Source organism: Patagioenas fasciata, chromosome 2 (assembly GCF_037038585.1).
Source record: "Patagioenas fasciata isolate bPatFas1 chromosome 2, bPatFas1.hap1, whole genome shotgun sequence".
NCBI classification, from domain to species: domain Eukaryota; kingdom Metazoa; phylum Chordata; class Aves; order Columbiformes; family Columbidae; genus Patagioenas; species Patagioenas fasciata.
In genome coordinates, this window is record NC_092521.1 from 85,620,802 (window position 1) to 85,764,980 (window position 144,179).

The following is a 144,179-nucleotide window of genomic DNA, read 5'->3' on the forward strand; positions in this document are numbered from 1 at the left end:
AGTTTTTCTAGCAAAACTTGATTTATGTATTTATTTATTTATTTGTTTTTAATATCATGTCCAATTCAGAGACTAAATTCTCTGATTACGGCAGAATCCACAGAATATTTTCCTTTCACTTTACTGTATAGCTTCTCCAGTAGTTATAGTAAACAAATAACACAAAGTTGGGAGTACCAAAATGGCTCATCCTATGAGAAATTTCAAGAGTCGTGCTGGTTTACTTTCTCAGACAATTAATCTGTCTTTTTGATCTTTTACTTCCTATTCTTTCAGTGCTTGGAATGTGATCTTGATTGAGTTACTATTTGCGTTTCTTTCCTAATATGGTTTCATTAGTTTATTCTAACATACTACAGGGGAGTATGGAGTTTGAACTTTCCGTACAATGCACAGCCAGGTCTGTGGCAATGGTGATTGCTGGATGTTTAGAGGATCCAGGACAATTACAGTATTCTCAGAAGGGAGACTACAGAACACGATTATATTTTCAACCAAATAATTTGAAGTGCTCTATATATTTCAAGCTGCTTTTCAACACTGCAAGAACATAAAGCAGGACACACTGGTAAAAGAAAAATGGAAAGAAAGAATGTTGGTGTAAACAGGGTCAGCTGACTTTTGGGAAGTTACTGAAGGCAAGGATCAATCATCATACTCTTCACTTCATGACAGTTAGAAGATAGGAAGAGTCAAATGTGGACAAGGAACTAAACTGCTGCTCATTTTTTCAAGGATGCATAAGACATATTCAAGTGAAAACATCAAGTGTAAACTAAAGATGACAATCTGTCAATTTTATTTGATCATTTCTTATACAAAACTATACAAATATTCTCATTCAGTATAAATTCATCTGGTTTATATAGCAGGATTATAATTTTTCTTCATTAGCACATGAACTGAAAGATGAAAACTAAAAACAAAGTGTTAACAGACATGATGTTGTGGCTCTCATTTTTTTTTGTTTGGTTTTTTAAGCATTCCAGTTATTGTACCTCATCACCATAAACCTCTGTGGGATCTTTTCTTCTTTTTTTTTTTGATCTCTGTGTAACTGATGAACTCATCAGAATCCAAAAGAAAAATCTAGCCCACTATATTATAACCATACCACAAAGAAAATGCAGTTCTAGACTAAAGGCAGAGGGGAGGAAAAAAGGGGAAAAAAACCCAAAAGACAAAAATCTTAATTAAGTCTAAATAAGAAATTTTCTGAAAAAAGGTTCTTCTTTTGACCTTGAAAAGCGAGTTCAATCAATAACACAATCAAAATATACTATCCTGATAAAAAAGAGCAGTTATGGAGACAGTTATACTTTTCAATAATTAGATATCCATGTCTGTCAAAAACTGGGGAAAAACTGTTATACAGACAGCATAACAATTGCTAATAATGGCACAATAATTGATTATATAATGTTAATATTGGGAATATGCTGCTAATACAAAGGTAATAATGGTAATATACTGTGTTTGACCCTAGACAACAGAATATTTTTGGACTTCTTAAGCATTCTGACCAGTGCAACACACTCAATGTAATTCTTTTTGATTTGTCACATTTCCTCCTTTAACTCCATCCTCAGTTCCACTGTAAATGTGTGAAATGTTTATGCTATGGTCCACAGCTCTTCAAATAAAAGGGGTATTTTTCTTTATTATTGTGTTGATGCTTCCTTACTGCTTGTACATCCTTACCTCTTTCTCACTATTATGTAAGGGAATTATAAAGTACAAGTGGAACATAAAGAAACACAAAATTGCTCTAACATATCCATTACACTAAAAAAGGAAACTCAACTCACTATCAATAAATGTTTTCCTACAGCTCAATAGCCCAACAGTTGTTCCAGAAGTTAAGTCTGCTCATTTTTTTGGGTGTTCATGGAGCAGTGTGACAGTGACGTAATCCACATGAGATTTGTTGGTTCTTTCCAAATTAGTCTGCTCAGGTACAACAGGTAGCACTAGGTAGACAGTGCAAAAAAATGCAACTTGTCATATGCAAATGCCAGTCAGTTTGTGAAGGCACCTCCCAAAAAATATAAACATCTACTACACCATCTGTTCACTGCAGTAGAAGACGTTTCAGTCTTTAATGGTTGATAACTTCAAAAACAGTTCCTGTAGATTCCTGAGGAGGTTTAAGATGAACAGCTGTCTTACTGGAGCATAAGACATGAGTTTGAAAAACGCAAGAAGAGCATTCATGAAGTTATCTGATGAATTACAGAAAGTAAGATGGTATTTGCCACCATGTAGACATGCTAAAAACAATCTGGATTTAGGTCTGAGGAGCAAGCTGTGAGGATCCGATTTCTTCTGGAGTTGCATTTATTTAGGTCATAACTTTTCTACACAGCCGTAAAGAGTACATCAGTGTCCACCTGATTTTGTTCTTGCACATCACAGTGTTATTACGAGATCTTCTAAACAAGAACATCTTCTGAATCTTCATCAAATCAAATTACAGCTTTGGTACATAATCACTTACTGATACAACTGCAGCTGGAATGCTACATTTATCACATTGCCCTTCACAACCTATGTTCTTTTCTATGTTGTTTAATCTTATATTTGTGAAATGTTCCTGGTTCCAATCAAAGAGTTCTGGCAAAGTGCCACTGGGCTGCCGAGCTTTTGCCAGTACAACAGCCCTAGCAAGCCTAGGAAAAGTAGGTTTTAATATTACCACTGATAGTTCACTGAACATTTTCAAATTCTGTAATAAATTTGAATGTCTTGCAAAGATGGCAGCATTATCATTACACACATTAGATATTTTCACAAAGGTGAAAAATTTCTGCTGGAATATAGTATTTTCTTTGTTCATTACTTGAAGCACTTGACTTCCATTTTTTGATGCTGCAAATTCAAATTTATGTCCCAATAGAAGTGTTTCTGAGGTAGACTTATATAGTAAGTGGTTTGGCATTCTAGTTTCATATTTTAATTTTTAGTTAGTGTCCTGGTTTTGTTAAAAACAAGACCAGTATCTCTTTTAGTGAATTTTCCTTTCAGCTAAGTTCTTCTAAGTAACTGCACTTCTCTGAAGTTGGCTGCATGTTTTTGCAGGCAGGAGCTGATAACAGAAGCAATGTCATGCAGAAGAGCCCCAGGTTTAGATTTATTGCTATGGCAGCCAAGGATACTGATAAATTGTGCACACCCCATAAGTGAGAGGGGCATATTTGCAAGCAGGAGTGAACAGAAGAGGTGACTAAAATTTACCAAGTAAGTATTCTACCCCATCCGCATCATATACCCTATAAAAGTGGGAGATCACAAGGGTCTCTCTATCTTCGACTATGGCCGGTATGTGAAGAGGACCCTGCCTGTTGTTCCTGTGAGCCGAGGCCTGGTTCCATACCCTGCATCCCTGAATCCAGTTCTGGTTTGTTGTGGAGTTCAGCCCAGGACTTCCAGGTGCCTGTCCTGCAACCGCCAGAGCCAGCTCTGCTGTGGGCAACGCTGCACTGCCCCAGGAAATTCAAGATCAGTTTTATATATTTTGTATTATTTTCTCTAATAATTAGTAGCATTAGTAAAGCATTTTTAAACTTTTTCCCAACTTGCAAGTCTCTCTCCCTTTTCCTCTTATTGCCTTTCCTTGGTGGGGAGGCCTGGGGGAGGCAGTTAACGGAGAGCATCTGTCACGATTTATTGTAGCCCTGCAGTAAACAGCGTCAGTTAGGCACAGGGTTAAGCTTGCATTTAAATCCAGACTTGTAATTGCCCACACTGTTTACAGAAGAGAGATGTGTTCAGTACTTTAGGGCATGAGTATACCTCCTTTGTGAACATACACAGTTGCTCCTTTCACTTCAGATGTTATTAGAATTATTTTCTAGTGATTGACCTTACTTGCTGTTCCTCATGAAGCAGACATTGCTGGAAGCTCCCATAGACAGAAAAGAAGCAGATCACACAGTTCATATCTTCCTCACTATCACCTCTGTAGCCTTGTGGGAAACTGTTCATCGAAATAATGATATATCTCCACAAACTATGGCTGTCCCCTGCTTGATGTTCCTACATGACTTTAAAAAGACCTCACTTGTCCTTTAGTGAATGGTTATTGAGTTTCTGGATGTGCCAGCTGTACCTGAGTCAAGAATCAAGAAAGATTCAAACCTTCTAAGCCTTCTCTGAGTAGAAAAGTTCTCATTTTTGTTGTTGCTGCTGTTGTTCTTTTTTTCCTCTTGTCATCAATCATTAAGCGGGCTATTGACAGATAAAAAGTAGAATATGGTTCTTTAACATAAAGTTATCAAATAAATGTATACTGTGTTTGTCAAGATAATTTTTTAAATAGCAACCCTATTCTTGTCCAAGGGAGCCCGAGTTATATCTGAGGAACTCCTGGAAGGCTTCAGTCAACACCTTGCCCTCAGGGAGAACCAAATTGTTTTAACCATCCTAATGCAAATCAGCAGTTACATGCACTGCTAGAATTAAGAGCCGGTTGTGCTCTGGTCTTAGGATCTACCTGTTTTTCTATGCAAGAAACATACTGAAAGGCTTTTACCTCCATCAGGAAAGAGAGAAAGCATTAGAGAAGTAATGGTGTCATAAAACAGATCTGTTACATGGAACGACAGCACCAAAGGTATTGAATCTTTACTCTGAGATTACATGCACTGCACTTGTTCTGACATGTAAGGTTTCTGAAAGTGGCTATCTATGTGATTACAGGGAAGAAAAAAAAAAAAAAAAAGGTATCTGTTTAGACTTAGAGACAACGTGATACCTACCAGATTCAGAGAATTGAGATCTTCTCAGAGTGAGCTATCAAACATTCCTCAGCATTACAGACATGAAATCACCACCCTTGGCAAAACCTCCAGCAGCCCAACTCTCCAAAATTAAAACCTTTGGTGTGTTGAGGTGAAAGACAGCATGTTCCGTGGTATAAAGGACAAAAATTTAAAAATGTATCATAGATACAAGTCACTAGTATTCAATCCTATTACAACAGCTCATTGTTCTAGCATAACAAAAAAGTTGGTCTGAGAGGTTCAACAATATGATAATCTATACAATATAAAGCATAAATAATGCACCTGAGATTCACTACTTACCAATTTTCTTGACTTCATTAGCCTTTGAATCAGACTAAACATGTTGTGTTGTTCATTACAGTTTTGCAACTCAGCCTTTAAAAAGCATAATCCAACTAGTCATAAAAAACTTTCATTACTTAAACCAAAACAACACTAACATTTTATGAAAAATCTGCTGGGACTTCAAAGCATGGAAATGGCTTTTCCCACTGTGTTTTAAAGGTGATAAATTTGACAGGTGTTAATTGTATGTATGGAAGTTTCCAGAAAACAAAAACAAACATGCTATGATAAAAAAAAAAAAAAATGCTATATTCGCGTTACCTATACCAATGGCTTAAAAACTAAGACTGACTTTTTTTTTTTTTCTAAGAAACTTAAAAATTACCTACCCAAGTGCCATTAAATATCTTGTTAAGCTCTTTTAAAACAGTCATTGAACAATTACTTTTTTGAAATACTCATCTACTGAACACACACAAGTCAGAAATAGTAATACAGTCTCTTTCTCAGTGCCTCTACTAATTGCCCTCAATTTTGCATCTCCATGTAAAAGCTTCACGAGAAGCAGTGAAGGACCTGAGACAAAAGTAGGGAGAGCAGAAACATGGCATAAGCTCCTTTCTGTACCACAATGTGAAATCCACATAACACTCACTGACGCAGGGCCATGGAAGCTAAGGTAGCTAGATCAGTGTTTTTCAGAGAGCATCTTGAACTTAAACATTTACTTAAAGACCTATACTACTAACTAACAGTATTTATTTTCTCATTTAGTCTCAAAAAAGTAATTTTACACATCTGGCTCTTCATGGTGAGGAAATATTAACATTTAATTCACCAAAGTTTTCTCTAACCTTCTGTCTTGCTATGACTTCTTAATATTCCTAAAGACTGAAACAACTAATGCGATCTTCCAGGCAGCCATAGTACTACAAAAAAAAAAAAAAAAAACAAACAACAACGGTCTTTCATCATAATAAGAACAATTTCAGAGTATTAATGCAAACCTAGAATAAAAAAGATAATGAAGCTTAGAGTTCAATGTAAAGAAAAAGAAATAATGGTGACTGCTTTGTACCCATACAAACACTCTCATAAGAAAATGTTTTCTTCAAGCTTTTTGTGCTAACGAAGAATTTGTAACTGAAACTCGACAAAGAAGGAAGAGCTGCTTACTCAGGAGTTGTTGAAGTAATTGTCTTTATGATTCTGCAATTTATCATAAGATACCAGCCTTCAAAATGTCTGGTGCATGTGTATGAGGATATCCACAGACACACACCGCTTAAAAAAAAAAAAAGACAAAATCAAAACCCTGCTCTCCAAAACTTTGGTCTTTATTGCTGCTAGGAGAAAAAAATAAACAATAAACCCCACCAAAATACAAATTTCAGGAACTATTTTAGTTGATGGAAGGCTTGATATCCAAGGAAGATGTTGTTGAAGACATTCTTGATTTCTAATTAGAAATTTATTTATTCATAAACCACCTGTGAGCACCTTAAGTGCAACATGGTTAACTGACTATGTGACAATTCTCAGCACAACTAGGAAAATATTAACATTAGAGAAACCACACAGACATATCTAGCATTAACAAGATTATCTTCAGAAATGTAGACATACTGGAAAAAACTGAGCTTTATTACAGCTTATAGAAATCCTCTCCCTTCTGCCTTAAAGATAAATTTAAAAAAAATACTCTTGATATTTTGAATATTGCACATATAGGGGATTTCTTTATACTGAATTCTTATACCATTTAAAACTTCCTTGAAAGTTCTATATGTAATATGGTTATAACAACTATAAGTGTCCAAATATTCTTGAAGAGACCTTTTATTCCTACAAATGGAAAAGCTTTATTCCAATCATACCTTGCCAAATCCTATGGCATCTATAAATTATAAATATACTGATCAGGACATAATTAATATAAACTTGCCTTCAATCTGAACACAAGCATACTAAAATTATGTATCTAAAAATAGCATGTAAGTATTTTGTAATGCTGTGATTGCACAGCCAGACAAAATTTTAGATAAGGTGAATGCATCAAGGAGGTATTCAAGTAACAAAAGTTGTTAGACAAAACCACATAAGGGAGTGCAAATAGGCAGAACATCCTGCTGAACGTGCTGGAAGAATAGTTGGCAAGATAAAAGCAAACCAAACAAGCAGATAAGCAGACTCTACTTCTGGAAAGGACAGTAATAACATAAAAATATCTGACATATGACAGAAGAAAGAGGTAAGCTCTTTTTTCTGACTTCTCTCATCAAAAATCTCTGAAATCTTACCACTCAGATCTCTGCAGCTAAGGAACATCAAGAACTGCAGCCATCATGGCTAAATACATAGCATCATCTCCATGGTATTTTATACTCAAAGATAATTTAGAACATATATTTTAAATACTACATTTTTTATATGTAGTAATGATGATCAATAATGTGTAAGAATGGCATGAGTGTGTTGTTCATAAGACTTCAGTTTTAAAGCTTAAAACTGACCTAGTTTGTTAGTCTGCAAATATTCTCATGCCAGAGATCTCTAATTCCATAAGTGATAAATACATCTATTCAGTTGTGGCACATAATTCACTTCACTGTTACTCAAATTACTCAGCTCATCATACAAGAACTGTAAACTTATAGTAGATCAGCTTAATTTGAGAAATTGCCCAAAATGTACCATTTGTAGAGTTATAGGTGCTGGACTTCTTCACCTCACACTTGGCCCTCCTGGTCTGTCTTTTCTGTTTAAATAAAATCAAGTCTACATATAGTAATATTTTTTTTTTTTTTAGCAAAGCAATAGGCATATGATGAGACATGTTGCCCCAGATTTTTTTCCAGAAGTTCCTCCGCTTGTCTCACACCTTCCAAATACATTGCATCAGAATACAGTGGAGGTCTAACCACAGCTGCTCCTGTGTTAAGCTTGCTAAGTTCTAGGGTCTGCCAGTAAAAGTGAACTAGTCATAGAAGTTCAAAAGAAGACAAGCTTTCCTAATAGAAGAGTCAGATTCATGTTTATTAAAATCAACATGAGGGACAAACAGATCACTGACCATTTGCAGTGAGGCTAGCCTTTTTTTCCTCTTCCTCTGCACATCAGGTTGATCTCTGTGGAGGGTAAGGTTTTGCCTTCAAGGCTGGCAGATTGTGGTAGCTTCCACATATGCTTGGGCTGGGCCTTCTCTTTCTCATTTTTCTTTTGCAACAATTTACATTTAGCTTCTTTGATCTGGTAGTTCATTACACTGTCTTTGCTATGACTGCAAAAATTGAGACGATTTCTACAAAGTGAAAGGCAGTCGAAAAAGCATGTCTATTTTCTTTCTCAGACTGCTTTTCTGCACGGAATTGCTTTGATATTGTTGCCTTAAAGTACTTCATGTCTCAGGGCTGTTGTCTGAAATATTTCCTCATATGATCAAGTTCATATACTCAACAGAAAAATCCCATTAGACTGAGAAGTGTACTATTTATAACTTTAAGAAATTGTACTGCTTCTTTCAGCATTTCAAAAGATGATTTTCTCTTAAAACTGTGGCTACTGATTGCATTTGGTAAGTATTCCTCTTGTCTAGTATTGTAAAGCACACGCTTGTACTCATTTCAGTGTTTGGCAAATGTTACCTCATTTTTGCAGTATGATTATTTCTATTCGAAAACAACATTCCAGCTTCATCACAGTTGCAACGAATTTGAAGCCCGGTTCACAAATGCCTTGTTTCAGATATAAACTATCAAGTTTTCACTGATATCAGTGACACATCTCAAAGCTAGCACTAATATTATGCAAGGCAATTCTGAAGCTATTGTAAATTGTTAAAATGTCACCATGACTTACACAATATAAAGGAGTATCTTGAATTTCTTTGAGGCAAATTTTGTGCCAGTTCTTTCAGGTTCACAGATGCAGATGCATTAACCACTTTCACCAAACTCTGCCTTTTCACTTCGCTTCTTCATCAGACTTCAGTACAGCTGCAGTTCCCAATGTGTTCTTCAATGCAATTACCTCACAAACAGAAACCACAATTAGATTATATGTTTCCTGCAGGAAACACCAGACTGAACTCAGATGAGCTACATACCTTTCTACTGAATTCAAAGGATCTTAGAACTCAGCAGGGAGCATGCCAATTATTTGAAAAGAAACCCATGTGTTGCATAAACTGTAAAGTTAAATACACAGCAAATATGAGTCTCCATCCTTTCTCTAGAGGCTGAGGCTCAGGCAGTATTCTTGTGTAACATTGATGTTTCTGTCCTTCAAAGACATTGTCAGTACTGTTAGCCAAAAAAAGAGGAAATGAAGATCCAGTAGTAACTTTTTTGTGTGTTTGTTTGTTTGTTTTCCTAATGACAACAACAATTATGTTGTGGGGAAAAAAAATAAGCCTAATTTTTCATCATAAAGGAAATGGAAACTTTCTCTAATTCATATAAAGGCGATAACTGTGAGTGACTGACTGTTGAAATGTGGTTATTTTTTCTCATAACAATAAGCTCAACTGAAAATGCTTGAGTTTTTTTCTGCTCCGGGTCCCTAAGAATTATACTTTTCAGTATCTGCATATCTTGTTAGATGTCTGTTACAATCCTTTACCATATATTAGATATTTTAAAAGTTCACTACACAAACAAAGAGCTCCTGCGGTTTGTTAATCTTTCCAACCAAGATATTAAGCTCTGTTAACAGGATTTAAAGATATTATGAACACCTAAAATGTTTTATAAAGAAAAACATAAAACAAAAAAAAAGATATATTGTAAGAGAGTAGAAGTTGGTGAAAATGAATACCAGGTAGTTAAGGTATGTAACAACTTCTTCAGTTTCAGAGTTCTTAAACTCAAGTTACTTCAAATTAAATAGTTGGATTAGATTCTGAACATATATAAGAATACGATTATCACTGAAAAGAGTAACCAGAAGAGTTTCACACAACCCATTTAACAATTCAGAGAGTAATCAGAAGAGTTTTGCACAACCCATTTAACAATTCATTTATCTGATGTGACCGTTCATCCCCTTAACATAAAATATGGAGGTTTTACTCTTTAGCTGAAATTCTTCTCTGAAAACAGAAGTTTTGCTCAATATTGAACTATTTTTTTTTTTACTGAAGAGGCACCTCATAGCAGGAAAGGGATAAAAAAATAACAATTTGTGCTTTATTTTGACACAGTACACCTACCTGTCAGTAAGGCCTTCATCAAAGTCTCAAAGCACCTCTAATATAAAAAATTAAAGAAAGTTTTAACCATGATTCAATTTTGCCTATTCACTTCATAAGAGTTCATACAGGAAAATGTGCCTTTACCACAAAAGACACCTGACCTTTTCAAAGTACCCAAAAAGGGAAGATATTACTTGCTTCAAAGGTATGGAGGGTACATAGGTTGAAGTTCCATAAATATTTCTGTCATCCTCTCTAATTTACATAAGTCCTTTTAAATACCAATAAACATAACATCTCCTGGGCTAGGCCTAACAACTGCATAATCAACACGTGGAATGCAAGTTCAAAAACTCCTCGCTGGTAGCATCACCATCATTTCAGACATAACTGAGATCAAGCATTGATAATATTAATCTTACTACAGTCCAATAAGCTACAGTGACATTAGTTGACTCAGAGAGGAGTAGTCAACAGGTAAAACCAGGTGGACTATAAAGATGCTAGATGTTTAGGTAAAAGAGTGTCTGACTGAGATACATGAGGTAGGGTATCTGTCAAAATGATTTTAACTCAGGATATTCCTTAGAAAAGGTCAAATCTTCTGAAGGGATAGGCAAGGGAGGAGGTGGGGTAACCCAGTATGTTAGGGAGTTTTTTGATTGTCTAGAGCTTGCTGACGGTGATGGTAAGGTTGAGTGTTTATCAGTAAGGAGCAGGGGAAAGTCTAACAAGCCAGATATCATGGTGGGAGACTGTTACAGACCATCCAACCAGGATGAAAAGGCAGATGAAATATTCTGCAGGCAGCTGGGAAAAGTCTCACAATCACTAGCCCTTGTTCAGTGTTCCAGCTTATCAGATGTCTGCTGGAAATACAGCACAGCAGAGAAGAAACAGTCTAGGACACAGACAGCTGCTCAGTGGTCCAACTAGGGAAGATGCCCCACTAGACTTGTTGCTTGTGAACACAGAAAGGACAGTTGGAGGTTGCCTTGGGCATAGCAATCATGAAACAACCAAGTTTTCTATTCTTGGAGAAGTCAAGAGGGCAGTCAGCAGAACTGCTACCTTGGACTTCTAAAGAGCAGACTTTAACCTGTTTAGGAGGCTGGTTGGCAGAGTTACTTGGGAGGGAGTCCTGAAGGGCAAAGGAGTCCAGGAAAGCCGGTCATTCTTTAAGAAGGAAATCTTAGAGGCACAGGAGCAGACTGTCCCAGCCTCCTAAAAGATGAACCAGCATGGAAGACCAGCCTGGCTGAACAGAGAGCTTTGCTTGGAACTCAAGAGTAAAAGGAGATATCATAACCTTTAGAAGAAGGGGCAGGCAACTCAGGAGGACTACAAGGATGCTGTGAAGTTATGCAGGGAGAGAATTAGAAGGGCCGAAGCCCAACTAGAGCTGAGATGACTTTCAAATATGTCCAAGAATGGAGACTCCACAACCTCCCTGAGCAACCTGTTCCAGTAGTTGAACACTGTCAAAACAAAAGAGTTTTTTTCTTTTGATTAAAAGGAAGTTGCTACATTTCAGTTTGTGCTGGTATTTATTCATATAACTCCACTGAAGACAAAGCAACTACTCTCTTTGTACCTGCTGAAAACATATCTCATTAAAAATCTTCTTTCCTATAGTATTCTTTGTGTGAATACCAATGATTTCTTTCCTAATAAGAAATTAAGCTTCTCTAGATATCCTAAATTCTTACCTGGTATACTTAGAAGTCTAGGTATCACGTTTGTTTAGTATAATTTCAGAAAAGTAATTTTTTTAAACATTCTCCCTCATTACAATGCAAACAGGTGAAGACCTAGTGAAAATAAGACAAATGCTGCCACATCACTACTGTTCCCACACAATGGGCAACTGAAAGTAGAAAAGTTTATATGTCAGAGTCAATGCCTTCTGGACTAAATCATACACTTTCACTGAAATGTTGAACAGAGAAAGGCAATCTAATGAACAATCAGCACTTCATATTTCTTATACTCTTATGAAAAACTGAGCTTTTAATCCAGAACAATGACGAAAACCATTTCTCTTAGAAAAGGTGTAATTGGATGTCACTGTGTCAACACAGAGCAGACAAAGGCAATGGAATTAACTACCTAAGTCTCATGGGGCTTTAAATATTTTTAGCATTTGGTAAAAGGCCATTTCTTGCAGTTATTTGTCACAGTAATAAAATACGATATGTCTACTAAATAAAGTCTGTTTAGGGAATATTACAGTCTCCAGGTTTTTCAAGTGAGAAAGCCTCTATTTTTGCATGGATGCTCATTACAACTCCCAAAGAGCTAACTCCTACTTTTTTGGTCAGACAATGAACAGTCAACTGAAAAATACTTTTACTGAGGTTCAAAAAGGACGAAACAAGATAGAAACTCCAAATAAAAGTTAATTCCAAGTAGTTAAATCAATCTGAAAAGTCTGAGTGACAGACAAAGGAAAAAAGTATTGCCCCTCAAAAATTATCAACATTAACAAAAAGATCAAGTGTCAGACAGATCTCATCAAGACCAGATCTAGAAAAGCCCTCCAAACACCAAGAACATGGTGATTGTAGGTGCTCAGGAAGCTCTAAGGAAATCTTTGTAAACTTCTAAGTTCTACAAAGGGTTCTGAAGTATGAAGCTTTATTTATTACAGGTAGTGGATATCACCAGTTGACAAAAATACTGAAGAAGATCAGCTCTGAAATAAAGATTTCCACAGGATCACTATTTAGTGAAAAGCTAAAATTGCAAGAATGTGAGTTAATTACACTATTTCAATGCATTTATTAAAAATAAACCACTGATCCAATCTTAAATTATTAGTTAGAAAATTCAGAAATTTTTAATTTTTCTCCTATTTAATGGGATCAAGTAGGGTTAGAAAAGATTAAAAAAGAGCAATTATAATGCCTGTATTTGAAAAGGTAAAAGAATAAATACGTAATTATAGAAAAGGCATCCTGCTTTTAAATTTAGGGAAGCTTATCGGAGAAATGTCAGATTATCAATAAGTAAGAAGCAACTAAAACCAGATATAGGTGCATTGAAGCCAAATGATATTCAAACTTCTGTGTGATAGGGGAAAAGATTCACTTAAAAAGAATAACTAGGATGATGCATGTATTGTGATTTTAACAGCACCTGACATGACATTTTCATATTAAAATTAAGAAGATGTAAAATAGACAAAACAATTATGTTTTATGGCCTGTAGCTCTTCCTTGTAATGTAGGGATTGAGTGCAATACCTCATGGGATCTATCTTGAGTCTGGTTATGTGTATTGTTTCAATTAATTATTTGGCTGGTGAAATAAACACTATACACGTTAATTTGCAGTTGATGAAAAAAGTTGTGATAGTTTGCAAGCATACTGAGTATCAAAATCAGAATTCATAATGACCTAAGCCTTTTTTTTTTTTTTTTTTCTCCTGGCAAATGGTCTGAGAGGAAAGCAAAGAGTATGAGTCAGTAAAGACAAGGCAATGTAGAAAACCTAAGTAGAAATAATCTTCTAACCAAATACAGGAAGAGAATAACAGTTCTTTTGATAACACCTCAGAGTTTACAGTGGATCCAAAAACTATTACTGAAGTATGTCATGATGCTACAAGAAAGGCAAACTTCGTAGTAAGGTATATAAACAGAAATCTTGCCTGTAAGACACATAGTTACTCTTTTTACTTTCACAGAATCACAGAATATTAGGGATTGGAAGGAACCTCGAAAGATCATCTAGTCCAATCCCCCTGTCAGAGCAGGAACACCTAGATGAGGTTACCCAGGAAGGCCTCCAGACAGGTCTTGAATGCCTCCAGAGTAGGAGACTCCACAACCTCCCTGTGCAGCCTGTTCCAGTGTTCTGTCAACCTCACTGAGAAGAAGTTTCTTCTCAAATTTAAGTGGAAACTTTTGTGTTCCAGTTTGTACCCATTGCCCCTTGTCCTATCATTGGTTGCCACCGAGAAGAGCCTGGCTGCATCCTCGTGACACTCACCCTTTATATATCTGTAAACATTAATGAGGTCACCCCTCAGTCTCCTCCAGGCTAAAGAGACCCAGCTCCCTCAGCCTTTCCTCATAAGGGAGATGCGCGACTCCCTTAATCATCTTTGTTGCCCTATGCTGGACTCTCTCCAGCAGTTCCCTGTCCTAAGCACTGAGACAGTACCAGCTGGAATTCAGTGTTCGGTTTTGTGCACTTTTTGTCAAGAAGGATGTGGACTCACTGGAGGAAGTTCAGTGGAGATCAGTATGAACTCTGGAAAAGAAGAATGAATTAGCATTGTTTAGCCAAAAGAAAGATCAGAGTGGTTATTACTACAGCTTTCAGACACACAAAAGACTGTTGCATTGAAGAAAGAGGGGAAAATTTTACCTCCATGTCTATGATGGATAGAAAGCCATGAACTGAAACCGCAGTAAAGAAGAATCAAGTCGGATATTAAAACAAAATTTGCAGGCCGATGTGACATATTGCCCAGAAATATAGTGGATCTCTATATCTGAAGGTTTAAAAAAATGAACTGTAGAGAGTATTTGCACATATTCTCTTCAGGTTCCTTTTAGTCCTGCTTTCAACACATTCTGTGAAGCCTGTGATGCATCATCAATTGAGAGGAACATTGGACTATCAAGCATGAAGAATTAGTTGTTTGTGTTAACCGGAAGAAAGAAATGGGACTTAGGATAAGTCACAGACTCTTGGATTTAGGGAACTACTAGGAGTACCTTCAGTTACAAGCTAGAAGTTCACCATTTGGGAATCAGAGGAAGAAAAAGACCGCTATATGCTTGGTAATCTTACAAGGGTCTTCCATTGTAATTTTTTGCTTTGAAGAAAAATGTTCTCTTGTGATAGGTATTAAAAGTTATTTCTAGCACAGAGAAAATACTATAAATCCCATTGTGAAAAACACTTGTGATAGGCTTCTCATTTAGAGAACTGTATATGATGTGTCTTGATCACCCTTAATATAATAATTACTTATTTTTCACTTGGAAGAATGTAAAGTTTTTTTTTTAACCATATGGTCTGAAAGTAGTTTTTCTGTCCAGTACTTACCAGACTAAGAGCTGAGAGCAATAATGATTGGGATAAGGATCATAACATCATAGAATGGTTTGGTTTGGAAGGGACCTTAAAGATCATCTAGTTCCAACCCCCGAATTCAATGGGCAGGGATACCTTCCACTAGATCAGGTTGCTCAAAGAAAACAAGGAAAAACTTAAAATATTTACGTAGTACTCATTCAGGAACAAACACAGATTAGATCAACAGATTTATGTAATAAATTTTATAAAGCTTTTGTCAAATGGATTTGCAATAACAATAAAAAACTTGTCTGTCAATAGGGGAGGAAAAATCCCCTTCGAATGATTTTAAAATGCAATTTGATGTGCTTTTGACAGGCAATGATTCAAAATCATAGTTTTTTAATAAAATCACAAGATATTTTGCAGTCATACATAGGTATGTGTAGTTTATATTTCCTGATAAAAGGTCTACTCAAGGAAGTACATACGTCAAAATATGAAGAAGTAGAACTTATTTATATTAATGGGCTTTTAATTTAATTTTATTTTTTTTATACCTGTATAGGCACATACTCTTTCCTGGGTTAATTCACCATGACTACTGGCAGCTCTCATTTGATTCCTACAGCTTTGACCACAACCTTGTTAATCAAGCAGTGATGTCAACTAAGCAGACTTCCCCTTTTCCAGCTACCCCTCGCTTTGCTTGTCAGCTCTGTGCTAGCACTGTTTGGGTGGTTATTCATTAATTTAGTACTTACAAATTCCACCAGTTTCCTCCCTAATTCTCCTTCACTCACAAGCACATGTCAAATTAATTTTTGATGTAATTACCTTAAAATAATTGATAGCTTTCTGCTGAAAACCTCAGTGAAAATAGTACAGAAGTAACACTGCTAATTTAGAGAAAAGAGTTAATTACTGACCTTCAATGTGACAACAATGGTTTGCAAATTCCTTTTCCTTCTCCACTTTTCACAAATGGGACGGATTACAAGATACTTCTCTTTTTCGGTGTGTTTTTTTTTCCTTTCTTTCTTTTTTTTTTTTTTTTTTTTTTTCGCTACTCAAGTGGCAGATTCCTGTCACAGACTGATTTCTAATCTAACCAACAGAAAGGAAACTTCGGATGTTTTCCTTTATTATTATTACTAAGTCACATCGCTATAGTTTTAGAAACAAGTTAGGACTGTTCTTCCAAATTTGTTCAACCCATCTTTCAGTCCAAATAGGATTATTAGATTTTTTTTTTTTTAAATAAGCATATTACATAGCCAGTCTTCATTATTTCTGAATATTTCTTCTAGCACTTTGAAGAATATCCAGAAGTAGAGCTCTGCATTATACATGAGCTTAATCTGAGCCAATCAGAAAATAGTATTTTGAAATTTCACACTCTATCATCTCATAAGTCACTCAGAGAAAATATTTTTGTACTTTCACACCCTAATTATGAATAATGCAAAGAACCAATTAATAGAAAATGTTCTGAATTATGAATTAAGACCAAATAAAAAATGTATGTTACAGAAAAACAGTGAATGCTTGTTTTAAATTGCCCTTCCAGACAGGTAACCATTTTTAAATACATCTGCTATCCACATTTGATCTACATTTTTATCTATTCTTATGGCTAATGAGGAACAAATTACTCATGAATGACACTAACAACCCACTCTTGCACAGAAGAAGATTACCATTTACATTTAAATGAGAATTGAAATGTTAATGAACAGACCCAGTATTCTAATTATCTATACAAATACATTACATTAAGGTGAACTTTAGTGGATGTTTTACTTCAGAATCATACTCTGTATTGGCCCAACAACATTAGTGAAGAATTGTTCAGTATTTGTAGGACAATCCTCAATAACTGAGGTCAGGAATGGACAAATAATGCCACTATGTGTTTCATATCGTGTGATAGGAGTGAGATCATGAATCTGTAACTTGCTCATGCAAAAATAGCTTAAGAAAACACCTCAAAGACTTTTGATATTTTATTTAATTTTATGTAAAGCTTTAGTTTTCAGGTGCATTTCTTCCTGGAGTCAATTGGGCCCAGATAGAGATGGAATCTATCTCCTGTTGCAATGCTTAATTTCCCTTTGCCTATTAGTTTGTTTGTTTGTTTTTGCTTTGTTTTTTATGTTTAAACATTTGAGAGCAGGACAGTAAACAAAGCCGCAGGAATGCTTTCTGCACATGAGCGGAAGCTGTTTTTTTCAGTTAAAAAAGTCAAACGAATACTTTCGTGGTTTTTTGTTTTTTTCTGACAAGTCATACTGGTTTTACTGCAGTCCTACCTCTATGTCAGAAGAAACCAAGAAACATCATTTTTTCCCTGATTAAAGAAAACATTTTCTTTACATATGTTAGTAAACCCAGAAAAGTAAGTTGATATTGTATTCAGAAATATCATTCTGCATAAAACAATTGCCCATTAAATTTTTCAAATTTGGACTCATTTATTTTGGCTGTTCTACACATTGGTAGGTTCCAGATATCATTAAAGGATTGAAAAATCAACAACAACAAAAGAACACTTAAACAAGACTCCTGAGACAATAGCCTGTGCCATGATAAAGATTCTATTTTTTTTACTAGCTTTTTAAAATTTTAGTCACCAGTGCCTTATTAACTCATGTGAAAAAATATAGTTCTCCAGAGGGATTTACAATAACTAATAGAGTAAACCATGTAGTTAGATTGTAGTAGGATGACATCTCAAATTTTGGATGATATTTCACAAAAGGCACTTTGCAATACCTCAGTTTTCAATTGTGTGGCCACACAGAGTTGTTGAAAAAGATAGCAAAGTCAAAACAGATTTAATATTTAGCTTATGACAACTTTCCTGGAAGAACTCATTGTAATATTAAAATATATTATTTTATATCTTTTGAACTATATAAAAAAGTCCATATATAAGTATGAATCACTTTCTGTTCTGATAATGAAGTATTTTTCACAACTTTGACACTTGCTTGTGGCAATATCCATGCCTTTTTGTACTGTTCTTCCGCGAACTTAATGGTCTGCTCAGAAATTGCAGTTTCATTGCTTGTTGCACCTGTTGCTCACTTGAACGTGCACAAAGAATGTATTTGTTGAATAGCTACATCAAATATCTGCACTATTGATAATTACCCATTGTCAGAGGCTGATGTAGTATAGTACATTCCCTTTCATACAACAGAATCTAATATCATGAATTTAACTTACCAGATGTTAAGGCCACATCTCCAAAGTACTAATTAACTGACTATCAACAGCTTGTATATTTATATAATCCTTCAGAAATATACAATTCTTTCTCTCAAAACTTGGAAACTGTTCAAGAATGGTTAAATAAACAATCACTCAGCTGTCAGTTAAATTACATGAGTACTATTCTGTTCAACACTGTATGCAAAACCTCTACTACAAAGACTAAAGCACTAAAATAATTTTAAAGGATCTTGAATTTTGGAAGCATCTGACTATTCCTTGTTTTGCATGCATTAGGATGGAGCAGAGCTGCTGCTTATTTTATCAAATGTGTCAATCACCAACTTAAATCTGATAATTTTGTCATTTCCACAGAAATTTCAGTGCAACTATGTTTTACTGTATCTCATTATCTTTTACATTTTTCCATTTCACTCATCAAATGTATGTCAGTTTTCCTGCCATTACAATACAACATCATCTACATGAACATAAATATTTTTGATTGAGATGTAGATGATGACAGGAACTGGAATTACAACTGCATCAGTGGGTGAACTGATGCAGAATTTACTAGAGTACATTCAAGGCTGTGGTTGAGGCACTGCTTCCAGCAGGCTGCCCAGGGAGATTGTGGAGTCTCCTACTCCGGAGACATTCAAGACCTGCCTGGACACCTTCCTGTGTAGCCTCATCTAGGTGTTCCTTCTCCGTCAGGGGAATTGGACTAGATGATCTTTCGAGGTCCCTTCTAATCCCTAGCATTCTATGATTCTATGATTCCAGGACCTGGGGGTCTCTTCTGCCTAGCCACAGGAGCCCAGTCAGGTGCACCCTTAGCTCTCTCTTTCCCAGGACAAACCATGTGGCTGATACTTTTTACTCTGCACAGTTTAACCAGGAGCAAGGCTGCATGTGTACCCCAGATACACATGCACAGAGGACATACGTACATAGAACACACCTGCACAAATTGCTGCACATGGTGCTGTCTTTTAACATCAGCAAATGACACCTCCAGAATTCACAGAAAACTTCAGTACAGGCAGGCAAGTCCTATTCCTCCTCAGCAGCTATCAAGACTGAAGCTCACCTGAGAAAACACATGCTCTCACTCTGTAGATTTACAAGCACCCCCACACTCACAGATCCCTCAAACATCAGTGTGGGCTCTCCGCTTCTCTAACAGCCCTGATTCTGGGTTCTGTCACTCACTATCAACATAACTTACCAGGTTGTCCCTCTTCAAGGCTACACCTTAATGGCTTATCAATTAGTAACTGGAGATTATTTGTCTTACACAAGTGATAATGGAGAAAATGCCAACCAAGTCCATGTCTTTGCATTATGCTTATAGTTTTCTCTGTTCCTTGTGACTCTTCGTGCACTAGAAAAGTCCTTGATCTGATCACCCTAGTGAAGCAAAAGTTCTTACATTTCATTCTGAAAGTATACTAAATGTTTATAGTGTCATGTAGACAACCACTTAATAGTGAAACAAGTAGCTATGTCAGCTATATAATATGCCCATCCTGTTAATGAAAGAAAGTAAAGGGAACAGTAAAGTAGACCATCTGGAAGCTTCTTATTTTATTTTATAGTCAAGTATGTTAGAGATGAAGGAAGGCTGGAGAGGTCAACAGTGCAAACTGATATCTAGAAGGATGTTTTTGATTACAACATTGAAGAACTGCAATATTGCTCCCAAGAGAGGCAGATTCCTTTAGACTGTGCCATAGTAAAATCTGTTGACAGTCCTCTATGCTGAGCTACAACAGGTCTCCTGTACAAATTCTGTACTTCAGGAAGCAAAGTATGAAACCCGTGTGATCACAGAAGCAGGGGAAAAGCAAATCCTGGTGGTTAAATCATAGAAGCAAGCAGAAGCATTTGGCACATTAGATACCTCGAAGGGTTAGGAAAGGTAAAACATTCTATTTGAGTTGAAAACAGCAAAAAAATCTCTTGTGAGCTTATAGATGTTGAATTAATGGTAATGAATGTGGAGAATGGTCAAAAGAAGATAACTGGGTTCCTGCATGTATCAAATGAACTTTTCCATGGCTATGCTGCCAATGCAGACTAAATGGCCAAATTCACCAAGTTTAAAGACATCATACACAAGCACTTCTTTCAAATGCTTTGGTGGTTTTACTTTCACATCCTTTTTCCTGCTGAAGACTATTGAGATTCCAAAAAGGAAAGTTAGTCAAGATAAAGACTAGCGTCAAATTAGACTTACTGTTCATTTGCATAGAATATAGGGACATAAATCATACTCCCAGACAGTGATCAATGCTGCAGTGAGTCTGTACATACCCTCTGTACAAAGAAGAAACACACAAAAGCCCAGCTTCATCGTATATGCTGTACTTGTGCAGTCTAGCATGGTCAGGTTATGGATACAGAACATGTGGGAGAATGATGGGTCCTCAGGATACTGGAATGACATCATCTGTCTTCACACAATAGAAGAAAGGTCTAAAAGTTCAGTATGTGAATCGTGATGCTATCTACTCCTATAGTCAGTGAGTCTGACTCTGATTTCAAACAAATTTTAAGCTGATGTAATTGCATTGACTACAGTGGAAATACACCTAACTATCATAAAGATAATAAAAGGACAATCAGCCTTATGTTTGCAACAGTATTCTGTAGATCTAATAATGTTTGGTAGAACTGACTCCTCTGTAAAGGTTATGCATGTTTAATGTATTAGCAACATACATTGTATTACATTTGTTATATAGTTGTAGAAAAAAATCATTTTGTCTATGACAATTCATGATCTCACAAAGAGTGCATAAAATGTATCTATATGCTTTTGTTACATCTGACAACATTTAAATTTATAGCCTTATAACAATTTTATCTATTGTATCTTATTGAGACAGAATTGGTTAACTGAATTTACAGGCAGTCCTAAGTCAATAAGGAATATGAGTGACATGCAGTAACCTTTAGCCTTCTGACTTACCCCACAGCTGAACAGGCATGGCATTATTTTGTTATGATTACCAATTGAAAACATATTCATAACCAGCAGATGTTTTCCTCTTGGTTGCTTGACAATTAAAGTATGTTGCTGCAGCTGAATTTTGCACCTGGATAGCAAAATGACCATCCCGGTTCTGTAAAACCTTTGGCTTACAAAAATTGTCCCTTAGTGCAAATGATCATTTTGAAACTAACACTAGATGTGTGTCAAAGATAATGAATTAATCTTGAATTACTGGTTAATGCAACCAGATAGCACTGATTTGCAGCTATTGAGTGAGTATGTAGAGAATACTGCCAGAAGAAAACAGGATAAGATTCTCCGCTCCTGCTAATAATTTCAAAGAACTCAGTCATATGCTCAGTTTCAGGTGTATTATTAAATTTTCATCTTCAACAATGGAAATAACCAAATAAGATTGTATCCATTGTGAAAGAAAAATAGCACAGAACTTGCTAGTTGAAAGGTATTTCTTGTTATGTACCTTCAAAAAATAGCAAATAAACCAAATATCTCTTGATTTATAGTGATTATGAAAATACAACAGCAAATTACTTGTGAAGAATAAGCCTTAGGAAGTGAAACAAACAAAGATCAGGCTGAACTATTTGGAAAAAGAATTAAAAAAGCATCAACATTTCAAACAAGTATACTAACCAACTTGCATATACAACTAACAAAGCCTGTAAGCAAGGATTTGTATGTGCAGATCTGTCAGCAAATTCATGTGTTACTCAGTCAAGTCATTCTATTTGGCAATAAGAAGAGAACAAAATAACAACAACAACAAAAAGCCATAATTTCTGATAAGAATCACTACATATCAGTCATAGGTTTCTGTGCTGCACTGAAATACCTGACTGGCAGATTGTAGGATCTTCAAACAGTACTCTGAGCTGTATTTCTGCTATGTCAGTGAAACACTTGGACACTTAAGAACAAAATTATATCTACTTTTTCTCTCTCTTCTGTGATCTAAAACAAGCAGTCTTGGTTTTGTTTTATTCAAGGCATTAACCAACACATTGATCATAAGAGAACTAGTAGTATTTCAGAACAAAAGGTCTGAATGTATAATTTAAGATCTAATAAAGTTTGATGGAACTGAGTCCTTTGGAAAATGTTTTAATGCATACATATTTAATATAGATTGAAAATATATATTGCAAATATAGGTTAATTCCTTCTTATCAGATAAAAAACATAAATGAGAGAAGAGTTTTAAAGACCATGGATAGTTGTATCTTTATAAAATAGTGTGAAGCACAGTTAAAGAAAAGGCAACAGGCCAGCAGTCAGCACTGTGCAACGTAACACTGCCTGCCAAATATCATCACTTTAAGATGACTCCTTTATTATGCCATGGAAAAAAAAAAAAAAAAAAAAAAAAATCACTAACACTTTCTGTGTCCAATCACTGCAAACTCATTTGTTATTCATTAAAACATCCATCAAGGATCAAAATAGATTCATTTACTATTCATGATGCTCCCATATGCACTTCTGCAGGTCTTGCACTGTATTTTAGCATTTAAATGACAGATTGTACAGTTGGAAATAGCATTATGTATTAACACTTTGAATACCACATGGTACCCTAGTACAGAAACACACAAAAAATATCTGTTTAACTCTTAATACGAACATAAGTTTAAATGAGCTGAATGGAATCAGACACCCATTTAATGTTGAGTATGTAAATAAGCATGAAGACAGGGGAGAAAAAAAAGACCAAACCCCTGTCCGTTCCCAATACATTGGGAAAGTATTTTCACTGAAGTTCTTTGCTGATTTAGCGTTTGAGAAACCACCTAGATTACTAGGATAGAAAGCATAGAAAAGGACACATGACAAGCTGGTCATAAGTATGTAACACTTGCTCAGAAATGTCCTTTTTTCCCTAGAAATTAGAAACAAATATTTGTAAGAGAAAACATTATGATAACAATATTACTTACTGTGCTTCACTTTGTGGAGAAGGCAGCAAATTTTGGAGAACTTGGGAGAATTTTTTAAGAGCGATAACATGAAACTGCTTAGAGAGCTGGAAACAGATTTTTTAGAGAAACTGAATCATAACCTGGGACTATCTTTGCAGTGTAGCATTGTAGTTTAAAATAAAGGGAGTCTGAGGAAACAAAGACAAGAACTCCAATACATAGCATAACATGGGAGTGCTTCTTTTGTGTGCTGTCTCAGCCTTCTTACACCACAACATGACTTTCTACAGGACATACAGACCACTTCCCTTCTTCTATGATGCCACATAGACAGACAGACATGATTTTTAATCTTCTTCAGATAAAGAGGATACCAAATTGTGTTTGCAATTTTCTAGGCCAGCATACTGATCATAGCTATTGAAAGCAGCAGTAACCACCACTCCAGACAAGCAACTTCCCCTTCCTGTCTTCCAAAGGCAGTATGAAGACTAAACAGACTGCTGCATGAGCATTCCAGCTGTTGTACATGACATTTGGAATATCTTAATTTCATCCCACATTTCACTCTGAGCCCAAGGGCTTAACATTGGATTCTGCATTTTACCTCAAAGACCAGGTACCTCAAATTATATCCCCTGAGAATTAAGCACCCATGGCCGTTCTCCTTCCGTTGCACACCACAATAACAAAACAGGAGTAAAATACCACTAATCAGAATGGCAAAATTCCTAACTCATTTCATACTGCAGTAAACCACTGTAAAAGTCACAAAATCAATACAGAGGATCAACTGACTTAAAAAATTCAACACATTCCTGAAAGCCTGATGTCTGTGATATAATCCTAAAAGCTAAGATAGAAGCAAAATTTTTTTTTTTTTTTTTTTTTTCCTTAGCAAATACTATGAGAGAACACTGGTAGAAATTTTAAATAATAAGTACCTTGTAACAGTTTTAGACCTTATTTAAAGGTAAACCCCTAGTATTTGTTTACATGAGAATTCTTATACTAAATAGTATTGAAAGCATAAACATTAGCTGTTCATATTAAAAACCACTCTAAATTCATTATGTCACTAAATTCATTCTGTCAGACTATTTTTTTCAGTAGTTTGCCACTGACTTGCATATCTGAATCTTTCATACCTTTTGTACAGTGCCAAGTTTTCAGTGACTTAAGAGTTTAAAACGGCAGGAATTTAACATTTTGAAATATATGTAACTACACAGACACTGAATGTTAAGTTCTTTGAATTTGAATAAAATGAGATGCTAAATCTTTGAGTAAAATATTTATTCATATCAGATATAGACAAAAGAGAATAGCTCATGCATAACTCAGGACAAAGCAACCACATTATGCAAAGAAAAAGAGGTTTTTATTTCTTGACTTTTCCTCACATTTTATAGCTGATTATTATTCATAAAACAGAAAGGACAAACTAAATAAAATAAACATTAAATATTTCTCCTAAGGTGTTCTGACGTACTTTTGTTTATCCTTCACCACAGCCCATTTTAAACACCTCTTATCTAAGAATATTTGCTATGCTATATGTCTAAAAGTAAAGTTAAAATAAGTTTTATTTTATAAATGGTGTGAAGAACTTGGTATAGTATGGAAAACACTATTTTTCCTTTAGTTAAATAAAAAATAATGCACAGTACCAACCTTTATTTTGAACAATTCTAGTTGAAACCATTGGCAAGACTTACTGAGCTACAAGAGATATTAGTAATTTAAATTTCAAAATAAACAGTTAAAATGCAATATAAGAAGTATTTTGTTCTTATGAACACTTTTAGACCTGAATTCAGGAAACAACCTTTATTACACCAAGACACATCATTCCACACCCTGGGGGCCCAGCAAAGACAGAGGAGGACACATTCTTATGAAAGTACCAGTATTTAAGATACAAATTGCTGCAACAATATGGCTATAAGCTGTCAACACCCAAAATATCCAGTTTAAATGTGAATTAGTTTTGCATATGAGTTCCTAAGTGACACCTCAAAATTTCACATGGTTTGATAAATTCTGAACATGCACTCTAAGGTTTTTGACCAGTCTCTGCTTATGGCATACACACCACTGTTGCATTTGCAAAGTTTTTCCAGTAGGAGGTCATTCCTGGCTGACACTGTACACTGTTGCCTGCCCCACCCGTTCTGCTGCTTCTCCTTCTTCTTTTCATACTGAAATCTATTTGTATCTTTGCCCATCCTGTAAAGACATCCTACCAATAATTAGTTTGTTAAAGAGAAATTTAAAAGTTGAACAGAAATTACTTTGAAATCAACTGAAAGTTGGTTCACATCACCCATATAAATAAATATCTTTCATATTTGCGTTAGTGTCAATCATTAAATTGACACTTTTTTGTCCTCCACAACAATATTAATTTAATGAAAACATCAGCAAGTTTCTGTGACCATTTAGTTCCTTATAATGAATTTTGGTCAGGTTTGTCTTGAAGGTTCAGTCCATGGGAATTTTGACACATTAATTGAAATACGTTGTTTGAATCTCGAAAAGAACATTGAATAGATAGTGAAAAAGAAATTTTCATTTAGAATCAATTACTAAATGTGTGTTTATGAGATCCTAGCAACAAAGATGCTTTTTAAAATAAAAAATATGATGTATCCATCTCCACTCAATTATATTGAAGTTTAAAAAATTGTTTTAAGAGATACAAATTTTTATTAACTTAGAATTTGTAACTGAAATAGTTATTTTACTAGCTAACTGGTAACTCCAACACTGCAAAAAACATTTTAGATCTTTACAGTTGTTGATATCTACTTATTTACCTAAGAAATTAAATTCTACACAATGCAACATGCAACAGAAGTCAAGAACACGTTGGTAGCACAGTAAGTAACAGATGTCTTAAAACCTGATTTAATAGTGAAACTCCAAAGTAAACGGGGAACATAAGCGAGACAACTTGATAATAAATGTGGTTCAAACTCAAGCATACATTAGTAGAATATAGGTGGAGCAGAATCAGGTACTGGATTGGCCCGTTAATATATATATATATATATATATTTTTTTTTTTTTTTTTCTTTCAAAAGTACTGTTTAACAGCCACATCTAAATGCCGTCAAGTCTGAAACACATGCTTATAATGCTGACAACACAATGTGCTAATTTCTGTTTATGTCATACACACACATAAATTTTAAACATAATATTAGAAAAATGTTGCATCATCAAACAGTATTTGTGTAAGCTCCAGAAATGCATTGCTTTGGAGGAACAGATAAGCTGAAATCATTTTTTCCTAAGAGGAATCTGAATGATTCCAGTAAGAATGAGGTTAATTGACAGGTCACCCTGCAATCCTCAGACAGGGCCCAAGAAACATCAAGTGGGCTCTTGGGTATACCTCCACCATTCATTCTTAACTTTGTTATAAAGTGGGTACACTCAGAGAAACTTCAGGAACTTCATGTATAAGTATGAGGCTTTAGTGACCATCTCATTAAAGAGGTGGTCATGCTTGTGGAAACAAATTTTCTTTAGTCTGACTGCCACTGAGGAGGTGGAAAATACCTGTAGGAGAAAGAGAGGAAGAAAAGTACAAAAGAGCTCTCTTCTCCCCTGAGGCATGCTGGAAGTCTTCAGATGCAGTGCCTGTAGTTGTCTAAAACTAGACTTTGGCAGTGATTTCTGTGCATCCAACATAGTCGCAGCAAGATGCTTGACTGGGCCAGGATGAAATCAGCATGCAGCAAATAAAGCTCTTAATTCTTAGTCTCCCCAGTTAACACTGCTGCTCTCTAAGAAATTATAACAATGCTGCAGATAGGGATATTTTTTTATCTACTCTCATTCTTCCTTCAGCTATGAAATAAGGGAAATCACAGTTAATGGATGACAGTTTATACATTGGGATTCCATAGCATATAATCACATGTGACATCAGTTTTCACCAGAAAGATTAAACACTCAAGCATAAACTGCTAGAATTAAATAGCAATGACTTAGAATGCTTACAGTAGAATGTGGGCTTTGCACTGAACAGCTTTCCCTCCCCTTGTCCAGGTCAAAGAACCTATAGTTTCTATAGTAAAAAGATATAATAAAATTGCAAAATTAACATATAAGAGTGTTTGAATGACTTTTGCAAACTCCTGAAGACCAGGAGAAACTAGAGGATTGGTACTAGAGGATTACAAGGATATGGTAAGACCAAATAAAGGACAGTATTCCCTTTCTAGTAACTGGAAACTGAGAAAATACAACAACTACTTTAACTGCTGGTGCACCATTTGCCTCTTTATTCAGACCAGTTGGTTCAAAACTGAAATGTACAAGCTTTTCCAGTGCTGCTCTTTTTCATACTTACTCTGTCTTGCTCCATTTCTGTTTTTGGAAATCAATATGACATTTTAAATTGAAAACATAAGCACAAAACAGGGGTAAGTTTCACTGTCTGCATCATACCAGTGAAAATTTACTTGGCTCAAGAATAGAAAATAACGGAAAAAAATATGAGGATACAGAGGAGAAAAAACATCTTTCCTAAAATAACTTTCCCTTCGGAAAACCATCATTAAGTCTCCATGCCTGATTCCTCTCTTGCTTCATCTGCACAGTAAATTGCCACCAACATCACTGAATAAAATACATTTTATGAAACTTAAGACAGACCAAAATTTTACCTCTGCATGCTTAAGAATCCATTTTCATCAGGAAACTGTCCCAGTGCTGCCACTAAGGTAATCCAAGATGTTATAGATGCTCAGAACATGTTAACCAATGGATTTCTGACTGCACTACCTTGTTACTAGTGTCATCATAGGCCAGTGAAGTGGGTCTTTGCTGGTACTCCACACCTCTCAATGTCAACACATCTGTTAAGATCCTGTTCATGGCATGAAGACATTGAAGAAAACATCCTGATCAACTTATACATTCTGCAGTACTTCTCAGCTTCAGCCCATCCTGTGCTGTCTATCATGATGGACAAAGGGAATAGATCAATAATGATACAGAAGCAACAAGCAGCAAATATGGCAGACACAGGGTAAGTAGTAAGGAGCACAGTGGTAGGAGCTGGAGGGAAGAAAGCCTGTCCAGTGAGAGGCAAAAAGTCCAACAATGGTAATGGAAGTAGAGATTCAGCAAAGTCATGGAGAGAAGTCTCACAAATGACTCTGGAAGGGTAATTTCTCTGTTTAGGTGGTTCCTCAAGTCCCTCAGGAGAAAAATGGCAACAAAACACACAGCCAACATTTATTTCCACCCCTTTCAATACCCAAGCACCTAAAACCTCTGTCCTATGAGTTCAAACAACTTTGAGACTGACTTCGAAGTTATGTCCGACGTTGTATATTGCTCCTCCTTTCAACCAACAGCATCGCAGTCTCCTCCTTTGATGAAAAATCCATGCGATCAAGGACTTAGGTTCAAAATACCACTACTGCATACCTGATGCACTCCAGTTACACCATTGCCTGGAATTACTTTCTCCATGCTGTACAGCATTCTTAAATCCTGACAACTGAACAGTCCCTCAGAGTCTGTAAAACAGAGATAATCCAATGCATAGTGACATGAAGCTTGATATGCCCAGTGTATGGTGAAGACCAACAAGAGCTCTTATTCTGAAAGCACAATACTGCCTGCCAGGGGTAAGTAGGTAGCACATGCACAATTGAAGAACATATACAATTGTTAGCAGTGAAGTTTCAAAGTTGGAAATGGTTTAGCTTTTGGAGTTTGTAACTTAAAAGATGCTGTAGGACTTCATGAACCACTGCTGCTGTACAGAGCAGAAATGACACAATGAAAACATTTTCAACAGATGTAAATAGCTGAAGGTGCCATATCCTCTTTGCAGAACTGGCTTGAGTGCTTCTGAAACCATATGTGTAGGAATTTATTTTATAAATTAAATTGTTATTGTCTAATGGCATTCCCAGGTATTTAAAATACTTGAATATTCAAATTAATAACCCTTTTTATGTTCTGCCTAAAAATTCCTAAACATCTGTTCTTTGGGGTATGAACACTACTGAAATTAAGAGCAAGACCATCATCACAAGATCACTGAGCTAGGACAGACCTCCCAGGTTTTCCCACAACTAAGCGAAGGCCCTTGCTATGGAACACACTGTGTCATATAAATCCCTTTTATGATCTAAGAGACCTCCATCTTAAAAAGAAAAAAAAAAAATTGCTTCCCTCCTAACAATTGTATTTGGTGACAGTTATTCCAGAGTTTCTTTGCTCAAACCACTAGGAATCTTCCAGTTTCTGAATTATATTTATCCAATATAAACTAATACCCAGTTATTTGGCATTGGCGTGATCCTTCAGCTAAATAGTTACTTTCTTCCCAGTATTTATGCCTGATACATTTGTGAATTTCACTCATATCTCTTCTTAGCCTTTAGTTTCTTAAAGCAAACAAGTCAAGTATTTTCAGTTCAAGGTCATTTGCTGGCTAACCGTTCTTCTGACAGTGGTCATCTGTACTTGCAGCGACTTCAGATTTGTATTTCCTCTTCTCTTTCTTCTTGAACATGTTTCAGAATTCTTTCATCAATATCTTAATAGCACCAGTTGTTCCTTTTGTTTTAATGAAAATTAAAATAGTTCTTCTAATACATCAAAGGAACTGCATTTTGCCCTTTTTGCGGATGCATCACAACGGCTGTTTGTACCAGTTTAATAAGACCTTCTCTTAATCACTCATTAAGAACTCTCAATGGGAAAAAACTGAATGACAAGAAGAATATGAGCAATGAAAAGAAAACAAAAAACTAATTACACACATCCAGAATCTAATAGCAAAACATTCTCTCTGTAATATATCAGTCTGTCTTTGTGTCCTCCAACCTCATCTTGTCAGGAGATTCTACTGAAAATGTTTCCCTACTATTAATGTAAAGGTTATTAATGAAAACATTTGAGAAAATTACTGCCAATGCTAAGCCTTGAGAAACACTAATGATTTCCCTTTGCTTGACATTTCTTCTTTCAGCATGAATAGTTGCATTAGCCAATTCTTTATCCTCCTTCTTAATAACCTCCACTGCTTCCTGTAACTTCTAATTTAAGACACAATCATGTAAAATGTTCTACTGAGGGCTAAATAGAGGAAGTTTACCTTATTTTCAACTGGGGAAAAAAAAAAAAAAAACAAACCTACACTATGTTATAACACATTTACCTTCAATACCTTTGCTTTTTCCCTTTCTATTCAAAGTCTTATGATTGCAGCAGTGGCATGCAAGCTACATGGAAGAAAAAAAACAACTCAAATGAAAATCAGAAAGAACAAAATCCAAACTGGCAGTGGAAGTGAAAATCATGGATTAGGGATAGAAGAAGAGTAAATGCCAGTGTTAACTTAGCTGTTAGTACTCTACTGGAAGACATAAGGTACTGGTCCTTCAACCAGCAGGGACACATGTCCTGCCATTCTTTTTGCTATGATCAGAACATCCTCAGGAGAAAATAACTGGGGCTGGTGAACAACAGGGTCTCACCCCTATTAAAAAACAAAGTCAAACCAAACCAATAACAACAACCACAAAACAACCACAGTTCAATCTGTAAATGTACTTGGAGCTGGCTGCTTTCCCACTACACAGTAAGAGGAGAATCTGGTGCCCACAAACTTACTTAGCTCTCTGAAGGAAAGTACAGGCATTGTCCAGGAGGGAGTTAAAGGGTCCTCCAATAGCTTCTTCAGTCTGACATTCAGGGGAATCAGTGCTGAGGGTTACATCATGAAGAGTTCATTACCCATATCTGGGATTTGACCAGAAAATGTTTGTGTGTGTGTGTGTACTGGTGTCTACACATTCATCCATCCAGGCTACAGGACTGCTGGGCAAGCCATAGGGTATTCTCACCTAATGGTATAGAAACAACAGCTGATCAGGGGCAGAAGTCTATCTTTGGGATCTAGCAGTCCCAAAACTGATCTTATAGCTGTCACTTCCTTTCTTTCACTATGTTTATTTAGCCTAGATTTGTAAAGAAATGCTGCACTTGTGTGCAGATTGTGGGTGGAGGCTTGTCAGGCAAAGAGTAAGTAGCACGTTTAACTTCTCAAACAAATGACCACATTGGTCAGAATTAATACAAAATTTGAGAGAGGCTGTCACACAGATGTGTGACACACAGAGACAGAGGCTGCTACGCACTGAATAAAAGGCCAAGGCACAGGCTTAATCTTTAGTAAAATCAGAAAATCCAGGCAGTAATGAGGTAATTCCAATGGCCCAATGAAAATGAAGCTTAACCTTGTTTTGACTTTATTTTACTTCTGGTTTTAAATTATTAGAGGCTGAAGTGTCCATATCACAAACCTATTGATTTTGTTTACAGACAGAATCACAGAATCACAGAATCGACTGGGTCAGAAAAGACCTCAGAGATCACCAAGTCCAACCCTTGGTCCAACTCTACTATGTTTACTAGATCATGGCACTAAGTGACATGTCCAATCTCAGTTTAAAAACCTCCAGGGATGGCGAATCCACCATCTTCCTGGGCAGGCCATTCCAATGCCTGACCACTCTCTCTGTAAAGGATTTCTTTCTAATATCCAGCCTAAATTTTCCCTGGCAGAGTTTAAGCCCATGCCCCCTTGTCCTATTGCTAACTGCCTGGGAGAAGAGACCAATCCCCACCTGGCTATAACTTCCCTTCAGGTAGTTATAGAGAGTGATGAGGTCACCTCTAAGCCTCCTCTTCTCCAGACTAAACAACCCCAGCTCCCTCAGCCTCTCTCCATAGGCCTTATATTCAAGTCCCTTCACCAGCTGTGTTGCTCTTCTCTGGACCCGCTCCAGCACTTCAATGTCTTTCCTGAACTGAGGGGCCCAGAACTGAACACAATACTCCAGGTGTGGTCTCACCAATGCAGAGTACAGGGAAAGGATCACTTCCCTTGTCCTGCTGACCACGCTATTTTTGATAGAGGACAGGATACCATAGGCCTTCTTGGCCACCTGGGCACACTGTTGGCTCATATTGAGCTTCCTGTCAATTAGTACCCCCAGGTCATTTTCTGCATGACTGCTCTCCAGCCACTCTGCATCCAGTCTGTAACGCTGCAGGGGGTTGTTGTGGCCAAAGTGCAGCACCCGGCACTTGGCCTTATTGAACTTCATCCCATTGGAATCAGCCCATTTTTCCAGTCTATCCAGATCCCTCTGCAGAGCCCTCCTGCCTTCCAGCAGGTCGACACTCCCTCCCAACTTGGTGTCATCAGCAAATTTGCTGATGATGGTCTCAATCCCCTCATCTAAATCATCAATAAAGATGTTAAACAGGACTGGACCCAACACTGACCCCTGGGGAACAGCACTAGTGACTGGTCGCCAGCTAGATGCAGCCCCATTCACCTCACTCTCTGGGCCCGGCCCTCCAGCCAGTTCTTAACCCAGCAGAGAGTACACTTGTCCAAGCCACAGGCTACCAGCTTTTGCAGGAGTATATTATGGGAGACAGTGTCAAAGGCATTGCTGAAGTCCAGATAGACCACATCCACGGCTTTCCCTCATCCACCAGGTGGGTCACCTGATCATAAAAGGAGATCAGGTTGGTCAGACAGGACCTGCCCCTCCTAAACCCATGCTGGCTGGGTCTGATCCCTCGTCCATCCTGAAGGTGCTGTGTGATTCCATTCAGGATGATCTGCTCCATAACCCTGCCAGGGACCGAGGTCAGGCTGACAGGCCTGTAGTTGCCAGAGTTCACTTCGCAGCCCTTTTTGTGGACTGGGGTAACACTGGCCAATTTCCAATCATATGAGATTTCCCTAGTGAGCCAGGACTGTTGGAAGATGATGGAGAGTGGCTTGGCGAGTTCTTCTGCTAGCTCCCTCATCACCCTAGGATGGATCCCATCTGGTCCCATAGACTTGTGAGGATCCAGATGGCTCAGTAAATCACCAACTATTTCCCTCTGGAATACAAGGGGTCTATTTGGCTTCCTATTTCTGTCAACCACCTCCAGAGATGAGTTGTCCTGAGGGTCACCTGTCTTACTGGTAAAAACTGAGGCAAAGTAGGTATTAAGTACCTCAGCTTTCTCCTCATCTTTGTTAACTATATTTACCTCAAAGTCCAACAGAGAAGGGAGGTTTTCCTTGCCCCTCCTTTTGTTATTAGCATATTTGAAGAAGGACTTTTTATTATCCCTGACAGAATTGGCCAAATTAACTTCAAATTGCACTTTTGTTTCCCTGATTTTTTTTTATGCATGATCTAGCTTTTTCCATAAATTCTTCATAAGTAGCCAGCCCTTTTTTCCACAGTTGGTAAAGTCTCTTTTTATTTCTGATTTCATTCAGAATGTTCCTGTTTAGCAAAGCCGGTTGTCTTCCCCACCAGCTAGCCTTTCGGTACACTGGTATAGCCTGTTCCTGTGCACTCAAAACCTCCTGCTTGAAGCATGTCCAACTCTCCTGGGCCCTCTTGTTTTTAAGCGTTGTTTCCCAGGATATGCTCTGAACTAGACTTCTGAATAGGCAAAAATCTGCCCTCCAGAAGTCCAGCAGAGAGGTTTTGTTAATGGTTCTCCCTGCATCTCTGAGTATTGAAAATTCTATTATTTCATGATCACTATGCCCCAGGCAGCCTCCAACCACCACATCTCCCACCAGCCCTTCTCTGTTTGTAAACAGTAGGTCTAGCGGGGTCTTGCCCCTGGTAGGCTCATTTACCAGCTGATGAAGGAAATTGTCCTCTATACACTCTAGGAACTTCCTAGACTGCCTCTTCTGTGCAGTATTGAGCTCCCAGCAGATATCCAGCAGGTTAAAGTCACCCACAAGAACAAGGACCGTCGATTTTGAGACATCTGTCAGCTGCTTGTAGAATAATTCATCTCCTTCATCGTCCTGGTTGGGCGGTCTATAACAGACACCAACGAGGATGTCAGTCTTGTTGAACTTCCCTCTGATTCTGATCCACAGGCACTCAACCTTGTCACTGCTGACCTCAAGTTTAACAGAGTCGAGTGACTCTCTAACATATAAGGCCACCCCTCCACCTCTCCTACCCTGCCTATCTTCTCTGAAGAGCTTGTAGCCACACATAGCAGCACTCCAGTCATATGAGTCATCCCACCATGTTTCTGTGATGGCAACTATGTCATAGCTTTCCTGTTGCAGGATGGCTTCCAGCTCCTCTTGTTTGTTGCCCATACTGTGTGCATTAGATTTAACTACTTGAAAAGACAGAATTACATCCAGCTAATTATATTAAAGCACTATTAACATAGTCATCCACTCTAGAATCAAGAACACTCGGAATCCTGAAAAGAAGGATCGAGAGAAGCCTACTGTAAGGAAAGCATGTGTGTGTACATATACACACATACACATACATATACAATGAATCTCTGTCTTGCACATAGCTCTGTAATCAGCTTCTATAAATTTAAGATTGTGCAGGTACTATTACACTGTAGTTTCTTAGTATAAAAGTTTGATTTGGAAACTTAAATGCATTTTAGGCATACAAGATGTTATTTTTATATTCTGTCTATAAAAAGCCCTCAAAACCCCAGTCACCTATCAAAGTTAGCAATTTAAATAAAGATGCATGAATTGAACAACGCAGTGAACCCACTTGTATACCACAGCCATTCAAGGCAGATGGTAATAGTTCATTTGTAGTACAGTTGGAATGCTGATTTTCTCTGACATATGTTTTAATACGTTGCCATTTCTCATATTCTATTAAACCTTGAGGCATTCCAGTCTTCTTAAAGAAATACTTTTATATTTAAAATTGAATTTGTATTTCCTAAATAATATACAGATTCGCTTTCAAATTTCATTTTCAAGGGTTCATTTAATTTAAGTGTAAAGTATAAAAGCTATTAATCATCCAATCTGACTGTAAACTTGTTGTCCCGTTCCAATAGATGTGATGAGGGATGAATTAACTCTGAACGCAGCACACGCCCTGACTCAACAGATGAGATCACATGTGAGTTAACTCCAGGTAATTCTGCACGACAGTGCAAAGTGAATGACAGACAGTCACTCCGGGGGTCCAATTATGAATTTACTAAAAGCACATGGTGCTATACAAATTGCAGCAGCTAGTGTCTTGGCAAAAGTATTTTATAGTAACACAAAACTTATCAATACATCGACAGCAAAAGCCCTCCTAAAAATGGTGAATTGGCAACAATTAGTAACTGTAATGCAAAACTTAACAAAACTTTAGCAACAGAACTTAAAATGGTATTACTTTTATATGTTCAAGAAAAATAAAGAGAAAGAGAGAGAAGGATAATCAAGATATCAGAAAGAGAAAGGGAGAGATAGAGAGAGACAATAAGAAAGGTATCACCACTCCACAGGTATGTCGGTTTCACGATGACCGCTGGAGGGGGGGGCGCATTGAAGATTTACACACCGCCAACCTGTATCATATGTGAGGTTGTTTTACAAGCCAGTTCGTCAACATGTGAGATAGGAGAGGGTGGTTAGTCTCCTTCATCTGCTTGCTCTTCATGCTAATTAGGAAGACTCTTCTGGAAATGGGTCTGGGGTCTTCAAACTAGGGGAAAGTTCACAGAACTGACCAGAAGTGAGTTGTTTTGCCTGTCATAGGTAGCTCTTGCTTCATGGTTTCTTCTGGTAGTTGGTTGTCTGACAGGTGGTTCATCTCTATCATGCCAATCAGGCCATGAGGTCTTTCACAGCAACACTGTTAATTGCCCTTATCTTAAGGCCTCCATGGCCATAAAGCTTTGGGAAAGATAAGACAAGGTGTCATTTATCTTTTCCTCCCAAAGTAACAAAAAACAGACGTTTAAGGCATAACAAGGTCTTTTGTTCTGTTAAGGATGGGGGGGTGCGCTTCAAGGCTGTCACACATGTGGAGGAAAAAAGTAAATCAGTTTTCTCCTATTCAAGTTTTAACAGAAGAAACAGAGGTTCACACCAGATGAAAATTTCCATTCTTTACAAGTTTTTGTTCTAGCTGTCCCTGGCATACAAATGGAATTACGGCAAAAAAAGTGTAATAAGTCTAACATCAAACTCAAAAAGAAGGCAACAACAACAAACAAAGAAACAACAAACAAACAGAAAAAAATTACAATCTCTTAACTGAACTTGGACTTTGATGAATGACTCCAGAAAAAAAAAAATCAGAAAATAAAACTACTATTTTATATTAAAACCTTCTGGATAAATCATAGGCAATCTTCAAAGGTAACAGAGTTTTGGCAAGGTTTCCTCTGGATTATCCTGAGCTTCTCTCATTTACCTGAACTTTTGAAGGTTCAGTTGCTCACAGTCCCTTGACTGTTCCTATTTGGCACACTTTGCTGCAGAAGGCACAATTTATGGGTCTGTAGAACTGTGTCAGTCCTCCTTGTCAAGACTGGTAATCAGGAGGATTGTCTTATTGTTTGCTTTAGTTTGGCAGCTCTAACATGAATCTCAGTTCTCAGCATATTCTAATTTCCCTTTATGAGGAAGAAAAAAGAAACAAACAAACCGACAAAAAAAACCAAGCTCAGTGTCCTGCAAGAGCAACTAAGTAGCTTCTGTCCTATCTTTGCTACATATTATATATATATTTAGTGTAAAGAATATGCCAGTCACAACAAATGTTTTTCAAAGAAGTGAATAAAAATTTAAAACCATCTGTCCTGTGCAAATCCATGAAGTGTCCAGATGTTTGCTTACCACAATTGGAGCATTAACACTGGAGAACGGTCAGTGACTGAAAGTCTGTTGAAATATGACCACATTCATGAGAGGAATGTCTTGTCAGAAGATACACAAAGTGAAAATATGTTTCTCAGATCAGTGATGTAACAGAGAGGAGAAAGAGATCTGTGGACTAGAATCTCACTAGCACAGAAATGTGGAAGTGTCTCTTTCATCTTCATGTTACCTGGGGCCTCTCCATGCTGTTCTCTACTTCTTCCTCATCACAGTCAGAGGCATCTCCCAGATCACAACACTAATCCTGAGCTTCACACAATCTGAGCAACGGGTAAAGTCATAAGCTGTATGAATATGTAAGATACCAGAGTCAATCACTTAAATTGCTTCATATTTTAGAAGTTTCAAAGGTCTTCCCATCTGTGGAAATAAGCTGGTGAAATTTAAACTAGATGAAACAGAAAATATCTGCTCAAGTTACATCACAGCTTATTCTGCCTGATTATTTTCTCTGCAACTCCATGAATTTAAGCCATGACTCAGTCTAACTTGGCTGTACAAGTGAGTAAGGATAATACTGAATACTTGATAGAAAATTCACTGAGCAGCTCTAATGTTACAATACAAAATATAGTACAATCACAGTAGTCAATGAACTTCATTATGTGAATTTTAAGATGAAGTGGCTGTGTTTGTTTTTTTAATTAAAAATGGTACTGGCCAAATTCCAAGCAAGCCAAAAAATGCTGGTCTGAAAATTGTTCTGATAAGAACTAGACATACATGTCTTACATTCTGTAAACACTTAAAACAGAGAACTAAAATATTTAGAGAGGGACTAGTCTGGTAAGGTTATGTTACATTATAGATTCAGAGAGTTCTGAAACTTGACATTTTGCACTTTTGTCCAGATGATCCTTCTGCTAATCATCAAAAGTATTATGAACTTGAATATAAATAGCTTAGGAGCTGAAATTACATGATGGTTTTGGATTCTTTCAAGGTAAATTAAGCTCTACCTTAATGCCAGCTACTATATTTGATCACAGAAAAAAAAAAATATTCAAGTTCCACTCAAAAGGAACTAAGCATTTAGGACTAGCCTAATCCTTACCAATGTTTCAAGTCCTATTATATGCTATTTCAAACACAAATGCTGTTAGTCACACTGATATCCTTCCATAAAGGAACGGAAATGTGAGCAGCTATCTGCTGGGCAGGAGGCAGAAGCAGGGGGACAGAAGGGACATAAGGAAGGAGAGAGAGTTTGTCTATATTTGATGAGGTTTCTCTTTTTATCTCCTCCATTCCCTGTATTTTTTCCTCTCCCTTTCTTTACCTACACAGCAAATTTGACAGATGACAACAGTAGAATGGGAACCTATCTTCAGGACAGCTGACAGTTAACATTTTAGATTAGTACTGTCACTAATTACTTTTCTGAAGATCATGTCTACTACATCTTCACAATAAAAGAGGAAAAATTCCTTTCATACCAAAGCTAAGGAATCAGATATTCTATGGCAAGCAAAAATTGTCTAAAATAAACATTTAACAGAAGGGCTTATGATCCTCTTCTACATTCACAAAACTGAAAGTTTAGATTAAAGGACAGCAAAATCCCAGATGATGGCCACAGGACCTTCTTGTGGAGCCAGCAAGGCTATTATTAGACACTAATATCACATTAGGTCAATGGACACAGAAGAATTAAATAAATGGATCTCATTTTTTTATTGGTATGCACTATTTAAGAATCATTAGTGGGTTTTCTTATATATATTATACACATTAAAAAATGTAATAGAAAAAGAGTTCATTCTTTGCTCTTTACTTAAGGAAAAACAAAGTAAGAGAAGCTTTACAATTCATTGTCATGTAATTAATTATTTTATAGAAATGCAATTAGCTGCCTATTGACCCAGTAACATTATTTAACCTCCACCAATAAACACAGACACTACTAAAAATTTGAGATTCTGATGGAATATGTATTTTCTGTCAAGAGTTAGAACCTCTGAGCAGCAACTGGCAAACCAATAATCTTTTTTTACCAGCACTGAAAATAAATTCAGCCAGTAACTGGCCAACCATGAAATTGTGCACTTAAGTGGACTTCACACTGACAACAGAAATGCCAGATGAAATGTATATAGGCCTGCTAGTATCACATCTGCTGAGTCTTATTCTTCAGAATCTTCTTACCCAAAATCCATTTGTATGAAAGAAATAGTCTAAATATTTGCTGTATCAATGTCAGCTTGCAGTGTCATATTGATTAAATTCTTGTCTCCTGAAGTTTAAACAGCTGAAATTATTCCTTTCGTTCCAAACTTTTAAAAGGAATGTGACAGTTAACATTACGTGTGAATGTTAGAAACAAAATAACTACCTCAGGAACTACTGCACCATGTTAGTATTTTGAGGATTTGTACAAAACCAGAATATGCTATAAAACAACCTGATATTCAAGGCTAGACCATGACAGAAAATTTGTTTCATAAAACCAGAAAAGCATTCATATGTATTGTATATTAACACATTTATATAATTAGCAAATACTATTAGAAGATAGTGAAGTATTTTGATTTTAGAAAAAGGTTCGATTATTTTTTCCTTGAAGAAAAATGGTGATTGGTATCCCTGGATGTATTTTGTAAGTTTGTAATCTCCATTTTAGCATTTGCTTGGAGATCAGAAAGCCATCATATGACTACTGGATAAAAAGCTGAACTTGTATCTACTTCATTAATCTGAAATAACACCAAGAAGATTCTCAATGCTCTGAAAACTACTGTGTCTTCAATCCCTTTATAATAGTGTATTTACAGAAGATATGGAATGGTACATCCTAAATTACATATGAGACTACAGGAAACAAATACATATCAAACAAGGTCTTTTCCCTTCATTCCTTCCACCCCAACATTTAACGCTTGTAAAAACAGCTAGTTTCACTTACATGTATTATCATTTTCCTCAAGAAAAATCTTTTCTCACCTAAATTCAGTAGTCACAAATCTAACTACCCATACTGTATTCAGAACTTTGACATAATGCAAAATAAACACTGAAGACAGCAGAGCATAGATTGATATACTTACAAATCTGTAACTTGTAGCATCTTATCTGGACAATTGCTGTGACAGCAGAGTCTCATGCAAACCAAAGAGTCTCTATTCACAAATAGGAATCCACCATTTTCCTTGGCCAACTACCAGTAAATACATACATACATTCATGAGCATGAACACACACAAATTATCAATTGCCAGAGCAATGACACAAAAAAGAAAACACTTTTCTGAAAAACTGACCCACTGAACCAGATCAAGTATAAATGACCACCAAGTTCTATTCATTTAAATTGATTTTACACTTATTTATATCACCAGGGACTCAATCCATTTAAAAAAATGTTTTTTATAAAGTTGATTTGGTAGGAACACTTTCTAGCTCACATAAACACAACATAGTGTCCTTCTCAGTGGAGTCTTCCTAGCAAGTTGCCACCTATGTGCATAAAGATTGAAGTTAAAATCTAAGCTCTAGACAAAAAAAGGAGGTAAATGAACTAGTAAGTAACTCCTTATGTTTTCATCATACTCAAAAGCAGCTTGGATCACAGACCAGGATGAAATAATCTTCCCAGAAAAACTCCGTATCATTCCACATACTGGGCAGGTAGAAAAGTAGGTAAAATTCCCTTGGTACTCTTCCCAGTTCAGCAAAACAAACTTTTTATTTAGTTTAGTTGTTGTTGTTTTGGTTTGGGTTTTTTGTTGTTGTTGTTTGGGTTTGGTTTTTGTTTGGTTGGTTATTTTTTTGTTTGTTTGGGGTTTTTTTCAGTTTGATAAATAGAAATTATTATAATGAACTTCAGTTTTTTGCTCTCGCACATGACTAGGTAAATCTAGCCTATTGGCTGAAATGCCTTTACCCCTGTATATAGAGTCTGGACTTTTCCTGTAATACCTTGCTGTTGACTACAGGTAGCTAACTCCTTCAGTCTGACAACTTTTTTTCCCTGATCCAGCAACTGTTAAATCTGGTTGATTTCCCTAGCAGATTTGGCTGTGCTGTCAGGTGAACTAAGTGTGGCGAGCAATGTAAAGCCTTCTCTCTGTAAATCCCAGCTGATCTGCAGGGAAGACAGGATCAAGTCTCATATGGGTTGCACAGTAATCCATCCTGTCAATAGTTTGGATGCCTGTTGCAGCACTCTTGCCTCTTTACATAGCCAAAGGCAGAGGGAATCACTTTGAACTCACTCCAAGCATGCTACTAAGCAACAATCTCTGCTAGTCTCAAAAATGGCTTTCAGTATACAAATCTTCATAGTAAATTTCAATAAACCTATTAACCATATGTCAACACCAGCAGAAAAGTATACAAGCTGTGTTAAATTGCCTCCTAGCACATTCTTAGTACTGTAAAAAGGAGCTAGCTGGCACAGCAAGAGCTAGATGGCAGATAGAAAGTTGTTTCCAAGAAAGGATGTCATTACAGTTGCATTACCCTCTGCAGCTGATCACAATACTGATTTTCTTTTATGATCTCATTCGAACATCTGTAACAGGAAAAACAATTTTCAATGACATTCTATACCAATCTAAGAGGAGAAAAATATTAATAACTTATCTCTATCAGGCCTGCCAGTTATACTGTTATTTTTAAGATTTTCCATTTACACATCCATATAAATGGGACACTGAAGCCAGTAAAGTGGTACTGTTGTAAATGTGGCAGATGTCCAGGTAGTAAGTAGCCATTATAATTTCTATTATTACTCACTAATAGAATTTACAGTCTAAAAATGCAAATACTATCTTTAATTCATCTAATTATTTCACCTTCCCAGAACCTTCAGTAGGGGATGCGTTTCTCATATTTCTTGGCATGGTCTGATGCAGTCCATCTCTTACTGTCAGAAAAACTCTTTGATTTTATTAAATAAGAGAATGAGCTGCCAGATTCCCAAGGCACTGATAATTCGGACCACAGTTTCCTGCTAGTTAACATGTGTTCACACCATCAAAATGTTACTAATGGAATTTGTGGGACTACTTGGAAAAAAAAAAATATATATGCACAGCCCAAAGCATCCATAATTTCAAGTAAAAAAATAGAAATACTGAAGTTTGTAAAATGTATATTAATACAGAGAGTTATATTTCCATAGCTTTGGAGAGTTTCTTCTTTCTATCATTCATAATAAAAAAAAAAAAAAAAATCCCCAAGAACTCCCCATTAATTTAGTATTAGTTTACTAAGATATGCAGTTCAAATAATGATAAGTTAAACATTTAAAATATTACTTTTTTAAAAACAGAACTGGAATATTAAGTATACAAATAATGAGTAGATTTTATAATTTACCTTAAATATACTTTTATGTTTGTTTTTTATAAATTTGAACAACACAACTATAAATTCCTGGGAACAAGATGCTCATGACAGTGCTATCACTATTTCACCAGATAAATTGTGAAATTTCATTATATATAGCATTAGTACAAGAAGAAAATTACTTCAAAGTAGCTGGCTTTCTATAACATCACACCTTTATTTATTTTATAGTAAATTGTGATTACTTTCAAACTCTTAAAACCATTACTGTCTAGACAGCACTAGCATTTTTAATTATTTGTGTCCCTTGAGAACTTCAGTGTCTAAACATTTCAATTTTTATTTTTTTTAAATGCAGTTGTACTTCAAAAATATTAGGTTCTATATAATGCTAAGTATTCTGAAAATAAATTTAAAAAAAAAATGTTTTGTGTCCAACCAGATGCCTAAATTTAAAGGATATTTGTATCCTTATTTCAAAAAAGATGAACAGAGAAACAAGAACCACCTCACTTCACAGAAGTGTTGTGAAAACTAAATCGAACCTTCAGTCTCACGTTAGCAAGACAAAGAGGCAGGGGAGGAAACTATGCATCAAAGGGAATTAGTAACTGTTTCTATATCAGAACTGAATTGCATTAAAATCACTTGTAGTCATTCCTTGACCAATAAGGATACTCCACATTCACTGATTTAAAACTGACCAGCTTGCATACTGAATAAAGAGGACACTCCATTCCAAAACTAGTATGTGATCATGCAGTTATAAAACTTAAAATTTTAGCATATAAAAGTTACAGTTATTACACTTTTATGTGTATCCCTTTTGAAACTGTATATAAACCTCTAATATTCCAGAAAATATATTTTCTGGGTATTTTTCGAAACACAACATCCTGTTGTATACCAAATATCACAGAGGTCAATAAGAAATTGTCGTCATCACAAATCCTTAACATGACTGAATTGTCAAATCAACCTGCAAAGCTGAAGTGGAGAAACATGCTGATGCCTAGATACATTAGGAACAGTGTATATGGAGTCCTGAACATGGTGTTTCAATAATCCAGATTTAAGGACTGCCAAATACCTTCAGGACACTTTTAACTGTATCCAGTTAAAGCAGTAGCAAAGTTTAAATATTTGAAGAAAGTTCTAAACTAGAGGAGAGTCAAAGTTTGAAGAAAAAGAACAAAGACAAAAAAATCAGGTTTACTTTATTTTTTCTAACACTAGAGTCACTTTCCACTGACATCTTGATCACTTCTGACAGACATGTAATGGACCCACAAGGTCACAGATATAATCTCTGTACATATATTTAGGTCTTGGATAGTACTATTACCCATTAGATGCTTTTATTTATTTTTATGTTCTCCGTCTTAGAAGGTCTCAGAAACACCATTCAGATTCATAATTCTCCAAAGATTATCCATTTTTTTACTTAATGTGGAAGTCAGTTTTAACACTCCCTGCATTATATTCTTAACTCTTGCCACACCTTCGGAAATACAAATGTATTATTGGCATTTCATACACCATTTCCTACACTTGATTAGATGATTAGTAAATCAACAGTTCATTGCAGGGGAAAGAGAAGGGAAGACAACAATTCTTTTTCCTCTGATGTGATTAGGCAGTGATTAAATTTTAGTTTGAAATCTTCTGAATGTATCTTCTTGCTACCAATTGATCCGGTGTCCTGTTTGCAGCTGCAGCAGGGACTTGTGCTTCAGAAAAAAAGACAAGGCACCTTCAATATTCATCCAGAGCATGTCTTGATTTGCAGCTGAGGAGACTTTCAGACCCCTTTGTAGGCCAGGGTCTGAATCCCCGGAGCATATGATTTTATTTCCTTTACTGTCTTCCCCCACAGAGCTAGGTGTTAACACTGTAGAATTAAAATGGAGGTTAATGTTCTGCTACTGATGTGTAAGCATAAAGAGGAGGCATGAAATGAAAGCAGAATAAGTTTACACGTCATACTGAGAAAGATTATACATCCTTAATCACCTTGAACAGCACTTCACTTAAAAAAAACCCATGAAATTCAAATTCAATGGAAAGTAGACCCATTATTTGCTCTGTAGGAGCACAAGGATGTTCTTTGTACAGTACCACAAACACTCTTTTGTATTATGATGGGTTAAAGAAAGTCTATTTTGGTTCTCTAAATATTGTTGGGAGAAGGCAGATTTTCTAGAAACTCTAATGAAAGTACATCGTATTTTGCTCTAATGCTTTTTCCCAAACCACTGTGCAGAAAGAATCTGGGATGCTGTGTTCTGTAAAATCTGCAGAAAGAAATTCTATTAACTTTGTCAGATTGAACCTTGCTGTTGATATAACTAAGTTTCTACTCTATTCAGCCTGACTTTAATAGCAGGTCAATTTCATTAGCAGAAATAGGAAGGGCAGTAATAAATAGCTGACACTATCTCCACTGGGACACACCAGTTAGATCACACCTTGCAATGACAATCTTTCTGAATTCTACCTAAGGAACAAAAACAAGACCTTCGCATCTGGCATCTACCCCAGCACATTATTTGGGCTTATGTAATCCAGTCAAATTTCACCTCTTTCTTTCAAATTTAGAATGTCAGATGCAGTTAAAGCTATTTCAGATTGTTAAATTTACTGACATAAGTTACAAGCTGTATTAGTAAAGGTACAAAATATGCCAAAAACAAGATGATGGAGAGTGGAACAATTATGATATGGGAGATAAAAGTCTAAAAAGGCAAAAGTAGAAATGTTGTATTTTGAGTTAATTGAAATTATCATGCCTTCAATACATTAAAAACAAACAAACAAACACAAACAACAACAACAAACAGTAAAGTGAGGTTACTCTTTTGAAGTAGCCAAAGGTACCGAGTCAGATCCTGTCATTTAAGAAAGCAAGTGGAATGAACTGTTTGCACTAGGCGAAAATAATGGCACAAGAAGAAGTAGAGTTGAGATAGAAACATTCAGAACCTACATCCAGAGGGAATTTATGATGTTCATTTTCCTTCTCAGTACGCTTAAAACTTGCAGTTGCCTACAGATTTAGCTTCTCGCAGCACTTGCATAAAGTGTGAAAGTGTTTAGAGATTATAAGCTTCTGAACTATTTGTTTAGATCCTATGAAGCTGTGTGTATTTCTGTATCAACAGCACTCTCGCATTCTTAAAAAAAAAAAATAGATATAGATATAGATATAGATATAGATATAGATATAGATATAGATATAGATATAGATATAGATATAGATATAGTTAAATATAAATATAAATATAAATATAAATATAAATATAAATATAAATATAAATATAAATATAAATATAAATATAAATATAAATATAATGTATAAATATAAATATATAAAATTTACCAGATGGAGACAGATTACATGCTGGATATCTGTCAGTGAAGGAGACTACAGGTCTGGGAACTACAGACTGCAACATATTGGAAAGGATCTTAAGTAGATTTTGCCTTTCAGCAATACAATGATTATTCCAATATGAGAGAGATTTTCCCATCTTCTCTCCTGATCTCTAGCTCTGAACCAAACCAGTATATTTTTCAGCTTGCTTTTATACTCCTAGTCTTGATTCTTACATCTTTTTTTTTTTTTTCTTCAGCACAAGTACCAGAGAACAGTTCAGCATGGAAGTCCTTTTATGAAATAAAATCTCAATGCAAACTCCTTAACAGAAGAGAGTCTAAACTCTGGCTGTAAGAAGTTACGACATATAATAAACTATCCTCTTCCCAGGTATAAGCACTCATCTGTGATGTGGCAACACAAAAGAATAAATCTGTCTGTAGAGAAAGAAAATCTTTCATAATGCCATAATTACACAGCAATACCAAACAAATCTAATCAAGATGAGGAAAGTAAAGCTCAGTGGGAGCAAAACCAGGTGTGGAATGTGATGGGAAATAAGAAAGACTTCTATAAAGACACTGGTAACACAGCAACACCAAGGAAAACCTGTTTGCTGTTAATCAAGGGAATAATGAAGGAACACAGACAGACTCTAGTACTGAATTTTCTCTAGTCTTTACAGGTAAGGTCTACTCTCAGTACTCTTGTTACTGTACTTACTTGATCAGTCTTGAAATATCAAGTCCATAGGACTGTATGGGACTCAAGGGCACTAAGAAACAGCATTGCCTTGAGGTTTCTATAATCTTTGAAAGATTGTATCTTTCTGGCACTCCCACTATTTCTGCTACAAAAGGTAGTTTGTTTCCAGAGGGAGAAGGAAAGGGAAAGAGCACTAAAAGTAAAAGCCAAGTCCAAACACTTGCTGTGTGAGGTCAGATCAAGTATTTAGTACCTCTCAAATGTGTTTCCCACTGCCTACTGATAGCACACCACTACTAGTCTTGATGTTTGCCAGAAAGTATTGCCATAATACAAAATGAAAGCACTCCAGAAATCAGTGTTCACCAGCAAGAAAGGGTAGCTTTTGTTCTGTAGAACAACCCTAATATAATCAGAAAGCATTTCTTCAACACTCCCCTGCTGACAAGGCATTAAGAGACTAGCAGCACAGAAAGCTGTGAAACGAGAAAACAAGGTATGCATGTGAATTATGTTATCAGAAAGCTGAAGATTTCCTAACAAGTGGAATAAATCCCACAAAGAAACAAGAATATCTATTCCTTACAACCTAAATAGGAAATTTCCAGAAATTTTAGAAGTATTAGGAGCCGAGCAAATAGGCAGACTCCCAATCACACATTCAAAATTTCTTCTCCCACATCTGAAGTTCTGTCAAAAACTGGGACATCTACAAGACCAACTTGCTTACTGAAACTAGAGTTCACTTCTTTTCAGATGAGAAATGTAATATGCATAATTTATTTAATACACAAAGTACTGCTTTAGAGGTGGAACTGTGCTGTACATTAACGTACTTCAGAGCTGCATCAATGTGAGGTGGGGGTACAATGCTCTTAAGTGAGATGGGGTGGTGAGCAGAAGAATAAAATGCCAAAAATAGAAAGTGTCAATACTGTTAAATTATAAACAAACAGAAAGGGCTCAGAAATAATATGCAAATAAAGGCCGGTTGTTTTAATGCAGACACAGGAGGAAAAAAAAAAAACTTTTCAGAGAAAAAAGGAACTTGACATTCATCCATATATTATGCATATCACAGCACAGTGTTAAAGATCACATTAATGTAGTATATACATATTTAATTATTATAAAGATCAGTGTGGCAGTTGCACACACCCTGATAAGGTCCAATGTTTTCAAGACGGCAGCTGCTGGCTCTTTCACACCTTTTGTGCCCCACAGTGGCTGTCATCATGTACGCACTTTGGTCGGATGCTGACTGTCACGGCCCCCTAACCCAGGGCATGGTGACTCCAGTCATGCATATCCCTCAGTAGTGGGAGCAGGAGGGGCAGGAACCATAATCAACAGGCAGGGTTCTCAGCCAGCAAGGTGCCCCAGGCCCATAGAAGCTTCTGGACCATACCCATAAATGGCCACAGCCCAGATCTGACCAGGCTATAAATGGAGCTCCCTCCAAAGACCCCATTTGAGTGGTCTTCTCAGAACAATGAGACTGTGATCGGAGTCCTTGCCCTAAGTAGGAATGCCATTTAAGAAGACTTCCTAGGATTGAGAGCCCTCACCTCCTCCTTGGTGATTGATTACCTCTCCTGGATCTATCCTTGAGTGAGCCCTTGCCCCTCCATGGGCAATGGATTATTTCTTCTGAGTAGCCTTGAGTGAAAGAGGCTTCTTTTGAGTGAGTGCATGTATGCTGCGGATCATCATTCTTGTGTGGTTGTGTAGTAATAATATTCCCAACTGGTATATCAAACCTGCAATTTGTTAAACGTCTTCAAAGTGCTGACTTATTTTGGATTACCCCCTTGCTTCTCATCAGTTTCTGTCATTTGGTTTGGGTCTGTCTTTTTGGTTTGGGTTTGGGTTCCAATTCCAAATTAAAGTTGGTTTATGATTATTACTTGCTTGAAGTCATTTTGGGGTGCCTCCATGACAATCAGATTTTGCGTTGTCACTGTACATAGAGTGACATTGTTATATATTGGCCAGTTATTTCTACATATTTTGAAACACTTCTCAAAGGTTGATATATCTTTGATGACTATGTGACCTGACTGTGTGAAATGGTGAATATCATGTAAAATAGCTGTGTTTGAAAGGAAAACTTTGAAGACCTAAAATACAGAAACAATAATCTTGCATTGACCTAAAGGGATTTTAAGAGTCATCTGTGTTTGACATTGAGACATACTTCACACACTGTCATTTCCTATATTTTGAAAAAAACTGTTTTGCATGTCTGAGAACTAGTGTAAAAGAAAAAAAAAAAGTTTGCATATTTTCACACACCAAATACATATTTTCATATTCCAGACTGTACGGACAAGTATTTCTGATAGAATACATTAGGCATAGTCATGTATTAACTGGTACTACAGTATTTAGGACCTTAATTCCATTTGGTTCAGTTCAGACAGTTACAGAAGTATTCTTTAACTATTATGCTAAAAAATATATTTTATGTACCAGATTCCATTCACCTATTTTATCCAATTGTTTTCTGTCCTGCGATAGCCTGTGTCAACTTATGTCAGCAACTTCACTCTTCTGACAATTCCACTTGGTAAATTAGGAATCAGACACAACTTAGGTTGCCTAAGTATAATTGTGAACAGCTCGAACAAAGTTGCAAAAATTAATAATTACACAAAACAGGTAATTCATAAGAAGATACAAAGATGTGTTTTCTTAATAACTCTAGTAGAAGAGAGCAGTGGATGTTTCTTACCTAAATTCCAGCAAGGCTTTCAAAGCAGTGTTCCACAGCAGCCTCATAGCCATGTCATTAAAACACAGAGTGGGTGGATGGGCTGCATAGTAGAAGGAAGGTTTGCTGAACCGACATCCAGTGACTCACTCAAACCAGTAATCAAGTTTTCCTCAAGGACAATAATGGGGTATATGTTTAGTTCCTGCATCAGTGATTTGGCCAACAGGATGATATAAGCCATCACCAGGTTTGTAAATGGTGTGAAACTAGGGGAGCAATCAGTAGACTGAAGGGAAGAGTGAATCTTCAGAAGAACATGGATACACTGGGAGAATGGACCAAGAAAAATCTTACAAACTTCCAGATACAAATACAACACCTGCACGTTGGAGAGACTAACTCTTTACAACACTTCAGATGACAAAAAAAAAGTCTTGAGGGTCATGGTGAAGGAGCTGAGAAGGGTGCCTTTCCAGTGATGAAAGGTACCTGCACTCTGGGCTTCATTTCCTAGATCATAGCTATCAGGTCACAGTAAGCAGTACTTTTAATGTATATAGCCTTTTGGGAATGAATGCCCCTTTCTACCCTTTCAAGAGATTTTCCAGCTAAAAGCAGAGAGTTCAGAAGACATTACAAGGTGACTGGGGGTGGGAGTATCTGACATAAGAACAGGCTAAGACAAATTGATTTGTTTAGCTTCAGACAGAGAAGCTAAAGGGGAAAACCAGCTGCAGAATTCTCCTACCTATGAGTATGGGGCTAGGAGTGTAGAAGAGGGTTACAGAGAAGACAGAGGCTAGTTCTTCCAAAGGGGAAAACAGCAGGAGGAAAAAAACAAACAAACAACATCCACAGAAGGAATGATCAAACATTTGGTCAGGTGTCCAGAGATATTGTGGAATTCCCATTCTGTGTGATACTCAAAATCCTGACTGGACAGTGCCATTATTTAAATTGGATCCACACTGACAGTTCATCTTGCTTAGAAGAGGAGGAGCCTGGGCCACCAAAGTTCCCTTCAAACCTAATTTATTCTTGGATCCTACGATTATGTTCTAGCTTGCACAGTTTACCTCTGCCTTGTTCAAAGTACCACTGTCAGATCACAAAATTATTCTTAAAACTTACCTGTTACTTCTACGTTTATTCCAGCCTCAGCCTGTATAGATCAAGGATTTTTGACTAGTTCCTGACTTAAGTTCTATTCCATTACACATTTATTTTGAAAAGAAATAAGTTTTTTAAAAACTAAACTTTATTCATTGTTTTGGAGAACAGGATGAGCAAACTGAAATAAAATCACAAGCTAAATGTTACAGAGAACATTAAAAATCATATGAATTGTGATTGTGTGCAAGGCAAATATGAAAACCTTTAGACCAGCTGTTAACTAACATTTGAAAGCCAAATGAAGTGGGTTTGGAAAATAATGTACCAGATGGAGGAAATACGTATACCCAGGGAATAGCTGTTTATCTGCCATTCTAGCTTACTTTCAGACATGCACTTACAACCACTGAAGAAACTGCTTTGCTTTATGTAGCATCTTGAAATACTGTACTACTCTTTGTGTCCTGGTCATTTTTTTTCCTTCATAGTAGGAAAGAGAAAAGTAGTAATAGAAGAAAACATTAGAGACATCCTTATTTAGAATATGAAATGTCTGATTACGAACCATTACTATATGTATAACATAATCATAAATTTATATAGGGGTTCTAGTAAACGAAACTAACAGTTAAAACATGCATAGCTTTAGTTTAGCATTAATCATTTTCTACATTTGGGATACTTCGGATGTGTAGAACTGCACAGAAATTTATTTAACTGGCAAGTATTTAGGATATGTCAGACAGCTTTGCCAGTACATGCTTAAATACAAAACGTATATGCTGAAAATTGTGCTGTCAAACAACATATTTAACTGGAATCTGATAGAGTAAGTTGTAGCAATATGAAATGTGCTAATAGACTGATAGGAAATAAAGATGTTTCAAATTAATTTGTTAACACCACAACAGCAGCATATTTGGTTTTAGTTTTCTCAGAATGCCTAGGAAATTGATAAATATGTACTACCATACGTACATAAATGACTTTTCTACATATAACTGGTTCTCTGTTGCTGTGAATCCATCTAGCTTGTAAAGTGATTTACACCACCCTAGGATACTGGTTGATTTTTGTGTGCTCTGAGTACTTTTCACTGAAGTTTTTCAGCATTAATTTTAGGAAATGCTGGTGTATACTAATAAATGTTACTCACGTGCATATATTGTTTAATCCTAAGTAAATCTCAAGACCAAATAAAATTATTCTTTATTTGGATTCTCTCGCTATGAGGCAAAAAATGCTTTCAGAGATATAAACTACATGATAAAAACTGGAGGAAACAGAACATGATGCAGACATCAAATACTAATGTACTTTCTCTCAACATTTTGTTAAACCAAGAATGAATTCCTTTGTTGACAGTATAGGTTTTAATGTTGCACTGAGGTGAAATTAGTACCCAATGTAGAGAGGTCAAAAGATGTTTTTTTCTTTTTTTTGTCTTGTGACTTTAACGACTTTGCATGATCACTGCAGGAAGTTGTGACAGAGAAAGAAAATGAATAAAACCCGTCAACTGTACAGAGGATAAAGTCATTGCTGAAAATTTTCAGCTGTGCTGCACTATGCTGTTTACCGCACAAGACAGAAACAGATGATGCTCAGTTCAGATGCAGGCAGAAAATAAAGGGCTTCCAAGTCCAGATGTCTTAACACTGAGGAAAAGATAGAAGTTGAATTTTAGAATGTTAATATTTTTTTTTTTTCTAAAATGGTTTTTATTTTAATTTCTCACCCCCTAAGGCACTTGCCTTTCCTTGTCTCTTTAAAGCAACCAGATGGTTGAAACTTGTGGAACAAGAACTGTTTGCACACTTCAATTCTCAGTCTACTATTTTTGATAGAAAACTCAGCATTGTTACTTAAGAATAAAACAGTCATTTTCTCATACAAAAATACCATCGCTGAAAGAAAGACAACTAGGAACCAGAGAGTTAAATTAATTTCTCATCTTCCCAAAGAATAGAATGTAAATCCTTACTTAAGGAATACTGAAGGAAGTTCCCTTGCGTGAGCTACCTGTAACACAATTCAACAAAAGCAAATACAGCAATAACATGAAGCTGTAAGACGCAGAGTTCTCTGAACTACTTTAAAATCCACAGCAACTTTGTCAGTAGTGCAAAAGTCACATAAAGCTAGCACAAGAAACAGATCAGTGGAAGACCCTCTCTGTAGCCATAGCTGCAGCCCATAGGGAGCAAATATTGATTTACAGCATCTTTAAAAATGTACAGGCAGGCAGAAGCTCGAACTGAGACCTGTTTCATTTCTAGATTCAGGACTATCTGTGATTTGGAAACAAGTTAGCCTGTTAAGAATTGTCAGAGCTGTATTTGTACCTTACTTCAGCCAATCAGTAAAGTCCAACTTCACTGTTTCATTATCAGGCAGGAAGATGCACTTTAGAGGAGTCTAGGCTTTGTCTTGGTCTGATAATTTTGATGAAAAATACATACCAACTATACAAGTTAGCCTTGGCACCCTGTTCTCTCAGCCTTTCACCCTCACAAAGAGTTTTTTAATTCAGAAGGTTCTTCTTCATAGAGTTATACAGTTTAGATTTGCATGTTTAGCAGATGAATTAGGGAACAAAAATTCTGATATTGACGTTACCGAAATATCTTCTACCAGAGAAAGATGGGATGACCTGGTACATTACCACAGTTCTACCCTTATTGATATCTGTTACAGTGACAACACAGAGCACATGCTACTGCCCTTCTTAGGCTCTGAGCATGTTCACACAAGTGCCCCATATCAGGGAAAGAGATGAAAGCGATCTCAGTAACAGTAAAAACGGAAGTTATAACAATCACAGAAACAGCATCGAATGCTTGATCAATTCACAGAACCCTGCTTCTTTGGTACTGTCCTGCGTGCCTTTCAGATACACAAGGTAATTTTGTGAGGAAGCTTTGCAGGCTGGGAAGAGAAGTGCATATGCAGTCTCCTATTACTTACCAATTTTTTATAATTTGGTCTGGATTCTTCTTCTCACATCTGCAGTAGAAAGAAAAACAAAACAAAACCAAAAAAACAGATGCAGAGTTCTTCATCTGTCAAATGAAATCACACAGCTTGCTCAAGTTAAAGATAACATCAATAAAGCATTCTTCTGCTATAAAACGTTGCCAGCTCCAGATCATAAAGTGAGTTTGAAGAAAAAAAAAAAAAAAAAAGGTAGGCTGGACCATTTCCCTTCCTCAAGGGAGAGAAAACATAATGAAAAGAACATGAGACAAAAGAAGGACAGGGAAGGACAGGGAGATCATGCACCAGTTACCATCAGTGGCAAACTAGACTCAGCTCAGGGAAATTAATCTAATTTATTGCCAAAGTCAGAGTAGGGTAATGAGAAATAAAAGCAAACCTTTCCCCCACCCCTCCCTTCCTCCTGGACTTAACTTTACTCCCAAATTCTCTAACTGGCTCCCCCACTAAATGACACAAGGAGGTGGGGAATGGGGGTTGTGGTCAGTTCACCACACATTGTTTCTGTGCTCTTTCCTCCTCAGGAGGAGGAGTCCTCACACTCTTACCCTGCTCCAGCATGGAGTCTCTCCAACAGGAGACATCCTCTAAGAACTTCTCCAATGTGACTTCTTCCCACAGGCTCCATTTTTTTATCACCTGCTCCAGTGCGAGTTCCTCACAGGGTCACAAGTCCTGCCAGCAAACCTGCTCCAGGATGGGCTCCTCTCTCCATGGTCCTGCCAGGAGCCTGCTCCAGCGTGGGCTTCTCACAGGGCCACAGCCTCCTTTGGGCATCGATCTGCTTTGGTATGGGGTCATCCATGGCCTGCAGATGGGTATCAGTTGCACCATTAACCTCCATGGGCTGCAGGAGGACAGCTGGCCTCATCATGATATGCACCATGGGCTGCAGGGGAATCTTTGCTATGGCACCTGAAGCATGTCCTCCCTCTTCTTCTTCTCTGACTTTGATGTCTGCAGGATTGTTCCTCTCACATACTCTCACTTCTCTCTCTGTTGTTGCTCTTCCACAGTTTTTTCCACTTCTTAAATAAATTATGTCAGATGCACTACCACTGTTGCTGATGGGCTTGGCCTTGGCCAGCAGCAGGTTTATCCTGAAGCTTTCTGGCACTGGCTCTATTTGAGATAGGGAAAGGTTTTAGGAGCTTCTCATAGAAACCATCTCTGTAGTTCTACCACTACCATAACCTTGTCACACAAACCCAATACATATTTTATCTCAAATGTGGACCAAAGTTGAAATATTGACAGAAAATCAACTGTTGACCTATCATTGATGTTAGCATTCAGCACACGTAAGCATACCATTCCTAGCCACCTAACTTCTGATTACCCTAACTAAATATGAGACGTGAGAAAAGCTACTAGGAAGGAACTGCGTGACTGCAAAGCAGGCAATAAACATAATACCTGTAACATGCCATAGTCATATCCAATTCTATTGAGACTTTTTTTTTTTTGCCAGAAAAGAGTTTACTTGTCCTCATGCAGAGATATCTGTATGAAAGGAGCTCCCAAACTTCACATAAGAATAGATTTAGAGATCAGACCAAAAAAGGTATCTGTTCCAGATGTTCACTAACTTCTAATGTTTTTCTCCACTTAAAGTATCTATTTTTTCCCCTTACATTTATTTTTTCATTCAGCAGTCATATAATCAATTGCACACATTTCACACCATTTCCACACTAATTTGCTACATCATTTTTTTATCACATCTTTTATTCACTGTACCAAGTAATTAGATGAAGAGATTCTTCTCAACTAGTTTGACAAGTGCCTAGTTTTTTATGGAGCTAATTCCTTTCACTGTTGTTGTTCCCAGCTAATATCTGAGGGTCAACAAAATTACTTGGTACTTCAGTTCAGAAATGCCACATTTTTATGTGCCAGAAAAGCTTCTAAGCTCATTCTAGAGAATAATATAACTTCAGAAAGCACAGACTGCAAAACTGCAGAACACCAACAACAGCTTTTTAGTAGGCCTTACATTTTCTCAAAATTTGTCTAAAGGTATCTGTTAAAAAATATAAAATAAAATCCCCGAAATATACAATAATATTCTCAAATAACATAACTTCCAATAAAATAGCTTTTTCTTGAACAATAATGCTCAATTACCAGCTTTCAGTGTCCATTAACATAGAAAAGTATCAAAAAAACCTCACATAATCGAAAATCTGAAAATTTGTACTTGGCTATTTCAAGTAGTGTGGCACTTGTTTTCAGTGTTATAGATTCATTTTCTCCCTTCCTTAACAGCTTTGCTATGCAGAGAAGTATTTTTTCAACGAGAGGAGGAACATTTGGTCTAAATATATATTCACACATATATACATACACACATACATCTATTTTTATACACAGATAATTTTGTATTGAAACAACCGCATTGTTAGGACAATCCAGCATAAGGGTGAGTTGCAGTTATTCACAGTATATGTTTTACAGATACAGTTTCTTGTGCCTTTATTTTCGTTCTATGCCTCTATACAAATAACATATTTTAAACAATCAAATACGTGAAAGATTAATTGCACCATTAAAAATATACAGTTTCAGAGTTTCTTGAAATAACACTTCTGAAGAAGGATTCACATCCCTACAGGCAACAGCTGGCAATAGAAAGGAACACCTGGTTGTTGTCAACAGCTGGTGACAACAACCACTGATGAGAGAGAGACTACAATTCTTTATAAAGAAGAAAAACACCATCACTGCTTCTGAACACTGGCAAGGGGGCTAAAAGTGTTTGATTGCCTATTAGAAACTCCGAGCATGACTATCACTGGTAACAGAGTAAAAACTGTCAAAACCAAACAAAACCCAAAGCAAAAAACAAAGTGACCACCACAACCAAAAACAACAACAAACCAACCAAAAATCAAAGGAATGCACTTGAGTCCAAAACTTATACTAGTTTTGCTCTAAAGAAAGAATAGTTCATAGAATCATAGCATGTCATGAATTGGAAGGGGTGCACGAGGATCATCAAGTTGAACTCCTCTCCCTGCACAAGACAACCCCACAGTTCACACCATGTGTCTGAGGGCATTGTCCAATTGCTTCTTGAATATTGCCAGGCTTTGCACTGTGACTACATCTGTGGGGAGCCTGTTCAGTGCTCCACCACCCAAAGATGAAGAACCTTTTCCTAATGTCCAACCTAAACCTGCTCTGGCACATCTTCCTGCCATTCCCTCACGTTCTATCATTGGTCACCAGAGAGAAGAGATCAATGCCTGCCCTTCCTCCACCCCTTATAAGGAAGGAAGCTGTAGCCACAATGAGGTCTCTATTCAGTCTCCTCTTCTCCAGACTGAACAAACCAAGTGACTTTATCTGTTCCTCATACAGCATCCCCTTCATACCCTCCACCAACTTCGTGAACTTCGTGGCTCTCCTCTGGACACCCTCCAGTAGCTTGAGATCCTTTATATCCTGTGGTGCCCAAAAGTACACACAGTACTCCAGGTGAGGCTGCACCAGTGCAGAGCAGAGCAGGACAATGACCTTCCTGGCTCGGCTGGCAACACCGTGTTTGATGCACCCCAAGACACAGTTGTTCCTGTTGGCTGCCAGGGACACTGTTGGCTTATGTTCAACTTGCCATTGACCGGAACCCCCAAGATCCCTCTCCACAGAGCTGCTTTCCAGCATCTCATCCCCCAGTCTGTACGTACAGCCAGGGTTGCCATATGCCAGGTGCAAAATCTGGCATTTGCCCTTGTTAAACTTCATACGGCTGGTGATTGGCCAGCTCTCCAATTTGTCTAGATCTCTCTGAAAATGTGTTATCACAGCAATATGGCAGATAGACCTTAGTAATAAACAGATGCCTAGTTATGTGGTAGACAGGTTTGAGCTTTCCATACCTCACGTTATTACACAAGTAAACACATACTTTGAAGTGTTTTCATGCATCTTCGAAAGTATCGTTAAATCTGCAGAATAACCTTCAGATTTGGGGACCCTTTGCACAAGTATAACTGTCAATGTAAAGAACTCCGTTAAAGTGCACAATCACAGTGGCAAAATCTCTATGTGCAGGCAATTTTCTCTGTAATTCTAAGTCCATATCTTAAGTGTAAATATTTTACTATTATTCAAAACTTCCTAGATTAAAAAAATACCAGATCACATCAGAAGATGCCCAAGTATTATTCACTAAGCTGGAAAACTACTGTAAGGAATATTTTTGCAACACATTTCTTTAATCAGAAACCATTTCATCATCATTTCTGTAATCTGAAAGCTCCAGTCTCAATTTGTTGCTGGGTCTCCACCTTGTTATGCCAAGGGGAGAGATGTTCCAAGTAAATATAAAAACTGAGTTACATCTTTCCAGAGGTGAATGTGAGAAGAACGTTGCTCTGTACAACAGAATCTGCAGGTATTACAGAAACCAGGAACAAATTAAAAAAAAAAAGAAAAAAGAAAAAAGAAAAAAAAGTTAAAAACCATTGCAACTACACTTAAATTCAGACCTGTCATCCTCATAAGCTGTCATGTTAGAAGTCACATCCTAGGCAATTTTCCATAGACTGAGAATTTTACTTCCCTGTTCTGGAAAAATCTTTGCCTCCCCAAAAAATATTCAGTGTACTTGAAAATCTTAGTACAAGGACTTTGAGGGATGCAGGAGTATCACAAATTTCCAAACAAAACCCAACTGCTGTAACAAAAAGAAACAAGATGTAAATGGAAAGAAAGAGTAAACATCCTAAGATTAACTTTCCATATTTCCATCATTTTTTCCTTCTCCAAAAAGATTATAAATTAATTTTGCACAAAGCTCTGACATTTTTATTCATTACAAGAGCAAAATAATATGTTTGAGAAACCACCTATTGATCTTTTTATTATTTTTTTTTCTTCCCCTCTGTTCCCTACAGACTCAATTTATACAGGTAATGCAGCATCCTAACCTTGATAGTTCAAAGTGTCTTGGAATTGATCATTTCATTAAATGCCTAGAAGCCTTGCCAAGTAATACATAAAACGTTTAATACAATATTTGACAGTTATGTATAAAGTAATTTTCCATAGTTTTACACGATTAAGTGTTTTTGTCTTGCAGGTTATACCACCAAAAATAAACATTCAAGATGTTCTTGAACTAGATCAAATAGGACCCAATAGGAAAATAATCTTTATGAAATCAGGGTCCTATGAAGGAAGCCGAACAGGAATGGAAGATGATTTAAACAAACTAGCAGAAATTGTGTTTATTAAAATGTTAGTTTCTCTATAGCAGTGTATGATGAACACTAATTTACAATCAAGAGCTACAGAAACAAAACACAGAGTCAATCCGTTTTCTTAGCACTGCTTTGCTGGTTTACTGTGCTCGTTCTCATGTTATTAAGAGGCAATTAACATTCAAGTCCCATTAACTCAAATTTGGAACACCACAATGAGTATGAGAGCAAAAGCATATCTTTGCAATGTTTCCATCCCCTTTACAACACATTTTTAATGCACAGAAAGTAATTTATCATTAACATGCTAAAACACCCAACATGTTTGTATTGTGGCAAATGTGTCACCTTCTAAAAACTAACTTATCAACTAAACATCTTAAAAGACAAACCAAAAAATTACACCGACTTTATATTGGATAAAATACACAAAAGAAATGAAGTTTAATCAAAATGCATAAAAAAGCAACCCATTACTAATGGCAAAATTTCATTTTCTTCTCTTCCCTGGTTCAATTTTAAGTCGCTTCTTTCAGAAATACTTCCAGATGTCTTTCAGAACAGAACATAATCATACACCTGGGCCGCTCTAACTCATCTGGGAATAAACCATCAGAGCAAACACTGACAATAAAATCAGAACACTCAAAACTCATTTAGCTGTGTTGGAAAGTACAAGCTCATTGTGCAGAAGACCTTTGATATTTGGAAATTTATGTGCTCAAAATCAACCTAAAACCAGTTAAAATATTTTCTGCATGTTATTCTACAGAAATTTCCACTGCAAAGTCTCAAAATTACTATATTCTACTGTGTCATGGTTTAACCCCAGCTGACAACTAAGCACTGCACAGCTACTTGCTCATTCCCTCTAGGTGGGATGGGGGAGAGAATCAGAAGACTGAAAGTGAGAAAACTTATGGCTTGAGACAAAGACAGTTTAGTAAGTAAAGCAAAAGCTGCACATACAAGCAAAGCAAAACAATGAATTAATCTACCGCTTTCCATCAGCAGGCAGGTGTTCAGCCATCTCCAGGAAAGCAGTTGTCTGGATATTTACATATACATAATATATGTACATATATATGAACATACATCCATAAATATATCTCTATACATACCCATATAACTTCATAAACATAAGTTAATGTTGGTAACACGACACTTTCTGATGAAAAGCTCTTTCAGTGTTGTGGGGTTTTTTGTTTTGTTTTTGTTGGTTTTAAACAATCATTTTTTATAATTTTGTAATTCAAATATTCATCCTTCCCTTGAGTGCCTCCCCAGTGTCCGCTACATCAATATTCATCTCCCTCTACTCTAATGATAAGATTAGTTCCCTAAAGGCCTATAGTAGTTAAGGTCTCTTTGTATCACCCTTAAAACAGATAACTGGTTTTGCTATTAAGAGTCTCAGCCTTCTGTGCTGTTACACAGAAGAATTTACGGTCCAGTTCCACTCTGACAGAGCCCTAGAGAAGGATTGGGGTGCTGCACAGGCAATCTTACCAGCAATGCTTTGAAATAGAAAGTTAGGTGAACAGAGTCCTTCAACAGAAGTTAATTTAGTTATAACCTTGAATTAAAGCCTCACTGAAGCACACTAAGAAGAAAGTTTAAATTAATTCAACCTGAAAGCTCAATAGAGACATATTCACATTTGTAGCTAGTCAAATCGAAGCAGGGAGGTTTTTGGTAGAAAGCAGTACTAATTAAGTAAGAAAGAAGAGTTTCAGACATTTCTCTAACTAGAAAACTATCACAGCCAGTGGTGGAGCAAATCAAAACACATTTTAAATTAACAAACATCAACCAATAAAAGTTGCTATCCTAAAGGCAATTCTTTATCATTTTTTCATTGTTTTCTTCTGTTTCTTCTTCTGCTTCTCCATTTCCAAGCATTTTACCATTTCCCTCACATTGACCCCTTTTCTTTCTCATTTCCTGTTTTCTACCTTCTCCTGCATCAGGCCTTTCTTATGTTAATCGACTCAGGGATACTAGCTTTCTTGCTGTAACTATGCAGATATAGGATATCCATATAAGGGTTACAGTGAGCACAAACGTGACAAAAGGTAGCAAGTCCTTCACACACCACTAATTAATAAAAAAAAAAAAAAAAAACAAAAAAAAAACCACAACTTTGATAACTGAGATACTCATCCTCACATTCAGATCTACAAATTTGAACTACAGGAACCTCGCTGCCGTCATGAATGCTTTCCACTGGTGATGTCTCAACTCATTCTTGCACTTTATCTGTCACTGTTTTTGGCAAAGATTCAGTTTCTTTTACTTCAGGACCTCCTATTTAGCTCCAGCTCTCTCAAAATTTAAATGAATCAGATTTTGGAGTTAAGTTTTTTGAAATTATACTATAAAAATAATTGCAAGGACAAATAAATTTCAGTGCTACATCAGAATATCACTGGGGTGTGTTTTCAAACATGTCAGTCATGACAAAACCATTATTCTATACATGGACTGAAAGTATGACATTATACAGATGCTAAATAGATGGTTTGGGTTGTTTTTTTTTGTTGTTACAGATTTACAGAATAAGCAATTATCTTGGATTTTTACAATATTTTACAAACTACTTCTATGAATCTTACATAAATTTTCAGTATAGATTAAGGAATTGTGGCAAAATGCAAACTCCCCTCTCTCCCCCTCCCTTCCTTCGATATGGAAACCGTGGACACATCTCCCTCTCTCTCTGCTGCTTGAGGTTAACAGTTTCTTTTGTTTGACTCCAGAGCCTGCTGGCCAGGGTCATTAAGAGAGAGAAGAAGGGAGCGCAGAGGTGCCAGGGAGCCGCTGGGCACCCACGGCCAGTGTGGGGAATGTTTGGAAGCTTCAGGGGCACCCCATAGCCATTGTGGGGGTGCAGAGAAGCTTCTGGAATGCCTACAGTCAGATCTGATCAGGCTATAAAAACGGGATTCTCATCGAGGCCCGTCCCTTGCACCATCCTCTTGGAGTTACAAGCTGAGTTGCTGCTGCCAGGAACCACTTCCCCGCCACCCGCCGCCCCAGGACAGAGACTCCGCTTGCCTTGCCACCACGTGTGTGAGTAAAATTAACCCTCTCAGGACTGTGAGTGTATCTACTTTCCCTGCACATTTGCTGCCCCTTAATAATTTCCTCAACTGATATCCGAACCTCTATTCACGTCACTTTGGAGTGCTAAAACCCTATTTCTCACCAGTTTAATAAAAGTTGTTTTGGACCCTGTTGTCCCTTAAACTAGCCTCGAGGAATCTACTGTCTAACATGAAATAGACTTCATCAAAAAAGGTCTCCACCATAGGAGCAGATAATAAAGGAGGTTTTGCTTTCATGAAAATGCAAACTGGTTACGAAGCACATGAGGCACAAAGAGTATGACTTCTAGGCCCATAATCCCAAGCAGTAAAATAGGACTACATAAATTCATGTGATTATGCCAAGATATAAAGAACATCAGAGTGAAAAAAAAAAAAAAAAAAACAACAAACCAAACCAAAAAAAAAAAAAAAAAAACCAAAACACACAAAACCAAACAAACATTAGCAGCACCAAACAAATTATTACGTAGATGTTTAGACAGATTTTCAGAGGAAGGTAGTAGAAAGCGGTTACAGTTATTACCACGTCTGGCTATTAAGATGATATTTTAATTAAGAGTTATTTCAAGTCTATCTTGAACGTAGAAATGAAAGATTGTTTCTCTTCAAAATATCAAGTCCAGTTCATCCACACCAGTCTTTTGGATTACATTACTAACATGCTAATTCTCATTAATTTAACATTTATCTGTTTAACCCACCCTCCAAAAAGACCTATCTTAATTTCCAAAGGCAACAATCCTTCAACATACTGCAGATGTATGCTGAAAAGACCAGAAAATAACAGAATCCAGAATCCACGGTGGAAAAATTATGTAATTCCACTACATAAACACATAAAGATCACACTTAGTAGAAAGGGAAGCAATTCACAAGAGCAAGAGAGAAGGATTCTCAAAATCTGAGCCAAACACTGTTTGTTAACTTGAATTAATTAATTTTCTGAAAGCATATTCCACCTTGTACTATGAAAAATCACCATTACTATAAGCTCTCAAGATATGTCAACAAAAGAAGGAAAAGAAACTTCAAGATCTCAGTTTGTAAATGTATAGAAGCATGTTTGAAATCAGACAAACTGCAAAGAATAACCAAGACAAACCCCTTTTAAACAGCTATTTCCTTAGAAGACTTCTTTCCTCTTATAAGGACTCTTTCGTATCAACAATCATATTCTTTCTACTTGCAGAGAAGTTTCTTTTTTCTACTTACCTAACTGGGTTTATTACCAATTACCTTTCTAATGGAGTTTTCTGAGATATTAATTATAAGATACGAATAGTTATGAAATAAATAACTTACGCTTTTTCTATGGATAAACAACGTTTAATCCAATTCCTTAATTGTATTCTTTAAACATGTGTTCATTAGAGCATAAGCAAAACAGCGCTGGGTGCGCGGGGGATTCACTCCACCCAACACGCATGCCTTTTAACAATAAGAAGTGTGCTTAAATACAGTAAGGTATTACATATTCATAATGACCTCAGGAATGCCTATAAATATTCATAAAGCGAGTCTCAGATAACCATTTCCATAGCCCCTCCTTGACCCTCCCCTGTTGCTCCTGCGCAGTGTCACTTGGTGAATTTGAGGAGGGGTCTTTGGATGAAGGCTCCTTCAGCTTCGTCACAGTGAACTTTTTACCTTTGGCTCATTATGAGGAATTGACTGGAACCCAAGCTGCCAAGTTGACTGAAACCAGACTGACACCCCCTTTTTGCTTTAAATCTTGGCTATCTTGTCTCCTCAAGGTTGCAGCTGATGCTGTAAAACTTCTTATCTCAGCATTTGATGCAGTCCTGCTTTTTTAGCACAATTGGTTACATACAGCTCTAAACTAGATATTAATTATGTGGCTTAAAATGTTAGCTTGTTAGTAGGCCCTTATTATGTAGCTGCTTAACCCTTAAAATGTTAGTTCCCTCTATCAATATAACTTCATAAACAAGTTTCATAACTTTTTACATAGAACTTAACCACCTTTTTCTTTTTACCAGGTTCAGAGTCCGTGCCTCATTTGGTTATATCTGTAAACATTAAACATCTTAGCATGAATCACAACTGCGTTTTTCACAGTTACATTATTTATATCGTTACATGATCATTACTGCAGTTTGTGTAGGTACTGCTAAACCAAATATAAACTTGCAACTCAAGTACCATTCCCATGGTACAGGTGCAGCAGAAAGGGAGGATTGATTGCATGCTTTGAAAGAGAGCAAGAACAGAATTTCAATATGTGAAAAGGATTTTGCTCCAGGTCAGCTGAAGGAACCTTTCCCAGAAGTGAGAGCCACCCAGTAAAACCATTTGGAGTGGTTAAATGGTGGATTTTCTATTCCTGAAACAACTTTCAGCACTGCTAGCACCTTATTCAGAGCTCCTGGAGCAGCCTCAAACCTACTTTTCATTGTTCTGAATTCAACAGGTCTGAATTTAACTTTTATAGTTGTTTATTTTGTACAGTCAGTTTTGTTTGGAAAAGTTGAATTTGTATCATACACAATTACTAAATCTGGGAAGGCAAACAATGCTTTTATTTGATAATATGCAATAAAACTTGCAGATTTTCAATAGCTGGTATCAAAGGGACAGCAGAAATTTTCTCTGAAAGACAGTAAATTCTTAAGGAAGACTGGATCACCAGTTCACTGGATCAACAAAAAAGGCTTCTCTAGATGAAAGGTATATTAAAAGTAAATAAGCAGTAAACACGAGTTCAGAAAGAGGTTCCTTCCCTCTCTGGTAACCACTGATGCTAGTATAGCTTTAGCAGACCGAGCTGAATAGACTGAACAACTTGTCCCCATAGGCCATCATATGCCATGCCCCAACAGAGACACAGCTAGCATTAGTAGTATTGTTTCCTCTAAATACTAAATTCTGATTTCAGAGTACTGAATGTAAAGATTATAAGCAGGGAAAAAAAAAAAAAAAGTAATGAACACCTTGTTAAGGGTGTTGCAAAAAAAAAATCACTGAATCCAGTGGACTCCAGGACTCAGACAGCTCCTCCACCCCAGCTGCTGAAGGTCAATGCAACACAACCTCAGGCTTGGGAGGCCTCTCCTGTCCCATGGGTGTGGCTGCTCTAGTCCTCTTTGCAGCCAGAAGCAGGACTAGAGGACTAGAAACCCATTCTGAAGAGAAATGTTCAAACACTAAATACTGACATAGACAATCACACAGTCAGAGCCTTTACTGACACCCATTTAAACACCAACAATTAGCACTTAAAACCACAACCAAGTCTTATTTTCTCTTTGGCTGATTAGGGTTGAAGTTCATTTGTGAAAAAATACACCCCCTCAAGCTGTTGAGGCACAAAGGTACCTACATTCATTATAACTCTGTACTGGTTTTGGCTAGGGTATATATTTTTATATATATATATATATATATGTTTTGTTGTTTTTTTTTTTTTTTCATAGTAGCTTGTATGGTTGTGACCAAAGCAATGTTGACAACATAGGAAGTTTTAGTTACAGCTGAACAGTGCTTACACAGCACCCAGGCTTTTTCTGTTTTTCACCACCAGCGAGTAGGCTGGAGGTGTACAAGAGGTTGTCAGGGGACACATCTGAGACATCTGACTCCAACAAACTGAAGAGATAATCCATACCATGTGATGTCATGCTCAGCAATAAATGCTGCAAGGAAGGAAGAGGGAGGACAATATTCTGAGTTATGGCATTTGTCTTTTCATAACTATAACTTATGATGGAACCCTGCTTTTCTGAAGGTGGTTAAATATCTGCCTGCCAATGAAAAGCAGTAAATGAATTCCTTATTTTGCTTTCATCATTAAACTGCCTTTATATCAGGCAATAAGATTTCTCACTTTTACCCTTTCAATTCTCTTGCTCATCTCACTGCAGGGGAGTGAACAAGCAGCTGTGTGGGGCTCAGCTGCCAGGGTTAACCCACAATGATATTTAATATGAGCACAGTCTTCATATCCATCTAATATCCATTTTACAGACTCTGGGTGCGTTACACAGTCACTGCTTCAGACCTGGAGTCTTTCTAGATGTAGGTTTCCTTCTACTTGCCAGTGAGTCCAATTCGACATCTGCTACAACATTACATGTACATACACAGACAGAGAATTGCAACTCAGCAGGGAAACTTAAGCCCGTTGACAGCCATAGATTTACAGGCCCTGTGACACATAGCCGCTTCTCCAGTGCTTGGACCTTTCTACCATACTCTGTAATCTGCTTTCAGTCAATCTCCAAGGGAAGAGCTTTGAACACAGCCACCCTGTGAGTTAGCAAGCAGGGTTTCTTTTATTTCTATAGGCTTCTTCACCACTGCAGAAGATGTATGACTCTCCTAATAATAGTTACTCCTACTCTTGATGGATGAAAATTACCATAGATTGCTGCAGTGACTGCTGAGAGGTTGGAAAAGTCTTCTTAGTTGAGCACAGAGAAGCACAAAAATGAAATACAGAGAGTTTCCTGCAAATAGGAACAGTTTCTAGGGCACTGCTTTTCTGGTCTCAGGAGTTCTCCTACAAGTTGCTGCACTATTATAGAATTAGTGATCTAATCTCAGCAACAAGTCACAGAGTAAAAGCTTTGTGGTTTGGTAAAGTCATGCTCTAGTATGCTAACCATCAGCTAAAGCCTTGAGACAATGGATGTGTTTATATTGCAAACCAGCATATGGATACTTTAAGTTGCATTACTGTTTAATGAGTTTTGCTGCCAAAATCACAAGTCTCTGGCCTGGCCTGGAAATACAGAAATCAGTGCATTTTTCTCCTACAATTATATTGTTTATTAGACACGAAAAAACACAACTAGAAGTGGTTTAATTAGAAAAGCAGAATGAAACTCAAGACCCAAAAAGACAGCAATGTCTACAGCACAAGGGCTTGCAAAGAGCTACAGTTGCTGTGCATGGCCTACATTATGTTCTATAAAATATGACATCTGTTGTCTTCTCCAAAAGTAAATAACCATTAATAGATTAGCGAACTTTGTCTTCCGTAAAGCTTAGTGAAGTCAACCTTGTACAGTACATGGAATTTAGTAGTTTGGGCTGGAGTTCAGCTACATAAAGCACAGGACAGACAAATGACTGAATATCTATTGACTATGCCCCTAGAATCTTTACATGAGCCTGAAATGCTCAAGTGGAACTCAATTACAATCCATCCAAATGAATTCATAACTAATTGACTTAAATCACAGACTCTTGAGCAACTGCCAGCAAGCAGCATAAGTTGGAGTAGATCATACCTGGTTGCAGATAGACCCATTATCCAAATATTTACTGAGAATGTTCATAATTGTTAATCCATTCCCACTTGGATAAAGGTCTATGAATTAGTCCAATAAAATTGAAGGACAGACAGGACCAATGGACTCCTCATAAGGCTTTATTAAAACGAAGCTACTAGAAGCCTGGAAGAGTTTCAGAGTATCAAAAATATTGTGGAGATTCCCATCAGGAGAAATAGCTTCCCATGACTCAGTTATGATTTTACAGGTACAGAGATTTCTTGCAAGGAAAGCAAAAAAAATATACACAGAAGTCTCCAACTAGATGTTCTTACAAAGCTTCTTTTGTAAAAGCCATTCAAAAAGCCATTAAGTGTGAAATAGGGATGAGATATGGATACACATGATGCTGATACACACATTTGGAACATGAATAAGGACAAAAAAATAGCTCATCACAATATAATTTTGGGACTTCGAATCTGACCTTGTATATCAATGTCAAACTGAAAGATGTTTTAATATAATCAAAATTATAAACCACAGGAGCCAAAAGTTATAATGAAAATGCCAAACAACCTGCACTATCGCAGCAAACGTTGTAGTCTAATTTTCCTTATAATTCAGAAATAAGTCTAATTTCTTTTACTTAATGACATTATACTCTGACCACTTAAAACATAGTTACTAGATACAATATAGCCAGATAGATTAAAAAATTAAGCTATGAAATAGAATCATCTTATCACTTTAATCCTTTTTCACTCTAACTGCCCTTTTATGGACTGAAAAGGTTTTTGGTTTCCCAATGAAGCTGGGAAGTTACCTCTTCTTAAAGCCAGTTAGATTACTTGAGGTCATGAAAGGGAGGATGACTGCACTTTCATACACTGAGAATACTACTCACCTGGTGAATTGAACTCTGCTTTTCCAGAATTAAACCAGTGAAGGATAGCCACTATTAGCATCAATGATTAAATCACAATAGTAAACATGATTTGAAAAGTAGTTTTGTTTTGAACACATATCCTTATAGTTTATCTTGCTATCACTGTAACAAAAACACTGAGACTGTAAATTCCTGCAGAGTGGTGCCCTGACAAACCCTTGGTCAGTTTTCACCAGAATCACTCAGGTTGCACGTGACTGTTCCTCACATTTGGAATACACCTTCTGATGGTCTGGAATCCCACATCGTACGGAGTGATTTACTGCTGATGCAGTAGTTCACAAAATATTTATTCAACCATAAAAAAGTCTACCTCTCTTACACTGTTCCCCTTCTTTGTACCTACTTAGAGGTTCTCATACCACAATAGGAAATAATAATTCTGATTTAACTTTCACTTTAGATCAAATAGCTTTGAAACCAGCTCTGTGCTTCAGTCTTGCTGTTACTGAAACAGATGTTTCATGGGGTTAGGATCATCTTTCTTGATTTTCTGCATATGCAAGAAGTTTGTGTAATGGAGCTCTCCACACCTGCACCTAAAACCAGAGGAAATGTCAATTTACAGAGACCATTTTTCTTCTCAATAATTCTGATACTAATCTGCAAGGTTTATAATTTTGTTTCCTACTTTTTTAGATATTAATAATATTGTTTCCTACAGTTGTGATGGACATGGTATGCACTTTGTTATGCCTTAAACATCTGGTATTGCAGCTTCTGGTGGGGAAGAAGAGATAAGTGTTCTGGGGGCAGGATGGTATCTCTTCCTTGAGGCTTCCCTATACTTTGCAAAACAAAGGCACTAACTTTTGAGATAAAGGCATCAACCACATTTGACCAACTAGGGGGAAATTCTGAATCACCAGCCATTTCTGGGACCACCAACTCATTTCTGGAACAGTCTTCTTAATTAGCATGAGGAGTAAGCAGAGGAGGGAGATGAGCCACCCTCTCCTATCTCACATGCGAATGAACTGAAGTATAAAAAACTTGTCACTCAGGACATGCACTGTGTGGCATGGCCTGTTAGTTGCATCACACACACCACCCTGAGAACTACAGATATCGTCACTGGACCAACCAACCTTTGGAGTGGTCAAATCTTACCTTTTCTGATAACTTGCCTATCTCTCTCTTTCTCTCTTTCTAACTTCATTCTGGGCACATAAAGGTAATAACATTGTGAGTTTTGTTGTTGAAATCTTGTTGAGTTTTATGATATCACAGTATCACACAGTATCACAGTATGTTTGGGAATGGAAGGGACCTCGAAAGATCATCTAGTCCAATCCCCCTGCTGAAGCAGGAACGCCTAGGTGAGGTCGCACAGGAACGTGTCCAGGCGGGCTTTGAATGTCTCCAGGGAAGGAGACTCCACAACCTCCCTGGGCAACCTGTTCCAGTGTTCTGTCACCCTCACTGAGAAGAAGTTTTTTCTCAAATTTAAGTGGAACCTCTTGTGTTCCAGCTTGATCCCATTACTCCTTGTCCTTTCATTGTTTGCCACTGAGAAGAGCCTGGCTCCATTCTCATGGCGCTCACTCTTTATATATTTATAAACACTAATAAGGTCACCCCTCAGTCTCCTCCAAACTAAAGAGCCCCAGCTCCCTCAGCCTTTCTTCATAAGGGAGGTGCTCCACTCCCTTAATCATCTTTGTTGCCCTGTGCTGGACCCTCTCCAGCAGTTCCCTGTCCTTCTGGAACTGAGGGGCCCAGAATTGGACACAATATTCCAGATGGGGTCTCACCAGGGCAGAGTAGAGGGGAAGGAGGACCTCTCTTGATCTACTGACCACCCCTCTTGTAATACACCCGAGGATGCCATTGGCCTTCCTGGCCACAAGGGCACAGTGCTGGCTCATGGTCATCCTGTTGTCCACCAGAACCCCCAGGTCCCTTTCCCCTACACTGCTCTCTAATATGTAATTTCCCAACCTATACTGGAACCTGGGGTTGTTCCTGCCCAGATGCAGGACTCTACACTTTGCCTTGTTAAATTTCATCGGGTTATTCCCCACCCAACTCTTCAGCCTGTCCAGGTCCCGCTGGATGGCAGCACAGCCTTCTGGTGTGTCAGCCACTTCTCCCAGCTTAGTGTCATCAGCAAACTTGCTGATAGTACACTCAATTCCCTCGTTCAAATCATTAATGAATATATTGAATAATATTGGCCCCAGTACTGACCCCTGAGGCACTCCACTAGATACTGGCCTCCAACTAGACTCCGCACCATTGACCACCACTCTCTGGCTTCTCTCTTTAAGCCCGTTTGCAACCCACCTCACTACTCTATTGTCTAGACCACACCTCCTCAATTTAGCTGTGAGGATGCTGTGAGAGACGGTGTCAAAGGCTTTACTGAAGTCAAGGTAGACCACATACACTGCTCTGCCATCATCCATCCACCTTGTTACATTCTCATAAAAGGCTATATAGTTACAAACTTTTGCCAAGTCACTATTCACTGTAATTCTACTGAGTTTTTAGTAAATTTGTGATTTAATTGAACCTCTTGAGTAATTGTCATTACTACTGGTTATTGCACAAAGTATTTAAAAGTTCACTCTTCCCTCACCCCACTGAGAGGATTATGACAACAGTTCAGTGCTGTAAATTTTGGTTTGGCAGGATATGGAATTAGTGACATAGAATGAGATTTAGAAGACACATCCATACTTCCCTTTAGCTACAGTTCAGCTGCCTGAATTCTCAGTAACTAGTCTCAACTCTTCCAGATTTGCTGGTATCATCAACAGCAAGGAGAAAGAAGGTTACTTGTTCAGAACGGATGTAAGAAATTTCCCTTATAAAACATTCTCTTTTGTAAGCAAAAGCAGATTAATTCTGCATAGTGCTGTACTATATTCGTTTCCTAAAGGGCAGCTAAATACAGGAAGCCAAAGAGATGAGTTCTCTTCTACTCTATTCTATAACATGCATCTTTCCTGGGGTCAACCTAAACTGTATAGAGCCTCAAACATGGCTACTTTGTCCAAATAGAAAGTGGTGCTTCCTGGATTTTTTTCCTCATTTGCTGTTTTTCAAGCCTAAACACATTTGGATTTTGACCAAAAGTTCTAGTCAAAATCTTACAAAATGACTGTTTAAGAACATTCAGCAATTAATTTATATTTTCCATCAAAAATATGACCTTTCGAATGCATTAGCCGCTAAGTGCAAGATGCACTGCTTCCTATGGCCAAATGCTGATATAACCTCTGGTAAAGACTGACATCAAGGAGCAGGAGACTAAGTCTACTCAGACTGTGGCACCACAGTAAGGTACACAGCACAGAGTGCAAAGACTCAGATGAAGAAGATAGCTTCACAGAATAAAAGGGTAACTAAACAAAATACCTATCTGCTTGGTGGCAGGGTCAGGCTTGCATTTTAAAAGACCTGGTTTTTTTAGTTTGCCTTCCCTAGTTTGAGTTATCTTCAGCAAATAAATAAGCAAAAAAAAATATTCCAGTTTCAATTTGAATAAAAACTGGCTGAGCTTAAAAGATTTTTCAGTCTGTTTTGGGACCCTACTGCAGATCTAGGTAGATCTGCTTCAAAATGTTGCTTAAATCAGGATCCTGTTGCAGCCACTGGGCAGGAGGAGGGAAAGCCTTGTTAGGTGGATAACTAGTGTTATCCAGTAGGACTGCTCTTTAGAGCTGCCAGATAAAATGCTGGGCTCAAATTCTACACAGAATTAAGTTCCTGATGCTCTGCCTGGTCTTAAGGTCACTCACTTATGTGTTGAGTCCTTAACTGCAGGAAGAGAAGACCATCTTCATCTTCCCCAGAGGCACAATAGAGTTACAAGATACCACAAAAAAGGGCAATGAAAGGAAACCGAGACAACATTAACTCTTCACAGCAATAATGTTGTTGCAAGGGTGATACCATACAGAATCATAGCACTTAGTTACTCATTATGCAGGCAAAGTATTCTCGTTTGTACTTGACAATCCACAGTTTGCAATATAGGAAAGAGAAATGCAAGGTTTGAGGGTAGCACTAGTTAGAAAAGTGGTCTGGTTTACAACTCTATACAGAGCCAAGGGTGAGCAAGCTACAACAGTGCTATCAGAGCACGTTTGTCATCATCAACCTGACCTCTCTCATGTGCCACAAAATTTCCTTCTCACAAAGAAACCACACATTTTATATTCCCTTTTCAGCAAATGTGAAGACCTTGTTGAGCTCTCACAAACCAAAAGCTGCTTTAAAAATAAATAATCAGTAATGCAGAAATTGCCAAGAAATTGCCATGTTTCAGTGTTTAATACACAAGGAGTAGTAAGAGGAGTACCAGGAAGCACTTTGAGTCTTATTTGACAGAATTCTAGTAGAAAGTACTAAAAAACTGAAAGATTATAATATCTTAAACAGATCATATTAAAGTTTGTATAATCAAAATATGCCTTAACTGTATCACTAGGACACCGTGTAGGCTAGTTCCATGTTATTTTTATTCTGATCTTTTATTTTGTTAAATATGTTCAACTGTTCCTTTTTTAGCTCCAGGGTGTCTCTCATAATGAACAGTACAGTTATTATTAAACAAGACTTTAGCTTTCTCTAGCTCATGTTTTCTCTCTTTCTAAAGGCAGTAGCAATTTTCATTTCAAAACGCTATCAAATATTAGGCAAGACACCTGGAGGGATGGCACACATAATTCCTCTGCACAAACTACATGGGTTGTACTTATCTGACATTGTTAAGATCTGTTCTTCCCTTACCCAGATAACTGAATTTGCTAACCATGCCTAGTTTTATGATTTTTATTTTCCCCCAAGCAAAGACATTCTCTTTTGTTTAAGTTTAAAAACAAAAGAAAACAACAACAACCACCACAAAACAACACCACCTTAGTCCCTCAACTACTCTAACTCCTCATATAAAAAAACAATTTTAGGAAAACTGATTTTATTTAAAAATGTGTAAGACTGCCAAACATGAACTTAAAAAAATAGAATCCAGAACTGTAGAAATAAAATTTTCTGAAAGTTCGATGCTCAGGTGCAGATGAAACAGTCAAGAGATGTGGAAGCAACAAGATTTCTCCCCACTACCTGTGTTTATTTATACTGTAGTGCCATGGTCACCTTGCCCAGAAAATGCCAGGAATGATAGCATCCACAACTGAAGAGGGAGGAAAAAAAAGGTAATATCATTGTTCTGATATTTGCATAACAGTCAAACAAACAAAAATAATTCATGTTATTTCTTTGTCTAAAATACCCAAGTGTTATAACTTCTATGCATACACATAACACAGAGTTTTTGTTGATGTATTTTTTCACAATCAGTGACAGTTTGGGCCATTTCCAAAGAACATACTGTGAAATAAATCAAGAACACTGATAACTGGTATTTACAGGGACCTAACTCATTGACTGAAGTCAATACAAACATGAGTCCAGTTAGCCACTGCTACCTTCTGTGCTACTCACGTGCTCTGTTCTGCACTACTTTGGCAGATAGGAAGTGCCCCAGAGCCAGGAGCTACTGGATGCAGGGACCAGGAGGTGGTATAGGTCAAGATCCAGAGAGGAGGAAGAAAGGGCAGCAGCAGAAGACAGATACTGGACTTTGAGAAAGCATGTTTCAGCCTGTTTAGGGACTGGAAGGTTGTATTCTGTGCAGGGCTGTCCCAAAGGAAAAGAGGCCCTGAGGAGCTGGTCAACCTTCAAGAACAACCTCTTCAAAGTACACCAACCAGCCCACCCCGGGGTGCGAGAAAGCAGGAAACCATGGCATGAATTCGTGGGCTGCAGAGGAATTAGCAACAGTGCTCAAGCACAAAGCAGAAGCCCTGCAGGTGATCTCCAAGAAGGAAACACATAACCACTGCTCCAACTCACAAAGAGTGAGTTAACAAGGTCATAGCTTGGCTTAACTTGAAAATGGCGAACGACACAGTTGGCAGTGAAAAAGTCTTCCTGAAAAGCCTATATAAAGCTCACTTAAAAAGATACAGAAATCTCTCTGAAATTATTTGACTTATGCCAAATTTGAACTAACTTTTTGCAGACAACCTGTCATAAAATCAAAACAACAAATGAGATGCTAATTAAAATATTTGTTGTAACAACTAGAATTTCTTTACTGTGTAGCATATTATTTAGAAACAGGATTGAATCAGGCTTCAGTTGTGTATTTAGTTCAAGTGAGTCAGGAAGTAGTGTCAGCATGCAACAGAAAATTCATGTAGGAGCTTGTGCTTGCAGGTTTTTGGGTTTATTTTTTCCAAACAATTTTGGCCCACAGCATTCTCATCCTTCAAACCAAAAAGGAAAACAGGAACTGCATGAGTAATTTATTTCATATTTGGAAGAAGTCTACCATTAGCACAGCTGACTCATTGGTTCAGCTAAGATGAAACTTAGATGATAAAGGAGAAAAGAACGAATTTAAAAATGGAAAGCCAATATTTCCTTCTTCAGCATTAAGAGATCAAATTACTCAGAAGGCAGACTCAAAATCCGTGAGTGGAACTCAAAAATATGCTTTTATATAATCTTATACATAAATGTTGTAAGGTCATCCTATTTATAAAAAAAAAGCAGTTAATAGCATAATTAAAACAAGTGAACAAAAAAATGAATTAAAAAAATATGTCATCTTCAGTTACAGTCCCAGGTGACTTTTTGGTATTTCACTCTGACATTGTGCTGAGACATCAGCTTCTCCACTGCAATGAAGTGGTAGCTAAGTAGTTATATGTATAGTTTCTTTTGAGACTCACCTTCCTCTCTACAGGCAAAATATGTAACTCCACAATGTTCTTCTAGAAGTACTGGAAAACCAGACAATGCTTTTGAAGTATGGGTTTTTTTTCTGTTTGCTTTTTTATACCTCGAGTCAATTTGGCATGACAACCTCATTAACCTAGTTCACAGATACTAGTTATTATACTGATGCTGTTTTAACCACTATTTATATTACAAAAGCACAACAGCCTAGGCCTATTCCTATCTAACTAACAGCATGGTCCAGCATGCTTAACTGAGGAATCCTTGGCTCTCAGATTTTGAAGGTGGGAACCACTCAACTTCAGACAGCAATTCAGGTTTCAGGAATCACTGTTAGGAAGTGTCTATCTCAGTCTCCTTCTGCGTTAGCTGATCAAGAAATTAGAAATAAATTGGTGGTGGCAGAACATTCTGATCTCAGGCCAGTGTACTGGGTCTGACTAAGACGGAGTTGGTTTTCTTCATAGCAGCCTGTGTGGTGGTGTGTTTTACATTTGTGACAAAACCAGCATCGATAACATATCAGTGTTTTGGCAACTGCTGAGCAGTGTGTGCACAGTATCAAAGGTTATTTCCCCTTCCCTCTGTCTGCTATACCTCTCCAGCAGGTAGGCTGAAAGTGTTGAAGATGTTGGAAGGAAACACAACCAGGACAGCTGACTCAAACTCACCAATACCACGTGACTTCCATACCACACATTAGGCTCACCAATAAAAGCTCAGTGAAAGGAGGAAGATGCGGGAACATTTGTGGTTATGGCATTTGTTTTCCCAAGTAAATGTTACACACCCTGAGGCCCTGTCAAGAAGTGACTGGACATATGCCTGCTGATGGAAAGTACTGAATAAACTCCTTTTTTACTTTGCTTGTATGCGCAGCTTTACTTCTCCTATTAAACAGTTATCTCAACCCCTGAATTTTCTTGCTTTTGTCTTTCTAATTTTCTCCCCCATCTCAGTAACAGGGAGGGAGCGAGTGACTGGATGGGGCCTTAGCTGCAGGCCAGGGTCAATCCAGCACAGCCAGGCAAAACATTCTTTGGAGGATACTTTCTATGAAGGCATCTAATTTAGGAGCTCAGTGGGACAAATCTCAAAGCACCACGTGTATGAAAAGGTGGCAAGTCCCAAGATTCCAAATTAGAGTCATCTATTTTCTCTTTTTGTGAGTGTCCCATCCCATACGGTGAGATTAGGGATGAGTTAACTCTGAATACTCTGTGCAGTAACACAAAGTGATGACAATCACCTGAGAGGTTTGATTAAATCAGGAATTTGCTGAAATCACTCTGTAGAATTATAACAAACAGTGGTTTGGCAAAAGTTTGTAACTATATCATAAAAAACTTAGCAAAACTATAACAATAAAACTGAGAAGATGTTACTTTTATACACCCAGAATAAAGTTAGAGAGAAAGAGAGAGACAGAGTGGAAAAGGAGATAGGTAAAAATATCAGAAGAAAAGGTAAGATCTCACCAATCCTTGTTCTCTGTAGTTATCTTGGTGGTGGATGCAAAATTCCACTAATGTCACGCAGCACACACACAAACAGACACACAAGACACAGTCACAAAACACAAACAGACAAACTCTAAAAAATGTTCCAGGTGAGGAAGTTTTATAACCCAGTCCATGTGCACATGAGATAGGAGAGGGGTGGTTTGTCTTCTCCAACTGCTTGCTCTTCATGTTAGTTACGAAGATTGTTCCAGAAATGAGTCAGTGGTCGAAAAAATTACAGAGTGTCTGCCTTCACATCCACCTATCTTTTCCTGTCCAAAGATGTAAAAAAACAGCTCTTTAAGGTATATGGCTAATGAGTCCTCTGTTTTGAAAAGGTGGGGGAGGGGGAGTGGCGCTTCAAGGCTGTCACAAAAAGTACTACACTCATTCAAATCTACGGCAGTCTTGCTGAGTTTAAAAAAAACAAACCAACAAACCAAACAAACAAAAAACATACAACATTGTATATCTGTAGAGCTACAACACAGGCAAATTTTTATTTCTCTAGACAACATAAAAGCAGAGACATAGAGTAAATGATGGAAGGCTAAAAGGAAAGTTCCAGATCAGGCCTTGAGGAGTGCAAATGAGGTTTGCATTATTCTAACTAGTCAACATCTCACAGGTTTTTGCATCATGCAAACTGGCCATACCAAAGCCTTTAAAAAGGCATGGCTTTACCACAATTGTGAGTAAAGGCTCTGAAAGTTATTTCTCCTCTGTATATTGACTGAAGAATGGATGTGCTTTAATTAAGTAACGGGACACTGCACATTTCCTTGCTCTCGTGTTCACATAAATAATCCATATATAAACTTTTTTTTTTTTTGTAATGCTAAAAAATCCCAGCCAAATCACTAAATGATTAAGGCTTAAGAGTTGTTCTGCTGGTTTTACAGATTTCACTAGCACTTTGGAAGTTGAAATCTTAATAAAAAATAACATAACATTCTTTGATTAGATGAAGGTTTCTATGCCTTTATTATTTCCACTCTATTTTACCAATATCTATACAGATGAAACGTAAAATATTAAATGAAAGACAGAGGCTTCCTTCTTCCTTTCCAGTTCTTGATCAAGAACTCATGACTGAATTATTTCTGGCATCTTATTTAGAAGTTTGAATAATTTAAATAACTCTGTACATCCTACCTACTCCATCCTTCAAAAGAAGTTAGCAAATACCTACTTCTCAGCCCTCTCTCACTCTAAGTAGTTTTAGTCAATAAAATATTAAAAAGTGTCTCAGACTTAAAAAAAAAAAAAAAAAAATCAGTGGTTTTAAGAGTCTGTATTCCCTTTTACATAAACACAAGCTTCATTGTCGTTTTCTAAAAATCCTCAGAAAAAAACCCTATCGCATTTGAGGGTACTACTGTTTGGTTTTCCTCCCAAAGAGTCAAATTCTGATCTTCATCAGAGAAGAGCTATTTTACTTAATGAGAAGTTCCACTGGCTTCAGTGGAAGCAATAATGGAGTTCTTTGAAAAAACCAAAACCAGACTCTTCAATCTGGAAAAGGAAAATAAAATGTGCAGAACTCAAAGTGTGATGGAGGACACTCTAGGGACAAACATGGAGCAATATAGTCTACCTGTCCACTACCTGTATCTACCTAAACCAGAAATTTCCAGTGAAAAATTATAGGAGGTTTCAGTTAAAGGAAAGTCAAAGGATGTGGCTTCTCTTGGCACAAAGATGTGATTTTATCCTTCAAGAGCATGATCATTTAGTTCAGAATTAAAAATCTGTGCTTTGTCATTCAGCTTGCAGGAGAATACATTTGAATGCACGTACCATAGCAAAAGGTATACAAAAAAAAATCACAGAATAAGAACATTAAGATAATTTACTACAATAGTTTTGAAAAACTGGGGATGCATCACATGCCATGATACAGCTTTCTGACTCTTGTGGGAAAATGATTGTTCTTTGAAGATTAGGTAGTTCCTTTTCACTAATCACATCCTGCAGTTATTCTCAGTGCAGTATGCAAGCCAGAACTGTAAAAAGCTTTCCACACCTTTTGCTTCTGTAGCTTTTTGGAATGTGTGCTGTACTATCTACGGCAACCAGCTGTGCTCACATTGGATATCCTCAGTTAAGCAGGATCAGATTTTGGCAGTGCTATTATTAGCTGTAAGTATTTGTTTATTTCCTTAGTGCCAATTATACCCTGTTGGGACTGCCAATGACACGGTGATTCACAAGGTAGATTTAATAAATAAGCTTCTATCAGTGTCAAATATTTCATCAAGTTGTGAGAAAGCACTGGATTAAAGATTGCTTTATTTTTCAAAATGTTACAGTTAACTTCTGAAACAGAGGAATCTTAACTTTCAGATGCTTGGGTCTCCAACAGACTTTCAGATAAGCTATGGATGTGGAATAATTGTTAAAGAGCAGTCCTCAAATTTCACTGAAAAATTCCTCAATTAAAATCAAAGGAGTATTCCTGCTTCTTGTCCCATGAGATTAAGTCTTTCAGCTTACTGGCTCAGAACCAAACACAAAAATACTTTTTCCTATTGTATCTGTAAGAGTAAAGCGCTATCTGCAACACTAGGAGTTTTGCCTTCAATAAGCTTGGCCATATAGACAGGTGGACCTGAAGTTGAAGGTAGCCAAGAAACAAGCATAGAAGTCCACTGTTCTATATTATACTGGAATAAGCCTGGTGATATAGTTTGGAATAAGAACAGGCAATTCAGACAAATCACTGCAAACTGGTAGTAGCTGGAAGTATTAAATTCAAGCTCAAAAACTTGCAGTCTTCACCTCAGAGAAGAGTAGAAGTACTAAGACAGTACACAGAAAGATCCATCCTTTGGCTTCAGATAGTTGCATACCAGAAATCTTGGTGGGGGGAGGGGGAAGACAAAAAGAGACTGGTTGATCTTGAAGCCAATCGAGTGCTTAAATACCACTGACACTTGCCTTTTCACCTCAGCAGGACAGGATGGTTACTGTGCTAAACGCAACTGGTAATGGGCATTTTAATTGTGAAATATTAAAGATTGGTTGAGCATATTATGACTGCATTCAACGGTCCCTCTGGCCATATAGTTAAGTTAGAAAACATCTTAATATCCGAGTTCTTCCTGAGACTAAAAGTACAGAGCCTGGGAATTGCTTAGTCTCTGTGTTTCAGCATTAAATTCAGAAAGAAAAATAAATGCTGATAGTAAATTTGTAACTTGAGCAAAGCCCATTTACCAAGAAAAAATAAAAAAAAAAAAAAAAGAAAAAGAAAATCACAAAGCCACCACCTGGGAGTTTGGATTACACTATTTGAGGAAAACTCCTAATTATCATTCAAGAGACAGATATGGTGGAAGCAATGGAGGATGACACACTAGATAATTGCTGAGAGTCCAGGCTCTCTTCCAAAGAAAGAATTTTGCTGGCATTGTATAAATCTATCATTCTCCTATAATTCTCACCACAGGATAGAACTTGATCACAACCGTCAGAACGACAATTCTAAACCAATAAAACAAAAGAAAATTAAGTGACTAATTACTATTAACAATCTGTGCCAAAATTATTAAATAAATATCCCCCCCCACAACTAAAAACAAACAAACCAAACAAACAAACAAAAATCAAAGCGAAACTAACTTAAGTCTGAACAACCACTACATACCATGAACTGTGATAGCATCATGGTTCTCCAGTTGGAGAAATCTGCTTGTACTAATGAGCTTCTTAACCCCTATTAAAAAGTACTGAAGCCAATAAGAACCAGTAAGGAAACAAACAAACATGCAAAAAACCAAAACCAATGTTCTCTGAGATACATTAAAAAAATAAGTGGTCAGTAATGAAAGGAACTATATGGAACTCAAAGATTCCAATGTTGCATCTCTGTGACATGTTTTCCCCTCAATTTAAGGAAAAAAATTAAAAATGCTTTTAAAAAGATCTCATACTGTCACTCTCCATAAAACAGTCAAAATCTTTTTTCTTATTTTGTTTACATTTATAAACTTATAAGAAAGGGAAAGCTCCAAAAATTTCTATTTGGGGGAGATTATCTGTTTTATAAACTATCTTCTGTGATGGATATTTTTTCAGTCCTTTTATAAGAAGAGATTTGGCAGCTGAATATTATGTGTAACAGATTTTTTTTCACACCATCTGTTATCTGTAGCAAATCAGAAAACATTTCTGCATTGCTTTTAGTGCAGGACTGCGGGTATAGGTTGGAACACTTCGAAAAAGTATTTGCAATTTGTTTGAGGAGAACAGCAGCAGCGGCCATTCAGTTAGAGGGGTTCAAGGCCCTGTTCTTCAGAGTTTCTGCTCAATAGTACACTAGCTAACAGTAAGTCAGAATTTTTAAAGGTTACAGAATAGGGAAATAAACCCATGTTTTCTCTTTTTCATCTGCCCATGGTCGATACAACCCAATTTTCTTTCATGTGAGCTTCATTCACAAAGAAAGAATACTAAGCTTAAACGAGGCATTGCTTTAACTTCAGTTTGCCACATTGAACAATTTCTTCAGCTGTTAACTTCTGCTGTCATCTATTAGTATGAACACTCACTGAAACCAAAATCAAAAATAGGTTAATGTTATGTTGGGTTTTTTAGACATCTGAACACAACACATAAGTACTTGCTCAGTTTCATGCTCCAAGAATTTCAACATCTGTTTCTTTCACTAACCATGAACACAAGTTCGAGGTGTAGAAATGTTGTGGAAACAGATTTACCCTGCCACTCAGGTCCTTGCCATGTCACTAAACTAATTAATATCCAGAAGTGCCCTAGCACTCGAAAGGAGCAAGAACACAAGACTGATTCAGCTCTTGCATAAGTCAGGATGAGCATATAATCTTTCTGAAACAAAAGCTGTAACTGAGCAAGGAAATAAAAATAATCAAAATCACTGACCTCACATAGAATCATAGAAACATAGAATCATTTCATGATCTACCTGGCCAAAGTCATCTGAAGAATAAAGTTTTACACTGACAAATTCCCTTTTCTAAATTGACTGAAATAACTGAGAATTTTCTCGAAGCACAAGAAATAAGAAAGCAGGAGTAGGGAAAAAAAAAAAAAAAGAAAAGAGCACCAATGCAAGCTTCCTGTCTTTTTGTGAGCATTATAACTGAACTGAAACCATTCTACAGTGGATAGCATTGTATCACTGTCTCTGAATACAAGCCAATATCAGGAGGTCTCCTGTCATTCAATACACATATATTCACCTAAGTTTAATAACCATGGTAATCCATACTTCCCTCCCCCCCCCCATATTTCCAGTTACACTTTACTACTAATAATTGTCGATACTGGTTATTTTATGAATGGAAAGGTTGTAGTAATAACATCAATATGTGGAGCTGAAAGTATATATCACCAAAGTAGGCGTGCTCATGCATGTAACCAGCCACAGATCAAAACAAACCAAAAACACACTGCACTCACACACTTCTTAGTACCTGGCTGTAAAAGCCTTTGGGTTTTGCAGACACATTCCTCTTGCTGGTACTAAGACCTCGTCTTGTTATGTACACACCTCTCTTGTCCCACAAGAGTTGGCCCACACCTGTCGTTTTCTCAGAAGCTGACTGTCACTCTGCCCTAGAAGGTGAAAAGACCACCTCACCTTCCAATATCTGACTCTCAGACTGCTGGTCTCACCACTATCTGGCCCACAAATCTACCGTCTCTCCCATACCTTGCTGCCAGACTTCTTATCCTACTCAGTAGCTTCTTTGCCTTGAATTTAGCTGGTGAAGTACACATATATGCATCACTGTTGTTCCCTAGGGAGACATGCATACTCTTTCCAGTTATTGGCACTCGGACCTCGACACACAAAAACAAACCACAGACAAGACTCTCACTGAGGAAAACAGAAATAGCATTTAAAATGTAGATATGACAGAGTCTGGAGATCAGATGCAGTGCTCAGCCAAACTTATTGACCAGAAGTCTATTCACGCTAAGCTCATTTCTCCTCCCTGTCCTGCCTCCTCTTTTCTTGCCATTTTCCCATGCTTGTTCCCCCAATACAACCCAATTCCTTCCTTTCTCCACCTTTTGTCGTCCTCTAAACATCTCAGTTTAAGTCTTTCATAGTCACTGTCCTGGTTTTGTTAAAAAACAAATTTCTCTTTTAGTGAATTTTGCCTGACAGCTAAAGCCTTCTTATTAGCTGTATTTTCCTGGAGAACCAGACATATGTTTTGGTAAACCTAGCAATGGAATGCAAACTTATTGATAAGTACGGATGGACATCTCGCGAGAGGGGCAACGAGAAACTGGTGACCAAGAGACTGACGAACAGTGTATAACATTCCATTCACGTGAATACTTCATATAAAAGTGGGAGATCACGAGGATCTCGGCCCTTTTTCCTTCCCTTCTGCTTATGGCCAACATTAGGAGAGGACCTTGTTAGTCGTCCCTGTGAACTGAGGCCTAGTGAGAGACTGAATCCAGCTCCAGTTGGCTACAGAGTCTAAGCCAGGACTGTGGGTGCTGGCTCTGCAGTTGCTGAGACTTTCAAGATTGGTTTTGTATATTTTGTATTATTTTCTCTGTCCTTATTAGTAGCATTAGTGAAACATCTTTAATTTTTCCAACTCTCTTCTCTCTGTCCTTCTTTCCCTCCTGATTGCCTGTCCTGAGTGCGAAGGGGGGAAAGGGAGGGGCAAATGGGGGAAGTGGGGGCGAGAGGAGGTTAACAATACATCTGCCAGGGTTTGATTGTCACCCCGAAATCTTAACCCTCGACAGTCACACAATCCCCTTGAAACATTCTGCAGTATTTATTACACAAACCCAAAATGATCTTCCTTCTCCATCTTACTGTGAGTCCGATATTCCTTTAGGTAATTAGACACCCTTCAGTCTTCAAGACATTCTGAGAATAACTTCCAGCTCTCCCTCTATGACCCATCTTAGTGGGTTTCACACCCAGAACAACAGGTCAGCTCTCCTCTGAGAGCCCTACAAGAAGCAGAGCGAGGGTGCTCTGCCTGCACTCATTAAGATATGGCATTCCTTCACTTATTGTTTATTTGCATTTTTGATGATTATCCTTTATTCATATTATCTATTAATTATTAGCGTTTATCGCTCCAGAAATCGAGTTGATTAAACTGTGCTCTTCTTTCTATTACTGACAGCAAATTAATTGCTTTACATTTCCTTCTCTTTCTCTCTTCCCCGCATTCATATCTTATTAATTCTTAACACTGATGGTCCCATTTGATTTATAATTAGACAATGTTGTTCAATATTAAATCCTTTCTAAAGCTAAGTGATTTTTATTCTGCAAGTCAAAATCTATAGGTTGGTTGTATACTTCCTGGTCCTTCGAAGTGAGACTTTGAAGGCACAATGCCAGCTGGACTGATTCCTAGATTTGACAATCAAGTCATGAGAAACTTAGCATAAACTCCCAAAGCAGCCAAATTTCCTAGAATTTTGAGTTCTTCAAAACCTACAAAATGAAATTAATTTCATAGGAATTCTGAGAAATTTCAACACCAACACACTGAACAGAAGTAGACTTTCCAAACTGCAGTTTAAAAGAGACAAGTTCATTCTTTGATAGCAATGAAAATACCATCAATAAATTCTGCAGTACTTGTATAAAACAGATATATGAATCACAGCTTAAGAATTTAATTACACTATTTTCTCATGAAAAGCAATCTATAGGTTCTTTTTGTATATTTGTTTATCCTACAACTTGAAAGGTATTTGGATACTACACATTAGCAGCACATTCTTTCAGATATAATAGGTCTTATGAAGACTTAAGAACAAGAATTGTAATTGTAAGATGCTGTCTTTTGCTACAGAAATGACTGAAACTAAGGTTGGTGTTGGGGATCTAACACACACACACACACACACAAAAATCATTTCTTCAAGAGGGATTTTATTTTAATAACACTATTTTACCCCATATGAATTCTGTCCTTTAAATATTTCCAGTTTTTGTCTGTCTGCTGCCTTAGAAATATATAATACTTTCCATAAGAGATTTCATATACTGCAGAAGTATGTATATTTTCTTTTAATTGTCCAGTTCCCTATTTTTCTGCACACACTTCAATTATTTGTCTGGCCTTGAGTAGCTTGAAAATTGAACTAAGGGCAGCCCTTTTATTATCTGCATATGAAACCAAGATTACACCACAACTGGAGTTCATTTTGACTAAATATATTTGTTATGGTTTAACCCCAGTCAGTTACTAGGACCACACAGTTGCTCTCTCACCCCACTTTCCCCCAACAAGTAGTATGGGAAAGAGAATCAAAAGGGAAGGGAGAAAGTAATGGGCTGAGATAAGAACAGTTTAATATGACAGAAAGAGAAGATAAAATAGTAGTAATAATAATAAATCTTATTAAAGAATAAGTGATATACAAAACAATTGCTCATTCACTCCAATCTCATACAGCAAATCCCAGAAGAGCAAAGACTCGGACAGAAGTTCATGCTCAAACATGATCATTCCAAACAACTGGTACTGGAAAAAAAGAATACCCTGGTCTTGAACAGCCACTCCTGGAGGAAGATTGGCCAAGGCGGAAATAGCCAGCTCCAGGTATGTATTAAGCATGGTGATAATGGTATGGAGTATCTCATTGGCCAGACTGGATGTCAATCTAGGTGCTGTCCTCTTATGCTCACTCCCAGCTTTTATGTGCACCTGCAGCTGGAAAGTTGAAAAAGTCCTTAGTCTACCTGGCAACAGCCAAAACATCAGTGAGTCCTCACATTCTTTTCATATCAACTCTAAAACAGAGCCTAGCTACTGGAGAAAACGCATGGGAAGGTCAGTGTGTTATTGCGTTATTCTCATACTAAATCCGAAACAAAGGACTATGCTAGCTACCACAAAGATTCTAACTACTATGAAGAAAATTAACTTGTTCCCAGCAAAACCAGCACAACATTTCACTCCATTATGTTGTAAGAATGAAGAAAATTTTAATGTCTCTATATCCAAGGTCTCATACTGTCGCAGAGGGACCCCAAAATCAGTTTTAGGTGACAAAGGAAGTTCCAAAATAGACTTTATTCTGGCCGGAAAGTACAGCCAATAAACCAACCAAAACAGGGTTTATACAATTAGTTAGCACTCCGATAACATAAGGTAAAGGTTCGGATATCAGTTGAGGAAGTTATTGGGATGCAGCAAATGAGAATAATGAGGATCCACAGTGTGCATGTGCACACTCAGAAGAAACAAAGCTAGAGCCCTCTGACTCCAGGATGTTACACTTGCCTGGCTGGGCAAGGACTACACTTGGCTGATTTGTCAAGGACTACACTTGCCTGCTCGGCAAGGGCTTAAATTATCACTCACCCAAACGAGGAGGTGAGGCGCTTCCAATTCTGGGAAGCTTCCGTAGCGTCCCAGTCTAAGAGGAGGACTCTTGGCTTGGCAGACCCACAGCTCCAATAAGATCACATACAGGGAATCTTCGGCGGGAACCCCGTTTTATAGTCTGATCAGATCTGGCTGTGGACATTCCAGAAGCTTCTGGGCTTCTCTGCACCCCCCCTCCTCTCCTAATGACCCTGGCCAACCGACTCAGGGGTCTCACAAAAGAGCCATTAACTGCCCCATTGAAGGAGAGGGGAATGTGTAACCATCACACCAGTTCTCGGTGGGGAGGAGGGGGCAGAAATCAACTGCCACACATACTCATTTAATCTCGCAGCTGCTCTTGCTCATGTTCTTAAGATGGCCATTTCTCACTAGCAATTTCAATTTCAAACAGGTTTACTCAGTGATTCTTCAGTTCTTCTGTTATTTAAAAACAAATAAAATCTTGAACACATACACACACACACACACACACGTGCTCTAACATGAGAATTCAATCCCTTTTCCTCCTCTGCCTTGAGCTAAAAAAAAAAAAAAATAAAAATGAGAGGACAGGTCAAGGAAGTTGAAATCCTGGATGCAGTTTTGGAAACATTTCTAGTTTCTCCATCAGAAGGAAGAAAGAATATTTATTATATCTGCTTTAATATAGATGAAGACCAGTGGCCCTTTGGAGACATTTTTTGGACTTGGCTTTGATAATTCAATATTGTCTTATATTGATGTGTATGTGAGTTCCATGAGAATTCATAATTCAGATATCAGCATGATTGAAAGTATCACAAGATATGTCTGCATTTAGTATAAACTGAAAATTCCTAGGATTTTTTGTCTGTTTAGAGCAATAAGAGAAATTCTACATTTGCATCAGATAATTTATCTTAATTTCCCAACATAATTCCTGAAGAAAAAATTGTTGCTAGCATTCAAGCTGAGAAGTTTTCATTCCACTCCTAAGAAATGCAGAGACTTCCCAGCAGATCTGAGTTTTTTGCCCTGTCATTTGTGATTGGCATAGTGGGAACTACTGTTTTGTCCTTTTTGTGTGTTTCACCTCTGGCTGTTCAAATCAGCCTTCCTGTCTCCAACTATAACATGTCTAGACAGTTTAGCCCTTCATTAAGTCATATTACCTCCCTGGCACAACCACAGTTTTCAACAGAAAAATACAAGTTTTAATATAAGCTTTTACTCTGTAATATGATGACTGTAATGCTTTCCTGCCTTCCAGATGGCGTGCAAGCTTTTTACTAGAAAACAAGACAGTTGTCGCCTCCCTGCTGTTCACTCTCCTGCTGCTGTTCTTGGTTCCTGGATCTCCACTCTATATTAAGATTAGAGTTCTACCCGTAATTCCACCCCCCAAAAAAAAAACCAAACCAAACCAAAACAAAACAGGATAAGCTAACTGAAGACTTTATTTCAAAAACTGAAGCCAATTTTTCAAAAATTAAGTAGCTGTTCTGTCCGCTTTACTCTTTGGTTTTCACAAAGTTTATAACACTCTAAAAGTCATGTTTGGATCTCAAGCCATCTTAAACTCACCACTCAAATCTTAAGATCAAAGAACAGATCTTGTAAGAACGACTGAATAGTCGGATCTGATAGTATCTTTAACCCAAATTGTAAAGCCTTAACATCCAAACAGTATAAGCTTTAGATTACTTAATAGCTTCAGTGGATCCAGGACTCTGCCCAGAATACTTTGACATTCAGAAAACACCAATCAGCAGATGCTACAATAAATAAATCCTGTATAGAGGTGTATGGGCACAAAGTGTAATATTTTAAGAGAAGTGATGTCTTCAGAATACCTATGTTTTACTATCATTCTTCCCCTACAACAGAGAAGCCATATTAGACAAGATTTAAGTACTTTATTGCTGTTACTTTGAATATGGCACCGACCAGTCAAATTATTAACAATGAATGTCAAAATGTAGGTTAAAAGATATTATAATGAAAATATTCAAAATAAATTCTCTGTAACAAATGTTGCACAAAACTCCTTGGAATAGTAGAAAAAGATGCGATGCAAGGGTATCATTTTTTGGAAAAAAGTCCAAAAATTTATTTATTAAATATACCTCTGATAAGCTGCATCATCTAGCTTGTATATTCATGTACTTTATAACACATTAAATGACTTTCACCACTGAATAATCAATTCACTCATATCAAAATAATTTGTATTTGTAGCATCATAATCACCTAATCTTAGACGTATTTCATTCAAATTCCATTGTTTGACAATAACTTTGTATCAAAATAACCATTATAGAGAAATAACTCATAATAGAGAAGCAAGATACCATTATGAGCTTCTGCAAACATCCAGTCTAATGAGCCAACACATAAAGACATTTTTTACTGCTGAAGACACATTTTTTCCTCACTTCCTGAATCCTGAAAATTACTTTCAACCATATATAGAACACAGAAGCCAACTTCCTTCCAACTTTCACCATAATGATTACTTCAAAAAAAGTAATTTTTTTTAAATGTTTTTCTGTCATAGAACTGACATATAAAGTCTTAAGAATATCTTGTGAAATATACAGTCCCACTAGTTATACTGTAGGTAATGGATTTCTTGATAGTGAGGTCTTCCAGAAACCCCAATATCTAATCAAATTTTAACTATGCATATATAATACTAAAGCTTCATAAACAAGTAAAACATAAATGATATAGAAAAAATAAACACTAGAATTACATATGAAGTAACCTGTAGTTTCTCAGGGAAAAGAATAAGCTTTACAAACGAGCTCATAAAAATGAACACTGTTTTTAACCATTAGTTAGTTTGATACCTATTCACTAAAGACTAATTTTTCTCTGCACACTAATGGGTATTAGGATTTTTAGATTTCACTTTTGTGACTGACTGCAAGAATGATTTATGGCTTCTAGGATAGAGTTTTTAACAGATAACAGTGCTCTAAAAAACAGGATAAACTTTGTCATATGTCTGTGAAAAACTAAATCAACTGAAAGGAAAAACATTACAGATATTAAGTAACTTGTTAGTCTGACGACCTTGATCATCTAGAATTAAAAGGAAAACATAGCCATTGCGCAGTCTAACAAATTGCTGATGATCAATTTTTTAGGCAGACAGAATGAATTCCTGGCAACTTCCTGAGCATCATGCTTATCCCTCAACTCCTACAGCTAATGAGACTCATATGACTGTTACCTTTTCCACATATATCAGTCCTGGCACTCACTTCGCATTTGGAAATCTGTGGATTTCACATTTCATTTTATTGATGATTCTTGCTCACAGTGTTTGTAAGTGAATAATGCAGGAGTCTGGCTAGTTCTTGTAGCATTATGGTAGAAATGATCTGGTTTCTCTACAGGTTATCTGGTTTAGCTCACAGAGGTAGCTGAGTGTAACAACAGGAAAAGAAGTTGTTACAACAGTAGTTTTCTTTCAAAGCTTGCACTGGGAATGTTGTGTAGCTGGAATATAAATCAGTGTTTAGAGACCACCAGAATGGTTTTGTACAGCTAGTTAAATGAAGGGTACATTTTCTGCTCAAAGACGGTGAGACAAATCTCAGTCTCAGTTGTAAAATTACAATTTCAGAGCATAGCACAGTTATTTCTCTTTTTCCCTGACAGGAAAAAAAAAAACAAACCAAAACAAAAACAAACAAAAAAAAGGGGAAAAAAAAGCACTAATAATAAATGGCCTTCTTAAAATAATTTTATTGATGTCTTACTTTCTAATTTTTAATCAATTTCCAGAAGTTTGTTTGTTGTTTTTTTTTTTTCCGAAGTCAGTTCACAAATTTCAGTGATTATAGAATGAGGACAAAGTGCCTGAATATTTTGATCTTTCCCATTAAAAATTCAGTTTTGAAGGCTTCCCTCTTTCTTTCCATTTATTCCTTTTTAAGCCATCCTCTTATGATCAAGAGCTAAAACTCTGCAGCTGATTTCTAATTATAGGAAACCAAGTCTCTACTTCAGCTGCAAAAGAACTAGACATTTTTCCTAAATGCAGAGAATTCAAAGCTTCATAGGCAGAGAAGTTCAGTCCAGTTATTCTGCTACCCAAACAGATTGAAAGGCCTCTTATTTAAAATAAAATATTCAAATGCAGATGGCTAAGCAGCACCAGGTCTAAAATTTCAGTCCTTTATCTCCCCAAGCTTCCACTAACATCAAATAGAAGTCTGTGCCAATATGAATCACAAAAACTGGCCCTTCATATTCTTTAACCCTGAAACTCAGTTACCTTTTAATCCAAACTTCTAGGCCAAGCTGCACATTTACTGAAGTGTCAGGAAATAAGCTATGCATTTTATACTGTTACACAAGCTGTAATAAGGTAAAAGATTTCAATGAATAACAGTTGTTACATTTTAGGAGCCTTGAATTGAAGACAGAATCTCTGAAATATCAAAGATGTCATTTAAAATGGCTGGAAGAATCTGTCAGTATACAGGAAGAGGCGCAGCGTTGCACATAAACCCATCTTCCAATCAAACTTGCTGTGTCAGGGAAGCTTAGTGCTTGTCCAGGCCCTGGATCCTCGGTCCTGCAAAGACTGCTGGAACACATCCAGATCTCAAACTGCTGCTCCTTTTTGTTCATTGTCACAACTGCATAGGTTGAGATCAAGGGTGATTTTATGGTTCTGAGGACCCAGGTGAAGTGGGCAGAGGCCTGTGGGATAGTCTCAGCCAAATCAAGGAGAAAAGTTATGACACGAACAGATATATTCTATCAGTCAATGTATGGATTTGCAGCTGACAAATGGCTTTGTCTTCTACAGACACACAACATTCTTCAAAGAGCACACTGCTGACAAGGAGCAGCTGTGATACCTGACAAAAATGGGACAATAAATGAAAACGGCAGGATGGGATAGTTTTCATGAATGGAGTTGTGAAACAAATAGATATATGATTTTTAGGAAAAAGGGAAGTAAAATGATTGCATGAATACATGAAGCTCTTCTGTGGAATGGATCAGTGAGAAGTCAAAGAGGGAGATGTCAATGAACAGCTCTAGTACCTATCCAAAAAGCAGATGGACAAAGCATTATTCAGACAGCTGGGAAGATGTCCTGGTCACATGACTTTGTTCTTATAGAGGACACTGATAGCTACTGAGAAACCAATACTGCAGAACACACACAATCCAGAAGGTTTTAAAAGTGCATTAGGGATTTTTCTTTTTTCTTTTCAAGGAAGTATGAGACAGGCTCTTCTCCATACAAAGAACTGGCCAGGCATGTGGGAGTCACAGACAACCTATGCTGTGGTAACTTGGAGGTGGAAGACTTTAAAATCTTGAGGAAAGACAGGGAAGCAAGCAGCAGGAGAAAGACTCCAGTTTTCAGTCTATTCAGGGAACTGCTGGAAGGATTTAATAGAATATTACCCAGAGGACAGAGAAGTTTCATTTATCTTCAATGGTAAATGTTCCCTGAAGCACAAAGATGATCAAAGAAAGAGAGTCAAGTTTTGAATCAATTGATCTAAGTGCAAGAAAATGAGCAGACATAGCAAAAACTGTCCAGGCTGGATAAAGAATGCCAACTAAGCTGAAATGCAAGAAGAAAGGCTACAAGAAGTGGAGACAGGGATATACTTGTTACAAAGAAGAGCTCTAGGAATATTTGAAACGTAAACACTTTACTGGAGTTAAAACTGGAAGGTTAAGTGAGGGGCAATGGGAAGGTATCAGTGTACATAGCAGCAAGAAGAAAGCCAAGAAAAACTTTGGCTCAGTACTCAGGAGGGTGGTAGGGAGCAACTTAGTAATGAAAGAAAGACTGACGTACTTGGTCCCTTCCTTTGCCTGGAAGTCTTCAGAGGCAAGCTCTGCTACCAGATATCCTAAGTCTCTGTGCTTGGTCGCAGAGTTAGGGGAGGAAAGGTGTGATCAGAAGAAAAATGGGCCAGGCACTACTTGAATAAGGTAAACATGTACAGGTCCGAAAGAAATGAACCAATCATCCAGTGGTACAGAATAGCTTAGTGAAAGTCATCACAAGGCAGTTCCACTAGCTTGGAAAGACTGTGCTGATCAGGAGAAGATCTCAGAACTAGAAAAAGCAACTAGAAAAAGACTAATGTAGGAATGTAGGAAAATATAGTCAGCCACACCTCCATCCCTAAAAACATCACAGAAGGCCTCAGCAAAAGCCATTTCTAGGCAGATTAAGTACATGGAAGCAGTTGGCACATATTTACCAAGCATAAATCCTGTATATGACTAACCTTATAATTTTCTGTTATGACTAACTATGGATAAGAGGAAAGCAGTTAGATACTTTGTATTGCTTATTTTGATTTTGAAAAGTTATTTTTAAATAATCTCTTACAGTGTTCCTTGTAGCCAAACTGAGATAATATGGATTGGAGAGGCAGACTACAAGGTGGGGAGAAAACTGAGATCATCACATTCAGAGAGTAGTAGTCAACATTTCAATGTCTGTCTAGCAGTCAGCTATGAACGATGTTACCCAAGCTTCAGTGCTTGCTGCAACAAGGAACTGGTGCTCTTCATCAATATGTACAACCCACACAACAGGATGAATTACCTCGTTACACCCTCATCAAGTTTGCAGGTGACACCAAAATGGGGAGAGCAACTGATACGCTGGAGGACAAAGCTGTATTTCACAGGAAATGCACACTGGAAAAATAGGTAAACAAGAACTTAATGAACAAAGGTAAAGTCTTCTGCCCAGGAAAAGTCTATCCCTATGTATCAGCATAAACCAACTAACCAGCAACTCTGGTCTACAGACAGGTTTACAGACAAATGCAACTCCAACTCATGCTACCAGCAGTCAACCATAACCACGTAAAGGGCAGCAAGAGCACATATGTCAGTCTCCTCCGTTCAGTGCTTATGAAGCTGTATCTAAAAAAGTGTTCAGTTCTGTGTCCAAATTGCAAAGGAAATCTTGACCAAGTGGAAAGAGTCCAGAGAAGGGCAAATGTGGTCAGGGGATTCAGCTAACTTGGTGGAAAGGTGAAGAGTTCTTCTTAACAGCCCTACTTAACTAAATACTAAGAGCTAGGTGGTTTTGCTTGTTCATATTTTTTAAAACCTTCTTCAGCAAATTTCAGACTAGCAGATGCAGTATCTTACACACCTGCTTATCATAAAAATAGGTGTCAGTTGTCAGATTCATTTCTCTTCCATTTGTTTCTATGGTCATTTTAACAATCCTGAAGTTTGTCCAAAATATGAAGGAGGAGAATTTTTTTTTTCTCAGAAATCTTATCTGTCTATACGGCTAATGAATTTGGTCTGTTTTTAAATTCCCCTTCAGCAGTTCTGTCAAGAATCCCCATTTAATAAAATTTGCAAACCAGGGAGTACCTCGGAAGAAAACAAGTCTGGTTTTGCTTCTAATAAATACTGTAAATTCTTGATATAGCACTCATTTTGTCCAGTATTGTATACTGAAAGGTGATTAGAATGTTACATCAATAAATCAATAAGAAAAAAGTACTTTTTTGATCATAACCCAAATTTCATCACAGGTTTATTGAAACAGAATCCTGTACTTGGAGGAAAAAGCAGCACAATACTGTGATCTGCCTTCAGATCACATAGCTCCAGTACATACAGAACTGAATTCAGCATTACTAGCACCAAATAATTAAAAATAGATAAACAACCTCTCAAAGTAAGTAGAATCAAAATAAGCACTTGCATCATTATGCTCTCTAATTTCTAAAAGGATCCTCAAATTTCTGATTTCCAACTCAAATATCATCTTCTTGTTTAAATCCCCTAATATTGTTTCAGGTTGCTGTAATCTACATCTATTACAACAGTAGAATCAGGACAGGTGATTAACAGCAACCAAAATGCTAGTATTTACATATAAACCATTCATACATTGGAGTTTGTCTCAAATGCCTTTTATCCCCCAAAGATAAATATCAGGAAAATATTAGCTATCTCTATCAAATTCTACTTAGTATTAGGATTCATCTTCTATCTGCTCAATACTTTCATACATGTTCTAGAGCTTTGCTCATTTTTGAAGGTTGGTCAATTTGTAAGCAATATTTTTTCAAAACAATCACTCAATTTCTATCCTTGAGTAAAGAATCACATTGCAGGTATTACTAAGTCTCCAAAATCAAGCTGAGCAGGCATCAGTTTTCATAGCATTCTGAAAGATAAATTTCCTAGTCTCACCCACACAATTTTCAGCACTTCAAATTTTCACGTTTTTCCTTCCACTTCAGCTGCTGTCACTTTCACTTCCATAGCTTTTTCCATTAGCCATCTCCTTGCTTTAAGTTCAATGTCACCACCAGCCTTAAAAACAGAACAATCATTTTTAAATTCAGACAAATTAATCTCAATACAAAGCAACAAACTTAATTCTTGCCTCACTTTGCTTTGACCACATGGCTAAGGATACTCAAAAGCCTCTGTCCTGGTTTTGTCTGGAATGGTTAATTTTCTTCCTAGCAGCTGGTATTGTGCTGTGTTTTAGATTTAGAATATGAATAATGTTGATAACACACTGATATTTTAGTTGTTGCTAAACAGCCAAGGACTTTTCAGCTTCACACACGGTGTCAGGTGCACAAGAAGCTGGGAGGAGGCACAGCCAGGACAGCTGACTAAAACTGACCAAAAGGATATTCCATACCATGTGATATCATGCTCAGCATATACTTTGCGAGAAGGAAAAGGGAACTCTTGGAGTGATGGCATTTGTCTTCACAAGTAACTGTTATGTGTGATGGAGCCTGGCTTTCCTGGAGATGGCTGTACACCTGTCTGACAATCGGAAGTAGTGAATGAATCCCTCATTTTGCTTTGCTTGCATGCCTGGCTTTTGCTTTATTTATTAAACTGCCTTTATCTCAACTCACAAGTTTCCTCACTCTTACTCTTCTGATTCTGTCCCCCATCCAACCAGGGAAGTGAGTGAGCAGCTGTGTGGTGCTTTGTTGCTGTCTGAGGTTAAACCACTACTACATGTTAATGTTAAGTTCAGGAATAAATAGGCCTCACAAATAAGTTTTTATACAAATTTTTCATCATTTTAGTTTTAGACACTGAGAACACAGGTTTTGCTACCCCAGAATTCAAACAGCATTAAATAGGAAGTAAGAAAAGAAATCCAAAAGGGTCTTTTCTGGATTTACCCAAGGTTTCCACAGCGTGGACTTTTTCAATAGGTGGTACTTTATTTCTCCGTAGCAGAACACAGTTACAGGCAGGGGTTGACAGCAGGATGCTCTCAAAATTTCTTTTGGTTACTTTACTGTCAACTTTGGCCAGAAGTCAGGCACCGATGCAGGCATGCCAGGATTTCCTAGTACCCCAACATATGAACACCCAGCCTCTACCATCCACATTTCCAACTCCAGTTTTCAATTCAGAGTGCGCACAAAAGCTGTTAAACTTGCTCTGGTGAGGAGATGAGGAGGTAGACAACACTGCACCTCATTTAACCTTCCTTCTTCCTCCTGCCCAACAACCTCCTTAACTAGAGTATCTCTCTCAAAATACATCATGCAAACCTCTAATTTCCTAGTCTTCAGTCATAGGTGCTTAGCAGGCTCCAAACAGCATGCTTAATACTTTTAATATTACATGTGAAGCTGCCTTAGAAGTTTTCCAACATCCTTTAACTCACTATACACCCTGGTTATTCTGCCCCTTCTTAGCTTTAAAGTAACTTCAGGTAAGCTGTATGAGCGTCCTCTCCCATACCAAAATAATAGTTTTTTTAACACTAAAATGTTCACCCACTTCCGCTCTCCAGATAAGCGTGTGCCAGCTGAGATTTAGATTTACTACTGCCTCTGGCTTTTAGAGCTGGCTTCTATTAGGATGAGCATAAAGAAGAAGAGTTAAGGAGATAAACAGCAGTAATGCTGGGACAGTGTTTGGGATGTTGGGGAACCTCATTTCTTAAGCTAGCCTGTCATTTGAATTCATAATCACAGAATCACAAAGTAAGAGAATGTTAGGGATTGGAAGGGACCTCAAAAGATCATCTAGTCCAATCCCCCAGCCAGAGCAGGAACACCTAGATGAGGTTACACGGGAAGGTGTCCAGGCGGATTTTGAATGTCTCCAGAGAAGGAGACTCCAGAGCCTCCCTGGGCAGCCTGTTCCAGTGTTCTGTTACCCTCACTGAGAAGAAGTTTCTTCTCAAATTTAAGTGGAACCTTTTGTGTTCCAGTTTGAATCCATCACCCCTTGTCTTACCATTGGTTGTCACCGAGAAGAGTGTGGCTCCATCCTTGTGACACTCACCCTTTATATATTTGTAAACATTAATAAGGTCATCCCTCAGTCTCTTCTCCAAACTAAAGAGACTCAGCTCCCTCAGCCTTTCCTAAGAGAAATGCTCCACTCCCTTAATCATCTTCGTTGCCCTGCGCTGAACTCTCTCCAGCAGTTCCCTGTCCTTCTTGAACTGAGGGCTCAGAACTGGACACAGTATTCCAGGTATGGTCTCACCAGGGCAGAGTAGAGGGGAAGGAGAACCTCTCTCGACCTACTAACTACCCCCCTTCTAATACAACCCAAGATACCATTGGCCTTCCTGACCACAAGGGCACAGTGCTGGCTCATGGTCATCCTGCTGTCCACCAGGACCCCCAGCCCCCCCAGGGCCCTTTCCCCTACACTGCTCGTTCCCCAGCTTATACTGGAACCTCAGGTTGTTCCCTGCCCAGGTATAAGACACTACACTTGCCCTTGTTATGTTTCATTAAATTTTTCCTCGCTCAGCTCTTCACCCTATCCAGGTCTCGCTGGATGAAGCAATGAAGCAAGACAACTTAGAAACAGAGATGCTCATAGCTAGACGAAAATTAAGACCTTAGCTTAGCCTCTTGTGTGCTTCCCTTCCTTTAAGGGAAAATTTGAAAATGCCCTCAGAATACTACCAATGTTTTCCAGCACTACTGTCTTGGTTTTGTTAAAAACAAGACCATTTCTCTTTTAGTGAATTTTCCTTTCAGCTGAGTTCTTCTAAGTACCTCCTAAGTAACTGCACTTTTCTGAATTTAGCTACATGTTTTTTGAGACACTGCGCTCCGGACTGATAGGATGACCAGTGGAATGTAGAAGAAGCTCATATTTAGATTTATTACTATAGCAACCAAGGTTAACTGATAACGGGACATATTTGCAAGGAGGGGCAGACAGAACAGGTGACTAAAACTGACCAAGTATTCCAACCCATCCACACCATACACCCTATAAAAGAGGGAGATCATGAGGGTCTTGCTCTCTTCGACCATGGCTGGTATCTGCAGAGGACCCTCACTGTCATGCCTGCAGTCCGAGGCCTGGTTCCAGACCATGCATCCCTGAATCCAGTTCCAGTTTGCTGTGGAGTCCCACCAAGGACTTCCAGGTGCTTACCCTGAAGCCGCTGGAATTGACACCAACTCCACACAGGTCGGGGGAATGCTGCTACCCCAAAATATTCAAGATTGGTTTTGTATATTTTGTATCTTTTCTCTATTTATTGGTAGCATTAGTAAAGCATTTAAAACTTTTCCAATTTGCAAAGACTCTCTTCCTTCCTCCTAACCTTTCCTTAAGCAGGAAGGGTGGGGGGTTAACAGAGAGCATCTGCCACGGTTTATTGTTGTCATGCAATAAACTTTGACAACTACCCAAGGTCCTTACAAGTCTTTGATTCTTCACTTTGGGAGGAGTAAGCCAGCCTCATATTCCGTTTTAAATGTCCACTGAAGAGTGCTTTCAATAACTCAAACAGCTACTGGAAGGTATTACATGACTCAAAAATTAAATTTTAACATTTTCCTTTATTTTATAAGATACTAGAGGAAAATGTTAATTCTTGAAAAAAAAAAAAAAAAATATGTACCAACATATAAATTACCTTTTTCCTCCTCTCTAAATCTAAGTATTCTGCCAACTTTCAAGCCTAGTGAATGTGAAAAGAGACTTCCAAATATAGGCACTGCCTGCAGACAAAGGAGTGTCCATACATGATAGTCACAGAATGACATATTACCAAAACCAGAAGCAAAACAAGAAATAAGGAATACATCTGAAAAGTGATAAGTTTATCCTACCTGGAAAATAAGCCTGAATGTATTTGTGGTCTGTGCATTGAATGGAAAGACCCTTACCTCTGATCTTAATTGCTTTCTCAGTGTAGAAGGAATGGAATAAAATAAATTCCTATACTTATAACCAAAGGAAGAAAACATTAGTCACCTTTACGAAGGTATTTTAAATTATTTAGACAATCAGTAATACTCAGTTCACTGAAAAACAGACTATCAGGGAACAAATTATTGATCACAATACTGAAAAGCACAGAGAAATTGTAAAATTTTTAACAGCATTTTCTCGTCCTGCTAAATTACTTTCAATTAGAGTCTTTCTGTGACTAATTATTCTGAAGTATGTATCTCTTGCCCTAGATTTTCAAGCTTAGGGGATCTAGATCAAGTTCTGTTACATATTTGAGAGCACGGCTTTTCAGTTTTAACGCCAATGTAATTACAATTACTCATTTTCTTCTTTTACATCAGTGACAGGGTGGGAAGGGAGTGGAATCAAAGTGGAACTATGTGGTTCAAGAATAAGATGGTCTAAAGGCACTCCATCCATTGAGAGTGCTTTCCCAGGCATTGGAAGTATTAGAAGAAAAGTGCTCTAACCAGTAAGAGAGTCAGATCTGTTAATAATTTTCATTGTAACAGCAGAATATGATTTCATTATTTTGTGGTTCAGAAATAAGTAGTTATGCCTGAAAAGAGACAATGACAGAGATGCAAAAATCTCTTTGAACTTTATTTGAAAAACATTAAATCTGCTTCAAACTTTTATTTATACACATAGCTGTGATGCAATTATGGTGGCTATGCAAAACACAATGAAAAATAACAGGGACAACAAAAACTTCCATTGGAGTAAATATTCCATGAGTGTAGGATTTACAAGCTGTCATTCATGCAAAAGAGACTTGTACAGACCTCCTCCATTGGTCTGGAATGAGCTTCTACTTCTGAGAAAGCAGAGGTTCAAGAAAGCAAAAAACATTGAAAGATAGAGTGGCAGCTGATTTTTTCCCTTTAAAGAAAAATCTGCATGGACCACCTCTGTGTCATTGATTTAACATTTTTCATTTATGACTAAATATTTTGTTTAAGTTCCCTTCTCCCATTTTTGTCCATTTGCACTTGAGAGCACAGAGGTTTTCCTTTTTTGGCTCACTAAGTGAGAAGTATTAATCTGGCACAAGTGTGACAGTGATCTAGTCCTCTTTTGCATTTTTAAAACTTTTCACTCCACTGGTTTAAATGTATTGTCTTCTCTTGTATCAGTTAAATGAAGACCTGATCAAAAACTTTTCTAAAAGTTTGGTCACTGAAACTCTCTTTTTGTATTTGCATTCCTGAGCTCTTTCACAGACTGTGATACCCCATTGCAACACTAATAAAGTGTTTCACTTTGATTATTATACAACAACAGCAAAACCATTAGAGGATGGAAGAATTCAGAAAAAGTGAAGTTGTATGAGAAACACAACCTACTTGAGGGTCAGGACTGATTCTAGCAACCTTATTTTGGCTTAAAATCCTCTGGCAGAAGTGGAAAGGCATGCGAGAACTCTCATGATCATTGTGAGTATAAATAATTTCTACTATCGGTTAATTTCTATCATTCCATGGCCAGGCTAGAACAAGCAGAGGCAATAAAACAAGATGATAAAACTTTGGAATGAAGACTGAAAGGAAACAAATTTAGTTAGGGAGCAAGGAAAGGGAACCCAGAATACAACTTTTATGCACAAGAACAAATTAATTCTTGAAAAAGAAAGTATTGCAGTAGATCAATCAGATTATCTGCAAGATAGGTCAAGCAACTTAATCAATTCATAATCAATTGCTGTTTCCACAGACAAGAAGCAAATGATTGAGGCTACCCAGGTCTGAAACTGGTCTCAGTGACTTTGTTCAAAGGCAGCAAGAACAGCCCGTTTTGTGTGTTCTTTTCTCTTCTTGGTGTGAGATTTGCTCTTCAGCACTTTCATACAGTAGGCTTCAAACATTCTCTGTTTCAGCCAAGTTCAGAGGAATCAGTGTTTTGAACCTATGTAAACACCATAATAGTAAAATTTAAAAAGTAACTGAATTAAATTGCCTACAATTGTGGGGTATTACTAACCAAAACTTTTTGCATCCCAACCTCTGCCATAGGGTGCAAGTGGTGTTGAGAAACCAGTTTAGTTTCATACTTGAACACAGACCAATTTGAGAAAGGACTCTGTTCTATGAACCAAAACAGAAATGCGTGGGAAAAATAAGATCCTATGATCACAGCACTGAACTCTATTATAATGAACAACCAAATAAATAAAATTAAGTTTATTGTTTGTTTTCTTGTCTTCACCGGCATTGCAAAGTCTTCACAATCTTGAATATTTTTAAGTCAAATTATTTCCAAATGTTACCTGTATTATTTTTAGAGAACACACTACGTTCATTTATACTAACACAAGTAGAAATTATTTCACCTATTTTAAAGTACATTTTACTGTTCATTTTCCAACCTGATATAATGTAAAATAATACATACCTATATATTTTTCCAGTGCACTGTGGTATAATTCTCACTGAGAAGGGATGATACATGCAAAGCAAATGTTTAACCTCTCCTGGGTGAGCAGTCACTTTCATGGGAAATTCATTTTATAACAATTTCGTATCTGTGATACTTTAAAATGATCTTCCAGGATCACAGAATGAAACAGAAATCTTTTTGGGAAATAATACTACATTTCTGCTTAAGATTTAGGTCATCTATGTTTTGAAGAGCTATGTTTCTGTCAGAATGTAAAGGTGTCCTTTTTGGATTGAAAAGGGCACAATAATAAAACTATCTGAACTGGGGAATGTGTGCAATAGGAAATAATTTCAATAGGACACAATGGAACATAAACTGAAGGTTATAAATGCAAACATTATAATAATTTCTCAAGAAAAGAAAAAGTTACTAGATGCATATCACAAATTATCTTATTATAACAAGGAAAAGCTGGAGGAAGGAGAAAAGGAAAAAAGATTATATTCAGTATGTAAGAGAAACATTTCAGCAAATATCCTTCCTGTGACCTCTAAAAAATGTTCAGAACAATCTGTTTTTTCTGCCACTTCATATCAAGGAGAAGGCAGTGAGCCTCTACAAAGAATACACAGCACTATTTTTGAATTCAGGATCACAAGACTGCTGATAATTCACAAGGATTCCAGTTAGGAAATCTCATGGATGTATTGCTTTTTAAATTGTTCTTATTTTAAAGGGCATGATAATGAACATCATGCAGAAACAGCTTTTAGGAACTTCCATTAAATTTTGAGTACAAGATGTTTCCTGTGCTGTTTATTCATGCATAGGCAGAAAAAATGGATTTTCAGAATTCCTTTGTAACATTTCAATGAAGTAAGAGAGGCACGCAGTTACAAGCAGAGCATACTATAGCTGTTGTCTTTCCAAATGCCTTTTGTTTGAATCATCTTGGAGAACGCACCTATAAAACTTCGGCCTTTTCAGTTATTGCAAATTTCACTTCTTACAAGCACCAAAATAATCAATGTCTTGTCTGTTTTTTTTTTTTCCCTTCTGACATATTCTAACTTACCATCACCTGTAGATTCATTTGTGCTGTCATCTAGACTGAAAGGTTATTAAAAAGTCAGATTTTACATGTGGTTGTTTAGTTATTTACTGAAAGGACTCATGAAGTTGTCTTGGATTGTAATTTACACTGGTCTCCACATTAGTTTTAGAATCTTCCCTTCAGAATATTTTGTTGCTATTTTTGATCACTACATGGTGCTTTGCTTACAGTCCTTTAATAGATTTTAAATTCAATGAATCTGAAAAGTAAAATTGACAAATATTCTAATAGAAATTCTACCTTTAAAAAAAAAAAAAGGTATTTTCTTCATCCTTTTTACAATGGAAGTGGATAAATAATAAGACATTTGAGGCAACAGAAGACCATTTTGAACAGCAAGTACTGTGGCGGGTTAACCTTGGGCAGCTGACAGACACCCACCCAGCTGATCTCTCACTCTCCCTTTTCAGCAGAACTACAGAACAAAATAAGATGGAAAAACTCATGGGTAAAAAGTGCACATTGAGGAAGATCGTGAGCCTTCATCCAAAAGACCCCGGCCAACGATCACCAGGTGGCAGTGGGCATTTACCAAGATGGGGAGCCCTATGATTATAATAGCCACTCCTATTCCTGGCATTAATTGTACCAATCCCACCCCTATTCTGAATTTGTATGATGTGTTAACAAAAAAATGACTGCCTTCTGAAACAAAGGAAGACATGTTTGAAAAAGATTCCCACACCCACTGGCGCCAGAATAAATATACCTGCTTTATAACTCATCTCGAGTTATAGAATTTATTCCACATGTCACCCGTGAGTGGCATAGAAGGATAGGGAGCGGGGGGCTGCAGTCAGCCCTTACGAACTCCTCTCTTCCCCTCCTTCCACCTCACGCTTTTCACTGTTCGAGCCTGGGCCCTTCCCAGGGGCTGCAGGGAAACACCTGCAGGATCTCTCCCGGGGCCGCAGGGGAATTTCTGCGGAGGCGCCCGGAGCAGCTCCTGCCCTCCTCCTGCTCTCCCCTCGGGGCTGGCAGGGCTGTTTCTCACACAGTTTCCCTCAGCCCTGGCTGCCGGGCAGCGTTTTGCCCTTTATTCCCCAGGCTTTCCCCGAGGCGTCCGCCCGTGGCTGAGGGGCTCAGCTGTGCCCTGCACTGGGGCCGCTGAAACCGGCTGTTTCCGGCATGGGGCAGAACAGGTCGCTCCTCACAGGGACCAACCCGGCAGCCCCGAGGCTGCAGCTGCTGCCGACACTTGGGCACCTGCAGCCGGTACATCGCCTCTTTCACACGAATTTTGGGAAGTCTAAAATTAAAAGCAAAAGTGGACCAAAGATATATTCTGAACATGTTTGATCCAAAAACATGATCCTGCATCTGGTACAAGTGCCATAAATGCAAACATAAAAAAAGGATAAGGAAAGAGGCTCTTACTAGAAATAGTTTAGCAAAACGTAACAGTGAACATGGGTGATAGTGAAGGAAGAGATGTTAACATATTTATTCAAAAGTCAGAGAAAGATCAGAGTTTGACTGCTAAGTAAGCAGAAATGAGTAGCTGCACAGCTGGGCAGTGGAACAAAGAACCATTTTGAGTCAGTAAAAGAAGCTGAAATGACACATAAAACATGTTCGATAATTTGCTAAATTAACAGCTTAAAGCCAAGAAATCATGGCAGTTCTTTGCATAATGATAAAATAAGTTTTAGTTGCAGCACTTGCATAAACTTTAAAAATATTTACTCCTATCTGTACTATTTGAACATGTGTTTAGGAACAGTAAACCATGTTTTGAAGTTACAGACTGGTCAAGATATTATGAGTGAAGATTCAACTGTTGTGGATATTTACAGCAGGTATATTTATGAGGATTAATATTTTGCAAAACTATGAACTTACACAGACAATAAGTTTTTATAGTACATCTACATACTCTTGCAGACAGAAAGCTGCTTGAGCCCATCTGTAATTAGAGGTCAAAATGAGACTTGACTTGTAATGAGAAGACCCTTCACAAAAACAAACAAACAAACAAACAAAATCACAACCACCACCAACGAAACCAACCAAAAAAACCCCAAACAAACAAAAAAACCCTCTCAAAGTTCTTACTTAAGTGAACCAGTTTTGAAAGGAAAGTCCTTAAATGAAGAAGTGCTGTCTTTCCTCCTTATTTACTATAAACTCTCAGGAGTTTATCCAGTATATCTATGTTGTGGTTTAACCCCAATAAGCAGCTAAGCACCACACAGCCACTCGCTTACTATCCTGCAGTGGGATAGCGAAGATAATCAGAAGGCTAAAAATGTAAAGACTCATGGGTTAAAATAGATGACTGTTTAAAAGATAAAGCAGAAGCAAAAGCAAAGCAAGATAAGGAATTCATTCACTGCTTCCCATTGGTAGGTAGAGAAAAATTATCCTGAGCCACTAACATCATGATATCTCACTGTAGGTTCAGAGAGTCAAATGTGCAAGACTAGCAGTACAGAAGTTTGGGAAAAGAGCATCTTGTCTCAAAAAAGCAGCAGAACAGTTTGCCTAATCTTATTTATAACCAACTCAAGGTTGCTTTATCAGTTAGTGTAGCCTGAATATGTATTTGGCATTTTTTAGAAGTACTTCATCTTAGCATTTTCCTTGAATTACGGTTCTACCAATCAGCTCTTCTACTAACATGAAATCACAAATTTTGAATCAAATTCTCAGGATTGAGCCTATATTTAACTTAACACAAGTTTAAACGTATAATAATAAACAACAAAAAATAAACCAATTTGTACAAGAATTGAAGACCATCGCAAATGTCCAGTGAAAACAGGATTCTGGAAGTAGCAAGTGGAGGACAAAAAGGACAACAGTCACTTAATTATTCCCATTCCTGCTTTGACATTAAATTAATACAGCACTAGGAGTAGCCTCCCAAGTCATTACTAATGTAAGTTAGTTAGAGTCAAAACACCCTATGTTTTTCTTCCAACACTGGGCATGCCATTTGCATTTCCCATATTTTCGCAGCTCTTACTACTGTTAGTCTCTAAATTGAAGCAGAAGAGATTGCAGCTCTATGAAGGTGTACAGTTTAATTGTTTAACATTCTTCTGAAAGGCACACAAGTAACAGAATTCAGGAACCCTGAAAACAGGAAAAACTCTTCCAAATGAGTTGGTATTACCATAAGCAATAAGCAAATATTTTGAGTGTTCTAGTGGCGTATTCCTTTATTCTGATATTACATACACCAAAACAATTAAAAAAGCTGCTTTATCTCTGAAGCCTGCTTCTGGTTTATTTTTCTGAAAAGTGTTCTCATCAATACAACCATGGACTCCGCAAAACCCTTGTGCAGTAGGTTGCTAGATCTCTCAGAATGTTTTCAAGTATCAAATTCTATTTAGAGTAACGAAAGGTGATAAATATTTCAGCAGGACCTTTATGTTTATGCTCTAGAGCGGATGTGTCAAACGCATTTTCACTGGGGGACACATGAGCCTCATGGTTGCCTTCAAAGGGCCGAATGTAATTTTAGGACTGCATAAATGTAGGAGTAGTACTATGACTAACTACTCCTACATTCAGACCTTTGAAGGTAACCGCGAGACTGATGTGGCCCCCAGTGAAAATGAGTTTGACACCCCTGCTCTAGAGAATGGCTAGTGTCAGAACAGAGCATACTCTAACGTTCTCATCTGTGTGCCTCACACGCTCTCCCTTGTCCCATACTTCATGTCTTCTTTTCTCTGTTAGTAACATTTTTATGAGACAACATTGCCCATTACAATCCGGGCAAGCCAGGTTTCTCACTTCTATTTCAAAATATTAACTTGGTAAACATAAGCATAAGCAGAACCCTAAATTACTCCCCCATGGCAATTTAGGGTTGATAATATGAATGAAGGTTACAAAAGTTATTTCAAAACACTGCTAAAAATTTCTTACTGAAGAATACAGACCCAGGAAATATCAAGTCAAATATGATCAACCACACTTCAAGGAAAACAAGTCTGAAGCTCTCACTGGTGCTGGGTAATGTGAAGTGCACTGATTATTTAACTTAAATTTTATAGTCCTTGTGTCCTGTAAAACTAATTAATACAGGTTGAAAGCAGTTTACTGGGATCATATGTAGTACAATTCAATCTAATAAATTATTCTTTATAATAACGTATTTTTTTTTTCTTTTCCACTGAATGTTTTTCTTCCACTGCACAAGTCTAGAAAATAGTCAGTCGTGAAAAGCATTTTCTTACAAGTCAGGCAGTACTGAGACAGTCTGATAAAAGGTAACTGTTTCATTATTCTAAAGATAACAATTTAACTTAAATCTTGCTTCCTTTTTCTGTAAGCAAGGAGAAGTACTAAAGTAGACTCAGCCTTGATGATTGTAGATTCTGACAATCATTCACATAACTTGTCTAGATGAGTGAACCTGTATGTAATAAGAAATGCAGTTTACATCTTTATACCTGTATACCTGATGCATTAACTCGTTCCTCTCCTTCCATTCTGTTCAAGGCTAGTGCATTTGCTAAAGTGAATGGCAAGTATTTGACATTAAGAACAGCCTGTTTAAAACATTCAAGAAATACCTATAGTTGTCTTTAGCACACTGAGGATGACAAGAACTGGGATATATTCATCCTATGCTGTAAACAGATGTTTTTAACATAATACATCTGTTCACTGGTAACATTCAGGCTGGTGCTATGGGTATTGCCTGTTTTATTTTACCTCAATTTATATTGCATTCCTTTAAGAAGAGAGATGAGTTGTAATCAAGCCCTTGTAAAGAGGAGAGGGCTGTTTCTGAGGAACTTCTGAATACACACAGGGAGAGATATTTAGATGGTAGGGTCTGTTATCCACAAGGAGCTGTAGAGACTGAAATACTTGGAAAATCCACAGCCATGTCTCAGAGGCAACTAATAGTTTTCTAGGGACTAAAAGGAAGTTCTCCACTTCACTACAGATCAAGAAGTTAATGCATAGCCTGAAACGAAGCCTGAAAATAACAACTCACCTGTAAAGGCACAGTAAACAAAAAAAAAAAATTTGACTTCTAAATTTCTGTTCTCTCTGTCCTAATCACTGTGTTGCCTCCATTTAAGAAGTATTGTAGTTCTTTTTTAAGATTAATTATATTAATCTTGAAAGCCCTTTAGTCTCCTTTGGGAAGTTTATAATAAAGAGGCCTATACAGGTATTCTGTAAAGTTCTGACCAAGCTATGGCCCCACACTATGCTGCCATCGCATGACACTTTCTTCACTGAATTGTATGTTGTCATCAAATTGGGAACAAAGACTTTGTTCAGAAGTCTGGTAGTGAAGTCAATGGAGCAAGAGACATTGAGAACTGTTAGAAAGTCCAAAGCTGATTTTGCTATTAGTCAAAATACAAATATTAATTTGAAAAACCCTCAGTCCACAACCCACACAGTTAGAAAACTATTGCCAAAACAATGACCTAGCAGAGACCATTAGCAAGGTGGTAGGGATCCTAACAGTCTCAAATTTACCCAAACATTAAGAAGTTCGTTAACACAAATGTGAAGAATAAACAAACAAACAACTAAGAGCTGCTTTTCTAACCCCTGAGAAAGCTCTCGCACATATATTCTCCTGTTTAGGGTCCCAGAAAGACAAGAGCAGCTGGGCAATTTCTGTAATGCTCTAGTGACTGTTTTAGCCAGAAAAAAGCTTCCTGTAAACTCTGTTCTTCAGCTACTTCAAAACAGTTTTTCCAGTCAGTTGCTTATTTACAACGTCCCCACCTCTGAAAGAAGAGCCAACAGAGTGTCCGTAACTGCCAAGGGGCCACAGAACCTCATACTCAAGACCATTAAATCCAGAAAAGAAAAAAAGAGCAACTATGTAACACCACTGCAGAAAGTCAGGATACCAAAGTTTTTATACAAAGCATGAAGTTGTGTGGGTACAGACAGAAGCATACGTGGGATACCTGTAAAATCTGATGGACAGATGAAGGCAATAGGCCATTGCCATTTTCACCTGACCACCTCGAGCCCAGATTTTTACATTGTTAACCGTAACGGATTCCCAGATCCTGAATTAAAAGCCATCTCCACTTTTAATGAAATGAGGATCTTGTAAAGGACAGGAAAAACAACACTGACCTTTACAGAACTGTTTCAATTTCTTATTTTTCTTCCAACTCAGGAAAAAAAAAAAATGCATTTGCATTCATATTGTTTTATTATGAGGTAATTATAATAGGTGTCACCCAAGATGATTGGGAAGTTTGAAAAGAGATAAATCACCTTCTGAGCAAACCCAAGCCTATATTTTTGAGTAATCACTTATTCTCTCTAGGCTGGCTTAGACTCTAAAGATCTGTGACAGAAAACACTTGCTAGTTAGCAAGTTATCCAAGCTGAGTTCATTTCAAAGTGTAGAGACCCAGTCACATAAATCTTCCATTAGAAATATTGTTAGAATGTGCAGAAAGAAGCATTACCTTGATTAATGCAATTAGGCTCTTTCAATTAGGTGTTCGTATTGGACATAGAACTACTGGTGAACAAGAACTGTATTTTGCATTGCAATAGTTCACTTCACCATATTTCTTACACATGAGCTACACACAGTGAGAGGACATGAGGAAATTCAAGGTTGCCCCAGGGATGGACAGTTCAAGGACAAACTTTTAATTCAAAAGTAGTTCAAGGAAGAAACACTTGGTCTGATCTTTTGCTATTCTGCATATGCTCTTAACAAAGTATTCTTATTCACTCAGCTGGCATTAAGTAGCATTTTCTACTGAACTTGCTTGGAACAATGGTTACTGAGTGAATGATTATGCTCATCATACATCAATATTCCCAGTCGATATTACGCAGTACAAATCTCAATCTCCTTTCTGTTGAGAAAGCTCTACTCTGAAGATGAATCACAACCAACTACTATTTCAAACATTACTTGTATTCTACATATATACTCTAATTAAACTGCCTCGAACTCTCATTTTAAAAAAAGTATTGTCAAAATACTATTACAGCTATTTATAACATTGATACTTCTTTACTTGCCACATGATTTGGTTATATATTAAACCTTTTTTTTTTTTGACAGAGCTATACAAATTATTATAACGACAATACACTGCTGGACTATAATAAATTATAATACTTTAATCTTTCATTTTGAAACTGCAGAAGTCAAAAAAAATGTGGTTTTGTTTTTGTGACTGGCTGTCAGTGCATGGTTCCACAGTCCATACACCCAAGCACTTGAAATTCTAAAACCAGGATCTAAAGTCAGAATATTAATGTTGTAGAAGATGCTAATGCATTTTTTTTTCTCCCTCGTGAGCAGGATTGAATGAGCAGGTTTGTGCTTTTCATAAAAGAGAATGCAAGTGTTTAGGGTTCCAGCTCAGAGCCTGTGCCCATATTGTGGGATCCAACAGAATCATGCTAGAGGAACCCTGATGAGCAATACTAAATATCATAGTGAACACCCATCAGAAAAACTGACTGATATCTCATAAGAACCATCTGATACCATATCATGATAGCACACTAATGAAGGGTAAGACATTTACTTGAGTTACTTTAAGCCCTCAGTGTTTAAGAACTGTTATTTTTTCCTTTGTACAACTATGCTTGAAGCTGTCTTGAGACAATTCTTATTTAAGTTTATAGGTAACCTTAAATCTCTTTAGCGTGCTCTCTGAACACATTAACCTTAATTTACTTACATTTAGACTAACTTGTAGTTGCAGAATATTACATTCCAGCAAGCTTAAAAAGGAGATAAAATTTGGTCACAGTGCAGATGAAGTTTGATCATGGTACGGACAAGAGTCAGCTAAAATAATGCAATATATATTCATATTAGTGTTTTTCTTAACACAGCATGGCCTTCTGAATCACCTTATAATGTACAATTTCTGGTATCTGAAACAAAAACTATAGTATAAATAGCCAGGAACATGGCAAGAAAGATTGCTTTGGATGGGGCTACTGTGCACATGGGAGGAAGGCATGTGTGAAGACCTAGTTGTCTACTGAAAAAAAGGCCAACACATTCAGCACAAAGGAGGAATCACAAGTAGAATCTTCCACAGTTAGCGTTATGGCCCTATTGAATATAGTAGTACTTAGATACATCCACGTGGACATCTTTTAATGTTTGTTGTGTTTGCATCAAAGTCATGTGTCTTAAGGGATTGTCTCTGCACTGCAGACAACAGCAAAGTTCAGAGAAACAAGGATGAACAAAAGCAAAAATCCACCTCGCAAGTTTCTAAACACGTTACTGGGCTAATGATTGACACAGTAAAAGTACAGACAATTTTGTCCACTTCTTTTCTAAGGAGGAAGTACTCACTACATAAGCCATTTTCTTATGGCAATCTAAATTCACAGTATCCCAACGTGAGCACAATTTTCACCAGTAGAGGCTGTTTCCTAAAAGGATTATTTTTTTTTTTTTTCAAAAAGGCTGTATATAAGGAGATTATAGCTAACAAACTGTTATAAAGTGTGTTTATATGCAGAATGCTTGAGTGAAATGATTTACTAGCCATTAATTCCCTAGCATATTTTAAGAATATTTAAATGTAAAATAATCTCGTGTAAATATAAATCACCTTTAGAAAAGTTGTATATGGCTACTAAGAAGCCCTGTAAAGTACAGATATCACTTCAAGTAATCTAATAGTATTATAGCTATCTGTAGAAGTTTGAAATTAATCTGTCTGAATTGCTGACCTATTTCGTGGCAAATAAAAATGTGTGTTGTTGTGTTGGTTTTGGTATTTGTTTTTTGGTTTGGTTCCTTATGTTTATTTATATTTTCTTGTATATTGATCTGATTTGAATAGATTTCTTAGATTAGCTAAGATATTACTCAGTAACTGTTTACTAATCTCCAATTAGCATTTTTTAATTATTATATTTTGAACTAAACATGCTTGAAATCTAATCTCTGTATTTAGAAGCACTTATTTATTGCTATTTTGTGCTAATAAGTGTATTGTTCTAAAATTGTTTATCATCAGATATTTCACAGAAGAATGATTGAGATGATAAAACGTATAAGGCAACATATATTTTTAAAATTTTTTTAGTTGCAGGCTGTTGGTTTTGTCTGTTTGTTTGATTGTTTTGTACTGAGTTTTCCTCTAATTTGATACAAACCCAATATTAGCCCCAGTTTTAACAATCTAGCATTTTATCCAAAGAGCTCAGTATGATAAAAACTAATAGACTTCTATCTGCAATAGAGGGCATTCTACCATGAAATTGTGGCTGTTACACTTCTGCTTATTAAAAAGAACCAAAGATTTTTATTCCCTTCTTTCAACTAATATAAACTTTTAAGCCAATGAGGAGTTTGCACACTGGTGTCTCATTGTACAGACTGGCAGAATTTTCCTCACTTCTTGCTTTTAAAGATAATGAAAATACAGTCATATAATAAGTAAGTTTCTTTATAAAAGTCCTTTTACATGAAGTAAACCACCAAAGCCAAAATCAGTACAAACGTGCATTTAACATCCAGCTAAGATAGTGCACACGCATTGAATGCAAGGAGAGCTAAGTCAGAGTCAGGACTGGTGTCTACATTTTGCAAAGACAGGTCTGATCAGTCTGTGTTTCTGTGCCTTACCATAGTTGCCATTTATATTTTAGACTTAAGATGAGAACAAAGAACAAGCAAATTTTGCCCAGCTATTTGCCAGGAAAGCTCAGGAAAGAGAAACAAGTTAAAGATGCCAAGGTGCTCTGGCTGGTATCTTGTCTTTTCATTAGTGCAGGAATATACAAAGGAGGCTATGCCTGCAGGTTGACAAGCTATACCAGAGAGGGTCCACCATTTAGACCATTTCATTGTCACTTGTAGAAGTCCAGCTTTCTCAACTGCATGTTTCTGGAGCATAATGAAGATGATAAGGTCAGGCTGCTCATTGCAGATGATGTATCTTGCAATTGGGTGAAATACAGTATTGCCATTGTCATCAACTGGCCACAGGCTGTGTACTGAGTTTATGAGGTCTCGGGACTCAGCTTTGTCACAACTGCTATGCTTCACCTCTTCTTGACCCGCCTGTAGCATTCTTTCACTTGGCTAAAGTGTGACTTTTTTTTTTTTTTTTTAAGTAATCAGATGTCTATTGCTGATTTGCGTTGCTTTTGTTTGTCTTTATATTGCACAATCACAGTTTTATCTAAACAGTAGTAACAAACATTTATTCTTTGCAAAAGGGCAACAAAGTTGGTGAGGGGTTTGGAGCACAAGTCTTATGAAGAGCAGTTGAGGGATTTGGGGCTGTTTAATCTGGAAAAAAGGAAGTTGAAGGAAGACCTTATTACTCTCTACAACTACCTGTACCAAGGAGTCCACTGGTCTTTTTTCCCAAGTAACAAGTGATAGGGTGAGAGGAAATGACCTCAAGTTGTGCCAGGGGAGGTCTAGATTGGATATTAGGAAGAATTTCTTCATAGAAAGGGTTGTCAGGCATTGGAACAGGCTGTCCAGAGAAGTGGTGGAGCCACCATTCCTAGAGATATTTAAAAGATGTGTAGATATGGTGCTTAGGGATACGGTTTAGTGGCGGACCTGGCAGTGTTAGGTTAATGGTTGGACTTGAAGTTCGTAAGGGTCTTTTTCATCCTAAATGATTCTATGATTCTATGATCTCATTCTACAACTAACATAACAATGCAGTATAGTGAAGTGAGGCCTGGTATGACAACAGAGGCCTTAAGTAGATGGGGTGTAGGTATACCTCTTGTACAAGCATGGGATGATGGGGAATAAGACACACGCATAGCCCTGGAAAACTCCACAGCTGCAACCAACTTTGTGGTCAGTTAGGAAAATGCGGGTTTGAACTGGAAAAACCTGGGATATCACTGATCAGACACCCTAGACCACAAAAGGAAATCGATCACTAGGAAGTCTAGTTACTCTAGTTACAATTACCATAAGACATCATTGTATCTCAGGAGACAGAGATTAGCTTCAAACTAACCTGTATTCAATCTTCTATCTAATTTGTATGTATTCAAGGGAAAACAAAATGTCTCAGCATCTCTAAATCCGTCTGCTTGTCCACCAATTTCTACTCTAGAAAAGGGAGTATTCTCATTTTTTTCGCCCAAAGGATATGACTTTTCCCCCTCCAGAGAGGCTGAGAAAAAGCAATTGATTAGTTGGAATGAGGTCTAATTGCAAGTCTTGAAAAAACATTATGAAAACAAGAGTATCATAATGCAGTAACTTTCATCAGCTTGCAACATGGAGGTTTTTTGTTAATTTTAAAGCGACTTTACATTTATGACTAGTATTTGAATGTAACGTGGGAGAGTGTTTTGATAGCGGGAAATGGCGAACGTGTTCTTGCTTTTATATGAACAAGGGTTAAGCACAGTGATGAATATTTTTTTTTGCCCCACATTTTAATCCTAACCACCAATCTGAAGTGCTAAACAAGGAATGTTCAAAGTTCCTGGTCCTCAGAACAGTATTTTGGAGCTTTCTTGTGGTAACTGCCCGCCTTCATAGTGCATACAGTAGTGTTACTTTTCCATGCGAGAGACGGAACCTGACACACCAATGTGATGTTCATGGAGTTCACTTTATTGTCGGACCGGGCTAGCTTTATACCAAAGCGCCTTGCAACAATGTGATTGGTTACAACACGCGCTATAGAATAACGTGATAGGCTGCATGCACTGTCCACATGCTCTGCACGCACGTGTCCGGCGATTGCTCATTCATTGTTACCTTCTTACGTGGCTCCTTTTGTTTCTTTTGTCTCTGGCTTCACCTCTCAGACAGGCTGGCGACAACCCCAACCTCCTGCGCGGGGGCGGGGGGGCTCTGCCACTACATCTCCCCCTCTTTTATTTAATATAATGTTAACAATACACCGTATCACACTTTGAAGACAGTGCTAAACACAGAGTAAGAACATTAAGACTAATACAATTACAACTAACAAGAGCAGACCTGTTTTCAATATTCCTTTTAACCAAACAAGGCATTCAACCCAAAAAACCCAACATCATCTGTTATTTTCATGTTCTGCAAATCTTTTATCTTTTTATCTTTTAAGTTCAAACAACACATACAATCAAACTCTTCATAACTGTGACCATGGCCAATAACAAAAAATTAATTGCTGCTCTGTTTTACAAAGTGGTATTCTCAACATTGGCTACATCTGTTGCTAAAAGCGATAACACCTCTGAGGTTAAGGGTCATTACCATTGCAATCGGTTTCTTCTTTGTTAGCCAGCCAAGGTCTCACTCACTTTGCTGCGATCCACGAATTTTTATGGTTACCTGTAGAAACACAAGCATATCCCCTTCCCTGCTTCATGCAGAATACGCAATGTGTGCTCAAACATCCTACTTCCTGGGTTTCCTACACATCTATTGAATGTAAACAAGGCTTACCATTAGTTCTTGCATCACCTCTTCTTCTAAATACTTTGCAGTCTTTATTCTGCTTCTGGCTCATGAGTAGCAAGTCATGATTTCATCTAAACAACCCCATGCACAGCTCAGGAAATCTACAGGTATACATATGCAGCCAGAACAAGTCCATCCTCCTACAGCTGGGTGTCTTCAACCATCCTTGCTATTGAACAGTTTATAATACTTCAGCTTGCATAAAACAGCCAAAGAATACAAAGAGACGCCCTGTTAGTGAATGAAGTTAAGCACTGAGTTAGATAGGAGGAATTAGGTTGGAATTAATTTTTCCAGGTTTTGGTTTTGTTTTGTTTTCTTTTCTTTTTTTTATACAATATCATGGTATTTCTTCCACCAGGGAGTTCTGAAAGTGTTCAGAAGACCAACTCTTAAGAGACCAATCACTGAAGGAAAAAGGTTTTTTGTAATTAACATTTTAAGATGCAAATCAGTTCTTATTTATCCTTCTTGTATTGAAAACATTATTTTTTGCTTATTTATTTTAAGGGCTGGGTTATTCCTTCCCTCCCCCCAAACCCGGGAAAAAGTTGTAGATTTTATTGTTCAATGTTTTCTGTAATTAAAAAATGTAAACTAGAAGTATCTTCAGTGAAAATGTTCCTATTAATATTTCAGCTAAGCTTCACAGCAAGACATACCTCTTCATAAGTACATGAAGAGATCATTAAAAATACTTGCAATTTAATGGTTTGCTGGTAACAGTAAAATGTGAACGTTATCTTGTAATTCATTTTATGCATTTCTGACAAGCTACGTATAGAACAGGTGAAGGACACCTTTCCCCTTTACATCAGCAATTAAAAAGTCAACTCTCCTATTATATTGTACATATGATGTCCCATTTCTCATTCCATTCCAGTTGGAATTAAACTGGTTGACACACCAAGATTTTCTGAGTTTAAAACAGAGCCTCTTGTAGATGAAGTTCTCGGAAGAACAAGAGATAGTATTTTTTTTTTTTTCCTGCTTCTGCAGAATGTGGCCACGTTTGATGAGGATTTCAAACATCAGCACACAAGAAAATGTCACCATTCTGTAAGCTGAATAATTCAATACAATAAGATTTTATAAAATTAACATAGACTAAGAAGTTCCAAAACCAAGAAAGAGAGGAAAGAAAAAAAAGAAAAAAAGCCATGGAAAGCAGGAAGACCCCTAGTGAATTGCCCTCATTTTCTGTGGGGAAAAGCAACGTACAAGTGAAAAAAGGGCAATATAAACCAGACACAGGGACATAGTATCTTGTCACATCTGATCACAGCTGAATTCATTAGGACTCATTGAAGTACAAGGTATGTTGCTGAAGGTATGTCAAAGTCAAACTAGACAAAAACATGGAAATGAAAATTTCAATGGGTTTAACATCAGTTTCCTAAGGATTTTCACATGAAAAAGTCATAAAGTTCATCCAAGGGCTTCTTAGAAATTTATAAACCCATCCTCCCTCCATCTGGCAGTCAGCTTGCAGAATTTAGCTAACAAAAGCCACTTTATTCTCTGTGTGAGGTCTCTATATTTTGGAGGATTTCATGTAACATTTTAAAAACTGAAAATCAAGTCATAACCTATATATCCAGACTATAGGGAAATCAAAATCAGAAGAATATTTCTGACAATATTTATTTATGTAATATAATTTAAATTCATTTCTGTACAAAGTCCGGGTAAGCTGAGCTAGTCTAGAACATGATCTGCTTCGAGAACTGATCAGAGACTGTTTCTTTTCTTTAGGTAGGAAGAAATGTTTTGAAATAAATATTTGTGAAAACAATGTCAAGAAAGTCTATAATTATATAAGCCCAGAGTATATAGCCAGAAAAACAAGAATGGATATAAAATGCAGTCCCGTGACACAAAGATAAATTGAATCTGGTTTGCTTTTAGGAATCCTGTGCCTCTTTCAATTTAGTTAATTGGAATTAAGCATGCTATTATGCCAACAGTTTACTTTGAAGTGGGAAAACAGAAATATGACAAAAAGAGAAGTGCGTGTCAACCCCAACAGATAAAACTAAAGAAAGCCATAACCATTATTAGAGAAAAAGCAAGAAAACCTGCAGGGTGTTGTGACCAACTTCTGCCATTTGTCGTATTGTGACCGAATCTAACATAAGATACATATAGTAAGCACTGAATCACAGGAGAAAGATTTCAGTGCAAAACACAGTGATTTATCAATGAAGGTAACCAACCACATGAGGAGCCTTTTGTTGTTAAAGCAAGAAAAACCTTCACCATGAATAGCAGATGAAAGGTAGAACTTTGTGCTATTACGTTCTACTTTGATTTGGCAGAAGCACTGAATGTTAAGTCTTAAATACATTAGTGGTATAGTAGCACTTTAACTACCGAGGATTTTCAAGTCCGTAAAGGATGATTAGAGAAAATTTAGAAGACACTGTCTTTTCATAGCAGCTTTTACAGCGCAGTCAAAAACTGCCAGTCATGAGGCTCTATCTGCTTTTGCTGATTATTTGAAAGATACGGTTAGAGGTTGCAGATGACAAGAGATTTTTAATAAGAATGAGACAGGACTTTTGGATGCATGTCATGACAAATCCTTGTCATTGAGAAATGTAAGTTTCAAAATAAAGCTGGAATGGTCTTGGTGGCCTTGAAAGTTGTGCAGCAATGTTACTGGTAACTTTGAGGATAGTCCTCTATTGGGTTACCATTTACAAAATCGAAGGGAACTATTGCATTTAAAGTGACCCTGTTGTTGCCTTCTGCCTTCTGAAAACTAAATCCTTCCAAGAGGAAAACCCTACAGTATTATTATCTGTGCTAAATTTTGCACATCTAGCAGGCTCATCACTGCTATAAGTTGTCTAAAAAATTGCAGTTCGCACAATATACGCAAAGTATACTGTGTGAACATGCTTTTATAACACAGTGGCAATTTGAGGCAACAGCTAAGTTCAGTTTAGTTTTTGACTTGATGCTGAACATGTAGTAGACATCCCTGTCCTGAAGAAGTCTATGGCCAAAGCAGAACTCACCTAAAATTCCCCTCTACTCTGCCCTGGTGAGACCACATCTGGAATATTGTGTCCAGTTCTGGAACCCCTCAGTTCAAGAAGGACAGGGAACTGCTGGAGAGAGTCCAGCATAGGGAAACAAAGATGATTAAGGGGATGGAGCATCTCCCTTATGAGTAAAGGCTGAGGGAGCTGGGTCTCTTTAGCTTGGAGGAGACTGAGGGGTGACCTCATTAATGTTTACAGATATATAAAGGGTGAGTGTCATGAGGATGGAGCCAGGCTCTTCTCAGTGACAACCAATGATAGGACAAGGTTCCACTTAAATTTGAGAAGAAATTTCTTCTCAGTGAGGGTGACAGAACACTGGAACAGGCTGCCCAGCGAGGTTGTGGAAGCATTCAAGACCTGCCTGGACACCTTCCTGTGTAATTTCATCCAGGTGTTCCTGCTCTGGCAGGGGGATTGGATTAGATGATCTTTCGAGATCCCTTCCAATCCCTAACATTCTGTGATTCTGTGAAACTGCCTGCAACCAGCAGCACAAAAGAGAACCTGGATGTGTGACCATGGTAGTATCATCCAGAGACACATATCTTCCACGGATTTATTAAAATTTCCTAGAGCCCAATCAGACCAAAGTTGAGTGGGTAGGTACTGGAACTACACATAGCTACTATTTAGGAAATGTGCAGGAAGGAATTGTGAGTGGATGAAAGCATGAGATTGGAGTCAGAGGCTAGGGAGCAGAAATGTATACTGTGCATCAGTAATCACTAGTAATATCAGATAGCTCAAACCTTCTGAAGTCAGGAGTTATCTGCACAGATGGTAGCTTTCATTGCTGCTGAGGACTGAATTCACTACTTTAAGTTAATAAATTGCAATGCAAGACAAAAGGACAGAAGAAAGAGTTTACTACTGTAAGTCAACCATTCTATCCAGAAAGAATGTAAGTTGTCTACAATTGTATACATAGTGAACTTTGTTTTGTCAACTACTTCACATTAGCATAAGACTGGTGCTGCTGACAGCTGACTTGGAGTTCCTTGGTGTGCAGACCTACTGTTTAAGTACAAGGCTATTCATTCTCTGCACAGTGTTGGTTTATTTTTCTGATTGTGTTTTTTGTTTGGTTGGTTGTTGTTGTTTTCTCTTGTTTCTAATAAACTAGCTAATAACCACCTCTGATAAAACTGATTGAAGTAAAAAAAAAAAGCTAAGTTAATAATGCTTGACCTATATTACAATCAGCCACTCACTGTTTAGCTACATGAACTGTCAAAGTCAGTTGTGAGGTTCATCTTGCACAAAAGGCAGAAAGAAGAAATGGTGGGAGTGCAGTTGAAACAAAAGCTTTAAAATAGAAATAAGAGCCATAATAAAATAGATAAATTGTCATTCTTATGGCTCCTTTACTTCATATTAAGCTGAAGGCACTAGCACACAGAACACCTTGGAACAAGATGGTAAGTTTTAATTATTAAATGCAATTTCACTAGGTGTAATGATAGATACAGATTTTTCTGTGCATTTTCAGATATGTGAACATATGCCACAAAATGGGAAATCTGATTGCTTTGTGCACATACTCCACTAGAAGGATGGAATTTGTAATGTGGAATATCTTCATTTTTAGATCTTCATGTTCTGGAACCGATGTGCCATTTCTTTAACAATATGTACTGCATTCAGTATAAAAATCAATGCAAGTAAACATTTCAGAACACTGAGGATTTAAAATTTTAAACATTTTAGACTTCATTCATTTGTAATTATTCATAATTACTACCAGTGCAAAATGTTAGTCAGCATTAGTGTTATAGAATGAAAAGATTCATCTTTCTGCCGAAATTTTGGAAGAGCTGTTAATAGCAGTTATCAACCTCAGAAGAGTCACAGTCCCTAGGAGCATTTTGGAAGCAGAAGAAAAAAGGAGAAAAAGATAAAAGTATTAGGATCTACATTTCTGATAATAGGAAGTTCAGTTAGTAGAGAGGAAGTCATAATATCAGCTGTTGGGTTGCCTGGGAAAACTGCAGAAGACAACGTGATGAAGCAAGAGACATCAACTTCATTTAGAGTATGCATTAAATATGGTTGTAAATGATGATGTACTTAGGAAAACACAAGCATGATATGAACAGCTATCCATTATCTAGGCCAGTGCACTGGTTTCCAGTAGTGTAACAAACTTACATAAAAGTATGTATTAAATAATACTCTACTGAACTAGCTATTAGCATCACCCCTGTGTTTTCTTAAGTATAACCTCAAAATCCAACTGCTTTAAAATCCTAACTACTTAAACTATCTGGGGTCCCATGTTTATTGTAAAGATTCCTATGGGCAGGTGGTGTCAGCTCTTGCTGCTCATTGGCACCATCATAAATCACTTTCAAAATATTTGAATTTTCAGACTAGCACCACAGAAGAATGTGAGGTTCTTTCCAACTTTGTTTTAAAATACCAATTGCAGGAGCTGAGCTTGCCATCTGGTGCAGAGAATTTATCTATGCTATTTGGTTCATAATGCCATCAGTTGGTACAGCTGAACAGAGCGCAGAAATACCAGTGTATCACTCAAGTGACATTCGTTCCTCATTAGGACATTTCCACAGATGGTAAAGCAGAACATCAGCTTTCCTGTCTCCCCCACCTCCCATGAAATGCTACTTATGTTTTCCTGGCGATGCTCGTAATCACCTCTATTACTCAGCATGGTCTTTCAGCACAGTGACCTTAACTATGGTTAATGATTTTTCCATATGCTTTCAAAAGACAGGATTACTTAGAAATCTGTGAATTGTATGTTTTTGGTTTTCAATGTTAGAAGAAAGAAGCTTGAATTATTGCAACATGCTCACAACTAGCCCTAGGGAAGAAATAAGAGTTGACTTTATGATCAGACATATCTTTCAGAAATATAAACTAACAGCAGATACCCAAAAGCTGTAAGTTACAGACCATGACATGGTTATAAAGGAACAGTTTTCCAGCTACAAAGTTCCTAACAGTTCCTTCTACTTGTTTTCTCTTCCGCTCTGTCTATCAGATCATTTTAATTTTAGAAGCATTTATCTTTCACTTCAGGAGGACATTTAAGCAAGTGCTCAAGGCCCTCTCTGAAAGGTCTGTTTAATTCTTCAAAAGCCACCGGAAGCCATTTACTCGCATAAGGTCTTTGTTGACTCAAGATCAACAAAGAAAAGTAGAAGACAAGAAATAAAAAAGGCCATTTAAGAGAAAGCTTTCTACAACAACAGTAGCAGTAGCAGCCAATTGTCCAACTCTAAAGCCCTGTAAATCTTGAAAGAAACAAATGTATCCAGAAAATGGATACAAAATTTTACTTCTGCTTTTAAAAACTCCAATATTTCAGTTGTCCTTTCCACAAGAAACAGGCTGTACAGGACCCTGGAAGGCACTTTCCTCTTTTTAAGGTAATAAAGTGTTGTCAGCTCATTAATAATAATAATAATAATAATAATAATAATAATAAATTACTCTACATCAGATCTGATCTATCACAGTAAAATTCATAGATCTGCTGGAAGCTCAAGGTTAAGACCCTAAGTAACGCTTCCAGTTTTCCTATGAAGTAAACATATCCATAGGATTTCCACAGTTCCTCCTTACCCTCATAAATAAAAATAACATAGAGCATTGATGACTTTTCATTGTTTGGGTTAATGGGTGGGAACAATCCAGACAAAGCAATAACAGGTAATACAAAGCATGTATAAAATAGCTAAAATATCTTAAGCTTACTTTTGAAAACACAGACTTATAAGGCAAACAAAAGCTGAATAACATTGAATGTCATATGGATACTGTTTCTCATTACACTATGCATGCTGTCCAGGCTACACACTCAGGACTCTTGACCCTTTAGGAAATGGTAAGTAGCAAACAAAATGTTTTTCTTTAAAAAGAAAATTAGAAATTATCTGAGTCATGAGCAGAACAGACTAGCAACCCAGAGAGCCTTCAAAATTGCTTTAAGCACTTTCAGCAACATAAAAAGATAAAGATGAAACTAAACCAGAGTTCTAGCTCTTAATGTTCTTCTAAAAGAGCTAGTAAAGTTTGTCAGGATGGCTATGAAGAAAAATAACAGCTATGTTTGGAAGAACAGACAACAACGTTTCTTATTATTGCATGAGTAGACAAATAAAGTACTCAACTATGAAACTGCTCCTTCAGGCTGTGCTTGGGCCATGAAGCAGTCAGCACTTTGTGACAACCATGCCTCAGATTCTTTTTCTGGAGCAAGTTCCCCAAAGACTATAATGTCCTTAAGCTTAAAAACCAACAACAACAATCAAACAAAAAATAGCTATGATCTGTTAGAGTAGAAAGAACACTTAGGCTTTTACACAGAAACACAGAGTGACTAGATCAATCAGGAAAACCAAACCAAACAAAAAACCCCAAAACAAAACAAAACAAAAAACAAACAAAAAACACAAACAAACAAAACAAAAAACCAACCAAACAAACAAAAAAAACCACACCAGACAAACAAAATATAATTATTATAAACTTGCAACCAAGTTGGCTATGATAAACCAGCAGCATGGGGGGCTGCTAGCTCATGAACCTTCTTCAAGTCCTTACATCTATGACAAGCTCGTTTCTCTCCAGAAGACACCAGATAATCTGCATGTTCTCCTAAAAGGAACATATAGCTTAGAGCATTGTTCATCCCATGAGTTGTTGCTACAGTAACATTAGCTCTGAGCAACTGCAAAATCTTGTGCATGGCTTAACTTTGCTGATGTCAATAGCAACTGTTTGCTATACCTAAAAGAGCTAAGAATATATATAAATGTTTGTAAGATCAAGTTTAATAGTAAAGACCAATGGCTGAATTATGAATACAGACTTTACCACAAGAAAACGGGATGTTCACAAGCGAATCACTCAAAAGAGAAAGGACTTCTCAGAAGTTTTGCTCCATGGATATTCTAATTATTGCTACAAGAAATGTTTGGGTTTTTTTGTTGTTGTTTGTTTGTTTGGGTTTTTGTTTGGTTGTTGTTTTCTCTGTGTGTGGTTGTTTGGGTTTTTTAAAAGCTTTTATGAGTTAGAGTACTGTACTGATTTTGACTGGGTTGTTAGAGCTAATTTTTTCCATAGTATCTTATATTGTGTTGTGGTTTGGATTTGTGAGGAAAGAAGTGTTGATAACACACCAATATTTTAGTTATTACTGAACAGTGCATACACAGTGGCCTTTTTTATTTCTCCCTCTGGCCTGCCAGTGAGTAGGCTGGGGGTACACAAGAAGTCAGGAAGGGACACAGCCAGGAGAGCTGACCCCAACTGACCAAAAGGATACTCCATACCATATGACATTTTGATCAACAACAAAAGCTGGGGGGTGAATTTGCTGAGGTTTCTGTTGCCCAGGGACTGTCTGGGCATTGATCAGATGATGATGAGCAATTGTTTGGGGTTTTCTTTTTTTTTTTTTCGCCCCACTTGTTTCTGTTTGGTTTGGTGTTGGGTTTTTAGTTTTTGTTATTTTTGTTTGTTTGTTTGTTTGTTTTGGTTCAGTTTGTTTTTTTTTTTTTTTTTGAGGGTGGCAGTGTTTATTTATTTATTAATCTGTCTTTGTCTCAACCCATATGTTTTCTCACTTCCACCCTCCTGTTTTTCTCTCCTACCTCACTGGACGGGAGTGAGCAGTTGTGTGGTGCTTAGCTGCCTGCCAGAGTTAAAACAAAACAAGTACTCTTTGCACATTTTGAAGTGCTCAAGAAACACTAAAAGAGTTTGTTTCACATGATCTCTTCAAGTAGCTGAATGTAATGTTTTAGTAATTAACGGGTTTTTAAGTACTATTAGCTGATGCCTCAGTGTTATAGTGTCTTCCAGTGTCATGGCAGATCATGTTTTTGTAAAACAAATATTGTAGATACTGATTTCAGAGCTACTAGAGATCAAATGAGTAGTGATGTTCTTTATATATTCTAATAAAAAGCCAATGTATATCTTTACTTGCATTAGAGCAAGGCTTGCAACCACATGGAACCATATGTCTGCTCTTTTTACATTAGTGCTTTGTATAGCTTCATATGACATCCAAAACTGGCACTTTCACAGTATCAAATAGTAAGTTGTTTTAGATGTACCTTCACAAATGCTTTTTTCAAAGAATGGAGTTTTTAATTCCAAGCCTGAATGATTTTTTTATTTTGAAATACTGTCAATCAGAGAAACTCAGACCCTAAGCATTCCCAGGATCTTATTTGTCTTCCATTCTCTAATTACTCATGTTCATAAAATCCTAATCAATTGCAAATTCCCCTAACTAAATAATTATATATCTAGTCTTATACAACTGGAAGAGCAAGCCTACATATCTGTGTCTAGGCCTCTATGAATTATTTTCTGAGTATATTCAAACTCACAGTAGGCCATAGGTCACTTTCCATACCATCCTTATGCTACTTATTGTTTTTTTCTTTTTGCCTTGCTATCTCTAAACTGCATATCTTTGTTCCACCATGGCTGGTCCTGTAACTTTGTGCCCCAGGTGTCAAGGTTTAAGGCAAAGCGACATTAAACCATGGCAGATGCTCTCTGTTACCCCCTCACCTTCACCCTCTCCTTTAGATCAGGAAGATAAGAAGGAAGAGAGACTTAGAGTTCAAGTTGGAAAGTTTTAAAGGGTTTTACTAATGCTAATGATAAATAGAGAATATATACAAAATATACAAAACCAATCTCAAATACTGGATATGGAGTTGGCGTCACGCCAGTAGCGGCGGAGCTGGGTGTGTGGAGCTGATGTGGCTCCAGCAGCTGTAAGGCAGGCACCCGGAAGTCATGGGCGGAACTTCACAACAAACTGGAAACTGGATACAGGGATTACAGGGCCTGTGGCCTATAGATCACAGGCACGCAGAGAGGCTCCTCCTTAGATGCTGGCCATGGTCAAAGAGGGTTTGGCTCCCGTGATCACCCTCTTATATAGAGGATATGATGATTATGGGATGGAATACTCAGTTAGTCAGTTTTAGTCACCTGTTTTGTCCGCCCCTCCTTCCAAATATGTCCCATTATCAGTTAACCTTGGTTACCATAGTAATAAATCTAAACATGAGCTTCTTCAGCATTTTGTTGATCCTCTTATCAGCACCAAGTACAGAGTCCAAGAAAAATATACAGGTACTTAGAAGGCACTTAGCTGAGAGGAAAAATCACTAAAAGAGAACTGGTCTTGTTTTTAACAAAACCAGGACACCAGGAAATCCTGATTTTCCTGAAATCCACAAGTTGATTAGACAGTCTTCTTTTTATGACAGTCTTCATATGGATGTCAGGGTTGAGAATTAGACAACTTGATTGCAGGTCACGCACGATGCTAAGTCTTGTGCTAAAGGAATATAGCATCTATAGGTAGGCATCATAGGTCACTGAGTTCTTCTAAAGACCGTAGTATAACTTAGGTTGAAAAACACCTCTGGATGTTCATATAGTTGAACCTGTTCCATAAAGAGCTCTAAATTGAAACTTATATGTGGTTGCTCAGGGCCTTGTCCAGATGAATGTTTAAAATCTTGGAGGATAAAGTTCCACATGCTCTCTGAACCTCTCTTCCAGAACTTCTGATCATGAAAACGTCTTTCCTTGTGTCCAGGTAGGATTTCTCACTTTGTAACTTCTGTATTTTGAACCTTTTTTTTTCGTTTTGCTCTGTGGATCTGAGAAGACTCTTGCTTCACCTTTACAGCCCTCCTTTTGGGTGGTGAAAAGCTCTAATGATGTATCTATAGTCTTCTCTTTTCCAGGCTAAATAGGTAGAGTTTCCATAGATGTTCTTGTATATTGTACTCTAGTGTTCTGACTATACTGGTGGCACTCTGCTGAGACTACTCCAGTTTTTCAACAGTTTTCTTTTACTACACATGCAAAGCCAGAAACAAGTGTAGCCTCGTGTGCTAAATGAATGGAAGAAATGGCAGTCCTTGTCCATGTGGCTATCTACTTGTTATTACAGCCCGGTATGTAATTAAACTTCACTGCTGCAAGGAAACATTGCTTATTCATGTTCCACTCATCCCTCAAAACTCTCAGATCCTCTTTTGTATAGCTGCTGCCTACTGTCTCATTCCTCAAACTACACAGAGATGTTCTGTCAGAGGTATAGGTCTTTACACTTGTGTTTAAGTTTTTGTATCCTTGTGGTCCAGTTCCTTCAGCTTACTGAGGTCCTGACAAGCAAATGTCTGAATCCATCTGTGAATACTACTTCAGAGCAGAATCTGAGATAACAGGGATCCACAGAAGCACAAGGTTAGTTAAATATGGTCATTATTCATGCTCAACGTATCTGCAGGTATGTCTCAGACATAGAAGAACCCCAATGTAGAAGTAAACACTGGAAGACAGTCCTTTTCTGAATAGCTGTTAACCTATGTAAAGAGAGACATCACAGCAGCATGGGGACAGACTGATGGGCATGTAGAAAGAAATAAGGAATTAACAATTGTTTGCATAACAGGTAGTGTGAAAGTGTAACAGGACCAATCCATTGCAATTTCTTTCTAGACATTTTGTGCACCTGCTTTCAGGCTCCCTTTTCTTCTTCATGGATGGGCCATGTGGATGAATATGCTAGATTTAGAGGTGTCTAAACACAGTCAGTCTTTCAATTCAACTTTTAAAGGAAGAAATATGGAAGGAAAGGCGGGGGCTTTACAGAAAGTTTTATATAGATTATCCAGGGGAAAACATGTATGTTTGCAATATCAAACAATTGTTTATTCTAGGGAAGTATTATGGGCTAGACATGGCTGCAGAATGACAATTTAATTTTGTGAGAAAATCTGGGGTAACAAAATATGTCATTCTTCTACACTGAAATTATGTCAGGTACATCTTTGTTTTGAAGTGATCTGACTTTCTGGACCTTTCAATAATTCTCCTTATTTCTGAAAATGACCAGAAAGTCCAGCTAGGTTTTAAAAACTGTTGTCTTGTTGAGCACTTCATCAATATTAGTATTCCCCAAAACTGTGTTTGCCCTTAACATAACAGCAAATCTCATGTCAGGGATCAGCAGATGACACTCGTTTCCTATCAAGTTAACTAATGCCTGCTAGCAAAGACATTGGATGTCCATGGTGGTAAGTGCTTAGCCTAGTGGCTTGTTGATGTTAGCTATAATTTGTGTGTGATACCAAATAAATGACAGCTTTACACTTTGAAGTGTTATATAGCAGTCCTCTCAGTTTTTCAGATGGCTATACCACTTGTTACTGCTGCTGTCCCAGTTGAGTACTGAGAATAAATTTGTGTTTTTCAAGAACTGCAGTAGGGTTCCTAGAGACAAGTGGCAGCATAAATTAAGTTTACTGACTTTATGAAGCTCGTTGGTCCTGTTACACTTGCACAACTACCTGTTACGCAAACCATAGTTAATTCATTATTTCTTTCTACATGCCCATCAGTCTGTTCCCATGCTGCTGTGATGTCTCTCTTTACATAAGTTAGCAGGTGTTCAGAAAAGGACTGTCTTCCAGTTTTTACTTCTACATTGGGGTTCATCTATTACCTCTTATGAGGTAATTCTGGACTCATTAACAAGATATATGTGTGTTGTGGGGAAGCACTTTGAATCCTCTGTGACAAGGAGGGAAAAATGACCCTCAGAGTTCTTACAGTCTGTTTAGGAAAATCAGTAGAAATTTTTATGGTTAACATAGAGTGTACTACAATGAAAAGATGCATATAGCTCATTTACAAGTTACACACAGTATAAAAAAATCCATTATTTCAGTAAATATATATGCAGATAGTGATGATAACATACAATTCTTGTCTATGCAGACATACTGGCATGCAGAGTTGTAATGCATTACACTATTACTTCATTTAAACACCGGTTATACGCACTACTCAGAATTCAGCCAACAGCAAACCTATTACTCAGTTCCAATATATGTGGGGAAATAAATGCACAGTACTATCAAAATTTACTGAAAATTTATCTGAAATGACTAAAAGATCAGTCGTCATAGACAAGAAAATGGAATCAGTACAACAATCCACAGAGAAAGAGTAAGTTACATAAACATGATGTCAGGTTAGAGAAGACAAATAATAAGACCTGTAAATAGGCCACTCTTAAGCACAATAATGAGCTGTACTATTAAACTCTCATAATCTAAGGGCCACACCTAATTTTCATGTGCATTTATATTTGTCTCAGGAAGGTAAGCTTTAACTGCCACTAAGTTGCCTCAGGCTTGATTACCACTTTTATTACAGAAGAGGGAAGAGGAGGAGGAATGTCACAATATACCTTTATTTATATTTAAACAACATCCAACAGAAGACTTCACTAATATTACAAAATGAAATATAAATTATTTAAACACTTACGTTTAGTAAACATAACATAATGCACCTATTCAGAATCTGATTTGGACTCAAGAAGTGGAATGCAGAAATTACTTTGGTATTTAATAGAATCCCTGATATATATCCATATATTCTTTTCCATATAATTACTGAGGCATGAACTATTCACTTGTCATGTGCTCACACATCGTTTGATAACAGTAAACCACTTTTAAAACCCACTTAATTTACCTGTGTTTAACTATAGCCGGTGAATGTCCATTGGGCTTGTCACTTGAGTCACTGGGAAAGAGAGTTTGAACAGATGAAAAGAAGCAGCAACTAAGTGACTGACCATTTGAAGAATCACAAAGAAGACATGCAACCCTCTAATGAAGGAAAAGTGTTTCCAGTCCTGTACTTATAGGGCTTCTTACATCATGTAACAGTGCCTTACAGCCAGTAGTATCCAGACAGAACTGTTAAGATCAGCATAGACCTGTCAGTCCCTTAATTGTCAGCTGTCATTGTCAACACAGCCTCCCATTCCCTTTCTCCTAATGGGGAGGAGGGGCAGTTGAAAGGACAAGTCTGAAATCCTTTGTTACTCTCTCTCCAACTCTGGGAAAAGACCTTCTATTAATTAATGTTCAATTCAAATAATTTTTGAGTTAAGAGTAAATATTGGAGTTATATATATGAAGTTTGAATATTAGTTTGGGATCTAAGAGAGGTGTAAGTCATACTGTATCTGCAGCAGGAAAGTTCAAATGAAAGACTTTGAAGGAAATATTTTTAATCTTATTATTAAAATAATATTTTCTGGTTAAAGAAAATAAAGCGCATACTAGAAAATTACTAATAAATCCTTCTGAAGCAAGGCAGAAAGTTCGTTCTTCAAAGTGTTTTTTTATAATGCTGTTAAGAGCTGTATCACAAATCAGTGGTGTTTCCTGCACTACAGACACACAGTTACACTATGCTATAGTATTAAAACAGCTATTATTTTCAATAAAATATTATAAAGAATTGCAGGAGTTTAAAAACTCTGAAGTCATAACTGAGAGCAGAGACAAAAAAGATAAAGGCAGAATGTAACTGTCACAGAGGGACCCCAAAAGCCTGTTTTAAGCGGCAAAACAAGTTCCAAAATAGACGTTATTCTGGCTGGATAAGTGCAGTCAATGAACCGACCAAAACAGAGTTTATACAATTAATTAGCACTCTGATAACATAAGATAAGGATTCAGATATCAGTTGAGAAGATTATTGGGGTGCAGCAAATGAGAATAATGAGGATCTACAGCGTGCATGCTCACACTCACAAGAAACAAAACCAGAGCCCTCTGCCCCAGATACCCATAGGAAATAAACACTTGTCTGGTTTGGCAAGGACTACACTTGCCTGATCGGCAAGGACTACACTTGCCTATTCAGCAAGGACTTATATTATCACTCACCCAAACAAGGAGGTGAGGCGCTCCCAGTCCCAGGAAGTTTCCTTAGACAGTGTTCCTGCTTAAGGGGAGGGCTCCAGCACAGACCTGCTGCTCCAAGAAGACCACACAAAGGGAATTTTTGGCGGGAACCCCATTTTATATTCTGATCAGATCTGGCTGTAGGCATTCCAGAAGCTTCTCGGCTTCTCTGGGCCCCTCCTCCTCTGCTAATGACTCTGTCAAGCTGACTCTGGGTCCCACAAAAGAGCCATTAACTGCCCCATTGAAGGAGAGGGGGGTATGTGACTGCCACAGTTACATGAAGACGTTCTGCAGGGTAGGGAAGTCACATCTAGATACTTTAAGGAATTACACTTTTTACTGCATAGAATGCAAGGTTTTTCAAAGAAAAAGTCATTTTGCAAGATTAAAAATAGGGAAATATTCTTTGCTTCTGAGTGATGAGACTCCAGCAAGAATTTTCAAGGGAAAAATAAGACAAAAGAAACCAAAAAGTGATGGGTTACCACCCAAAGCAAAGTATTGTACACTTTATTTCTATAAATGTCACTCATTTTCAGACATTATATAAACAAATTACAAAATATGTTTATTTCTAATATTCTAAGCTTGAACAAAATTTCTTTATTTGCTGACGAAGTACATGAAATAAAATACATCATTAAGAAGTTCTAAGTTATCCAGTCACAAAAGCTAAGGAGAGCTACCTGCAGTGAGCAAGGACAGCACTGTATGGAGACAGTTTTGCTTCTTAGAAAAGACAAAGACACTTAAAATTGCAGTTTCCTTTTATTTTCTTCATTCCTGCTCACTTCTCATTTATGTCATAAGAGTTGCAATCCTTTTCAGTGTGTTACTTTTTCTTATTTGAGAAAAAACAAAGCCTTTAAGAAAGAACACTTTTTTCCCTTCAAGTAACACTAAAACATAACAGTTACGTAACCTTGACCTAGCCGAAATTCATAGAAAAATCCTCGTTATCTTCGAGGAGACCAGCAGTGGATCAGTGTTTTTGTAAGACCATGCAGTTTGCCATCTAAAGATTTATAAAATGCCATGGATAAATGACTGGTTCAGACTACCTGTTGTGTGTCAGACCCATCTGTCTCTGTTCTGCCTGCTCTGCATTGAAAAAGGGACCAGATCTTCACTGAATCTCTTTTCCTAAAATAACGTTGGGAAGAGCTCACTTATACTTATGTAACTCTAGCAGTTCTATAACATGAGTTTCAGTTCTGCCTTCAGGTGGATATAAGAGGGTCAAGCTTTCCTCCTTTGTAAGGCTAAGCAGAGATAAAAACACAGCTGAGTCATTAGTGAATAAAGCACACATTACAACAATCATCTCAGGCAGTAAATCACTTTGCAAACTGTGCCACAAAGATACTTATTAAACACAGAGCACCCAACTCAATTTATATTTAAGCTAAGGAAAATATGCAAGGAATGAAGTTGACCTAAAGTCCTTGGAAAGATGATTTCAGAGAGCCATTTCTGCAAAGAGAAATGGCATAGGTACAGGAGAGAGACACAAAGGAAGGAAGAGGGCATTAGTTCAGACCTTTCCACATGAACAAAATTCACTGATTATATCCTGGACATTTCTGCCTATTTTAAAATTTAAATTAACCACACAATTCTGTCCTTGCTTCTTATATTGGCACTTGGTTGCCCTAAAAAAATTTCCATAGCTAAAATGATTAGAAAAATAAAAGCTTTTTTCCTCACTCCATCTCACTAAAATTCACTTTAGTTGAAGCAGAGAGGATAATATGCCGTTCCATCTAATCTTTACGATAGAATTGGAGGCTTGGCTTGCCAGCCATATCTGAAAATTTTTTTGGATTGCTCAGAAAAATATGTATCTTCTGATAAAAGATAAAAGAGGTGAACAGGGGAAAAAAGACATTGATATCAGAGTGGCAGTTGAGGAAAGATACTTCCTTTCAAAGAGCAACCTGCCTTGAAGCTTTAATTTATCTATGCTATATAGAAGTAGAATGGCCACCAAGGTTGAGTTTCTGAGAGAAATTCCCCCCTCTAGATTTTCTCTGTTTGTTTGTTTGTGGTTTTTGTTTGTTTTGTTGTTTTTGTTTGTTTGTTTGTTGTTTTGGTTTGGTTTGCTTTTGGTTTTGGTTTTTTTGTGTGTTTTGTGGGTTTTTTTTGTTTGTTTTGTTTTTTCTCTGGGGGGAGGCACAGAGGTACGGGAGGAAGACAAATACAGTGTTCAAACAGTGTTGTTTTAAAACAGCATCGCAAGTCTGAAATCAATGTAATAAAACACCGCAGAATACCCACTAGAAAAGGAACCATAGCTGGGTTTATTTCATGGAATGGTCAGTAGATGCAAGCAGCCTCTATTAATTCATTTCTATGTTCATAGGCTGAATACCTTTCTAGTATGTTGAAGTTATGAACTGGAACTCAGCTGAGACTTCTAACATCTAGAATTATTAATTTTTCCCTCCTAATGGAGAGTGATAACTTTAGACTTTTCAAAAATCTGGGGAAGATATCAAAATGTTGAGGGCATGATGTCAAGAGATTGATGAAAAGGCTTATAAAAACAACAAACCTTCTCCCCGTCTCTGTCTCTAACTGCCAAAAAAAACACAAACAAGAAAATAAAACCGAAACAACAACAACAAAACACAAACAAAAAAGCTCACTCCACTCTTCCTCTGAGTTTCAAAAAACTACAATTAGTGTCATATCCGATTTTCTTCCACAAATTTTTCAGGTGCTTTTGCCATCTCTTCACTCTAATGCATACAAATCTGATGATCCTGTTTTCTGCGTTTTGTTCCCAGATTTCTAGTAGCTGCATCTTATGTTATCTGTGTCTCATATAGTCTGCAAGTTCACTTGTTCTGCTAATGTCAAATCTCTTAATTTGCAGTTATTGAGATTTTTGTTTCTCCAAAACCCCTGAGGAGGTGATTGGACTGGGTAAATCAAAGTCTGCTATCAAGTGGGTATTTTTGCTTAACTTATGGCCAAGATGCATGAAGATATCAACAGCAGTCTATCAAAAAAGAATCTGCTAGTAAATTTTAGTGTTTTCTAAGCAGGCAGTCATCAAGGTAGCTGAACATCCAAACACATTTACACTTTTAAACTTTTATCTAAAATTAAGTAAATGCATTTACCTTTTAAACTTACTTCACTGTTAACAATTAAAAAACCTCAAAGCAAGGTAAAATAGGTCAAAAATACTCCAACTGAGAAAAAAAAATAGTGTATTTTGCTAAGAAAACCTTTCCTCTCTTTACTGAATGTGGATGGCTTAACTACAGCTGCAGCTAGCTCAGAAATGAATTTGCATTGTATAGCACGTGGTATGTAGGGCTGATGATAGACAGATTAGCATACTGTCCTTGGAAGACTGAAGATGAGGGATTTTCTTCCATAGAAGTGACAGGAGAAGGATTAACATACAGTAGGGAACTAATGTCTCCAAATTAACATAAAAGCTTCACAAAAAATTACTTAAGCCTTCACCTGTATGACTCATTGAAATCTCAGCTTACTATCAATTCTAACAGGAAAAATAAAAAAAAAAAAAAAAAGAGAAAGAACTGAAAATGTTTTGGTTTTATAATTTTCAAACTGAGAAAAAATAGATTTATTGTACTGAAAGAAAAATGTTGGTTTTTTGTTTTTTTTTTTTTTTTTACTTCATCTTTTTCTGCTTTGATTTGGTTTTATTCCTCTTGCAGAAGTGAAATAATATATTAGTAAAACAAAGGGAATAGGAAAAAGACATTTAAACAAAATTTTTAGCTCTTTCAATCTGCAGGTAAAAAGAAGTTGAAGGGTACAAAATCCATTGAAAGCTAAACATTTTTTTTTTTGGTTATGATTTGGGATTTTATGTCAAACTAAACTAAACCTTAGACTTTCATTTGAGTTGTATCCAGAAAACTCAGTAGATGGAGAAGATACTCTGCAAAGCAAATTCTGTGGCAGCTCTTTTATCAAAACTCCATTGTGAACAATGAAAACCTAATTGTGAGTTTGAGAGGGCTTTGGCTTGCCATCTTGATAGCACATTTATAGGAAAATTTGCTAAGAGACTACCTGAGCTCACATCTACCAAATATGTCAAAAGGCATGATGGCAGATAGCAGATGTCTTCGAGATTCAGACACTGGAAGGAATATGGGATGGAATCAGACACTGATTCTACTCTTAATATTAGACAGAGAAACGTATACGCCACAATCGAGTGACTTAAATGTACACTTAGAACAATGTGAAACAGGTAATTTAAAGGTTTTTTATAAACATGTGGGACAGGGTCTAGTCTGAGAAAGAGTGCTTTTAATTTAATTCAATTCAAATAAAACAGTATAAGCACACTGAAATGATCTCCTGATTTTTAACCAAGGTGGATGTTCTGTCTTCCATTCCATTAAGCATTTATACCACAGAAGGATAAATTGGTTCAGTGAAGGTAATTTCAAATCATGCAATGGAAAACTAACCCACGTAATGAAAGGAGCAGATTTTGATTGGATCTCCTTGCTAGTCAAATTTATTCAATAGGTTCATAAACCCCAGATTAACTGCAAATTATGGGATAATAATGTGCATATGGAGTAAGGGCTGAGATCTCTCTTTCATTGAAAGTTCACAGCTAAATCAGATGCAAAATGTTGGCAATTAACACTTTCTAGTTATCTTTCAAAGTTTACATTTATTCTGATTATTCTGAAGTAAAAAAGTACAAGAGTTTGAATTTTTATTTTTTTAGCCATATGCAACATGGCTATAACATCTCTAGAGGCTACTTATATTTTCTTAAGAAACCGTAATGTTATAACAGCAGCTGCTATCTAGGCATTCCTCTGGTATTAGAGAAAGAAGTTAGGCCTTCTGTGAAATTTACTACTACATTTACCCAATCTTGTTATTTCCAGACTGTCTCACAGAACTGAGTCTGCTTTCTTCAAAGTTAGACTGATTTTAAGTTTCTACCTAGTTTCTACCTCCTCAACTGACTTTTTTTATCTTTTGAATGAGTAAAGAAAAGCCTAGGCAAAAATGTTAAGAGAAATACCTGGGTGACTAAGCGACTATCAGCTATCTGTGCTTAGCGCATGCTAGGGGGATGTGCAAATCCGTATCTCAACAATCAGCAAGTATTTCTTAGTAGGCTATCAAGAAACTGTACTGAGTTTTGCAGCTACTTTGATTGTACCTGTCCGTTCTAGTAACACATAATCCTGAAATGAAAAAGCTCCACAAGAAGTATTCAAGGTTGAACAATTTTTGTGCAAATTATGTTGGAAGAGTGTAACTGTGTTTTCTTTATTTAGAGGATGCTATTTAGATTGTATATATTTCAGTGCAAAGGCACCTGTATTTTGTCTGCATGCAGCTATCTGCAACACCTCAATTTCAGAAAATCAGTATCAGCAACTCACAAATCTGCAAGTAAGCTGACAAAAAATACAGTTCATTCATTGTATACTCACTGTACTATAGGAATGTATGTTGCATAGTGCAAATTTAATGGCAGACAGAAATTTTAATCTTAACCACCAGTACCTATTTTGTTTTTAAAATGATATTTTCTTTTCAGAAATTCAATTTAATTGTACCCATTTCCCCTTTTTTAGGTACTGTGCTCTATTACTAATTCTTACTGGCACATCATCTCATTCATCAGATCTTTCCATTCAGTGCCTTCTTATCTTCCCTCAGTCCAATTAGTATATTCTAGCCCACAAAAGAATCCAGTTAAACCTCAAAGCAAAGCTTAGGCAACACGAAGTGTGTGCACAGATTCCCTGTTGCTGTTTGAAATAACTGCCGTATGTTGTTAATAAAGAAGCAGAAATTTTCAGACGTACCTTATAAATCCAATTTGCGTTTTGTTCATTAGCCAGGTAAATATTACGTGACAGTTTGTTTTCAATTTTCTTATTATATAAAAAGCAGTACCAGTAACTAATAAAGATCTTGTAATGGAGTGTGTATAGAAAGTGGGGCTGATTATATTGCAGCTTCCCAGTACACACACTGAAGCATAGCATGGTCTGCCTGTCATCTTATGTTGTAACAGTAGTTGCATGGCTGTGAACTACTTCAAATTAGATTAATCAATTCCTTTGTCAGAGTATCTATCAGAACCAACATGAAAGTCCAAAGTATACTGATTTGGATCTAGGGGCAATGAAAACCAATTTTAAAATATGTTCTTTTTATAGAAGCATTGTCAAAGATACATTTCTCTCTCTTGAAATGGAAGATTTCAAATTTTTGTAACATTTATTAAGTTCTTCCTGAGCTTACAATTCACCTAAGGAAAATATATTTAAAAAAAAAAAAAAGTTGTATGTGTGAAAAAGCAATAAAATAATGTCTCTGCTACAGGAGAACTAATTGTTCACTGTCTGTGAACAGTATCTACCTTTCCTGCTGTCAATATGTGCTTATTTATGTGTCTAATCAGCTAGATAACACAACCAATTTTCTGATATAGATTTCCGAAATTCTTATAAAATAGACAAATGCAAAGGATGCCTATAACTTCAGTGTTTCTACTTGGATCTTTTCTGATTTGGAGGAGAATCCAGTTTCCTGGTTTAGAGGGTTCCATGGTATTCTCTAGTAACAGAAAAAATAACTGTCTCACACAAAATAAGGAACATATTACAGAGTTGGAGGTGAAGAAACCTCCTGTTTTTTCCTTATTATCTACTATCCTGTCTCCTCTGTAAGTGCAACTTATTGTTATTTCATATTTCTGTTTAATTATGCTTACTGTAGCTGGAGGAATAAAAAGCAGTAACAAGAACACTTGCAGTCAGACATTTTGGTTATTAGTTGCAAACTGTGTCACATTAACTGGATAGGATGTTGGAAAACGTGGAAGATAATCAACTGAATTTGTTTATATTTGACATGGGTGAGATAAATTCAGTGAGAAAATTATTCTGCAGTACTCACTGAAGTGGAAAGGAAAACATCAACAACTAAAATCAGTTTATCTGAATTTTCCCCCCCTCACATGTCGCTATTAAAAGTGACAGAAGGTTTACTCTATTTTCTTTATTTTCCATAAAATTTATTTAAACTATGTGTTTGACAGAATCCTGCATGCAGTCAGTCGGTCTTGCCTGTGTAGTTTTCGCTTTTATGAAATTACATATTTGCTCAATGAGAATTTTTCCACTTGAAAATGGCTTATTTTAATATTATGGTTTAATACTGATTTCAAACCAAATGACAACACGATTGTTTTTCAGATCTTTTTATAAAAATTTCTTATTCTCATTTCCTTTATGTATTTGATAGATTGTAATAAGTTGTTGTGAAATGTATATTTGGTCAAGAATTTTGTCTTCTTCAATAATCAAACTTTCTTTTTTATTCTCAACTTTTGCATATTATGTCAGTTTTTCACGAACATTGCCATTGGAAGTAAGAAAAAATTGAAGCTCTGCATTGTGAATTCTCTCTTGTGAGTTTGGCTTTCTCATATCAATAAGCATTGAATATGTATTTAATGTACTGTATTAAATAGTCTTGAACACAGAACTAGAATTTATATACAAATGTTTCTAGCAGGTGACTACCTTAGAATAAATTTTTGTGTTCCCAGTGAGCTAAAATCTCAAACCTAGTGTCTTCAGTTATTCATCATATGCGTGGGGCAGCAGAGCAGAACACTTTCAGTTTTCCCACTCAGAGAAGTATTGCTCATTAACATTTCAGAGAACTCTTCCAGGAACTCTTTCTGGGAATAAGCCAATATAATTTCCAAGTCATTAAAATCAACAAAGTGATGTCAGAGTTTGTAAACACTGTCTTTTGGAAAAGCTGAGCATGATGTGGTAAGATTAGGATATTTTGTGAGCTGTGACAAAATTTCACTAAGACATGGATGTGTCTTTCCACAGAAAATATGAGTCACAGTGTATTGAAAACGACAGGTGAAGTCTTTCACTGATGAAATTTACAGAATATTTGCCATGGCACTTTGTGAAATGAAGTTTTCATCCTCACTACTTGGGCCAAGGTCATAGCTGTCCCTAGCAGAACTGAGTACTGGAGCATTATAAAAGATAGAGCTGGAAATCCAGCACTGCAGTTTCCTCTCTGTCTTAGATGTGGCTCAGTCTAGCGATACATCTAAATAGCTTTCCATATGTAGATTTACTGCAAAATTTCTTCACAGTCAGAATAATAAAAATTTTGAGGTGGGGAGGCACCTTTGAAATTGCTGATGCACTCAGTTTGTAGGAATGGAGAAGGTACATATATTTTTAATTATAACTTGATTTGTTATTGATATTGCTCTGGGCTGCTTTCAGAGAAACCTGAAGTAGAATTAAATCTAAAATAAAGAATTTATTTTATTTCAGTCAAAATGATAGCTGTGCAACCAAGACACAAATTTTAGTTAGAAGTTATTGTGGATTATGAAATATGCATCACTTCTTCAAAGGATGCACTTGGATTTCAAAATATTAAATAAATTATGCATCCTCCTACTAACTGCATATTTGATACATCTTAGCAGATGCATTTCTACCTAGTGTTGTTATGTTATTAGTAGTAGTCATTTAGTTTTAGCTGGGAACGGAAAATTTTGTATTATAGAGGTGGTAGTGAGAATGCTATAGCCATTTGCCTTTAAACAGCTGTAAATCACTGTTGTATACAAGTCATGCTTTTGTTTTCTATTCCATGTATGCCTTCTTAAAATACTGGTTTAAAAATAACAGAAAATTTCACATTTCTCAAGTTAAAAAAATCCAATCTATTGATTTCAATATTGTCTGCCACGGTAGGACTAAGTTCATCTACCTTTATCATTTAAATGTCAGATCGTCCAAGATGGCCACTTAGTCTTCCTGTGTAGTCAATGAAGGAAAAATGGATACAGCCAAAGAGTTTTTCTTTCTATTCTGAACTATATGTTAGGACTTCTCCTCTGGAGGTACTCATCTCTATTTCTAGGATTCTGAATAATCAGCACAAACTGATTAATTCAGGTAATCAGAATTCCATATCCTGTATTTGCTTTATATGCGAGAGCATTTCAACAGTTTTGGTAATGTCAGGTTTGAACAGAAAGGACAACTACAGCAGTATTTTATTTTCCCTACAGCTGCCAATTGTAGTTAACACTAGTAATTGCACATACCAATAAGTATTATTGATGAAAGAAAATAAATTTTCAGCTTTTAAACACGTAGCAAAAAATACTTGAACAAAGTGAATTTTCTTGGACACTGCAGAAATTTTTAAAACAAAGTGTAAGAAGTATCATCAAATAAGGTATTCGCAGCTGGAGGAACTATGGTACCAGGCACTGTAATCAAAGGAGCAGCAAGGCATTCAGGTCTCCCTCCATCAAGGCCTCATTTCACACTCAGCAAGGTGAAGAATCCCGATACAAACACAGATGACAAAGTTCTAGAAATCAACAACTGCTTCAAAACATAGAAACAATATTCAATAAAGAATGACTAACAGTTTTCCAATGCTTTCAGTGAAGTAGCTCAAATTTGAAGATGATTCTTTGCAACTTTTCTACATAGATTCTTATGTCTGACTTTATGACTGAAAGATTTTGATAGTTCATATGCTTAAAATAAAACCACAAATCTCTGCAGTTTTTGTTGAGTCACTGGAGAGCTCAAGCAGATTAAATAAATCTTGTCTTCAGAAGACACAGCAATGGGCCAACCATAGAAATTCTGAACTGAATTAAAAATAAAAAATCAAGAAAAATTGACATAATTTTATTTTTTTTTCAGCAAAATGAAAACCACTGATGAGAAATAGTGTCTTACTCTCATGCCTCCTTAAAATTTTGGACTAGGTTAAGAGAGAATGAGCAATGCAACATTCTCTTCTCATTATAAATGTAAAATGTTCAATTTACAGTGATGAAGAATTTCACAATTTTAGTACTATTTTGTCATTCCTACTGACAGACTGATTTTTGCCTACTTACCTTTCAAAGCAACATGTGTATTTTTAAAAACATTTATCATTTTTGTTATCACTAAAACTCAAGGATTGTTTTTCTACTAAGATATAAAATCCACCCACTCGCCCACTCTTTCTAAAGAAATTTTGTCACTGATTTTCTATATCCAAAATGCCAACAGTGAAATGACTTGCTTTTGATACATTTTCTAGGCTACTGTTAGTTTACATAGAAGTGGATTAAATAAGTACAAAGAAGTCTGAAAATCTCCACTGTTTTATAAAATGTCCCGAACTGTTGTTTGCTACAAGAACAAGCTATTCTTAAACAGGTTCCTGGCCCCTTCCTCCCCCTCTGGCTTCCCCTTCTATGATTTCACAGTAACAGTATCATAGTTTAACGTACTTGAATATAACAGCATGTTAGACAAATACAGTTTGAACATGAACAAAATAGTACGTGCAGAGCCTGACACCTGAAATATGTGTGAATTTGAACCGTGAAGCTTCATGTCTTGAGAAAAATAGGTAAGAATTTCTATAATGTCCTTCCTTTAAGGATATCAAGTATGATGTGATATTGCTGCAAGCACTTACCTAAACATTTTGCTCTCATGAAGCAGAGAAGAAAATGGGAAATTCAGAAGATCTGTGGCAAATTAGAATTTGCCTGGGCTGCTCACTGTTGGCCAGAGGGGTGTCACATTGCAGCTGCCATTCAGTCTCTCACTGGAAGAATCTTTTGACAAAAATCAGCTTCATAACATCCCATTTGGATACAGAGATTTATTCAACAGAGAAATAGTATGTATTTTTTCAACTGGCATACAATCAAGATAGTAAAAGCATGTCACAGCTATGAATAGTCTGCCTGGCTTTGTATTCATAGCTGTGACTATAGATTCAGTAACTGAAAAAGGGGGTAGATAATCTGCACAGACTCTGGAGAGCAGAAGCAGCAAATCCTTTCTGTGGGTTGCTGCTTCCCAGGGATTTCTCTTGTGTCATTTTCACATTTCTGTTTGAAAGTCCTGAATGCAAACTATTTCCTAGCACCAGTTTGAAGCACAGTAATCCAGGAAAATATGAGCAGGAGTAATTGGAACTTTACAAAAAGCTCGAGGAGGGTGAATTATCAAACACAAATATAAGACAATAAGTCTTGAGCCCTTTCAGGACATACTGCCTTATATGAACAGCAAGAAATTCAGAAACTGTTTGCCTTGATTGTCTGAAAAACACTCAGGATTTCAGAAAGTAAGGTGTCTTTCTGAATAAAAGACCCAGTCATTAATGGCAATGGTTCCCTTCAGCAGACAAACTCTTTACAGTAAATTGATACCACTTTTTATGCGTCGTTCTGTGCATCCATTATCTTTGGCACTGAATCATATCAAGAATCAAATGGTGTAGATATTTATCCATAATTCAATTATGGTATGTTTGGTGTTCATGATATAATACAGACTAATATCATTAGTACAAGTCTGCACATTCAGGTGAAGCCACATATGTTCTTGCTACTACATGTACAATTTGCAGATGCAATGTCAAATGCTTTCTTGTCTACATCAGAAGAAGCAATAAAGAATTTTTTTTTTTTTTTTTTTTTTCGGAAATACTCTGTAGAATTAAGTACCAAAGCAAATCACATTTGAGAAGTAAGGGCAAAACTTCCCATAGAACAAAAAGGAAAATAGGACATGCTGTAAAATATATGCAGTTCTTCATCTTTGTCATTAACATTTTTATACAGTTCTTTAAAAAGGCTGTTCCTGAAAACAATAAAGAAGGAAAGTGTCACATGTTTTTTAATCTAGTCAATTGGGTTTTTCTGCAGATTGAGATTTCATAAAATCTAGTTCCAGCATTAAAAGAAGTTATTCTGGTGTATTGATGTGCTCATTTCAGGGAAGAGGTGCAAGAACTGCTTTAAAGCTCTGGCCAGTGTGGGGTCATCTCACACAGAGAAGAGTTTGCATCTTATCACACATGTTCTTTCTTTGTGTGGTCTACAATGTAGAATGCCAGTTAAACTAATACACTGGCTCAGAAGAATTTCAGGAGCACATGACAAAGCAGAATTTACCCTATGTTAAAACCAAACCCATTATTTTCTCCCTGAAAATTTAACGAGAAAAAGTTAACAAAAAGATTATACAATTCCAGTTTTATCTAAAATAAGCTTGCAAAAGGTGAATTAAAAAGACTGAAGTTTTCATTCATCCTTAATTTCTATCTTTTATATTAAAAAACAAAAAAGTTTGCAATGATTTTTTTTTTTTTAGTTCTTATCATGCCGTTTAGGGACATAGAATCTAGTATAGCAAATCTAGAACCACAGTTTCTTGCAGTCCTGAAGAATGGAGAGGAGAGGCAAGGAGAGCCGAGGAGAGGCGAGGGGAGGCGAGGGGAGGGGAGGGGAAGGGAGGGGAGGGGAGGGGAGGGGAGGGGAGGGGAAGGGGAGGGGAGGGGAGGGGAGGGGAGGGGAGGGGAGGGGAGGAGAGGGGAGGGGAGGGGAGGGGAGGGGAGGGGAGGGGAGGGGAGGGGAGGGGAGGGAGGGAGAGGAGAGGAGAGGAGAGGAGAGGAGAGGAGAGGAGAGGAGAGGAGAGGAGAGGAGAGGAGAGGAGAGGAGAGGAGAGGAGAGGAGAGGAGAGGAGAGGAGAGGAGAGGAGAGGAGAGGAGAGGAGAGGAGAGGAGAGGAGAGGAGAGGAGAGGAGAGGAGAGGAGAGGAGAGGAGAGGAGAGGAGAGGAGAGGAGAGGAGAGGAGAGGAGAGGAGGGGAAAAGTAATATATTTCACAGGTTTAGTGTTCAGAAGTTTTTGGAAATAATTTCCCTTCAAGGTCCCTTCAACAATCAAACTCCACTACAGTAGGGTTCTTCAGTGTTTGAGTACCTGCTGCTTAACTTATAAAAGAAACAACCAATATGCTAATGAAGTTATGGATATAATTATAGAAAAAACACTTCAACTGTTGAGAAGAAACTTCTAGAATAGATTTAAGGATGAGGTTTACAAACTAGCAACTCAGAGGAGGGGACAGTCATGCTCAGAGGCAGATCAGGTTCTGGAGGCTAACCATGGCTAAGAAAGGTGGTACTCCTGAGAGCAGGCAAGAGCACAGACAACAGTTTGCTCAAAAGAACAAAATCCCAGTAATATAGCATGAAGGTCCAGAGAAAGGGGATGAAAAAATTTTTAAACACCCATCAAACAAATGCCCACAGAAAATGAACACATTCTACATTATTAATTACCCACAGGTAGAGTCATTGATAGTCTAGGAACTTGCTGTTGCAAAAACAAGTCAGGTAGGTTCTTTAAATCTAACATCTGTGTGAGCTGTTGTCTTTGACTTGCATGTAAAACTTCAGTTTTTTTTCTCTGCATTAACACAGAGAGAGACACTCTATTAATAGGAAGGTCCAAATCCCAGTCACGTTTGACAAACCATAGTATTGTCCGACAATACTGCAGTAGAAGAAGTGCTTGGAGTGCACTTCCGTGAAGGAAATAAGAAAAATGGATGGCTTTCTTTTAATGTTCTTTTATTTTAATTTTGGCTCAATTTATTTCATGTTATTAAATGATAGTTTTAGCTGTAGATTAATTTCATTTGCAGACACATTTAACAGGTCACTGAGTACCAAAATCGATTTCAATGTTTGCACTGAGTGACTTGAAATTCAGTGTTTTTATTTCTGGATCCATGAGCATGGGTTGGAAGGTGGTGGATGATAGAGCACTTTCAATTTTCCTACAAAATGTGAAGTCTTTGACACACTACAGAGCATTTGAAAGTTCAGGATCTGGAAGGCATCCAAAATGATCAGAATTATGCATTTCAGGATTTTTGCTAGAGCAAGAGGGACAAACAACAGAGTGGGGAAAAAAAAATAAAATAAAAAATCTCATGGAGGTTCCTGAGGGATGCCAACATGAAGCCTAGCTTGAATATAGACCATTGACTAAGGAAGGCGAGAGATCACAAAAAGGACAGAGTCTACCCTTAAACAATTTTGAGGTTATAGGAACAATATAATTTAAATATAAAATAAAATACTATAATATGAATGCATGTATATTCTGTGTGGTGATCTTTTGACAAGGAATAACTGTTCCTTCATCCAAGTCACACTCCCTAGGATCTGCAGTACCTTTCAACTCAGACTCATCACTGCAGGTGGACTGCACAGGTTTAACAGGCACAGTTAGTGATCAAGGTCATCTTGATCTGTCCTTTTTAATTCTTCCACTCTCTTTAGATGTCCTTCTACAGGGCAGAGCATGGGGGCACAAAGCTCCAACCCCACATCTCATTCCACTCTAACCTTTGAATAGTTGCAGTCTGCACTCTGTCCTTGGCTTTCTAAAGGGTACAAGTTCTCCTTTGTTGGACACTGTGCTCATCCCATCCAGCTGTCTCCCAGAGATCTCTGGTGATGTGCTGGGAACCTGATGGTCTATGATTCCCTGGTTGATGTCTTCTGAGGGAGGGCAGGAAATACACCTAACAGCAACATAGTTCAAATTGGAATAGACAATGTCTCTCTAGGGACACACGTCACAGGGGTTTTACAGGAAAACCACATGACCATCCACAGTATCTCCCACTCTCAGAGCATTTCCATCAACATCCCTCAACTTACTTCAGTAGAAGTCACATGGACTTGTGTATTTATTGAAGGACCCTTATTTATTGTCACGTTGTCATAGCTATTAGAACGGGCTGCAGACCAGAACTTCAGTGTTGGAGAATGGCTAAATGAGAAAGGCCATGGATCATGGGAACGTTTGTATAGGCAGAGCCAATTCTAAATAGTATGTTAGCAAGACTAGGCCTCAGGCCTTGGCTGAAACTGCTAGTCATGCTGACAGCAGCAGAACAGCAGGGACACCGAGACCCTGGAGTATCGTAAACAACTTTGAGGAGGTGAGAGCCGTAAGAATGAGGGGGGTGCACAACTAGCTAATCTCAAGTAGGAGGACTATGTAAATAATTAATTAGTGACTTAAACCAATCATAGATTGGTCAGTAGGCATAATTGGTGTGAACTGTATAAATGAGCGCTATTTGGACTAATAAATTGGATCATGCTTTATCACTCACACTGAGTCTGCTGCATGTTATTCCTCGCTATGCGCAAGTGGCGCCCGAACTGGGACCTATGGTGACTTTATCGTTCGGAGTGGTGGACACAGAGAAGCACCGGTAGCAGCGACCGGGGGGCAAAGATCGACCAAACGCTGATTTCTATGGAGTGTCGACCATACAAGCCTGAACCGTCCAAAAGGGGTTCGCCGTCTGTGAGGGTTACTGGAAAGGCTGCAACAGAGAACTGTGTAAACGAATTAATCAAGGTGCCTTAATCAAGGAGCAGAAAAGAGTGCTGGCAACATGGATCTTGAGGTAGCCCTAGATCTTTTACAGTGCTTTTTAGAAAAGCAGGGGGTAGATTGCATTAAGCAATTGTCAGATTTAGTCACATTAGGAAGAGTAAAAGGGTGCTTTCAGAACCCTGGCTCACTTTTTGACGTAGCGGAATGGCGAAGGTTGGGTGATGTTTTATGGGATATGGTTATAGATGGAGATAAATCTGTAAAAAAGTTAATGAAGCCGTGGCGTGAGATAGGTAATAATATTAAGAGATATCAGTTAGAAAAGAACCTAGCAACAGTAGCTACGGAACGGTTGGGGGGGCGTGGAAGCTACAGCGGGACTTTTAACTTTTGGGGTGAATCATATTCCTGTGCCTGCTACGGGGTGTCCTATCCCAGTACATCATGAAACAAAGGAACTGGGTACGGAACCACCTCC

At 37.2% G+C, this 144,179-nt stretch overlaps 2 long non-coding RNA genes across 3 annotated transcripts; both read right to left on the minus strand.

Moving 5' to 3' along the window:
* Nucleotides 1–6,238: 6,238 nt before the first annotated feature.
* LOC139827398 (uncharacterized) lies at nt 6,239–63,111 on the minus strand. 2 transcript variants are annotated; one of them, XR_011737930.1, is made up of 5 exons: nt 62,999–63,111; nt 53,928–54,501; nt 53,350–53,388; nt 8,928–9,098; nt 6,239–6,353 (listed from the first exon to the last, which is right to left on the minus strand). It is a non-coding gene; the product is annotated as an uncharacterized lncRNA (long non-coding RNA). The 2 variants fall into 2 exon arrangements; XR_011737931.1 differs by lacking the exons at nt 6,239–6,353; nt 8,928–9,098 and adding an exon at nt 50,593–52,040.
* A 60,149-nt stretch (nt 63,112–123,260) lies between these two features.
* LOC139827399 (uncharacterized) lies at nt 123,261–128,498 on the minus strand. The gene is made up of 3 exons (XR_011737932.1): nt 128,409–128,498; nt 127,201–127,251; nt 123,261–124,868 (listed from the first exon to the last, which is right to left on the minus strand). It is a non-coding gene; the product is annotated as an uncharacterized lncRNA (long non-coding RNA).
* Between the last annotated feature and the right edge of the window lie 15,681 nt (nt 128,499–144,179).